The following is a 122,896-nucleotide window of genomic DNA, read 5'->3' as shown; positions in this document are numbered from 1 at the left end:
ACGGGCGGAGGGGTGTCTCTCTCTCACACACACACAGTGCGGGCGGAGGGGTGTCTCTCTCTCACACACACACAGTGCGGGCGGAGGAGTGTCTCTCTCTCTCACACACACAGTGCGGGCGGAGGGGTGTCTCTCTCTCACACACACACAGTGCGGGCGGAGGGGTGTCTCTCTCTCACACACAGTGCGGGCGGAGGGGTGTCTCTCTCTCTCACACACACAGTGCGGGCGGAGGGGTGTCTCTCTCTCACACACACACAGTGCGGGCGGAGGAGTGTCTCTCTCTCTCACACACACAGTGCGGGCGGAGGGGTGTCTCTCTCTCACACACACACAGTGCGGGCGGAGGGGTGTCTCTCTCTCACACACAGTGCGGGCGGAGGGGTGTCTCTCTCTCTCACACACACACAGTGCGGGCGGAGGGGTGTCTCTCTCTCACACACACACAGTACGGGCGGAGGGGTGTCTCTCTCTCACACACACACAGTGCGGGCGGAGGGGTGTCTCTCTCTCACACACACACAGTGCGGGCGGAGGGGTGTCTCTCTCTCACACACACAGTGCGGGCGGAGGGGTGTCTCTCTCTCACACACAGTGCGGGCGGAGGGGTGTCTCTCACACACACACAGTACGGGCGGAGGGGTGTCTCTCTCTCACACACACACAGTGCGGGCGGAGGGGTGTCTCTCACACACACACACGCACACAGTGCGGGCGGAGGGGTGTCTCTCTCACACACACACACACACACACACACAGTGCGGGCGGAGGGGTGTCTCTCTCACACACACACACACACAGTGCGGGCGGAGGGGTGTCTCTCTCTCTCACACACACACACACACAGTGCGGGCGGAGGGGTGTCTCTCTCTCACACACACACACAGTGCGGGCGGAGGGGTGTCTCTCTCTCTCACACACACACACAGTGCGGGCGGAGGGGTGTCTCTCTCTCACACACACACACACAGTGCGGGCGGAGGGGTGTCTCTCACACACACACACACACAGTGCGGGCGGAGGGGTGTCTCTCTCTCACACACACACAGTACGGGCGGAGGGGTGTCTCTCTCTCACACACACACACACAGTGCGGGCGGAGGGGTGTCTCTCTCTCACACACACACAGTGCGGGCGGAGGGGTGTCTCTCACACACACACACACACAGTGCGGGCGGAGGGGTGTCTCTCTCTCTCACACACACACACACACAGTGCGGGCGGAGGGGTGTCTCTCACACACACACAGTGCGGGCGGAGGGGTGTCTCTCACACACACACAGTGCGGGCGGAGGGGTGTCTCTCTCTCACACACACACAGTACGGGCGGAGGGGTGTCTCTCTCTCTCACACACACAGTGCGGGCGGAGGGGTGTCTCTCTCTCTCACACACACACACACACAGTGCGGGCGGAGGGGTGTCTCTCTCTCACACACACACAGTGCGGGCGGAGGGGTGTCTCTCTCTCACACACACACAGTGCGGGCGGAGGGGTGTCTCTCTCACACACACACACACACAGTGCGGGCGGAGGGGTGTCTCTCTCTCTCTCACACACACACACACACAGTACGGGCGGAGGGGTGTCTCTCTCTGACACACACACAGTGCGGGCGGAGGGGTGTCTCTCTCTCACACACACACACACACACACACACAGTGCGGGCGGAGGGGTGTCTCTCTCTCACACACACACACACACAGTGCGGGCGGAGGGGTGTCTCTCTCTCACACACACACACACACACACACACAGTGCGGGCGGAGGGGTGTCTCTCTCTGACACACACACACACACAGTGCGGGCGGAGGTCAGACTCTTTCTACCGGGGCTCTGCTCGCCCTCCTCGGGGCCGCCGTGGCGGGCTGCACGGCGGAGCGCACACACGTGGCTGCCGGGGCGGGGGAGGCAGCCCAGCGGAGCGGGGTCGCAGAGGCACACGGAGCGGGCAAAGCGCGGCTGAACGCAGGTCCCCCTGGCCTCCCCGTCCTGGGTCTCCGGGGTGGGAACCTGCCCCGGAGCTGCTCAGCCGAGGCGGGGAACTTTCCCCTCCAGCCGCCCCGCATGCGCCGCCCGGGAAGGGCGGGGGAGAGTCGGGGCACCCAATTCAAACAGCCGCCGAAGGAGCGAGGCGGGAGGGGGGAGGAAGAGGGGACGGAGGCAGCCCGGGGGAGAGGGGAGAAGAGGAGGGAGGAGACGGTGGGAGGAGAGAGAGCGAGAGGCCAGCGGGAGGGAGCCACACAGACAAAAAGGGAGGGAGAGCAGAAAGGTGTGGGGGGAGGGAGAGCAAGGCAAGGCAAGGCAGGAGAAGAAGAGGAGGAGGAGGAGGAGGAGGAAGAAGAAGAGCAGCGTCTCTCAGTTGCTCTCCAGAGGGAGCGCAAGGCTGCTGTTCCCTTCCCTGCGCCTCGCCAAGGCATTGCCAGCGCCCTGCTTGTCACTGTCCCCGAGCCGCCCCCTCCAGCACCATGGTAGACAGGGGCCCCTTGCTGACTTCTGCCATCATCTTCTACCTGTCCATTGGGGCAGCTATCTTTGAGGTCCTGGAGGAGCCGAACTGGCGAGCAGCGACGGAAGATTACAAGGACAAGAAAACTGAGCTGCTCAAGGAGTTTCCCTGCCTGGGCCAGGAGGGGCTGGAGAAGATCCTGCAGGTAAGTGCGGGGAGCTGCCTCCCCTCACCCGTTCGGGCTGCTCTGGGGGTGACTATGGCGGGCTGGCCGGTGTGACCCTTTGAACGTGAGGATCTCAAAGCGCGGTTAAGAGAGCTTCACAAATCCTCCCTGTGAGGCAAGACAGCCTTAGTAACCCGCCGCGGAGACAGGGAGAGCTAAGGCTGATGTCTCCTTAACGAACATCCTCCCAAAAACGAGACACGTGTGCGTGTCATGCGATTAACCCCCCCCCTCCCCCGGCCCCGCGCCAAAACTTTGAATGAAAGTCTATCGGGATAGTGCTGTGTGTTCCCGGAAATGTCTTACGAGCCTCTTTAGAAGTCCCTGCCCCAAGCAGGTTCCTGATTTAGCTGGGACACTTGCCATGCAAAACCTAGGTCCTAAGTATCTCAAAGTTTACCTCTGGGAGAGATCTCTAACAGGGGAGGGCCGTTCTTCCTGGGGATGTGTGTTTTGGAGAGCAAATCCCATTTGAAAGTAGGGTGCAGTTAAAAGAGGTGTATGCCTGTCTTTAAGGAAGGGGGAGGGGAATAGCTTTGGTTTTCTAACAAAGTATTTTCATTCATACCTATGGGGGGTGTCTTTGACATCTGAGATTTCATGAAGAATTTTATTTTTAACATGAGAAAAGAGAGTTTGACAAATACTTTCTCTTAATTGGTGTACTGAGTTTGAATCAACTTTCTATAAATTTCCCACACTGCAAAAGTCGTAGTGCTGAGCATTCAGCTTTTTTTGCCAGTTGCAGGCAGGGCATATGGCTTCCCTGGGGCACAGGCCAGCAGACTGGGTTTATATCAACAGGTGATGTGCGTGGTAGGTTTTTTTTCCCCCTTTTCTTTTGTCCTTTTAAGACAATGTAGTATCTTGTATAATTTTAAAACACATCTAACTGAAAGGAATAGTTGAGTTTACAATAAAAACGTGAGGTTTTCCACCAAAGGGAGAGATGCTAATTTTTTAAAATACAGTTGGTTTACTGTAAGTGTAATTTGTCTTTACTGTCTGTGGAACAGTGGTTAGAGTCTAATTAAATCCGTTTTCTAAAATTGCTTTTCAACCTTTAACCAGAACGGTGTAAAAGTTTCCTTTTCAACTACCAGTTTAACTCTGTGCGTGTGTGTGTTAATTTCCCTAGGTTTCAAAAATGTATTGACTCCTCCTTAGGCTGCCTCAATAAGGTACTACTCTGTGGAATTACACTACTGAACTGTTTGCTGATGCATTACTGTAGCAACTCTTTAACGAATAAGATTAACTGAGCCACCAAAACTAACAGATTCCCCCTTCTTCTTTTTTATCTCTGTGTGGATACTTTTGGATATCTGGAGCCTAGGTGGTGGCATGAGAATCAGGGAAACAAAAGATGAAGTCAAGAAATTGGTGCGCTTGATCCTCTTCTTTGTTTGGCCTGTGTTTGTTTTTTCTACGTGCTTAGTAAGTTCTACTTTGAAAAGTTTGCCTGGGATCTGTGTTTTAGCTTTAATAACTTGGTCTGGTTTCCCCTTAACCCAAGTTTTTCCCAATCAAAATTGTATGGTTTGCTTGGGTGGGAAGGGTTACAATTTGAGCTTCATTTGTATGAAGCTTAGTATATGTGAAGGGGTAAATACTAAATATTTTAATAACCAATTACTAAAGAACCCCTTTATAATATGGTGAGTAAATGCAGTGTATAGTTTAATCTTTGTAATATATAGCAAGTCTATTCTTTGCATCTCACTTAACCTCCATGATTTGTTACATCTATAGCACTGGACCGTTTCCTAACCATAAGGAGTGGTTGGTGGTGGAAGGGAGACGCGTTCCTTGTATGTATAACTCCTCTTTACAGCTACTTAATAAGACTCAACAGATCACACAGTAATACTAAACTGTTAGTGTCTTGCTATGCATCTAGTGTGTGCATTAATTGGCATGTAGTTTGGCTCTTTGGAGCCTATGCAATAGTTTTTACATGTAAAAAACACGTACAGTAACTTCTCGCTTAACTTTGTAGTTATGTTCCTGAAAGTGCAACTTTAAGTGAAACGATGTTAAGCGAATCCAGTTTCCGCATAAGAATTCATGTAAATAGGGGGGTTAGGTTCCAGGGAAATTTTTTTCACCAGACAAAAGACTATATATTGTCTTATTTATATTATACACACACACACAGTATAAGTTTTAAACAAACAATTAAATACTGGTATACAGCGATGATGATTGTGAAGCTTGGTTGAGATGGCGAAGTCAGAGGGTGGGATATTTCCCAGGGAATGCCTTACTGCTAAATGATGAACTAGCAATTGGCTGAGCCCTCAAGGGTTAACTCGTTGTTAAAGTAGCCTCACACTCTACAAGGCAGCGCGAATGGAGGGAGGGGAGACAGCATGGCAGACAGAGAGGGACACACCCTGTGTGAGAGAGAGATGCGCATTGCTCCTTTAAGTACGCTGACCCCACTCTAAGTACACTGCCTTTTTAAGTAGATAAGCAAGCTGAGAGGGCAGCTGCTGCCAGGAAGCTCCCTCCATCCCAGTCCTGAGCCCTAGTTCTGAGCCCTATCGTGTGTCCCCCCTGCTCTATGGAAGATGAGGTAAGCAGGGGGGAGGGGGACACCCTGACATTAGCCCCCCTCTTCCGCCGAGCATGTTCCCTAATTGATCAGCAACGTAACCACCTTAACCGGGACAACTTTAAGTGAGGAGTTACTGTACACTCAGGGCAGCCGTTTATGGAGGTGAGCAGTGAGGAATAGAGAAGTAAGAAAATGGGGTTGGCCATATGTTTGATCCCAGCAGGGCCAGATTAACCTTTTACGGCCTTCGTGCCAAACATATCTGTGGGCCCCCATGGGGGCAATGGAGCATGGTGCATTGGGGGTAGGTCCCTGGAGTGAGGGGCCAGCCAAGGGCATGGCATGTCCACCCAGCTCAGTGTGAGGGCACTATTCACAAACCAACAGTTGGCAGATGCACAATGGCCCGCCCGGCCCTGTGCTGCCAGCATGCCCCTTCCCCTCAGGGGTGGGCCCATTGCCATGCCACACATTTTCCCTTCCCCGCCCAACACTGGAATGCCCCCCTCTCCCCCCAATTCCCTATGGCCAGAGCCCCCTGGACCCACTATGCCCAGCACCCCCACCTCAGACTCTGCTACAAATGCACAGTGCCCTGCACACCACCACCACGCCTGCCCACAGCCCCACCACAACTGCCCAGCACCCATAGAATATAGAATATCAGGGTTGGAAGGGACCCCAGAAGGTCATCTAGTCCAACCCCCTGCTCGAAGCAGGACCAATTCCCAGTTAAATCATCCCAGCCAGGGCTTTGTCAAGCCTGACCTTAAAAACCTCTAAGGAAGGAGATTCTACCACCTCCCTAGGTAACGCATTCCAGTGTTTCACCACCCTCATAGTGAAAAAGTTTTTCCTAATATCCAATCTAAACCCGCCCCACTGCAACTTGAGACCATTACTCCTCGTTCTGTCATCTGCTACCATTGAGAACAGTCTAGAGCCATCCTCTTTGGAACCCCCTTTCAGGTAGTTGAAAGCAGCTATCAAATCCCCCCTCATTCTTCTCTTCTGCAGGCTAAACAATCCCAGCTCCCTCAGCCTCTCCTCATAAGTCATGTGTTCTAGACCCCTAATCATTTTTGTTGCTCTTTGCTGGACTCTCTCCAATTTATCCACATCCTTCTTGTAGTGTGGGGCCCAAAACTGGACACAGTACTCCAGATGAGGCCTCACCAATGTCGAATAGAGGGGAACGATCACGTCCCTCGATCTGCTCACTATGCCCCTACTTATACATCCCAAAATGCCATTGGCCTTCTTGGCAACAAGGGCACACTGCTGACTCATATCCAGCTTCTCGTCCACTGTCACCCCTAGGTCCTTTTCCGCAGAACTGCTGCCTAGCCATTCGGCCCCTAGTCTGTAGCGGTGCATTGGATTCTTCCGTCCTAAGTGCAGGACCCTGCACTTATCCTTATTGAACCTCATCAGATTTCTTTTGGCCCAATCCTCCAATTTGTCTAGGTCCTTCTGTATCCTATCCCTCCCCTCCAGCGTATCTACCACTCCTCCCAGTTTAGTATCATCCGCAAATTTGCTGAGAGTGCAATCTACACCATCCTCCAGATCATTTATGAAGATATTGAACAAAACCGGCCCCAGGACCAACCCCTGGGGCACTCCACTTGACACCGGCTGCCAACTAGACATGGAGCCATTGATCACTACCCGTTGAGCCCGACAATCTAGCCAGCTTTCTACCCACCTTATAGTGCATTCATCCAGCCCATACTTTCTTAACTTGCTGACAAGAATACTGTGGGAGACCGTGTCAAAAGCTTTGCTAAAGTCAAGAAACAATACATCCACTGCTTTCCCTTCATCCACAGAACCAGTAATCTCATCATAAAAGGCGATTAGATTAGTCAGGCATGACCTTCCCTTGGTGAATCCATGCTGACTGTTCCTGATCACTTTCCTCTCATGCAAGTGCTTCAGGATTGATTCTTTGAGGACCTGCTCCATGATTTTTCCAGGGACTGAGGTGAGGCTGATTGGCCTGTAGTTCCCAGGATCCTCCTTCTTCCCTTTTTTAAAGATTGGCACTACATTAGCCTTTTTCCAGTCATCCGGGACTTGCCCCGTTCGCCACGAGTTTTCAAAGATAATGGCCAATGGCTCTGCAATCACAGCTGCCAATTCCTTCAGCACTCTCGGATGCAACTCGTCCGTCCCCATGGACTTGTGCACGTCCAGCTTTTCTAAATAGTCCCTAACCACCTCTATCTCCACAGAGGGCTGGCCATCTCTTCCCCATTTTGTGATGCCCAGCGCAGCAGTCTGGGAGCTGACCTTGTTTGTGAAGACAGAGGCAAAAAAAGCATTGAGTACATTAGCTTTTTCCACATCCTCTGTCACTAGGTTGCCTCCCTCATTCAGTAAGGGGCCCACACTTTCCTTGGCTTTCTTCTTGTTGCCAACATACCTCAAGAAACCCTTCTTGTTACTCTTGACATCTCTTGCTAGCACATCTCTTGCTAGCTGCAGCTCCAGGTGCGATTTGGCCCTCCTGATATCATTCCTACATGCCCGAGCAATATTTTTATACTCTTCCCTGGTCATATGTCCAACCTTCCACTTCTTGTAAGCTTCTTTTTAATGTTTAAGATCCGCTAGGATTTCACCATTAAGCCAAGCTGGTCGCCTGACATATTTACTATTCTTTCGACACATCGGGATGGTTTGTCCCTGTAACCTCAACAGGGATTCCTTGAAATACAGCCAGCTCTCCTGGACTCCTTTCCCCTTCATGTTAGTCCCCCAGGGGATCCTGGCCATCTGTTCCCTGAGGGAGTCAAAGTCTGCTTTCCTGAAGTCCAGGGTCCGTATCCTGCTGCTTACCTTTCTTCCCTGTGTCAGGATCCTGAACTCAACCAACTCATGGTCACTGCCTCCCAGATTCCCATCCACTTTTGCTTCCCCCACTAATTCTACCCGGTTTGTGAGCAGCAGGTCAAGAAAAGCGCCCCCCCCTAGTTGGCTCCTCTAGCACTTGCGCCAGGAAATTGTCCCCTACGCTTTCCAAAAACTTCCTGGTTTGTCTATGCACTGCTGTATTGCTCTCCCAGCAGATATCAGGAAAATTGAAGTCACTCATGAGAATCGGGGCATGCGATCTAGTAGCTTCCGTGAGCTGCCGGAAGAAAGCCTCATCTACCTCATCCCCCTGGTCCGGTGGTCTATAGCAGACTCCCACCACTACATCACTCTTGTTGCACACACTTCTAAACTTAATCCAGAGACACTCAGGTTTTTCTACAGTTTCGTACCGGAGCTCTGAGCAGTCATACTGCTCCCTTACATACAGTGCTACTCCCCCACCTTTTCTGCCCTGCCTGTCCTTCCTGAACAGCTTATAACCATCCATGACAGTACTCCAGTCATGTGAGTTATCCCACCAAGTCTCTGTTATTCCAATCACGTCATAGTTCCTTGACATCATCAGGACCTCCAGTTCTCCCTGCTTGTTTCCAAGGCTTTGTGCACCCCACACAGAACCTCTACTCCCTAGAGCCCCAACACACAGAGATCTTCCCTGCCCCCTCACAGCCCAGGACACGCCCCCAGGCCTCCCAGAGATCCACACCCTGCTTCCTGGCCACACTCACCAGCCCTTCTGGGAAGAGACTGTGTCTGCCGGGCTGAGCTGCCAGGGCTGGTCCCAGGGCAGGGAATCACTCCGGCATCTCAGGAGAGGTGCCCTGGCCAGACTCCCTCAGGACCCACTTGCCTGGAGGGGCCCAGCCAAGCCCCGCACACCGTCGTGTGTCTCCCCCTGATTGCTAGAGACTGGCCAGGTTTCTGCACCGGTCCCAGGCGGCTCAGCTCCAGGGAGACAGGTGGGGCCCCACAGGTGGTGGGAAGCAGAGACTGTCTGGAGCCAGAGGTGCATTCCCAGCAGCAGCAGCATAGAAGTAAGGTGGCAATACCATATCAGGCCACCCTTACTTCTGCGCTGCTGCCTTCGGAGATGGGCGGCCAGAGAGTGGCAGCTGCTGACTGAGGGCCCAGCTCTGCAGGCAGCAGCGCAGAAGTAAGGGTGGCAATACCTTACCATGCCATCCTTACTTCTGGGCTGCCGCTGGTGGCGGCTCTGCCTTCAGAGCTGGGCTCCCGGCCAGCAGCTGCTGCTCAGCTCTGCAGCAACGCAGAAGTAAGGGGAGTAGTACTGCAACCCCCCTACAATAACCTTGCAACTCCCCCTTCCCATTCCCCCCCCCCCCAAAAACAACTCCTTTTTGAGTCAGGACCACTACAATTACACCATCATGAAATTTCAGATTTAAATAGCTGAAATCATGAAATTTACAATTTTTAAAATCCTGTGACTGTGAAATTGACCAAAATGGACTGTGAATTTGGTAGGGCTCTACCTATGAAGCATATCCTTGTAGGATATAGTGGAGAGGATTGATGAAGGCTCAGGAGTGTTAAGTGATCCATAAAAGTTAAGTATGCGTGTGGGTATGTGTAAAGACGCAGAGACAAAGAAAACAAGAGCCTGCTACTTCTATCACAGTTGATCGGGCTCTCCTCCTTGTGCTTTTATGATTCTGTGCTTACTGAGATCTCATTCCATTTCTGTAATGCTCCTTCAGCATCTGCCTCTGTGGGTATGTCTTCTCTGCATAGTTAACCCAGACTCTTGTCTTCATTTTAGCCCAGCCATCCTTACCGTCCATGCAGAGAAAACGTTGACCTGAGTTTAGAGGTGTTTAAACCCTGGACTAGTTTATATGGCTGGGTTGTAGCTTACAGACTAAACTGCTCTTTAATTCAGGCTCGAACCCACCCACATTGCAATGGGGATGGAGGCAAAATCACTCAAGTGCCAATAGTCCTCCAATGCCCTTCCACAATTCCCCTCAAAGCAGTAGTGTGAATTCAGATATTTAGGAAGTGGGGGAGAGCGGGAATTCTGAGCCTTCCCTCCCTTCTGCCCACCCCTTCCACCCCCCCAGCAAGAACCCCATTTGTCTTCCCCACTCTCCTCCCACAGGTACTCCAGGTCTCTCCCAGTCGGGGAGTCTCCCATCTCTTATCCACATGGTACATGAGCCTGTGTTGCCACAAGTTGGGTTCTCGTTGGACTCCCCTGTGTTTCAACATACAGGAACAGACTTTTTATGCACCAGGTTGCAACACCATTGGGCCCGGCTGGCCTTCTGTCTGGACAGAGGGGTGGCAGGGCAAATTTGAACAGTGTTGCGATCCTGTGCACCAAGTCGCAATGCCACTTCCTGAAGTTTGGCCTGGCTGGGTCAAATTTTAGTGGCATTGTGACCACACAGCTGGAGCAATGCTCTGGCAGCAGCTGTGCTGATTTAGAACAGGACCACTGCTTAAAAGTGGCTGGGCCAGGGCCCCTGCCGGCTCTGTAGCCTATGGAACTTTAAGCAAGTGCAAAAACCTTGTGGGGGGCATTAGCTCCCCTATCACCTCCAAACTGATGACACTGCCTCAAAGGACAGACAAGTTCTCCCACGACTGACTGGGAGTGAATTCTAGAGTGTCTTGGCAAAAAGAACTATGGGATACATCTCCAGACACACACAGGTGAATGTAGAAACAGTGAGGACACAGTAACAAGGGTAGGCTTTGCTGTGGGAATGTTCACACCCAGGTTAGCCTCACTCAGGCACCCGTCACCTTGGCCAGCTGTGCAGTGAAGACAATACCCAGTCACGCTTCTTCTATTGCCCCTCAGGATTCTGTCCTTTATCCCCCTCTATGCCTTTATCTCTCTACACCTGCGACGTGTGAGGGTAATCTGTTGGTGGGCCGCAAGACAGTTTGTTTACATTGACTGTCCGCAGCTCCCAGTGACTGTGGTTCGCCGTTCCCAGCCAATGGGAGCTGCGGGAAGCAGCGGCCAGCACGTCCCTGCAGACCGCGCTGCTTCCCGCAGCTCCCATTGGCTGGGAACGGCGAACCAATGCCACTGGGAGCTGCGGGCAGCCGTGTCTGCGGACAGTCAGTGTAAACAAACTGTCTCACAGCCCGCCAGCGGATTACCATAACGGGCTGCATGCAGCCTGCGGGCCGCTGATTGCCCACCACTGCTCTACACCCTTATCCTTGTTAGACCTCCTCAAGTTCTTATGGCTTCATTCACCATCTCCATGTTGACTACTTCGAAAATAATCACACTTTTCAATATCTAGTCCCACCTCTCTGATGACTCTTCCTGTGTGTTCCGTTGCAAGCTCAAACTCAACATGGCTAAAATGTGACGCTGATTTTTCCCTTCTCTCAGCCCTCTTGGTAGCAGCTGATGATAATGTTGCTATCCTCCAGGTCATCTAGGCTTACAATATTGCTGTCACTATTGTTAAACTATGGTATATAATGTCATCATGTGCATGGCATTTCTCACAGAGAATGAAAACGTGGAGTGACATCCAGCCCCATTGAAGTCAGTGGCAAAAATCCTATTAATTTCATTGAGGCCCAGGATTTCACCCATGGTAGCTGCATCACTTACAGTCTGAGTCATATTTAAATTTTCTTTCCCCCAACCAGTATCCGTGCTTTTGTTGATTCCTGCTGGTTCTTATAACATCTCTAAAATCCATCCTTTTTCTGTCTGTATCTGGTCATCCTGCCTTAACTACTGGAACCACCTGTCAATGTACTCGCCCTCCAGCACATCCAAAACTACTAGGCTGGCAAAATTATCTTCCTCTCCTACTGCTCAAACTGCCATGCCCCTGTTTGAGTCCCTTCATTTCATTTCCTTCCCTGAACTTGTCTTCAAGGTCCTGCATGACTCCAGACACACATCTTTACTTTTGTCTCTTCCCTTCTCTCCCTGTACTCCTCTTAAGCCTTCTGCTTGGTTGCTCCGTTTGTATCCTTTCCCCTCGGTACTTGCCTTCTGCAATGCAGCCCCATGAGGCTTTGAATAGCCTTCTTGATCTTGTGTGTGTCAGTCGACTGTCCTCCCTTCTTCAATATCCCTTCTAAAAACCCACTTCTCTGTGAAGCCTTTCAACAAATGTCCACCAAACTTAGCTTGCCTTCTAATAATCAACCCCAAGAAACCACAAGAAACATGCAGAAAAATGTTAGCTCTGCTGACCTGCTTTATGTAACAGGATGGTGGGAAAGAAAACAAAAATAACAAGAAATGACTTTGTCCCAAGAGCAGGGCTGCATGCTGTCTTGTCTCATACCCAGCACGCTGTGTTCTGATTTACTGTCCAATTAAGTAGACACACTGGGCTCAGGAACAATGGAAATTCTTTTTGTGGAGTGGCTTGCAGAATCTGGTCCTATGATCTTAAGCTCCAAGGAGCCAGGGACCTTATCAATTTATTTGCTTGTCAAGTTCCATTTAGACTAGTATTTCTATATTGATTGATTGGTTGATTATTAACAGACTAAAATTGCTTTTAAGGGGGACAGTGTCAGGTCAATTTGGCCTAAAATTTAGATTCTGGAAAACAAGGTTTCGCTACACTTAATAATAGAAATGCACCAAATTAAAATACATTCTCATGGAAACAGGGTAACAAACATTTCCTACAGAATTTACGAATGACACCTTGCAGCATATGCTAGAGCATGAGAACTTGCAAATGAATCCAACCAGTCTGTTTTCACCACCTGCACTGAGAGAAATGCAAAAAGTAAATCATGTAGTGAAAAATAAACTACTCTTCTAATAACCTTATGTAGTGTTTGTAATAAAGGTAAGGATGCTTGTTCCCTATTAAGGATTCACAAATGCTATTTTTGAAGTGTGTCTCACTGAGGCATGTAGAATTATACCAATGTGCACAGTGAGTCTCTAGGTAGTGTAAATGGCTGCTTTCAGTCAGGTGACGCTATGCTTCTAGATAAAGCAGTTAAGCCATGTTTCAGTTTTCCTCTGATCAAACCCTGTGTGTCTTTATTTTGACAACTTTACACACGCCTGAAAGGCGATGTTGGGGATTGGTGGGGAGGCACCCATGTACTCAGTTGTGGAAATTGGTGTCTCAGGATCCACTCCCAAGACTTCTTGAAATGCCTTGTGTAATTTTCCAAATCCAAGAAGATTCTGAGCAATTTCAAAACAGTAACTGGTTAACACGTTAACTGGTTATTTATCTGGAATAACTGTAATTTACAGTTAACTAAATTACCAACAAATGATGCGCACAAACAAAGTAGAGGGCCCCAAATGCCCTTGAGAAACTTTTTTTTAGTCTTTTGCTTTCTAAATCTTCTAGGGCTAACTCAACAGAAAGCTGCATGTTGTTTCCGGTGAGGAAGGTTGTCATTTAGCTTCACGGGGCCAGGCAGCATGATTTTGCAGCTGAACTGGCCACCACAGGAGCATAGAAGAGAAGCTTGGGATAGTTTACAGCCGTTCTCAAACTTTATTGCAGAGCGACCCGCTTTTGACAACAAAAATGACTACAGGAGCCCAGGAGGGGAGACTGAAGTTTGAGCCCGCCCAAGCCCCATCACCCGGGGGCGGGGCCAAAGCCCAAGTCACACTGTCCTGGGTGGGGAGGGGGGCAAAGCCCAAGTCCCGCCACCCCAAACAGTGGGGAGCTAAACCCAAAGTCTGAGCCCCACTGCCCAGGACTGAAGCCCTCGGGCGTCGGCGTCAGTCCCAGGCCCCACCAAGTCTTACACCAGCCCTGGCAACCCCATTAAAACAGGGTCATGACCGAGTTTGAGAACTGCTGGGATAGTAGCATAAGGCTTGGTCTAAAACACAGTTTTTGTACTGGTATAACTATGTTGGGAGGGGGTTAACTAGTATGGTTGTATTGGTATAACCCCACTACTGTGGATGGCGTTATACTGGTATCAAGGTGCCTTATACCAGTATAGCTTATTCCTGTTCCTGTATGGAAATAGCTATACAGTAATGGACCCTTTTTTACCAGTATAAAACTGCATCCACACTAGTGGGGTACAACTTTTTGTGTGCAGACAATGAAATCTGCAAACTTGTACATACAACCTACTATTGCAGCCAGTTGCATCTGGTGGTGGTGACTTCTGAAGACCTTCCCACTGTTTTTCTTCCTCTGTTGTGGGAGTGCATTTTCAGAGCAGGGGTAGATATGAGGCTATGTAGTCTTCCCCTTCACTCCAATTTCTTTCTTCTGCTCTTTATTGCCCCACCCAGCTTGTGAAACACTGAGGTAACGATTGGGAACTATACTCATGTGATGAGTCTTACTGACCTTGTTTATTGGAAACTTTTTCTTTTGGCGGTGTTGGGGCAGTCAAAATACTTCTCTTTGATACGCCAGAAAGTTTTGCTGGTGGCAGTGAAAGAAAGAATTCAGAGCTATGTGTAGAAAACTTTTTTATTTTGGGAGAAAAGCATACAAAAGGAAGAGAAAAACTGCCTGTTCCAGCTCTTGATGTTTGCTTCCTTTAGGTATTTGAACAAATAACTAAGGTCTTTATTAAAAAATCTTACACCATTATAAACAGAAGGGCTAAAATATATCTAAAGTAACCAGGTAGCTTGACTATTTGGACCAGAGCCCAGTGCTATGAAGAAGTGCTTAGAGAACCTCAAGGAGAGCTCAGATTAGTGTGCATGGGGTTTTTGTGTGTGTGTGTGGTTTTTTTTTTGTTTTTTGTTTTTTTTTCTGAAGAAAAATACCTGCAAGGGAGTTCAGAGAGTATGCAAACAGGAAGATATAGAAGTTGACAACTTCTGTCGGGATTTAAGGATTTTGTCTCAATACCAGACTTGTACATGTGGTTGTATTGTTTTGTTTCCCTCTCATTTGCACTTCTTATAAAAGAAATAAAATACTTTCTTTGAATGCTCTATATCCAGGGTTCATTACTTCAAAGTTAACATCCTAAGGTTTAATTTTGCATACAATATTTGTCGGGTTTGAGAGCATCTGTAAACTACTTTTCCAAAACTTGAAAGGCAATTAAGATTTAACTCCACTTGCTCAACACTCAGTAAAGGGAGTAGCGATTTTTAGTGGTGATTCATTCCCCTCCAAGTAATCATCAAATTTGATTTGCTCTTCATTGAAAGGTGCCATTGGCATATTTTCATAAGAACTGTGTTGCATGTAAATTGGTCACATAGTGTCACAAACTGCACAGCTGCCCTGATTTCCTGATTTGCTACAGTCTAAAGAATTGAGGGGAGGGGACAGAATTTAATAGTAATCTGAACTTCATAGTTTGCACCAGGCTGTCTGATTGTCCCAAAGCAAAATGCAACATAGTTTAAATCCATGGAATATTTTCAAATCTTACATGGTTAAAAAAAATAAAATCAAGCCGCCTCCACAGGAATGGGACAGGAGATTGCTAATACAAAATTCTTCAGGGAAAATATAATCATTGTTAATATCTCGAGCCCAGGAAGTTTTAAAGCACAAATTAAGTCTTATCCCTGAAAGGTAAATATTGTTTTACATATTTTAGAAATAGGGGACTGAGGAACTTGGGCCTTAATTGACTTGTTTGAGGTTGCTCAGCAACCAATTGCAGAGGTGGGAATGGAACCTAGGACTCCTATCTTCTTTGGGATTGCCAACCCTCCAGGATTGCCCTGGAGTCTCCAGGAATTAAAGATTAATCTTTAATTAAAGATTGTCATGTGATGAAACCTCCAAGAATACATCCAACTAAAACTGTCAATCCTAGTCTGCTCTAACTACTAGATTACACTGCTTAATAGGCAATATCTATACTAGGAAAATTGAGACCCACAATTCACCAGTAGAAGACAGCACTGCAATACTCTGTAGTTTAGATAATTTCAGAATGGGTAGGTGGAGGGTGGTGAAGGGTTAGGTGTCTTGTGGGATTTTTTTATTATTGTTTGTTTTTTAGTTGCTTTATTGTCTAATCCTATTTGGAGTAGGGTTAAATGGCAAGGTGGAAAAATGCCTGAACCCTATCAGTGCTACAGCCTCCCCTATTGCCACAGTCAGTTTTCTTAGCACAGACTCAGCCTTAGGTGCAGCTAACGTAGTCTCCCCCTGGTTATTTTAGGAAATAATACATAACATCATGCCACCATACGGCTATTGCATCACCCCCCTTGCTTCTGTATCTTGTAAAAATTCAGGATTGCATTCCATTTTTCACTGATCTCCTTTTTGGAACAAAATGTTACTTTCACCATAAATAAGAGTTCAGTTTGTTTTCAATTAGATTTATTTTCCCACAATGCTGTTAAATCCTTAGAACAAACATACTAACAAAATAGAGAGACAACCAGAAACAAACTACGTTGCAACTGACATTAGCAGTCAAGCAACTGTGCAGTCTCTTTAGAAAATAACTAAAACATTTGTTGGGTTTTTTTTAATAGCAACAAGCCCCAAACCAAACAAAATAGACATAGTTGGGACACATGGCTGAAAGTTCATATTTAGTCCCTCTTTAAACAAAGTACTGCATTTGTAGCCCTCTCACGGAGTTCTTAACATAGTGCTGTCTTTAAAAATGCTTTTACTCAGGTCTGACCTTATGGGTGGGTGACATGAGTGACTGCCTAGGAGACCATTGTTGGGAAGGGTGGGGTGCAGAGGTCAAAAGGGTGCCGGCACCCGGGTAGGTAACCCCTGCCCCGTGCGATGTCCCGGCTCAGCAGAGCGAGCGGGTGGGTCGGGCCAGCTTCCAGGTGCGGGAGGAAGCCGAAGTTGCGGTGGGGAGATTGTTGCAACTTGCCCCTGACGAGGGACGAGCTAGGGGAGCCCCGGTGGGCCCAGGGAAGTGCCCTGCAGGGCAGGCTGGAGCCAGGGCTAGCCTTGCACCTGTGGCTGTGCCATGCACTGGACTCCGGGGGCCAGGAGAGCACTAGAGGGAGAGCTACTTCTTCCCAGTGTCTCCTGCACTCACACTGGGCTGCCTGGCGCAGTCTCTAGCCAGGGTAGCTGCTCACCCGCCCCCAAATGCCCGTGGAGCAGGGGTGGCTGGAGTGCACCTGGGCTAGTGGCGAGTGCTCCTGGGAGCACACAGCAGTGCCTGAAGTTGAGTGGCACTGAGGAGCAGAGGCAGCGGGGCTCCCTGGGGGTTGGTTCATGGTAGTTCAGGGAAGCAGATCCTGTGCTGGGCACGTGCTGTGCTGAGCTTCAGTTAGTGGCTCGCAGAGCTGCCACCCCCCCATCCTCCCATCACGTCACACTGTCACCAGCTTGGCATTCTGCCTGCTAGTGCCAGGCAGCGCCAGTGCCTTTTGCACTGGTCTCAGTTGTAGGTGCACACTGTCCCTACCGTAACTTAAAAGCTTCTCCAGTAAACTCAAGGTATGTGACTGTGTGTTTAAGTACAGATACACCATAAAGAAAGGGAGCCAAAATACAAGTTTGTCCAGGGTGCCATTTTCTGTAAGGCTGGCCCTCCTTTTACTGAACCATGTGGTAGCCTTCCTGGGGGGCTAGTAGTTACAGATATAGTAGTTTCTTAGTAGTGGCTCTCAACCTTTCCAGACTACTGTACCCCTTTCAGGAGTCTGATTTGTCTTACGTTCCCCCAAGTTTCATCTCGCTTAAAAACTATTTGCTTACAAAATCAGACAAAAAATACAAAAGTGTCACAGCACTGAAAAAATGCTTACTTTCTCATTTTTACCATATAATTATAAAATTAACCAATTGGAATATAAATATTGTACTTACATTAGGGTGACCATACATCCCATTTTATCCACGGCAGTCCCCATTTTAAGCCCTGTCCTGGACATCCCCACCTTTTTGGCAAAAATGATCATCAGTTGACAAGAGCAAATAGGACAAATACCCATTTTTGCCAAAAAAGTGGGGTGTGCCCCCCTATGAGGGCATGGAGGAACATTCAGGGGCATGGTGAGCACAGACAAGACGCACCGGGCCTCAGGCTGTTAGCCCTGCGCGGCGTGGGCCTTGGGCAGTCAGCCCCAGACATGGCCAGCACAGTACGAGCAGAGACTCCAGGTGGCTCAGGCCAACACCTTGCGGGGGGGGGACTCAGGCCAGCCCCTGGCAAGTATGGGGATCAGGCAAGCATCGCCACCTGGCAGCTCAGGCCAGCCCCACGCAGTGTCCTGTTTTTACTTTGGGAAATACGGTCAGCACTAGTATGTAGAGCAGTATAAATAAGTCCTCGTCTGTATGAAATTTTAGTTTGTACTGACTTTCCTGGTGCTTTTTATGTAGCCTGTTATAAAACTAGGCAGATATCTAGATGAGTTGATGTACCCCATGAAAGACCTCTGTCTACCCCCAGGGGTAGGTGTGTCCCTGGTTGAGAACTACTGTCTTAGAGGGATCTCCTTGTGCAGTAAATTTCCTTTAAAAATACTAACCCAACTGAAAATCCAGGTGACTTGGTTTCTAAAGGATGTAGATCATGTTCTAAGACTGTTAATTTTGATTATTAAGTGGAGTATATATACGGGGAATTGATTTGGGTGGCAGTGGTTTGGTTTTTTTAATGTAATAATAACATTTATAGGGGATTTTATGTTCATCAAAAAGAAACTGGAATTTCAAAATGTAATTTTGTCAAATGCAAAATGGGAAATTCTTGAATGCTCATTACCTATCTTTTAGTATCTCGCTACTAACTTTTTTGGCACATGTCCTACATATGACTAACTATATCTGAATTTTTTTCCCAGCTACCTTGGCTTAAGACCTTGATTATTGACTAATTTTTTTTTTTAAAAAGTAGTTCTCATCATTTTAAGCAAAAAGGCTCCAATTCATAAAACCACTTGAATACATGCTTAAATTCTACTGACCTTCTACAGGACTTAAGCATATGATTTGCTGAATCTGGATGCAAGTGCCTTTATCTATTCGCATCCCTATAAACCTGCATGTGCGAACTTCACTTCAGTTTCATTGGTTTGATCTGCCAGGTAGCAGAAATAAGGAGAATGGTGAGCATTTATCACAGAGCTATTTAAATACCCTGGGAGAAATTCTGCCCTTAAATTCACTGAAGTTGGTGGTCTGAGGGCAGAATTTGGTCTTCTGTAGTCTCCATTCTACCTCAGGTTCAGGTTTGTTAAGCAAGGACATGGCAGAACCCTGGTGGGTTAGCTTGGTATTGGTATGAAGTGCTCCTATTCCTCTTTGATTAACCAGTAGTTGGGATATATATTGCAGTTTCCGAAGAGTTGTGTTCTGAAGAGTTGTGCTCCATACATTTTGGCAGTATTTTCTTACAATGTGGCATAACTGTAGCCCTGGATATATTTGCATAAATGATGTATTTAAATAAAATTTTAAAAATCTGTGTTAACAGCAGGATAAGCCATTCCTTAGCACTCTGCCCGAGCAACTCTGTTTTCACATCTGTCCCTATTTGACTCTCACAGTCGGGTGCATAAGTTCCTGCAGGGTGAATTTGATTTAAATCAAATTGAACTATTGGAACTCATTTACAAAACTTTTCTTAAACATTACATGAATGTATTGTCTCATACTATAGAATTTATAATCCCTATTCCATGATGTCTTTGAGCTATAATGTATCTTAATTAAAACTATATTTAGATAGGTTTTTTCCTTAAAAAGCATTTTATCAAAATCTGATTTTTTTTAATTTATTTTTTTTTAAATCATTGATTTTTATCCACCCTGAGTTCCTGTGACCCAAGGAGCAATTGATTGTCCATTAGCTTCTGAAAGCTGTTGCTAGTTCAAAGACCTTGGGTGTTTCTTCCTTTTCCCTAAGAAAACAGCATAAAGAGGGAAGGGGCATGGAAGCAATATAAACAAATTGTGGACCATAGTCTTTCAGAAGAGGCTGAATCTATCACACCATGAGATATTTCAAAAGCTCCTGTTCCATCACCATGCAGGTCTGTAGAGTTTTCTCTATATTCACTTGGGCTTAGCCCTTGTTGTGGGGTTGGTGTTACAGTAACTTGTGCTCTGGGGCAGTGGTTCTCAACCAGGGCTCCAGGGCCCACTGGGGAGGAAGGGCTGAGCTGGTTTCAGGACATCTGCCAAACAGGGCCAGCATTAGACTCGCTGGGGTCCAGGCAGAAAGATGAAGCCCCACTGTATGGGGCCCTCACTGACACTGAAGCCTGAGCAACTAAGTTTTGGGTGTTTCTTCCTTTTCCCTAAGATAATTGCCTGGGGCCCCCTGTGGTTGGGGGCACCAGGCAATTGCCCTGCTTGCTACCCCCTAATGCTGGTCCTGGCTTTTATATGCAGAAAACCAGATGTTGTGGCATAGGTGGACTGTGGAGTTTTTGTAGCATGTTGCGGGGAGCCTCAGAAAGAAGAAGGTTGAGAACCCCTGCTCTGAGGATCGTGTTGCCTTCTTAGAAGAGAGGTAAGAGCTGGGCATGTTTGCAGAAACCGGCAAACACTGAAGGGATTCTGTTCGTGTTTTATGAATGTACCCTCCCACGAGTATGTGTAACCAGTTTCCAGCTGCTCAGAAATAAAATCCAAGCCTTTCAGACTTGTGTGTTTGCGTGATGTGTATATAAACCAGCTTGTTTTTGAAGTCGCAGCAGGTGCAATACTCTAATAAAATTAGATAATGGATATGTCTGAGTTGGCTCCATCAAGGGAAACTTCCTCTGCTATCTTAGAAATATGAATCTTGGCTGTCTGTCACAACAAGGCTCTACGTATTTATCTGTTGTTTAATGCTACTTTGGATTCCCAAGGCAGCTTTCATCTGACAGTCTCTATAGTTTACAAACTACCATAAGTGATACCTCCGTGGTTGCTTAGCACCCACCAGCAGCCAGCTCCTCCTGCTCCCCCCCGGTGCCTCCCGCCTGCCAGCAGCCCTGCCAATCAACTCCTCCCTCTCCCTGCCAGTGCCTACCACCTGCCACGATCAGCTGTTCCACAGTGTGCAGGAGGCCCTGGAGGGTGGGGGGAGCAGGAGGAGTCGGGATGGGGCACGCTCCGGGGAGAGGGTAGGGTTGTGGCCTGGGGTGGAACAGGGGTGAGTGCTTGGGGAAGAGGTTGCTTGGGAGTCAGGCCTGTGCGGAACGGGAGTTTGAGCACCCCCTGGGCCTGGAGGAAGCTGGCGCCTGTGCAAACTACTACACTAACTAGTAGTTAATGTAGCCTCCTGACACCCCAGTGAGGTAAGATGGGAGAGGGAGAAAACTAGAACAGAGTTCTCAAATGTACAACATTTTGTGATAAGTTATAAGTTGTAGCCAGCTCAGGGTCCCAATACTGCCAATTCAAGGCTCATCTTACTGTGTCAAGCCAGGGTGTGAATCTGCCATGGGCCTCAGAGGCTTCTCTCTGCATCTTTGAGAAAGGGTTGCCCTGACTCAGACTCCAGAAGAGGGTTGACAGCTATGAATCCTGAGTAGATGGAAGGGCCTCCCTCCAGCCCAGAGTTAGGTGCTTAACTCCCTTTGAGGGGCAGGGCTTAGGCCACTCCCCACTTCTTAGTATTTCCTATTGGCTAGTTTAGGCACCTCCCCATTCAGCATGCTGGCTTTTGTGAATGTGTTTTCTAAGTGCCTAATTCTCCCCAAGCATTGTATAGGGAGGCTGGGCACCTAACTCGGGCCTGTGAATTTCACTAAGTGCCTGGGCACCTAAAAGCTTGGCTGAACATTGCAGCACCCAAGTCCCCCTTGTGAATCCCACCTCAGGAGGGCATTGGGGACAGAGGCAGCAAAGGAGCCATTCAGAGAGGTAGAGTCAAGCCTAAACTAACTCGACAGGTCTAACTTCTCTCTCCATGAACCCCCTTATGCAGCAGCCTAGCCAGGAACCTTTCCCCAGCAACTCCTGCCTCCACACACAAAAACACATCTGTAACTGAATGCAAATCTGGTTGGTTTTTTATCCATTGTTAAAAACAGGTTTAATGGTGAAGCAATTATAATTTGTCAAATGTGGAGTTGCATTTGCATGCTTCTGTCATTTTGTCCCCTTCTGATGGCTTGTGTGGCAAACGGACAAGTTTTGAAGGTTGAGAGTTCTAACACAACTACTGCTTGCCCTAAAAGATGTTAAACTATCATATTTTAAAAATGCAGCTTTTTTTCTTAGTGCAGACATAATATAATTGGAAAGGTCTCTTAAGATAGGTGAACATGATTGATAGCGACACTTCTTTGGCCACAGGACAGAGTCTAACTCTGTGTGGGTTTTGCTTTTAAATTATTTTGTAATGTGGGAGCCTTCTTGACTGCCTATCTTCACCTTAAAGCAGCAAAAAATGCCACAATCAAGTTCACTCTATCCCTTTGTAGGTAAATTGTAAAGCAGGTTTAGATTTTCAAGGCATGATTGTAAGAGAAGACCATTGGGTCTTTTGTTCTGTGTTTGAACAGTGCTTACCACAATGTGGGTCCTGGTCTATTACTGAGAGTCATAGGTACTACAATAATATAAATAATAAATATACTACACCCATTACCTGTGTGTTGTATATTTGGTCCATTTGTGATAACTTTGCTCTACAGTATCTGTTTGGAAGGTCCTAGACCTTACATCTTACTCAGTAAAGTAAGATAAAGTAAAAGATACACTTCTTAGTTTGACTTCTGTTAAATGTAAGATTTAGATTATATTTTTGGAGCATCCTGGCTTTATTGGCACACACTTAAGAATGCATACTCAGCTTTGCAGTGATATGGCCAGCTGGTCAGTTGGACAGATATCACAACAGCTGCTTTCTCTTTTCTGGCTGAAGAATGTTTTTGTAATGCACTTTCAGACTAGATGCTAGAAAGAAACTTACTGCGGAACGTGTTTCAGAGTAGCAGCCGTGTTAGTCTGTATCCGCAAAAAGAAAAGGAGTTCTTGTGGCACCTTAGAGACTAACCAATTTATTTGAGCATGAGCTTTCGTGAGCTACAGCTCACTTCATCGCAGCTTATGCTCAAATAAATTTGTTAGTCTCTAAGGTGCCACAAGTACTCCTTTTCTTTTTACTGAACTTGTGTGTCCTTTGAGAGGAGGGGTGTGTAGTTCATCTGATTTATAATTTTTCTAGGGTTCTGATGACCTTCAAAGTGCCCTGATGATGAGCAGCTCTTAAGCTAAAGATGTTTCTGCATAGCAAAGAGGGAAATTTAATTGAGCAATGACTTCCTTTATCCTGTGGCATGTAAGGAGGAGTAAATAGAGACACTTGCTGAGTCTTGTTACAGGAGCACAGGAAGGAGAGAAAGGATAGTAAACGGAAGCCTGGAACTTCACAGTAATTGTGCTAGCTAGTTGATCACTTCTTCATTTAGAAGATTCAAGTGTGGCTCAGCTTTCCATATCCTCCAGGGGTTTTTTCTGTGCTCCTTGCTCCTAAATATCAGTATTGCCTTTTGCTTCCAATAGCAATCTGTTGGATATGTAAGAATATGCTGCAAATACATAGAAACTATCTTGTTGGTGGAGAAGTGCACACAGTTCAACAGGCAATAACTCTCATGTGACATTTTGGACTTGTTCCAAATAAACTGAAACTGTTCTATGCTAAGTGGTGCTCTTGAAATTAACTGATTACTGCCCCACGGTTTACTTTACTGCATTGTAAAATCCACTAGCTGAAGTGGAGTCATTAGTGAAATCTTAGACCTGTGAATTTGTGTGGGTTTAGACTGCTGATTTGAGTGTAATCTCAAATGTTCTTGACACCTAGTACTTCTTTGCAAATGGTTTGACTATTTGTGATGTTATATGAGACATATGGAAATTTATTTAAAATGTTTGTGGGTTAATTTCCAGTTAGCTCCTTGGATTTCTTACTTTTTTGTATGTACCTGCTGACTCCTCTTGAGAGGAGAGATCAGGAATTGTAGATGGAGGGTTATTTAAAAATTATATTTACCTCATGTATAAAACTAACAAATTCCTCAAGTTTCTACGGGGATCTTATGCAATTGTGAAGGGTTGTGGAGGTGGTCTGTGAGATAGCAATTGGGAAAGGAAGTGTTCATGAGGCAGTTTATTGTTTAAGATGAGGTCCGTAGTGTGAAAAGCTTTGTGAAGCCTTGAGGTACTGTGTACTTCACAAGTCCACAGCGGAAATGAGGAAACTAGAACAAATTTATCTTCACTTAATTATTACCTCCTTTTTTTCAAGGAACTAAATATAGTTCTTTCTTTTGTAGTGTTGGGAGGATATAGATCAAAATAAGCTTGACACATATGTCCCAGCTTCTCAGTGAGATTAAAAATTAAATTGGAGCTTTCATTATAGAGAGGTGCAGCATGACTTCCTTTTACGATCTGAGTAGCATGATGAGCAAGTTCATCTCAGCTCCTTCTAGCAGCCAAGGACTCCACCTCCATGCCTTTGGTAATGTTCTCTGATATTTTTTTAAAACACTTGTGAAGTTCTTAAGTTGTTCCGACTGTACATAGAACAGTCAGCTTGGGCCATGTAGCATGGAAAACACCGACCTGCTGTAGTGTGTTTCTGCTCTTAAAGAGAAATTGGAGCAAAATGATATCCTCAACCAAACCAATTTCAAGCACAAAAAGCAACTATAGAAATTAGCTTATTTCTGAGGTGGGAGGGGGAGGGGTGTGATGTTTAACCTCCTGCTGAGGAATATTTGCAAGTATAGATGTGAAAGATGCCACTGAGACTTCCTCGTTCCTACCCACACAATTATGCCACAAGCTGTGGATTCTTTAATAAAACAAGCACTAAAGGAGTGGATCTGGTCACATGCTCTCTGATGTAATTCCATTAAGCTACACCAGTGTCAGAGAGACTGGAATCAGGGCCCAAGAATTCTAGAGTCGTAGGGGGATAGTGGCTTGCATTCTTGATGTTCAGAAAGCTTCCAACAAAGAGCCAATGGATTTTAAATATTTGTCTTTCAAGAATATTTAGAGCTCCTAATATACCTATGCAATTCTGCCAAGGAATAGCAGAAGGGTATGCTAGGCCAGAGTGAGATGGTTCTCATTCACTGCAAAACCATAGTGAGAGACACGTTCTCCCTGTTTGTGTATCGTTTGCCTTATGTGGCTTGAATGAACTGAAGCTGGGATTTTGACTACTGTACACTCTAAGGGGGGGCCAAACCGTGGCTCGTGAGCCACTTGCAGCTCTTTTACAGTTAAAATTGCAGCTCACAGAGCCCCCCATGCTCCCTCTCCTATTCTCCACCTACCAGACTGGACGGGGGGAAGCTTGGGGCTTCTGCCCTGTGGTGGGGATAGGGAGTTCTTCTGTCCAGCAGGGAGTGGAGTCTCAGGGCTTCAGCCCTGCGGGGTGTGCCTGCTGGGGCTCGGGGCTTCAGCAGGAGCAGGGCTGAAGCCCCGAGCCCCGGCATGTGCCTCCTGCAGAGCTGAAGCCCCGAGTTACCCCCCTCCCCACATGGCTGAAGCCCTGAGCCCTGACAGCTGCCTACTGCGGGGCTGAAGCCCTGAGCTCCAGCATCTGCACCCCATTTCTTGAACTTCTGAAGATTGTCATATTCCTGCTCTGAGGGCCAGCAAGTTTGGCCACCTGTGCTCTAAGCTCTTGATTCAGGCAAGGAAGGGTCATGATCTCCCCCTGTCCCTTAGGGATTCCCTATCTCCCGTCCCCCTCAGATTTTTTTTTTCTTTTCAGTCTGGAAGCTGACTGTCTCACTTAATGTACATTAGAAAATTGCCCTTATTGTGAAATGTGTTGATATCATCACCACATCTGGGGACATAACGATGCAGCTTTGCATGATGGCACAACTTTGAAATATCTTGCATGATACTGCCATGCTGAAACCCGAACAAATCTAGTCTTGTCTTTGACGGTAGGAGTGCATGTTAAAACCGGTATGTGAGAACTTTGTATTTCTAAGGCTCAACATGAAGATATAATCAAGTTAACCACTGAGAACTGTTAATAAATCAGTAAAAACAATTATAGGCCAAACTTTAAAGCTGAACTCAAGCTGTGAAAGTAAGTTTGCTAAAGCTGTCACAGTCAAACAAAATGGCTTTTTATTTATTTATTCAAGATATTTTCCACAGGATATATCCCAGTTAAATGTGACAACTTGTTTACAATGGGTTCTTGCCCAAGGACTGAATGTGATGCAAAACTGACAAGAAACTGCTTAGAAAAACAAATTTATTTTCCTGTGCATCCTTTCTTCGTGTGTGTGCATCTGGCTTTTAGATTGGATGCTCTTTGGGGGCAGGGAATGTCTTTATTCCTGTGTACTGAACACCACAGAGCACACTGTTAATAACACAATTGTGCTGGACATAGTAAGAGAGCAGCAGAAGAGTATACATTTTGTGTGGGGTTTTTTGTGTTGTTCACAGACATTCATCCAAGATACACAATACCTCTTTCATTCTGAAAGTGTCCAGAGCTGAGTGCGGAACTTGTGTTGGAGGGAATCATGACACAACAGATGGGACTGTGGTGGATATTGGACAATGTTTTGTCCTAACAATTGGGAAAACTGGGGTCATCACGGTGTGATGGTCAGGACATTCATTAAACTGGATGCATAGTAACTGAAGTCTCAAACAAAAGTTAGTCTTGTCTACACCGAAAACTTGAGTTGACCCATCTATGTTGCCTAGGGGTGTGAAAAATGTACACCCCTGAGAGATGTAGTTAAGCTGACTTGAGCATATGGCTTGGTTGCCAGAAAAATTCTTCTGTTGATCTAGCTACCACCTCTCAGAGGGGTGGATTAACGACAGCGACAGAAAAACCCCTTCCGTCAATGCAGCTGTGCAGCTCTAGTGTTTGTAGTATAGATGTAGCCATAGTTTTTCTGTGGAATTACTTTCCCACTACTCCTGTTAAAATAAAACTATCACCTCGCTGCTCTTAAAATGCATCCTGTCATTGCTGACATTGGAAACTTGCCCTGCTTCCCTCTCTTATTTATTGAAATGTTCCAGAGCAGAAGAGAAACTAATGTGTTTAAGACTTTTGCTTGGGTTTTCAGCAGAAGTATTTCCATTGTAGTTAACTAGTTAAAAGTTAGTAAAGGTACTGCATCGGGACACCTGTATAGCCTACAATGCAATATCTGCCTCTGTTTTGTAGTCCAAAAAGTCACCCAGTAAAAAATGCCATCACCTTACTCAGCACCTGTGCACTCTGTGTGTGTTTGAGTCATATCTGCTCATCTTACTCCTGTTAGCCTTGTGGCACCCATGCAGCTGTTGAAGAAGAGCAGGATTTTATTCTTCCCCAGTTGTTAGGCCAATATTTTTGTTCTCCAGACACAGTTACTGGAGATATCAGTCCCCCATCCACAGACAAACAAAAACCAACAGCACTGGCTTGACTTTCAAATCCTTGATAATGTTCTGGCTCATCCTGCTATAGGTTTCAGGTTGCCACGCATTAGGAAAACATCATATTTGGATTTGTAAACTGAGCAAATTCTTAATGTAAGTTGTTGTCTGTTAACTTCCTAACTGTGCCATATCTTGGTAGTTTTAAAGTGGGACGACTAATGTTAATCAATCCTTATTTGATTAAAATATCTGGACAGTATCTTCCAGCTTTCTTCCTACCGAAGCAAGACCTTGACAATAACGGCTAAATTTTGCTAACCTTCAAAACTAACTTGAGCCAAGTAAAATCTTTAACCTTTTTACTTTTAGCTGTGTTAGATCTTTCACATGAAAGTTAAATCATCTTTCTCTTTCAAATAACCTCTAGTAGCCTTCACTAAGGTATGATCTATGTATAATATATTAGTTACCATAGTAAAGTGAGAGGTTGACTGATAGAAACATCAATGTGTTAAGTAGCTTATACCACAACACATTCAGTGACCTAAGGGGTCTTTAGAATTCTGTAGGTTAAGTTGCCAGACAGCTTGGTTCATCTGAAACTTTTTCTCATTTTGCTTAATTGTATCCAATTGAAATTACAAGGGGAAGCTTATTCTTCAATTTTACTTCCTTTCCTACAGACACTTGTGTAGCTGCATTTTGCAAATGGGTAAAGTGGTACAGTGAAATTAACACTGGGGTGCTAGTCAAGAAGAGCTAATGAGTCCTTGTCTGCTTTAGAAAGGTGTGCTGCTTGAACGGAAGGTGTGCTGCTTTTTTTTTTTTTTTAGATCAATTTAGTTTTGGTTTAAACGAGGCATTTATTAGTTTAGTTTAAACTGATTTTTAATAGACTTAAGCCAAATTGAAATAAGCCACTCTTAAACTGAAATAACTCTCCATACTGGTTTGCACCTGTTTAACCAAAATCAATTTAAAATCACACCTTTAGTGTGTGCTACAGCCCACTTCGTCGGATGCACGAAAGCTTATGCGCAAATAAATTTGTCAGTCTCTAAGGTGCCACAAGGACTCCTCGTTCTTTTTGCAGATACAGACTAACTCAGCTGCTACTCTGAAACCTTTAAATTTACACATACAGTTAATTCAGCTTAATTTTCCTGAGTTACATGCCTTAAGAGGTATTGATACACACAATTATGCTTCATCTTTTCTTGTCCTGATCATGACTAAGGTAAGTCTACACTGCAACCTTTTGTGGAACAGCTGTGTCAGTCAGGGATACGACGAGATGAGATTTGTGACTGACATATCTGTACTGGCAAAAATCACTAGTGTAGACAGTTCTACTAACCTATATTGGCAAAAGCATAGTTTTGCTATTTCATTCAGGTGAACTAGATAAGCTATGCTGGCAAAAATGAAATTTTTCTGATATAAGTAGCGTCCTCACTAAAAGCATTGTGCTGGTACTATATCGGTATAATGAAATGACAAAGCACACCTAGTATAGAGTTGGCCTAAGTAAAGGTCCCACGTGCTGACTAAGGAAAAGGAGTCTGGAGCACTCTGTACAGAAGAGAATGAAAAGCCCTGTTAGGGTTCTGTATTCATGTCTCCTGCTGTCATGGGTCAGCCAACTCTGTTAATGAAAACTAGGTCTGGTCAACACCTAAGTTTAACTATGAAAAATCACACCCTTAGCTGACCACTAGCCCAGCAAAAAGACTCTGACTCTCTTTTGCTGGTCTAGCTTATTTTGTTCAGGAAACTATATACTGGCAAAACTGCACTCTTGCCCGCATAAGCTGCATTTACGCTAAGAGGATTTGCCAGTATAAGTTTACCAGAAAACCCTTTCTTGTGTAGATGCAGCCTTAGTCTCCTCTGCTTCTTAATCACAAAAACAGAGTGATTGTGAGGCACTAAATAGCAACTCAGAGCATTAATTTCTGAAACTGAGTTCTGATCTAGGGCTTGTTTACACTGCAGACGCTATCATGGCACAGATACAGCACTGCTGCTGTGCCACTGTAGCACCGTAGTGTAGACTCTTCCTACAGCAATGGAAGGGTTTTTTCCATTGCTACAGTAAGGTCAACAGAAGAATTCTTCCATCCACTTTAGCTGCATCTACAGGTCAACCTAACTACAGCTCTTGGGGATGTAAATTTTCACATCCTCAGCAACATAGTTAGGTCAAACTAGCTTTTCGGTGTTGACCAGGCCCAAGTAAAAAAGCCTAGCCTTCTTGCGTACATCTTTAGGTGAGAGTGAGTGTGTCTGTTTTTAATAGTCGATGTCAGCCCTTAAACTGTGTAGTCTGTGTCATCTGACCAAGATGCTAATGGCTTATATAGAGGGTACAGCCCTTTTAAAGTACTTCACAAGCAAATGAGGGAAATTCTGTATTAAGTGAAGTAGCATTTGACTGGCTGATATATAGATCTACACAGGGGATTTGTGAGTGCCGGGGGTGGTAAGTTCCAGTTTTCACTACTGCAATGACAGAACAGTTCCATCCAACTAAAACTCATAATTCAGCAAGTTATTGTTTAACTCTGCAGAAAAGTACAAGAGGAAATCACCTCTTTGCTCTCATCCCATTAATACCCCTCACTTTTTTTTTGTCTGTCCTATGAATTATGGCTTTATAGGAAAACTAAACTGTCTGGTATTCTTCATACACAAGCAGATCTTAAACAGTACTTTCTGTGAAAATATTGACATGCCTCCAAGAGATAAATGCACAAACATATCAGAATTCTTGCCCAGAGAGGATAGTAACGTATCCAGTTATTTGTGCTGAATGCAGAATGAAAGTAGAGCTCCAAGTTTTAACCTCCCCTTTACATTTCATTTTTCTTTCTCCTGGCAGTGTTCTCTGGCTTCCTAAGTACTTACATGATTTTTACTGTCACGTTCACACTTCATCTTACAAATGGCAAATACTCTAAACTTTACTGTTGTATTTTTAGAGGTAGAATTTACTTCTCTGTTGTTCCAAGAAGTATTAATCATTATATCCCTTTCATGGCTGCTACTGCATAGATTTTGAGACCAACAATAGCATGACTTCTTAAGGAGCTATAATACTACAGGGAAAGGTGGGCAGCAGAGGAGGTTGTGCTGAGGCACTGGAGACCCTGCAGGCTGTCTTCTGCTTTAGGAGGCTGAATCTTTTGCCTGTTCCGTGGGGCTGGCATTATTATGTATTATTTGTATTACCGTAGCACTTAGGAACCCTAGTCTTGGATCAGGACCCCATCGTGCTTTACAAGAACAGTGGTCTCAGCCCCAGATAGTTTACAGTGTGAGGACACCTGGCTGGGCTGAAACATGCAAAATTTCCTGCCTTCTCTTACCATCCTGTCTCTTTTGATAGAGTAGAGAATGTGATCCTTGGTCTTGTCTTATTAAAAAATTGGTTAGTTTGACCCTATTAAAGACTTGCCTTACAACAGCTTTGAAACTGTTTTCTAGCTATAAAGGTACCTCTTTCAGTCCTGCTGTACCTTCCAGCAGGGACACAGTAGTTACATAATGTGAAGTAAAACTGAAAAAATGATGAAAGTGGCAACTTTCTAAGAGGCAACAGAATCATGCACTGAAAGAACAATTGCTATTTCTTATCTAGGAACCCAAATACAGTCCCACCTCATTTTTTTTTTTATGGTCATCCCATATGATAATGGTTTTTCACATGTCTTGTTTATTAGTACATTAAACAAGAAACAAAAATGCTAACTCGTGCTTTTAGAAAGCAAAAGTAAGAGACTAAGGCCTGGTCTACACTTTTAAATTACATTGTACAGGAGTGTGAAAAATCCATGACCCTGAATGACCTAGCTGTGCCAATCTAACCCCCTGGTGAACATGCAGCTAAGTCAATAGAAGAATCCTTTAATTGATCTAGCTATCATTGGCTGGGGAAATGGCGTTTCGTCAGTGTAGGCTGTGTCTGCGGGTTTATGCCGGCATTGCAACAGCACCATAGCTAAGCCCGCATAGTCCTAGTAGTGTAGATATGGCCTAAGAGCAGTGGTCTGGTCTCTACTTCCCTTTTAAAAGGGAGAGAGGGGACAAAAACTAACCCTGGTTCTAATGCTGAGCATCCTTATGAGGAAGATTATAAAAAATCATTCTGGAATTCACTGTTGTGAAAGTTAAATCTCTTTTTGGGGCTATGTGGCGAGAAGGGGTGTAGGGGCTGTGTGGCAAGAAAGGCTGGCTCTATAATTTCTGCAAATTTCAAGTGAATCTGAAGAAGGAATACTAAAATCCATAGGCAGAAATCCAAGCTGGAACTCGGCAGAGTACAACTCAGGTTTATTGTTTACAAAGTGGGGATATTTTTTAAGCATTTACATGTTGACTAAACATCTCTTGAACTGTTCCTTATAAACTCAAAATATAGTGTGTTTATAAATGAATCTCTTAAAGTGGAAGTAATGAAATTGGTGTCTTTCTTGCCACAACAACTATGTAGACAACACCCTGCTCTTGTTTAATGTGTAGCTTGGGGATATCTTGATTTTTGTTTTTTTTTATTTTTATTCCTTTTTTTATAGTTGCACTATACACCTTGATTTTGATCCTATCTTCATTAACAAGTTAAAATATTTGCATGCACACTTTCCTTAATCTGAGGACAGCTTTGTATTTTGTATCAGATGTGTCCAAACTTTTGATAATGCAGCACTTTGTACAAGTAAAGAATCGTGCAGATTATCGCAAAAAGAAATCTGCAGTTTGGTTCTATTTTTTAATAGCAGAGGTTTATACTGTACTATCAAGACTTCATAAAACATCATGTATCAGTTTTGGAACACCACTGAAGCACATGTCAAGGGAAGAAAATATATCTTGTGATTCATGCTCCTTGCTTTTTTTTTAAATTTGCCCAAAGAGTTAGCATCTTGTAAGAGTCTCCCAGACAGAAATGCAAATGAGCACGTTTCTACTGCATGCTGTATTCGTTTGTTTTTTATTAGCTGCGTTATCTCCACTGTGAGGTGCCCAGGTGATTTTCACTCTTTGGCCTTCCTTTGTTCTGACACACCTTTGTAATATTTTGGCAGCCCTTGAGGGAGAATTCCTGCATATCTTTGAAACCTGCTGGTGGAAAGGTATGATTGTTGGATGTTCCATGTATGCTCTATGCCAGGGATCGGCAAACTTTGGCCCGCGGCCCGCCAGGGTAAGCTCCCTGGCGAGCCCAGCCGGTTTCTTTACCTGCCGCATCTGCAGGTTTGGCCGATAGCGCCTCCTACTGGCCGCAGTTCGCCGCTCCAGGCCAATGGGGGCTGTGGGAAGTGGTATGGGCTGAGGGGGCTGCGGAAAGGTAAATCCAACATGCCTGCTGTCTGCTTCTGTCATTACCTCTATGCTTACAGAAGGACTGCAGTGGCTTATCTTAAAACAGTACACTACAAATTAAGGACATTATTTTTTCCCATTGAAGTTGATGGCAAAACTCTCATCGTTTTTGACATCTCCTTCTCTACTTTGATTCTGTCTCTAACCAGCAAGAGAAAAGTTGTACCCATTTGTCTACTTTGTAAGTCTCATCTTGCCTGAGCCTTCTTCCTTCTATGAAAGGACAGAATTAAGCCAAGTCAATTGGATTCCCAGTGGGTCTGTTTTTGTCTTTCTGTATGTTAATCTACCTGGACAGGCACATTTCCATTGGCAAATACTGTTGTGCGCGCGTGCGTGTGTGTGTAACATCCATCACTTAGTAATACGTCTGTGGCGTAAGTGCAGTTAAAATCCCCTCCTGGGACTCCTGTTTCTCAATTTGTGACTTCTGCAGTGTTTGAAGTTTAATGAAAAGGGGGGTTGGGAGGGTTAAGTGAGGGGAGATTCGCTTACTCTCTGCCTGTTTATTTGTAATAAGATAATGTCCCACAGGAGAGTGTTTTCTTGTCAGGTCAATGATCATTATTTCCCAAGATATTTTCCATTTCCTTTAAAATTCTCAGCCCTTGTTCTCTCTGCCAAGGGACAAAAATTAAAACAAAAAAGAGAGAGGGCATTTATGTCTCAGGAAGAATCCTGTCCTCAGCCAGATTCACTGCATTAATGCTTCTTGTTCAGCTGTAATTTTCCATGTGATAGTTGGAAATGTCACAGAATTCCCTGAAACTTCTGTTCACCGTCCCCTGTTCCCCCCACCCCCACCCCCGCCCCCACACACACTCTGGGAACAATACCAGCATCAATCAGAACTGGTGGTGCCAGAGTATTTTTATTGGAGATGCTACCTAATGCTGGTTGAACAAATAGTTTAGACTACTTTACAGCGGCACTGAAGGACACTGTCCCTCTGAAGAGATATAGATACCTTAGAATGCATTGTATCCAAGTACATATTTTATTTTAAGGAGCATCTGGTAACATGAACTATTAAGGGAATTAGCACATAACTGTCTGATATGGATGGGGTATACTTTGCTCTTTTGTATTTAGACTACATAATTTTTAAAAGTATGCAGAGAATGGGCACACTGGAAATTCCCAAGATTATATTGCTCATCTCTTCCGTACCTCGTGCACTTTCCCTTGCTATCCTGTGCCTAACTTTGATTGTAAGCTCTCCAAGGCAGGAAGTTTATGTATAAAGCAGTGTCTGTGTGCATGCATGGTGCTGCTGAAATAATGTCTTAAAGTCAAATACAAACTAGTTCTCCAAGTCGCCTCTGATGACACGTTAAGAATCAACCACTCAGGGCTTGTCTAAACATGGAGTTATTCTGGAATAATAGATGTTCCAAAATAACTCTTTCTGGATATTCTTATTCCAGAATCATGATGATACCTAGCTCAGTAAATATCAAAACACTTTACACAGGAGGTCAGTAGTCTCCCCTTTTTACAGATGGGGAAACTGAGGCACAGAAAAGGGAACTGACTTGCGCCAGGTCACCCAGCAGGTCAGTGGCATAGCTAGGAATAGAGCCCAGGTATTCTAAGTCCTGTCAGTGCTCTATCCACTATGCCATACTGCATCCCTTTTCTGATTTGGTTTAATCCACTTTGAAAATGAATTAAACTAAACCTGAAAAAGACACTGTGATTCTGGAATAAGTATCCACACATGGAGCTATTTCAAAATAACTATTCTGCTTTAAATTCACCCTGTGCCTTATTGTGGAATATCTTTCTTGTGTAGACAAGACTAAGCCCTGGTCTACACTACAGGGTTAGGTCGAATTTAGCTGCATTAGGTCAATTTTAAAATGACTGCGTCCACACAACCAACCACATTCCGTGGACCTAAAGGGCTCTTAAAATGGACTTCTGTACTCCTCCCTTACGAGGGGCGTAGCACTAAAATCGACCTTGCTGGGTCAAATATGGGGTAATGTGGACGCAAATTGACGGTATTGGCCTCCGGGAGCTATCCCAGAGTGCTCCATTGTGACCGCTCTGGACAGCACTTTGAACTCCGATGCACTAGCTAGGTACACAGGAAAAGCCTCGAACTTTTGAATTTCATTTCCTGTTTGGTCAGTGCGGCGAACTCAGCAGCACAGGTGACCATGCAGTCCCCTCAGAATCGTAGAGCGTAGAATGTTTCTACGCTCCCCCATCATCTCCGTCCCTGAGTTATCGCAGATTAGAAGGCGAAAAAAACGCACTTGGGATGACATGCTTTCTGAGCTCATGCAGTCCTCCTGCACTGTTAGGGCACAGCTTAATGCATGGAGGCATTCAGTGGCAGAGGCCAGGAAAGAATTAAGTGAGCGCGAAGAGCAGAGGCAGGAGGCGATGCTGAGGCTAATGGGGGAGCATCTGTTGGAGCTGCAAGAAAGCCAACAAGAGCACAGACCCCCGCTGCATCCACTGTATAATCGCCTATCCTCCTCCCCAAATTCCATAGCCTCCTCACCCAGACGCCCAAGAACGTGGTCGGGGGGAGGCTCTGGGCACCCAGCCACTCCACTCCAGAGGATGGCCCAAGCAACAGAAGGTTGTCATTCAAACAGTTTGATTTTTAGTGTGGTACAGTAAGCAATGTGGCCTTGTCCTTCCCTCCTCCCCCACCCCACCCGGGCTACCTTTTCCGTTATCTCTCTTTTTTTTTTTTAAATTAATAAAGAAAGAATGCATGGTTTCAAAACAATAGTTACTTTATTTCGAAGGGGGGAGGGTGGTTGGCTGACAGGGAATTAAAATCAACAAAGGGGGTGAGTTTGCATCAAGGAGAAACACACACAACTGTCACACCGAAGCCTGGCCAGTCATGAAACTGGTTTTCAAAGCCTCTCTGATGCACAGTGCGCCTTGCTGTGCTCTTCTAATCACCCTGGTGTCTGGCTGCTCAAAATCGGATGCCAAGCAATTTGCCTCAACCTCCCACCCCGCCATAAACGTCTCCCCCTTACTTTCATAGATATTATGGAGCACACAGCCAGCAGTAATAACAATGGGAATGTTGGTTGCGCTGAGGTCTGACCAACAGCGCCAGTAAGCTTTTAAATGTCCAAAGGCACATTCTACCACCATTCTGCACTTGCTCAGCCTATAGTTGAGCTGCTCCTTACTACTGTCTAGGCTTCATGAGCCATGGGAGCAAGGGGTAGGCTGGGGTAGGTGCAACCGCGCGGTGCTGTGAGCTGGGCGAGCAGCCTGAGGCAGAAGCCTCCAGCTCGCAGGAGAGCAGAGTTGCAGCGGAAGCGGTGGAGCCGTACACCATGGACGAGGACGGCTAGCAGTCCTACTGCACCGTCTGCTACAAAGGCACCCAGGAGCTGCTGCTGTGTAGCAATGCCAGCTGCTGCACGTGCTTCTGTGTCGAGTGCTTGGAGGTCCTGGTACGGCAAGGTGTCAAGGCAAAAGAGCAAGAGCCCTGGAGCTGTTAAATGTGACAACCACAGAAGTGCTATGGGGTGTTACAGCGCCGACCTGACTGGAATGGACGGCTGCAAGACTTCTTCACCAGTGACAAAGGACAGGACTATGATGCACCTAAAATCTAAAAAGGCCCACACATTTCCCAGAGTCACTACCCTTGATAACAGAACATAAACATAACACAGTAGACTTGCCCACAACAGCAGTGGTGATGGTGAGCTGAGCGGCTCCATGCTTGCCATGGTATGGCATCTGCACGGGCAACCCAGGAAAAAAGGCGTGAAACGATTATCTGCTGTTGCTTTCACGGAGGGAGGGGCGACTGACTACATGTACCCAAAACCATCTGCGACAATGTTTTTGCCCCATCAGGCACTGGGAGCTTAACCCAGAATTCCAATGGGCAGCGGAGACTGCGGGAACTGTGGGATAGCTACCTACAGTGCAACACTCCAAAAGTCAGTGCTAGGCATGGTAGTGAGGATGCACTCCGCCGACTTAATGCGCTTAGTGTGGACATACACAATCGACTGTATAAAACAGAATTCTAAAAATCGACTTCTATAAAATCGATCTAATTTCATAGTGTAGACATGCTGTTAGAAACTATGGGTATGTCTGTCCAGGGAAATTCAGGGAAGTTTAAGACAAATTAACTAAGAGTCTGAATCTAAAGTGCATTTAACCCCTGTGTGGATGCTGTCGTTCATAAGTAAAGTAGCCTTAGGCCAGGTGTACAATACAAACTTTTGCCAGCATAGCTATCTTGGTCAGGGTGTAATGAAGTTTGATCTCTGACTGACAGAACTGTGCTAGCAAAAGCCCCTAGTATAGATGCAGTTATGGTGGTATTGATTATTTTGCTCGGGGGATGGGAATAAGCTATACCAGCAGAACACTTCTAGTATATAGTTGGATCTAAGGCCACTTTACTTCTGAATGAGAGCATCTGTACATGGGGTTTAATGTACTTTAAATTCATACCTTTCAGCTAGTTCAGTATAACTTTCATGAGGCCTGGTCTATGCCTAAAAGTTAGGTTGACCTAGCTATGTTGCTCAAGGGTGGGAAAAATTCACATCCTTGAGAGACAGTTAAACTGACCTAAGCCCTGGTGTAGACACTGTTAAGCTGAAAGAAGAATTCTTCCATTGACCTAGCTACCGTTTCTCGAGGGGTGGATTTACTACAGCAACAGAAAAACTCCTTCTTCGAGTGATTGCTGATGTCCATTCATTGCAGGTGTGTGTGCTCGCCACATGCACCGATGCCAGAAGCTTTTCCCTCAGTGTTATCCGTAGGGGACTGGCTCTGGCGCCCTCTGGAGTGGCATAAATATGTGCTGGTGTAAGGAGCACTGCTAGCCCCTCCTCCATCAATTCCTTCTTACCGCCAGTGACAGTTCTGGAACGTCTCCTTGCCTCGGCAAGCTTACTTCTCTCAACTGTGTCTAATTGCAAAATTTTTGTGTATAGTTGTTAAAAACTTCTATAGTTCCCTTAGTGTTAGAGTTAGTAATAGTTGGTTAGTCCCGTACGGGACTTATCCTAGGGACAGGGTATGCCACAGTCCCTGGGCTTAAAGCCTTGGGACTGCTGCAAGATACCTATGCCAGTCCGTAATCCCCATAAAAGCTATCTAAAGTGCTTGGGGGAAAGCCACGTGAGTGACAAGTGTCGCATCTGTAAGAGCTTCAGGCCACAAACGAACAAGAAGCAGGACATTCGTCTCCAAGCGCTCCTTATGGAGTCGGCCCTCATACCAGCATCGGGGCCGACTAGATTGGATTCCGCTCCGAGCACTGCGGCCTCAGTGCGGAGCATGCTGCCGGCACTGACTTCAGACTGGCACTGATCCCCATCCCCGGTACCAGCTGAAAAGTAAAGAAAGGCTGGGAGAGTGCATTCACCTGCGTCCCCCAAAGGGAAGGAGAGAGCCAGAGGACGGCAAAGACCCCAAGGGGCAGCTCTTTCTCTGCAGATGGTGGCCGGGCTCCAGCACCTACTGAGCTGTCAAGCCCCCTTCGAGACCTGCCCACTATCCCGGAAAGCGGCAGAGGCTCTCGGCACCTGACAGTGCCATCCATGCCGGAGGACTTTCAGGCTGCTAAGGACATATTGTTCCTTCCAGTGCTGCCCACACCAACTAATAAGGTGCCTCGTTCAATGGGAAAACCCGCCTTGGGATCCTTCCAGCCATATTCATCAGTGCGGCACTGCTCCCCGCCACAGCGGGTGCCCTGCCAACTCTTACCTGAACAGCGCCACCACCCCTCAGATGTGGGTCAGCATACCTTCCAGAGTTCCCAGTGGTGTTCCCCGCTCTCTAGTAGTGTTCACTGGGATTTCAGTGTCAATTGCCGGCTGCCTGGCGCAGACCCTTGCAGGCGTGTCCCCAGAGTCTCAGCACCTGGAGCGTCCAAATATGTCTCCAGGCTTATGGCACCATTCCGGAGGGTTGGTCTGCCAGTCCCTGGAGTCCTGTCTCAGGTTTGCCAGTACGGATCCCCATGGGTGCATAGACGGTCTCCAAAATGTTGATCCTCTAGCTTCCGTTCTTGCTCCCGGTTCACGGAGTGCCATCGCTCTCATAGCATGAGGCATCAATCTCCAGGGCACCGTCACCAATCTGATGAACGCAGCCACCGATCACCGGAATCGCGGCACTGAGAGACATTGCAGCTCCCCAGCAGAGGTTCGCAGAGAAAGCCGATGGGAATGGGGTAGACAGGCGACATCAGTCCCGTCCTGGTCCCCCAGACAAGCCTCCCCCTCCTTAGGCTCTGAAAGTGAGGAGGAAGAACTGCCCATGGGCCAAGGCCACCCACTGAGGGCATCGGCATTTCCTTCTGGTCCCCCAGGGGCTGCATGGCCGCAAGGCCAATGGCCAACACCCTGGCACCTGTGGAACACCTGGGCATTTCCCCAACCTTTGCAGGGGCATTGGTCAGTCTCAGGAGCATCAGAAAGATGGTCAGCCACAGTCTCCCGCCTGCCCCCTGACTCGAAGCAGAGTCAGATAAAGCTCCCCAGGGACAGCCAGCTCCAATTGAAGCTCCCCAGGCAGAGGCAGTGGAGTTACCAGGCCCATCTATACCTGCCTCCTCCTCCTCTTCACCCAGTGAGGCGATAGTGAGGCCCTCTCGCACGGTCCCCCAGCATGACGCAAAAGCCCACCAGAAGCTTTTGAAGAGGGTGGCATCGAATCTCAGGCTGGAAGCCGAGGAGCTGGCAGAGTCCTTGGACTCCCTGTTCAATGTGCTGAGTGCAGCAGCCCTCTTGAAGGTGGCATTACCAGTCCGCAAGGGAGTTGTGACACTGATCAAAGCCCTTTGGCAAACCCACCCTGCCACCCATCTCTAAGGTTATGTCCCCACTAAGTGGGTTGAATACCTGCGCACACACACCCTGCCCTAAGCTCACTGGTGGTGTCAGCAGACAATGAACGTGATAGACGAGGCCAACCAGGATTGACCCCTAAGAATAAGGAGGCAAAGAGGTTCGATCTTTTTGGTAGAAAGAGTTATTCTGTGGCCAACCATCAGGTCCTATTTGGCCACTATGATTTTAACATCTGGCAATCCATGGCCAAGTTCACAGAGTTGCTGTCTGAGGAGCCCAAGAAGGAATTCCTGGCTATTCTGGAGGAGGGCAGAGCAGTAAGGCAGCCCTCCAAGCAGCTCAGATGCGGTGGACTCTGTGGCCCGGTCTATGGCTTCAGCCATTTCAATGAGGCGGACATCCTGGTTGCAGTCGTCAGGCTTGTTAGCAGAGGTCCAGCAATCCATCCAGGATCTCCCCTATCTCCCTGTAGTGAAGATCCGATCCAACTCTGGTAATGGAAGGTGTGCTGTTCGTGAACCCATGACCCATTGTCTCCCTGATTTCAGATGCGTTCGACCTCGGGTGGGGAGTGCATTTCAGTGTACTGCAGACTCAGGGATTACGGTCATGGGAGGAGCTCGTGTTACATATAAATGTCAGAGAACTCAGAGCCATCCGCCGGGTTTGCAGAGTCTTCCTTCCCCAACTGTCCGGTTGGGTAGTGCAGGTGTTGACAGATAACACAGCCTCCATGTTCTGCGTCAACAGGCAGGGGGGAGTTCGTTCGTTGGCTCTGTGTCAAGAAGCCTTCCATCTATGGGACTTATGCATTCAGCATGCAATCCACCTGGTAGCCTCGCACCTCCTCAGCATCCGGAACACACCTTAGCAAGTCCTTCTTCTCTCACCATGAGTGGTCCCTTTATTTGGAGGTCATCAGGATGCTCTTTCAGAAGTGGGGAGCTCCCCGAGTGGACCTGTTCGCCGCCAGACAGAACAGAAATTGTCATCAGTTCTGCTCTTTACAAGGTCTAGGCAGAGGCTCGCTTTCCGATGCCTTTCTCCTGTTGTGGTTGGAAGACCTGATGTACGCCTTCCCACCAACTCCGCTCATCAGCAAGGTTCTCTTGAAGATCAAGAGGGACAAGGTGCGGGTCATTATGATCGCACCAGGATTGGTCAGTACGCTCATGGACCTGGCCATAGCGCACCCATGGCCACTTCCTTAGCTGCCCAGACCTACTCTTGCAGGATCATGGTCAGCTATTGCACCCGAAGCTCGCCTCTCTCCACCTCATGCCTTGGATGCTGCGAGGCTGAACCTAGAAGAACAAGCCTGCACTAGTCAGGTCCAGCAGAAAGCCCTCCTCCAGAGTGACTTACCTGGCAAAGTGGAAGCATTTTCTCTTGCTGGGTGTCAGAGTGGAATATTTCCCTGACCCAGACATCCTTGCAGTTCATCCTGGATTACCTGCTTCACTTGAAGCACCAGGGCCTCACCTTTTCCTCAATCAAGGTGCACCTGGCAACCATATCTGCCTTCCATCCCTGCGTCCAGGGTAGATCTGTATTCTCACATGGGTCCTGGAAGGCCTTAAAAGACTCTTTCCGCCCATCCGGGGCCCGGTTCCCCAGTGGGACCATAACCTGGTCCTCTCCAGGCTCACGGTTCCACCTTTTGGACCTATGGCTTCTTGTTCCCTCTCCCACCTGTCGTGGAAGGTTGCATTCCTCGTAGCCATTACTGAGGTGAGGTGAGTCTACGAGATTAAAGCCCTCACTTCGGCGCCCCGTATAAGGTGTTTTACAAGGACAAGGTTCAGCTGCGGTCCCGTACAGCCTTCCTGCCAAAGGTGGTGTCGCACTTCCATGTCAACCAGGATATCTTCCTCCCAGTGTTCTGTCTAAAGCCTCACACAACCAACGAGGTGAGACGCCTGCACACTCTAGATGTCAGACGTGTTCTGGCTTTCTACTTGGAGCACACCAAGCCCTTCTGCAGATTGACTCAGCTCTTTATTGCAGTCGCTCACAGGATAGAAGGGCCTTCCGGTGTCCTCCGAGGATTTCAGACTGGATCACCACCTGCATCTGCACTTGTAACAAGTTGGCGCAGGCTGTGCCTCCACCAATTGTGAAGGCTCACTCTAACAGGGCTCAGGTGTTTTCAGCTATTTTCCTGGCGCATGTCCCTATCCCGGACGTCTGCAGGGCCACGATGTGGTCTTCAGTACACATGTTCACCACACGTTACGCCATTATCCAGCAGGCCAGAGATGATGCTGAATTTGGCAGAGCTGTGTTGCAATTGACACGTCCATGAACTCCTGCCCAAACTCCAGGTACTGCTTGGGAGTCATCTACAATGGAACGGACATGAGCAATCACTCAAAGAAGAAAAAACGATTACTAACCTTTTGTAACTGCTGTTCTTTGAGATGTGTTGTCATGTCCATTCCATGACCCACCCTCCTTCCCCTCTGTCAGAGTTCTGTCAAGAAGGAGTTGGGGTGGGAGCTGGCCACTCCGGAGGTTGCCAGAGCCAGTCCCCTACAGATACCACTGAGAGAAAAATTTCTAGCACCGGTGCATGTGGCGAGCCCCTACAATGAAATGGACATGAGCAACACATCTCGAAGAACAGTAGTTATGAAAGGTTAATAACCATGTTTTCTGTCACTGTATTAAGTGTCTACACTATAACAGCAGCAAAGCATCTGTGCTACTGTAGCGCTTGTAGTGTAGACCTACCCTGAGTGTCCCCATGTAAATGTGCTCGTGGTAAAAATTTCAAAAGCACTTCAGTTCCTAAATCCCATAAAGTCAATGGAATCTAGGAGCTTTTTGAAAATGTTATCTCTCTGTGAGTAACCACCTAGAAATCTTTCCTACCTTTGTAGAGGTGCAGAAGGGAAAGACTTACTTATCTAGTGGTTTTTTCTACTCCGATTTGCTACCATTCTGTTTCCAGAATTTCTTAAATAGGTCTTATTTTCCTCCTCCTAGGTGCTGTTGACAATATTTTTCTCTTTAGACCAGGGGTGGGCAAACTATGGCCCGCGGGAGTCTGGGGCTTGCCCAGCTCTGGCGCTCCGGCCTGGGTTGGGGGCTGCACCACGTGGCTTAGCCCCATTCCAGCGCTCCAGCCAGAGCTCAGGGTCAGGGGCCGCACCACGCGGCTCCCAGAAGCTGCAGCATGGCCCCACTCCGGCTCCTGTGCACGCCAATGGCCCCCTCCGGTGCTCCAATGGGAGCTGCAGGGGTGGTGCCGGCGGATGGGGCAGTGTGCACAGCCACCTGGCGGCGCCTCTGCATAGGAGCTGGAGAAAGGACATGCCACTGCTTCTGGGAGTCACTTGAGGTAAGTGCCACTCGGAGCCTGCACCCCTGAGCCTCTTCAAGGATGATCTGTAACTTATTAACCAGAAATGGCTAGTATTGGTCAGAGTCAAAGAAGTAACAAAAGTTTTCTTCAAATACAATGATGTAGAACTGAAAGGAGGTTCCTTTCCCATGTTTTCTGCTTGTTGTCTGTAGACCATGCAGTAAGGTCTAAAGTTCAGTGGAGATGCAAATAGCAGTGTCTGTATGAGGTTGATGCTGAACCCCTTTCAATAACTTTTTACTGGGGCTAGTGCTCATGTAGTCAGAGGCTGCAGGATGGAATCCTGGACAACTGACTCACATTTGTATCTCCCTTAGCCCAGTTATGATATGTATCATAGTGGTTTTGGGCACCCAGAATAGATACTCTTGAAGATCAAAGCCTTGTCAGTTGTTGCTCATCTCCCTTAGTTGTTCTTCATACCTGTACAAAGACCTGAAACTAACTTCCCCTAGGCCACAATAACGTTAATGTTTGTGTTGCAAGAGCATGGCTTTTTTTTTTTCTTTTTATCCCCTGTTCTAGATAACCATGTTGTTTTTTGTTTTGGAACTAAACATGGCCTTCTTCAAGGCAAGGAGTGGGTGGTACAGTAATTGAGGGAAGAATATTTTTGCCATATCATATTAGGTTTCTTAGTATTTTACATGCTTTGCTATGTTTGTCATCTTGGTCTTCATGTATTTATGCTAGAACAATCTGTTCTGTGTTTTCTTTTCTGGCTAATAAGTGAATTTGGAAGAACCTCCAGCACTGATCCTTAGCCTCCCCTCCTCATCTATGCTTTATTGCTTTCTTTGGAACCTAACTGGTTCTAAAGTCCTGTGCAGTGCAAGCTGGTTAGGTGTTCTCTTCCTTCTTCAAAATTAGCCAGTCTGCTGATAAAGCAGTATTGCAAGGAGTAGAAATGGCAAAGGAAAGGAAGAAAAAAATCCCCATTAGTGGTTTCTAAAAACCCAAAGTTGAATTCTGAAGATACCGAGCAATTAATTAATAGACTTAGGCTGTAAAAACAGCAGCAAAATAGTCTGGCCTGCCATCTCCCAAATCATATCTTGTGGTCCTTTTTCAAAAGCAATAGGCAAAGCAGCAACCTGGCATGCATTATTTACTTGTATGCTTCAAATATCAGGCTCAGAGGCAGGGACATCTCTGTATGAAGCTGGAGGCTCTATATGTGCTGGACGCTCTCTATGAGGTAAGGAGAAATTTGCTCAGTTTAAGTCTTGGTTGTGGACAGAGTAAAGTTAGGAGCAATAAGTATAAGTAGCGTAACTTGGATCTTCCAAATATCTATGTGCAGAGCTGCACTGTTGCATAATTAGCATGAAAAGCTGAGAAACTGACTGGGCAAATGGAAAAGGAGCAGCTTTTTAGCTTAACCACTTACCGGTGTTAGGTACCATGGAGCCAAAGTTCTTTGTTTTTATTTTTTAATCTTATTTGATAACTAAATTGCATATGACTTGTCTAAGGGCTCATTAAAGCTTCATGTTCTGCCTGTAAAGATAACTCTGGTTTGTTTAAAAGAATTGCTAGCGTAGCTAGCAGCAGTTGGTGCTCATCTTGTTAAAACTTTGTCACGTCATGTTGACTTGACCCCTGTTTAGAGAAGACATTCCCCTTCTTCTGAGGATTGAGGAAAACTGAGCGGGTCACGTGCACACTTCAGAATTGTCATTTAAAATGTTGACACACCCACTACTAGATTATTTTTGATGCATCCCAAAGTGAAAGCCTGTTAGTGTTCCACTGTAGTACACGAAGCTATACATTGAATAAGACTGGGAAAAGAGCAGTTGAAACTTAGTTAACTTTGCTTTTGGCTTGCTGTGGGATTCTGTTAAGATAAAAAAATCAGTTAAAACAATAGTTGAAATGATTGTTGCTAGCTGATACTATTTAATCAGCCTTTTATTAAAGGCAGTATATGACTACAAAAGAGACCATACACATATTTTTTATGTGTAAATGTGTTATCTGGGAATGTAAACAGTGTAGCTAACACCTGTTCTTTGCGATTTTTTTTCCCCCATAGTGAGGGAGGAGGAACTCTCTCTCCAGTGATATTAAATATGTGTTACTAATTAATTATTCAGGTATTGTTGACTATGGTTTTATTAGGCTTATTCTTATTTGCAGTTTTCAACACCTAATTCCTATACCTTGATGACATCTGATTATTTGAAATACATTGCAGCCTCTGCATGCAAATTTCAACAGTTTGTTACTGGTTTTGGCCCCCTTGTGTCATAAACTATTCAAAGCGATTATCATGTGGTGCTGCTAGATGGGATTCTGCTAATGTTCTGCTTGGGAAGAATCAAACTGCTACAGAAATTCTAGGATATGCAGAGAACCTTGAAATCTGGAGTGCTGGGATTAGATGCCTGGGAGGAGACACCTCTCAAAGCATCTCCTCTAACTGAGGGTCTGTTTACAACACTCTCCGTTGAGCAGGAATTGAATTTGTGCAGCCAACGGCTGTCTCTTATTTAAAATCTGGAATTTATTTCTCACTTGCTTTATAACTCGCCATCCTTCCCTCGTGCAGGTGCAAATGAATGCTGCTGCTGACTCATATCCTGGAGGCTTTGCCCCACACGCCTCCTATCAACTACATGCTACATAGATCATAAATGACAGTTAAGTTCTCACAGATTTGTAAGGCACCAGAGTGTTGCCTGTTAGCTTGAGACAATGTGATTAACCTGTCTTATTTTTCTTTCTACAAAAAAAGGTCACACACCATTCCCACAAAAGCAAACTAGGAAATCCAGGACTCTCCTAAACATTTTTTTTTCTCATCTGGCATGGCTGTTATCCTGATGAACATCAAAATCATATTCCAGCCCCAGATAATGCTGAGAGAGAGGGGAAATGAAAGGTCAACCATCCTAAGTCCTGTTGATTTCCAGAGTCCCATAGACACTTTATCAAGTGCCTGAGGCTTCCTGAACGGCTCACTTGCTTGGCTGTGCACACTGACCCTGGTCATGTGCCAGCGTGTTTCAAGCAGCTGAGGATTGAGGGGCCAAGTGAACAATCAGGATGATGCTGTCATTATGTCTGAGACGGAAAACTGGGATGGGCAATAACCAAAAATGTGTGCTTTCCTGCTGATTTTAGATCCATTTGGAAGGAGCCGTTGTCCTGTGTTCCTGAGAATTCGTACATTACACACATACCATGAACAACTTGCCTCATACCAAATGACTGGGAGAAATATACAAAAGTAGAAGGAGAGACTTAAAAGGATGCAGCTGTTTTGTACACTGCTACATGTGCTTTGGTTCCTTCCTTTGCAGTTTTTTCAGCTGTCCCTGAAGTCATGAGCTATAACCTCCCCCTTCACCACCATTCTTGCATTTTTGCTACACAGGCCTTCTGTTGTAACCTTTTGTATTCTCTCCATTTCTTGACCATATTTCTGGTCCCATGCCACTTTTGGTTTTTTGGCTAGCAGAAGCAAGGATGGTGGCAAGCAAAGGGTACCTTACTGTAGAGTGGTTATTTTCAGAAATAAGGGGAAAAGTATAAAATTGAGCCCCTTTAGGCAGACATGAGAGGGGAAAACTTGTGTAGAAATTTTTATCAAGAGGAAAAGGCAGAAAACAGTTTAATGTCTAAGTTTACACTTTGATAAGGCCACTAATCAGATAATCACCTTCTCTTCCACCCCTGGCCCAAGAGTGTTTACAGATGAGAATATTTATTTTACCCTGTATACTGTATCAGGTTACAGTACATAAAAGGGCTCTGTTGGCTTTAAATCCTTTTTTGTAGTACTGCAGGTCACATAGCAAAGGCTAGATTGTGAGAGTTCATAAAATGAAACTTTCATTGCTAAAAATTAACACAACAATCTCTGTCTGCTACAGACAAGTGGGGAATACTGTCTGCTAGTACTGATACACTCAAGGTTTGTTGAAATCTTCAGACTTTAACTCCATCATATGTAACGTGCCTAAACTCATTCACACCAACTGTGAATCTCCCAGAAGAAGATTGCCTTAGTGAATAACTGAACCTGTGAATCAGTTTCTTCTTTAATATTGCAAAGGTCACGATATTATTATATTCAAGCTGCTGAATGTATGAACTCTGATTATTTTCAGGGCCAAACACTTATTTCTTTACTAGCATACGAAGGGCTTTGCATCCTTCTAATATTGTCTCTTGGTTTCTGGGCTTACCCATGTTCAGTAGCTGCGCAGGTTTAATACTAGGTGTGGCTTTAAACCAAAGTAGTTCAAATTGTGCAAAATCCTGTGCCAACACTCTTATTTCTGTTTAATTTAGGTTAATAATCTGGTTTATATTGATTTTATTTTAACTCAATTCCATAAATAATGCCTAGAGTTAAACTGATGCAACTCTGAATATAGACTAGGCCTCTGTCTCTAGGTAGCTGAATATGGAGATAATGCAGCGTGAATTGCTTTCACCTCCTTTGCCCTTCATGTTGGGATTGGGTCTCTTATTTTCTTGGGAATGTACATATGCTCACCTGCATTAATATAGGACTTTCTAGAGGGGTCTGAGTAAGCGCTTTCCAAGTAAGGTTATTTTATTTTTTGCCCCCTCTGAATATAACTCCCTCCACCATAGTCTGCTCCATTATTACCATTGCAGCCCACTTCAGGTTCTTTCTACATGAATGCTTTTACTACAGAGACCTTCCTGACAACCAGGGACAAAAAAGAGGGATGGAAGTTCTCTTTCAGTAGGTACAGGTGGAGACTTCTCTCCCCTTAGCCTGAGCCATTGCTACCCTATGGATGCATACATACAAGCATATCTAGCCCTGGGACTCTTTCCTTTCACGTTTGTTGACTTGATCTCCCTTCCCCTCTTGAAATGGGATGTAAGTAAAATCAAAGATGTGACTGTGGTGCCGATTGCCTGAGGATTAGTTGTCTTCTGCTATTTCACTCTGTTGCTGCTGAAAGAGGAATAGCAGTGTGAAGTTTCATCTGATTATAAATGCAAACCCTATGCTTCTGGACATTTTATTGTAATTGGCTAAATTGTTGGTGTTGCATGTACCTGTGATTAGATAACTGATCCATAGTGTTTTCTATCTTTAAATTTACGTTCAAGTGTCTGGATATAGGCATGAAAAATGAGATCTCAGTTAAAATCTGAGGTACAGCAAGTAATGAAAAGAAACATGAGCAGGTTATGGGAATTCAGAGCTTTTTGGTGACGTGGGCGAGTAAATATTAACTGAGTCTGCTGTAAAGGAGCCAAATACTAAGTGCATATTATGTAGAAGGTAGTTGATCAGGAAAAGGATTTGCTGTTCACACCGGCGGTTTTCATCGGTAAAACTTTTGTCATTCGGGGTGTGTGTGTGTGTGTGTGTTTTAACACCCCTGAACAAAAAAAGTTTTGCCAATGAAGTTCCAGTGTCGACAAAGCCTAACGTATCTATGGTTATTCAGTGTTGGGGTCAGAGCAGGGGACAGAGCAAAGGGCTACTGACAGGGAACAGCAACTACTGGTTTAACCAATAGAGTATGCTCTCAAATGCAGGATTCAGTACTGACCACTGTTGCATATAGAGTAAATATGGTGCTGCCATGGTGAGAGTATAAAGAAAGCTGACTGTGCTGATTCTAGGCTTAAAGGATTCGGTTAGTCCGACCCTCTCTGACTAAAGAGAATTATTTCATATTAGGACAAGATCATTGTTCCCACTGCGGGGTTTTAAAATGCCATGAAAGTGAGAAACTGGGAGAACTGTTTTGTTCAATGAGCGCAACATAAAACAAATTGCAAGTTAAGAGCCACTGAATCTAATGGGTAAATGTAAGAAAGGATGTGCAGAGATTATCTATGCAACTGCCACTGGTTTATGTGATCACATCTGCCCAGCATGACTTGGATAATGACTTGACTGGGTTTATGCAAAGAGATGAAATGCAGCTAATCTAAAGGGGGACCTAGTCTTTGGGCCAAGTGGTTTCTTGCTGTCCTTTATAGGCAGAAATAAAGTGCCTGTTGGGCAGGGTGAACTATTCTGGCTTGTAGCATCCCTGTAGTTACCTACCATATTCAGCTCTCCCACCTAGCTAATGCTCCGGAAATCTGTACGTCATAATGTACATCTCATTCTTCTGCCTTATCTGGGCAGATTAAAGTTTTGAATGCACTGACTTATCTTCAGATAATGCTGTGCTAGTTACAGCCATAACACGCCAATTAAAGAACTTACCTGGATGGGAGATGAGCCAGAAAATCACTGCAGGTGTCTAAACAAGGAGACTGTGTGTGAGACCAATGTCAATTTTTTTTCTCCCTTGTGAGGAGAGCTGTATTGTGGATTTTTTTCCCTAATGTATGTGCAATCAGACTTTCATAAAATAAAGTGTCCATTTGCTCCTGAATGGTATTCTGTGGTTGTACAGGCCCGCTGTGTTGCAAAATTGACTATATTTGTTTAACAAAGATGCATCTTATTGCTGTGGATGTGACAATAACTATGTTACATGTTTGGTTTGTTTAAAAAGAAGGAAGAAAAAAAAAGCCACGGACCTTGTACAGGTTTATTTGCATAGACAAAATGTAAAAGTCTGTTGTTGTTTTTTAAAGTTTAAAAACTAGGGCTAAAGTGGCATGCCTTTTGTATATCTGGCTACAGTATGGCTCACTGCTGTTCACACAGGCAGGGCCCAACTGTTTAATAGTTGTAATTTAACATGGTCAGGTACTTTTAATTAATAGCGTAGACAAGCGCGGGGCGGGGGCGGGGGGTGTTTCTGTGGCCAAGCTTGCTTGTCATTCTACGGTTGTATTCTTCATCCAAGCCCCCACCACTCTCTTGCTCTTTTCTCAGAGGGCTGGGTGCATGCTCTCCTTTGTCCCCTTTTCACTGATCTAGAAGTCTTCTCCACAATACCATTTTTATTCAAATTTCTGACCACTGCACTAAGAGCAGGTCTGGCAACAGTTGAGACAGACCCGCCTTAAAGACCTGCTCTGAGCATAATCTGACAGCTTGAAAGTTGAAATGTAGGTGGCTTGTCTTCAGTGGCGCTCTCATCTTTGCTAGCACTGGAGCTGTGCTGATATTACAGTAGCAGTAAATGTGAAGGGAAAATGCGGGTGTCGGCACAGCCAAAATATATGTGCATATGGTTTGGTTGTGTAAAAAGGCTGAGCCTTTCCAAACATTCTTGTTTTGCTCTCCGAGTTTTCTTTTCCCCTCCTTTCCATACTAGCAGAAAAGGAAGATGTCAGGAGAGAGATCCATCTATCCTTTTTTCTCACCCTTTTATCTTCCTGAAAACTAATTTGTCTTTTTAAAAATATGTATGTTTTTGTTCTTGTTTGCAATCATATCCTTATTTTGATGGACAATCTAAGTGGCACGTTAGCATGGATAACCTCCTGTATATGCAGCCTTGGGCAGAGGGGAGAAAGTTATTGGACTGGCACTTTGACCTTTGAGGTAAATCCTCAGTCAAGTCAGTCATTAATAGTTAACAGTTAAGATGTCACTGAAGGAAACCTGAGGCTGCATTGGAGCATTATTTTATCTTGGGGAAGTACCTTGGAAAGAGAGAGAACTTTGTCACCTTGATTATGTTGGAATGATCTTTTGCCTTCTAGTTCGTATTCCAGTTGATATCATTGAAAGATGTATTAGTTTCTTCCCTTTCTTGGATTCCATTTCTAGAATCCCTGTTTATGTTCAGTAATAACTCCAAGAGTCTAGGAAATTATATACTTGAGTGGGGAATGGCAAAGTTGGCGATGTCTTTGAGACAATCTATTTGAATTCAAAAAGATTTTAGCAGCCTAACAAACTTCTGTACAAAAAATGTATTTGCTGTTTAATGCTATTAGTGTCAGCTTGAATTATCTGCTGATGTCAAAAAGACATAATTGTTTCAAAAAAGTCAAGAAGTTGCACTCTGCTTAGAAAACTGCTACATATTTTTCCCTCTGCACCAAAATTAACTTATTTTTCATCTCCTGTGTTTTTATTTCGTGCTGGTATGATCAAACACATGGCATGCGATTCAAGGCTGCACGTTTTTCCTACAGAGGAACCTTAACCAAGTAATAGTTTTGATCCCTATCAATAGTAATAGTTTTGGTCCCTACCAAGAAACTTGTGCTGTTTAAGGGACGTTACTTCTCTACGAAGTGGGAGAGGGAAGAAAGGAATGTTTTATCTTCTGCTCCTACAGCTGGGTTGTATATGTTGAATGTGCCTTGTGGCACACAGGCTTATTACAGCCAAAAGGTACTAAGACAAGGATGAAAGCTGAGACCGTCAGGCAAGACTGCAGCTCATAGATAATTGCATGTCATTGTGGACAAGAGGGAGTTGTAGCTTTGGCAGGGGGGAAGTCTATTAATCTAAATTTTGAAGTGTTTATACAGTATTGAGAAGATTGTTGGCCCTGTGTCTGTCTTAGGACATTAATTGAATCATTGTGAAGGGCACTAAGCAAGGTGTGGGATTCTCTTCCATTCTAGCTGCCTTCTTCCTCTTGAGCTGTGTCTCCCTCACATGACTAAAACCACCCTTCCTTGCAGATAGTGCTCTTAACTGCTTTCACAGACTGGTAAACAGAGCTCCTTAGCTCAAGTTGAGGGTGCAGTAATGTGGTATGATATAATGGCCCAATGTCAATGAAGACTGAAATTTCAACATGTAGGATTTAGTGTGTATTTTGAGGTCAATTGTCTTGTGAGGAATTAAACTAATCCAGTATGTTTTGGAGAATGGGATGTAATTGGAGCGTGAATGGTATTAGACCAACATCTAGTGCAGTTTTAATATACATCTCCTTCTCCAGGTGATGGATGAAGTTCAGGCATCCATGCAGAGTTCCCCGTATCTGTCAGCTGCCTTGGACACGACTGATTTGTGAGGTTTTGAAGCTGTCTGCAGTCCCTAGCAAGAGTTGATGAAGTCCATTTTGGAATGGCTCCATTCATTTCCTCCCTCCCACCCCCGCCCCAAAAAAAGGAGAGATCAGAGGGTTGTGTAAGCAATTGTTCATCTGTTCCAAGAGTTTCCTCATTTTGGGATTTCACCGAGGTTTTGTCTACACAGAGAAAGCACACTTGTTGAACTGAAACTCATACCTTTGTATGTAGGTATGGACATTCGCTGATCTTGGTGCAAGAGGCAAGAGTAGCTTATTTCAGTTTATCTTAAACCTATTCCCAACTGACTTAAACTAAACAGAAAAGCCATTCTTGCATCAAAGAAGTGTCCACACACACAGTTTAACTACATCAGTTTAAACTGACACCTTAGTTTATACCAATGCAACTTTCTCATGTAGGCCTTAGTTTTCTCATTTCCTTCCTGCTCAACATGCATAGAAGGAGTGTATGGGCTGTCAGCTGGCATTCGACTCTGTATTTCTATTTTGTATGACCTGACTGGCTGCTGCAATTGAAAGACTTAGGCCATGTGTATAGTATGGGCTACAGCAGCTTAACTGTGGCACCATAACACAAATGCTTCCTACAATGACAGAACAGGTTTTTCTATCACTGTAGGAACTCCAGCCTCAGTAACTAGGTTAATGGAAGCATTCTTCCGTCAACCTTGCTGTGTCTATAACACCTGCCCCTTCTAGGGGCACTTGTGGCTTCAACAAATCTGCCTACAGCAGCACCCATCTTTATGGTTTCTATCAACTGATAAGAGTCCTCAGCAGGCCAGCCCTGTTTTCTACCTGCGCCTCTAGCTATAGCCTTTAGCCTACAACAGATATTGTACACAATCTTGCATGCTTGTCAGACTTCCCCAGTAGAGAGATCTGTAGTCCTATTCCTTCATCCAGACTCCAAAGCTTACTTCTTTTTATCTCTAAATGGGCTCCAATAGTGAAATGCATTTTAATTTTTTTTAATTGTGTTTCTCTACCACATACCCAATAAATTCACTTTGAGGACAATGTTGTTGCAGGAAGGGTAGTTGTATGTGTTAGGGCTCAAAATTAAATAACCTGGCTTTTATTATATTTATTTAATTAGTTCTGTGTGTTTATTCATGGGGTTTGGGGGTCTGTGCTAAGTACAGTATCTGATCCACATCTCACACACACACACACACACCCTACGTACCGACTTGCATGGTATTGGCCAGTGTAAGGAGAACACACAGCATACAATGTATTGTCTCTGACCCTAGAAGAGATCATTTCTCTGTGCTTAGATTAGACTAGCCTACATTAAAAGTGCCTGGAGTGCAACCGGAGAAGTCCTAAATTGCATTTTGAATTGCAGAGTAAGGACTAACTAATCAGTTATGGATTTCTATTAAGGGCTTGTCTTCACTAGAATTTTGAATTAATTGAGATAATTGATTGCCAATTAAAAGGTAAAGAACAAACATTTATAGCCAGGATCAAATGTGTGGGGAGTACGCATGCCAGCTTTTACAAATGTGTTAACTACCTCGACTTAATTGCAATCAAAAGTTTAGTGAAGACCTATCCTAAGGCCATATCTACACTACCACTTTAGTTGGTATAATTTATGTTGCTCAGGGAGCATGAAAAAACACACCCCTGAGTGACATAAGTTACACCAACAGAAGTGCCGGTGTGGAGAGCACTGTGTCGACAGGAGAGCTCTCTCCCGTCGGCACAGAGTGGCTACACAAGTGATCTTACGGCAGTGCAGCTACACTGGTACAGCTATGCTCCTGTAAGCTCGCTAGTGTAGACAGAACAGAAGAGTGAACTGGGTAACCAACCGTTTCTAGTGAGGAAGGTTCAAGTATATATCACAACTGTGGTCAGATGCATTATTATTTATTTATTTAAAACCTTGTAAACTTCTATACACATTATCTGTGGCCACTGTGCTTAGGTGTTGTTTCTAGTGCAACCTCCCTGTGATTCAGTTTGGGAAACGCTGGTCTAGGCTAAAATACCTCCAAAGATCATCCCCACAAATATGAGGATTCTTCATGAGCCTTCAGTGCCCTCTAGGCCTGAGCTGATGATTTGCTAGCTCTGAAAAACAAAAATATTGACCCTTCCCACCGCAAAATGTTATAAAAAAAAAAAAAAACATTTAGCATTCAAATGAGCTCAGTTAATACAAAGACATGTTATGAGAAAGAAAGCTGAATGAGAAGCAGGGCTGATTCAAGAAACTAGAGGCCGGATAGCATGAAATAACTTGGAAAAGTTAAGCAAAGGAAAACAAACCAAAAGGAGCCCAGTTTTGTGCTGGCTCATCAGCCTTTGCCAGGGACAGCAGGTGAACTAGCACTTGCCTGTGCTTTTTTGTTTTTGCATTTGTGTCGCTTGGCCAGAGGATTCCATTAGGCCCTGTTCATGTCCAAGCTATTCTAGGCCTTGTAACAATGTTTGAAAGTTTTAAAATTTGATTGACTGTTTTGCAGAATATGTCCCCACTAAACCATATTCAGTAGCTGTGCTAGACACCAGCTGACTACTACTTCACCAATATAATGTGGGAGTTAGCGCATGAGCTGTGTGGAGTCATGTAACTCTAGCTATAGCTTATTCCCAAGTAAACCTGTTTAAACACTGCTACAGTTTTGCAAAACTCTACTTGTGGGGAGAAAAGTTTTAATAGGCAAGAACATTTTCATTAATGAATTGGGGAAATCTGAGGAACTGTCCCAGATTGAGGTGTCATTAGAGGAGATTTTGGAATAAATTGATAAATTTAACAGTAATAAGTCACCAGGACCAGGTGGTATTGATAAATTTAACAGTAATAAGTCACCAGGACCATCTGAAGGAACTCAAATGTGAAAATGCAGAACTACTAACTGTGGTATGTAACCTGTCATTTAAAACAGATTTTGTACTAGATGACTGGAGGATAGCTAATGTGATGTCAATTATCAAAAAAGGCTCCAGAGGCAATCCCAGTAATTACAGTCCAGTACACCTAACTTCATTACCAGGCAAATTGGTTGAAACTATAGTAAAGAACAGACTTATCAGACACGTAGATGAACACGATTTGTTGGGAAAGAGTCAATATGGTTTTTGTAAAGGGAAATCGTGCCTCACCAATCTACTAGAATTTGTTGAGGGGTCAACAATCATGTGCACAAGGATAATCAAGTGGATATAGTGTACTTAGTTTTTCAGAAAGCATTTGGCAAGGTCCCTCACCAAAGGCTCTTAAGCAAAGTAAGCTGTCATGGGATAAGAGAGAAGGTCCTCTCGTGGATCAGTAACTGGTTAAAAGACAGGAAACAAAGGTTCGGAATAAATTATCAGTTTTCAAAATGGGGAGAGAGAAATAGTGGTGTCCCCCAGTGCAAAGTAATGCACGTTGGAAAACATAATCCCAACTATACATATAAAATGATGGGGTCTAAATTAACTGTTACCACTCAAGAAAGATCTTGGAGTCATTGTAAATAGTTCTCTGAAAATATCCACTCAATGTGCAGCAGCAGTCAAAAAAGCGAACAGAATGTTAGGAATTAGTAAAGGGATAGATAATAATACAGAAAATATTACATTCCCTCTATATAAATCCATGGCATGCCCGCACCTTGAATACTGTGTGCAGTTCTGGTCGTCCCATCTCAAAAAAGATATATTGGAATTGGAGAAGGTACAGAAAAGGGCAACAAAAATGATTAGGGGTAAAGAACAGCTTCCATCTGAGGAAAGATTAATAAGACTAGGACTCTTCAACTTGGAAAAGGGATGACTGAGGGGGGATAGGATAGAGGTCTTAAAAAAACATGACTGGTGTAGAGAAAGTGAATAAGGAAGTGTTATTTACTCTGCATAACAGAAGAACTATGGGTCACCCAATGAAATTAATAGGCAGGAGGCTTAAACAAAAAGAAGTATTTCTTCACACACAACACAGTCAACCTGTGAAACTCTTTGCCAGAGAATGTTGTGATTATAACAGGGCTCAAAAAAGAACTAGATAAGTTCATGGAGGATAGATCTATCAATGGCTATTAGCCAGGATGGGCAGGGATGCAAAACCATGCTCTGAAGTGTCCTAGCCTCTGTTTTCCAGAAGATGGGATTGAGCGACAGGGGATGGATCACTTGATGATTGCCTGTTCTGTTTATTCCCTCTGAAACACCTGGCATTGGCCACTGTCGGAAGACAGGATACTAGACTAGATGGACCATTGGTCTGACCCACTATGGCCATTCATATGGTTGGTTGTATCTCCTTCTCTCTCCCTTCCCACAGTCTTAGCAAGGATGGGAGAGTAAACTTTGTGCCTGGTGTCCAGTAAAATTTCATTACCATTTTTCAAGGTTGAACTAAGGGGAAGACTTGATGAATATAACTTTCTACTTCAAGCTTCATGTTGGGCATTACATCCAGATGATTTTATATATAAATTGTTTCCTTGTAGGTGGTGTCAGATGCTGCTGGGCAAGGGGTTGCAATCACTGGGAACAAAACCTTCAACAACTGGAATTGGCCTAATGCTGTCATCTTTGCTGCTACAGTAATCACAACAATCGGTGGGTATTTAGCATGTAAAGTCTCCTGGCCTTTAAGTCCAGTGGACTGGTACCATCTCTTGTCCAACTGGCTGTCCACTGAAAGGAAGATAAAGGCTTATAGGAAGTTATACAAATCAATAAAAACCTTAGAAAATTTATCTTTTAGGCACATTTGGTGAGGTGATGACAGTTTTTTTTCAATTTCTGTGTCCACAGCACTCAAATCCTTGAACTACATAATAGAAATGTTTCCCTTGCTGAGTAGATACAATCCTGTGTGCTGAAAAGGTGGGATTAATGTATTCTTAGTTCCAATCAAGTTTTACACTTGCAAGTCTATGTGATATAAATTTAGCGTAGAGTGTTGCCTTTAACTTAAAGGAATATTCTTGGAGCTTGGCACATCCACACATGCATGAGATTTTGTGAAACTCTCCTATCCTGTACCGTCCCACACACTCCCAAACAAGCTGTTGATAAACGCATTGCCGTTAGTGAAAGAGACAGATCTGAAGACCTTCCTGTGTCTCTCTTGTATTTCTTGGAGAAAGCTGGGCAGAATTGATGCGCTCTCCTTAATCTCACTGCTGATTTGTTCATGTGGAACCCTATTGCACCATACGGCTTATTCCTCATCTCGGCTATGCAGACAGACTGTGCTGCAGAACTTGCAAAATCAGCTGCTGCTCTCTTGCAAAAATCTGCCTTTGCTTTTACAGAAGGTCTTTGCTGATATGTCCAGAGAGCTCTGCAAGATGCAGGAAAACATCAGGGACACTGTTTGTTGTTTGTTCTTACAAGGAACACGCAGTGTTTGCTCATACAAATTGACCAGTGGAGATGGAAACCTTACTGTGAAACCAAATACAGCACCATGTTCTGCTTGTTACTATTATTAAAAACCTTTTGAAAAAAGCCTTACTTCATTGTTCTTTAAACCAGTTTTTGCATTCTTGAACTTTTTACTGGAAGTTAAGAAAATTCTAGCAGAGGGTTAGAAATGGGACTAGTTGTCCTTACTGGGGCTGTGCTCAGAATATTTGCTAAACTCTGTTGCCATCAGAGGGCCAAAGCCCTGACCCAGGCACCGTGTTCTATCACAACCTTTCCTCCACCTCTTCACTACCAGGCTTCCTTTATCTGCAGAAATACCAGGGCAAGGCTTAGATGTTCATAATGGATCTCATAAACGACATGTCTTATCTGGGGCGTCTTACCTGAGGCTTCTCGTACAGCAGATGTCAGGGAACAACTCCCTATATATATGCTGCACTGCCTTGAATTGGCATCTGTGTAAATGGTCTTTTATCTCTTTCAGGCTATGGAAATGTTGCTCCTAAGACACCCGCTGGACGTGTCTTCTGCATATTTTATGGGCTCTTTGGAGTTCCTCTCTGCTTGACATGGATCAGTGCTTTGGGGAAGTTTTTCGGTGGACGTGCCAAGAGGCTGGGCCAGTTCCTAACAAAGCGAGGAGTAAGCCTGGTATGGATTTCTGTTTCTTTTTCCTCCTACAGGGTGTGGTTGGTGTGTGACTTGAACTTCTAGTTCTTCGGCTATCTGCTAATCTGGGTAGTGTACTTGGCTCTTAAGGACCATATTCTCCAATAGGATTACATGGATTGAATGGAGAAAACTCAGCCCTGTTTGTAAGCTCTCTGACGCAGGATCCATGACCACTAGAGTTTGTACAGCATGGAGCACAATGGGGCCCTGATTGGGCCTCTGGGTTATATGGTAATACAAACATTTGATAATATTGTAGTGAATATGGAGACATTTACAAAACAGTGTTACAAAAATGTGTATAATCGGTGTATATAACTGACTGTTAATGCAGTAAAACCAAGCAGGTACAGTAAACTATTGAGGGTGAAATAAATGTATGTACGCAGGCAGGTAAATGGGTTTTGTGCAGGAGTTGGTGGAGAATGGGAAGGAAAGTGCTAAAATTCTCTCCACGCCTGCCATGAATTTCAGTATGTATGGTGATCACTCTTGTGGCTTCTCCAGCCACAGCATCCCATCTCTCCAGCACAGAGCTTAAGTGCTGTGGGGGCCAAGTTCTGCCTCTCTGCATCAGAATGAGTTGTGCCTATAGAGATTTAACAGGCTGATGTCCATTACAGGGCTGCTGTTCTCTCAAAGGTGTTAGTGGTGTCACCTACACCTTAGTGCAACTTGTGTAGTTCCCAAAACCCTTTGATAGAACTGAAGCCTAGGAATTCAGAATACTGTATGTTTAATTCATATAACATGCCCTGGCTCTCCTTTTTCTCTTGAACCCTCCAGTGCTATCTCCTGTCAACCCCATAGTGCTCCTTCACTGATCACTTGCTCCTCTTCTGTCAGCTGTGCCCCTACCTCCACCGGCCTTTTGCAACCCCCTGCCTTACTACCAGAGCACTCCTTATCTTTTGCTCCAGCAGCCACTGTGCAGGGTTGGTGATATGCTCATGGACTGCAGTATTCGGGCTAACATTGATGGACACTGTAAAATGCGCTGGGGTGGAAGAAAACTTGACTTGTGTGTCTGAATTATTTTTTTTTCTTCATCCTTCACAGCGAATGGCACAAATTACATGCACAGCAATTTTCATTGTCTGGGGAGTCTTAGTCCATCTGGTCATTCCTCCCTTTGTCTTTATGGTGACTGAAGGCTGGGACTACATTGAAGGTCTCTATTTCTCATTCATCACAATCACCACCATAGGATTTGGAGACTTTGTTGCTGGTCAGTTAATTCCCTATTTTATTATTTGTATATTGCCTGAGGTGTGTCTGTCTTCAGTGTAAATGTCAATAGTCTCAGGGGGGGGGGAAGGGAGTACAACTTCCTGAGATCTGGGTGCGTCTGGAGGCTTTTGCATTACTGAAGCTTTTATTAAAGATCAGCACTACTCCACGAGACTCTGGAGCTAGCCCTGCAACTTCTCAAAATGGCACTTCCTAGACCCTGAGCTCAGTGCTCCGCAGAGGTTGGGCGTGGGGGTAAGGAGAGTTGTCTCGGCATTGTGAAGTGGGAGACACTGCTCCATTACTGCCCTTACTTCCACTGGTCCTAGCAAGCACAGGATTTTGCTAAGTGTCTCATCATGTGGGGAGTGACCCAGAGGGCTTGTGATCGAACCCCATCAGTGGAAAAAGTCTTGGGTTAGGCCAAAGAGCTAGGAAACCATGGAGCCCTTAACTTTTAGGTCATGGTCCCTCACACACACACCCTTTTAGAGCAATCAAAACTTTTTAGAAACAAGCCTCATAGCATCACTGGGGCAAGCATTGTCCCTTTTTCTCAAATGAGAGAAAATGAGGCACAGAGTTGTTGAGGCCTAATCTTTGAGGAGTGACCTTTAATCTTGGGTGCCCAACTTCAGCCACCTAGGCTCTGCTTTGGTGAGTTTGTATTTGCTCTCCAGAAGTGCCAAGCGCTCATAACTTAACTAAAGTCAGTGACAGCTCTGGGTGACCAGCACCTCTGAATATTGAGCCCAAGATATCTAGAGTTCAGTGCCCTAAATTAGATGGCACTCCTGAAAATTTGGGCATAGCTTGTCCAAAACCATCCAGGAGAGTTTGAAACAGAATCTAGAATCTTGATTACTGACTTCTGCTTTAGATAACTAGATTGTCCTTTCTCCCTAACCCATTTTTAAAGAAAGATCATTCATATGCAGTAGCTCATTCTAGGAGAGTTTAAATGCAAACCTCCACATGTTTTCTGTTTCAGCTTTGCTCTTGGAAGACAGGTGTGAAAATGGTGGTCTGAAAACTCTTGAAGATTCTTCATTGGATTTCAAGTTATATCCAGACTAAAGCTTCTTTAAACTTTGTATACTCTTGTTATATAACCTTTCTTGTTTTGAATTCTTTATAGGTGTAAACCCGGACGTGAATTACCATGCCCTTTACAGATATTTTGTGGAGTTCTGGATCTACCTGGGCCTAGCTTGGCTTTCACTCTTTGTCAATTGGAAGGTCAGCATGTTTGTGGAAGTCCACAAAGCAATCAAGAAACGGAGGAAAAAAAGGAAAGAGTCCTTTGAAAATCACTCTCCCTCTAAAAAAACCCTTCAGATGGGCAACTCCAAGGATGTGAACATCTTCAGCTTCCTTTCCAAGAAGGAAGAGACCTACAATGATCTCATCAAGCAGATTGGGAAGAAGGCTCTGAAGACAAGCAATGACAAAATGATTAAAGCAGAAAATGCTAAACCAAATATCCAGAATGCCCACAAGGATGCCCTGGTGACATACACAAAGAGCAAATCATTCGATTATGACAAGGTTTCCCTAGGACTCAAAAACTGTCACATCATGAGGCACGTAAATGACAAATGCACTGGAGACAGCCCCTTTGAGGGCACCATATTTGTAAACCAGCTGGACCGGATCAGCGAGGAAGAAGGGGAAGCTTGGGACTCCAGGGATTACCGACCCTTAATCTTTGAGAGTGCCAATATAAATTTTGCAAATGAGGAAGAAGACAATGAGGAAGATCTTTCAGATGATGAGGAAACTTCAAAGTCCTCCATGGATGACAATCTTGAAGAGGATCCAGAGACTCCCAAAAAACTGGTGAAGTTCCCATCCTCTGACGAATCTACCTTTGCCAGTAAAGAGTCGGAGATTTCTGTGCCTTATAAACAACTGATGAATGTGTACAACACAGTAAACAATGTAACGGCTACAACGTGATGCAACATGCATTTTGGCAACGTTTTTTTAAAGGTGGTTAATACTGTCATTCAAAATGTATGCAGGAGGAAGGCAGATTCATTACTAGCACCTCCTGTTTCTAACACCCAAACCAAAAACCTCCTATGTCTTAACGTCATCAACAGTTGTTTGTTTTTTGGAGTCCAATCAGCTTTGCTTGTCTATGTTAGAACAGTTGCAAGATGACAATTTAAAGCTTGAGGTATCTTACTTCCTCTTGGGACTCTGTAGTTCTTGAAGAAAGCGGGAGGAAATGACTAAAGTTGTTACACTGGACCTATTTTTTTTATTATGCTTTTCATGGGAGAATTCATTTGGGTGTAAAACTGTACAGTTGCAGACAAACTGGTTTAGGCATATAGAACATGTTAGATTACTGCACTAGCCTCTCACCTCTAGAAAGCTGGATTCAAGTTCTGCGTAGCTCACAAGTGAAAATAAGTTTGGGGTCTTATCCTAGCCACACATCACCAACTTGCTACCACTAGATGTGGCATAACCGGTAGTCTATCTCCAAGAGAAGCTTGGGACTGGAATAACAGGATGTACTTAAGGTCAGAGTTGAGGTGCATTGGCAGAGGTGAGTAAAGAAGCTTCAGAGCTACCATGATGTTTCTCTGGGTTATGCCAGTGCTGTTAGTAAATGGTGAACAGTGAATTTATGAACAAAAATATTAAACTAAAAAACACCGAAGGAACTGGCTTAAAGAGAGCCTGCTTAGCAAACAAGAACCTGCCTGGAATGAAATCATCTTTAGGGGCATGAAAAGCACTTGTGGCTAAAGTTCACTGTGTCCAGCAGCCAAGAACTGTGCAAGAAGGAGGTGGGAGGGAAGCCACCTTGATCAAAGTAAAGAGGAGCACAAAGGATATGACAGACTTTTTACATGGAAAGTGTCCTTCCACTGTCTGTATTCTAGAGAAAATACTTGAATACACTTTGTCTGTACAGATGAAGTTTTAGTTAAACTGTCCTTTTGAGTAAAATCACCTTTTGAGTAGCAAATCCTGTCTGAATGTTGCAATGCCTGTCAAAGGGACCTGAAGAACTGCTACAGAAACCTGTACAGTATGATCACTATCTCTGTTTCAGAAACTCTTGCTGTACCTCCCCAACTTGGTACTTCAGATTAGACTTGAAGTTGAGATGGTCTTAAAAACAGTCACATTTTGACTATGGTATTTTTAAAAGCATAACCCACTTGGGTATTCAATGGTTGTTCTGCCCCACTTCCAAGAAGGTTGTGTAATGGTAGACCTTGGGTAAAATTTTCAGAAGTGCCAGTGACTTAGGGATTGTTTACTCAGAGGATTAGTGCGTAACAGATGAGAATGTGAATCAGCAGTGTACTAGTTTGCTATATGCTAACTGGCCATGTGGACCCGTTACCATGCACTAAAATCTCTTTAGTGTGCTTTGACATATTCCCATATGAAAGCGTATTGTGGAACTTCTAGTGTGTTGTAGCAGGGTCCACTTGACCAGTTAGTGTGCACCAAGCGGGTGCACTGTAGATTTATACCCTGGCTTGCTGCATGCTAATTCTGTGTAGACAAGCCCTTAGTCCCTTTTTTCCATAAGTGACTCAGGCTCCTAAGTCACTTGAGCACATCTGAAATTTTTACCTCTTGCCTCTAATTAGAGCTTTTGGTTGATTGTGGGGTATGTGGGCTGTTTTTTTAAAATGTTAACCCCAGATGTTTTGAGTAAAAAAGAAAACGGTAATATGTTTTTCTTTCCTTTTTTTAAAAAAGAGATCCACACATACACCATGTAAAACTCTTTCAAATGAGGCTCTTGATTACATGTTGGCAAGAGGTGCTGCTACTCTGGATACTGGGACACTGCAGAGGAGGGTGTGCTGTGGGAGGGGAAAGGACAGTGTCCCAGTATCCAAAGTATTTTAGAACAGATAATTGTCAAGACCTTTGGACTTAAAATGGCAAGTTTTTGTTTTATAATATCTAAATCATTCCAAGATGCCCTAGAAATTTTGAAAGTTCAGAGAACAGTTAAAACTGCAATATATGGATTTGGGAAGGAGAGACATAAATATTGCTGCCTCTAGAACTCGGTGAGAAGGATTGTATGGAATTTTGTAACCCTAACCTTGAAGGACTAAATTTACTAATAACTGTAAATATTCATTGCTGCTTGAATCATGGGAGTCTCCTTCCACATTAGGAGGAGAAACTGTGGGAACCCAGCACTCCAGTTAGATATCATGTTGACAAGAAGTTCTGAAGCCACCTACTGTAAAACAAGGAAAGTCTGTATTGGTTGCTCTTTGGATAATTGTATTATGTTCATGAAGGTGTGTAACCTAATTGTAACAAGAGCAAGATCCTGCTCTGTTAAAAATGTTGGAAAAATGTGAAATTAACTTAATTGGTTTCAGCAGTTATTCCACCTTTACAATATTATAGCTGAAGAGAGAATCTAACTCAAGGTGTAATTTCATACTTTTACTGGTTTTTGGAGTCTTGATGACTAGATGATCAGATTTGCAACAGTTGCAAAAGAGTGTCTGTACTAGGAAGGTTTTGATGAGTTCTAATAGGTTTTCTTTTCACAGCCTTTCATTATGACTCCAAGCCCCTCAGGTATGCATCCTTGTGTAGAGGGTTTTGGGTGATAACTGTATCTTGATGCCACTGTGTTGTTGTTATTGTTTGTTGTTTTCAACCGTAAGAAATGGGAGGCAGGGCTCCGTTTATAGAGGTGTGACTTTTACTGTGGCAGGTCTAATATTCTCATTAAAGAAATGCATATCACTTAAAAGAAAAAGAAAAAAAAAAACCCCACCACTCCAAAAAACTCTTCTTGTTCTCCAGCTTGTCTTCCATTGTTGACACAAAGAGCAAAGTTTTAGTGACAGTTAACTACGGGGTTAGGGTTGGGGAGAAAGGCACACTGAAAAAGATGGAGGAAGCAAGTCCATCTTGGTATTCCGTGTTAAGCAGAGAAGAGGAGCAGCTGAAGTGTGGTCCATGGAGCTTTAGAATGTGGCTTCTCTTTAATATAGAAATTACATGACCCAGACACTTCTCTTGGCTGCTCTGACTGAGATGGAATGTTGCACAATCTCCATATCAAACTGCAGCTATGTCTTTAAAGGTGTAGAGGGATGTGATCTGTTCCATGTTATCAAGTTAGGTGCAGCTCTCTGCCTTCTGCCAAGCTGCTGACATGGCCCTCATTTGGACTTTCCCAACATAGTATATAAAAGCCTACATTATAAACACCATGGATTTTCAGGTGCTGATTAACTTTCCATGGAACTAAGTACAGAATTCTTTTTTGGAGACATAAACACACCTCACTCAAGACAACCCATTCATGTGCCTTACTGTAACACTACTGGGCAAAATTCGCCTCTTTGCAGTGGGCCAGCACAAGGGCTATGCACCAATTAAATCCTGCTTTGCACCTGAAGATTAATTGGGATTTAATTGGTACATTGCAGAGGGCCAGCACAAAAGCGAAGAGGTGGTTTCCCTCCACCCCCAAGTATTTTTCAGATCTGGTGCCATCTCAGAATTGCTTGAGTTCTAAGCCAGCCAGCCCTCTTTGTCCACCTGTCTTCCACGTTTTAAGAAAAACAACATCCTGGGGCCTTAACTAGCATTGTCTTCTTGCCCTTTGATTCTCATGTAGCGAACCAGAAGCGTGTTCAGTGTTTTAGCTCTTCAACATAAAAGTGCCTATAGCTAGTTTCAATTCCCAGATGCTGCTTGGGGAAAATTCTGTATAATGTGAAGTAGTTCAAGGAAACGTAACTTTACTGTTTGCCACCATTTAGAATTTCACTGGGGTTTGTGAACTGAGGTTGTGGTTTGTTCTTCAGTAATTTCAGTTTTATAGGTGGGATTATGTGGTCAGTGGCTAACTTTAATAAAAAACCAAATTTATGGTAGATATAGACTTAGGGAGGGGGGGATATCCTTCCAGCTGACTAATGGCTGCTAACCTATTTCCAGCCACCTCTGGGCCATTATATCTGAGCATGGTTTCCCCTTTCATGCCTGATTTCCATTTGCCAAGATGATCCAATGCTGTCAAAGGCATTGGCAGTTGCAGCCAGGTCTTTGTTATGTTTAAAATTTTGTTCCTACATCCAAATTAAAAAGACAAGGCAGCCTCATCTTCCACTTAGCTCTCCCCTCTGTCTCACGCCAATTAGACTGGTTTGAGGGTGACTAAATGGACTTCAGTGGGGTGTGTGTTTTGTGGCAGGCAGACTAACAAATCTGATACATTGGTACGAAACTGCTGAGTAATAGACAATAAGAGCCATGTTCTTCCAGTGCTGGGGGCTTACGTGAATCCATTGCTGCCAATGGACGCCACAAAACTTAATGGACACCATAAAACCAAAACAAGTGCTTACTGACAAACACCTTGTCATCCTGCATAAGATGTGATTTTTTTTTCCCTCTATTTGATTTGAGTGGTACAGATAAAAAAATATATCAACATTCTCAGTAAAATAGGAACAAAAAAGTAATACAGAAGCCTGTTGACCTTAATAGGAGCCTGAGAGCTCTATCTTTTCTATACTCTTCTTGCTTTCTAGGCTTCAGTCTATTGATTGTGATGCATTTAACTTATATATATATATAAGAAAGAGTCCCTAATTTTTAAAGTCTATACAGTCCTGGTGATCTCATTTCTGTCACTCCGTCACATGAACAAATAAATCATCTGTTTGTTCTTTGTTTGTTTGGTGATGGTCACTGGAATCACAATGTATGTAAATATTGGATAACTCTGTGTCAAATGTAATTTATTTTAATATTTTGCAATAAAACGTGAATTGTACAAGTTGTTTTCTTCAGACATAATTGGGGGAAGTAGAGAGGTCATCAAGGAACTGAGTCTTATTTCTATGATACCAAGACATTTGTATTGCAGTTCACAGACAAGGTTGGTCTTGTTCCAAAAAGCTACAACCCTGATACAGCAAGTTGTAAGTTAACACACTGTACTTTGAGGGAGCAAAGTCTGTCAAAAGGACAGGCATGTTGGAACAGAGGTCAGCATTTGGAAGGCTAGCCAAAAGGTCATATGGATATGCTTGTGTACCCACAACCATTCTCCAAATCCTTCACTCCACAATGTCTGAATGGGAGGTAGATGACAAAAAAAATTGTATTAAAACTGTAGGAACAATCCTCCAGTGGCCATTGAATGGGCTAGAAGACCTAACCGGCATTTTTCTGTCTCCAGCAGTTTAATGTACTGAGCACCAGCAGCTCCCAGAGAAATCAGTGGGAGATGGGGTGACCAACACTTGAGAAAAATCAGGCCACTTACTGCACATGCCTAACTTTAGGCACCCAAGTCTGAATGTGGCCTAATAGGTATATGTATGATATGTACATAGCCAATTTGACTCTCCAGCTATTTAGCATCTAGCAGTTGATGGCAGGAAGTGCCAGACTGGGACACTGTTCAGTACTGACTCGTGAGGATAAGTTTTACCTTTTCGGATCTCAGACACAACTGCCTGTAACACCGGTGATTTCCTTTGAGTGCTCTCCCCAAAAGGCCCTAACCAGCCTTGAGCCTGAAAGTTTGGGGATGTGCTCCTGCCAGTTTTTATGTGGTGGCATCCCTGCTGCTATGAGGTAGTGTTGTCGAGTGGCTAGAACGGGGCCATGGGTCTCGTTTCTATTTGATTGCTGCTGACTCATCATATATCTTTGAACAAGTCACTTCACCTCTTTGCCTCAGTGTTTACACTCCTGTAAAACATGGATGATACATAGTGCTATACGACCCCTTGAATGAAAGGTTACTAGGCAAGTGCAATATTTATTAGACTTTGCCCCTCTCTCTCTTGCAAATGGGTGGAATTACACTCTGAGTCAGTGTGTGAATGAGGGAGCTGATCCTACATACCATGCCTGGACTCTGTGTAACTACTGAGGAATGTGGTTTTATGAGTGGAGACGGGAGGAAAATTTAATCCTGCCCATAATACACAGGGCTGGCAGGTGTCCTGTATGGCCTGTCAAACTCACACCTTGGACAGCCTTCTCGCAACTGCCTGCATTTCAGCTGGGTTCTCTGGCATGCATCCATCCAGCTGAGCGGTGGGCAGGCACCCGGCTTGTGGCTGTGCCTCCCGGCCACGTGGGGACATTGTGCAGATATCCATCAGCCCTTTGTGTCTCCGCTCCTGCGGCAGCCAGGAGGGAGTGGTGTAGTGGTGGCCCAAGGTGAGGAGCCCAGTGCTGACCCCAGGCTCCCTCTGCTCCCCAGGGTCTCCCATCACAAGCTGCCAGGCACCTGGGAGAGTAGTTGGGGTTCTTGGGTTTGGGATGAGGAACAAGTGTCCAGGCTGCCTCCTTTTTCTGTCTCCTGCTCCTGCTCCTACTTGGCTGGGAGGAAGAGGAGGTGCCTGCTGCAGGGTGTCTGGCTGAGGGCAGGCTTGAGGAGGGGGCACAATGAAAGAAAAGGGGATGTGGTATTGCCTACCCCAACCACTCAAAAATCATGAGCTAGACCTTAAATCATGAGACTTTAAAAAAAAGGGGAGGGGCCTTTGGGTCTGTGTTTTTAGTTTCTGAACTCCGGCAGCCCATCCCCAGTCTGAGTCAATTCGTGTTGCCGGCTCCCCCACAGGTATTGAGGTAAGGTGATGTTGATCCCCCAAGGCAGAAGCTCTCACCCCCAAATCAATCCTGCCCCCGTTTCCCCCACTTCTCCGCCTCCTCTCTGCTCCTGCAGCTCCAGGGTTGCTTAACCCCCCTTTCCCAGGTCAGGGGAGGGGCAGGAGGACTGCAGCGAGGTCCCCTCTGCCGCTTCTCAGGGTGGGTGTTGCAGGGAGGGAGAGGAGAGGTGCTGTCCCCGTTACTCACAGGACAGGGAGGAGAGCTCTTTCTGTTCCCTCTTAGGGTTACAATACATCTGGGTTTTCCAGGATATAGCCTCTTTTTTGAGCCTCTATCTAGGGGAAATTTTTCTAATAACATGAAACATCCAGGGTTTTTGCAGAGTAGAGGCTGCACCTCAGAAAGAGCCCCCACTGGTCCGCTTCCCAATTGGTCCCTGTCCTGCATCAGCATCAGGTCCATTTCCCTGCAACCACAGCTGTTGGATCCTGCCCAGCTTCCAGCCCTGGGGTGGCTGTGACTGACAGCTCTCACTGCGTCCTGGGCAGGGTGTGACACTACCCCCTCCACCCGTGCTGCAGGTCCCTTGCTCTCCCTCCCTCCCACAGTGTCCCAGTCCTCTCCCCTCTTGGCCTCTGTAAGAATGGTGTTGGCTCCTGAGAGCAGAGGAGGGGGAGGCAGGGGCCGTGGAGAAGCCAGCCAGTCAGAGGGTTCCCCCATCTTCCCGACCAGCGCTGTAATGCTCCACAGGGCTGGAGCTTCTGGTGTCCTCACTGGACTGGCTCCATTCAGCTCTGGCTGAAATCTCATGACTTGCAAAGGTGTCCTGAGGGTTGGTGACACTGTAAATGAGGGGAGCATCCCCTGGCCCCCGACACACTTGCTCCTGTGATGTGTAACTTGTAGAGCTGTCTTACCCCTGACAGCCATGAATATAGGCAGGAGGGGAGGAAGAGTCTATAGAGCCTATCATTACTCTCAACATTTCAAGTTGGTAAGGCAGCAGGGATCCTGCCATCTGGGGCTGGGAGGCCTGGCGGGGGGTTGAGAGGAGGAGAGTTGCAGAGCAAATCACCCCACACTACAGCAGCTTTAGTCCTGCAGGACTGGCTGGGCTCAGCTCCCTGTTCAAGGCATTGCGATGCGATATATGGGAACACAGCACATACAGATTTGGCCTGGCTGCAAAGGGCAGCTGAGTTTAGCCAACTCTCCGGGACAAGAGCCACTTCAACCGAGAGAGAGAATTTTGTGGGTCAAAGCAGGACCATCCCATGAAACCTGGGACTCTTGGGAGGTCTGCCCTACCCCTTCCTAGTGTACATCCCTTGATACTGATATTAGGCTTTCAGCCCCTCCTTTTCCCTAGAGTCCTTTTGGCTGTTCACCTTGTGGTGTCTAGATTCAATTATTACCTGTAGACTTTGCACAGCCTGGGATATTTGAAGTATTTGGGGGAACGTTGTTCAGTTTCCATGTTGACAGACGCCAGCCTGCCCGCGGTATCTGGCTCCGTTTCTGCTGACGCATGTGCAGGCACCCTCCCAGCAGAACAGAGGCTGCCTTTGTGACATTGCTCAAGTAGGCATTCGTTCCTCCCACCCTTGCCCTAAACTCTCAAGAAAATCAAACTGAAAGAAGCTTCTTTGGCCACCACGGGGGAGGGAGGAGTAGAAGTCCACCAAAGCGGCTGGGATGGAAGTGGATATTAAAAGTCCCATCATATAATCAGCACCAGGATGGGATATCCTTGTTTCACATCATAACTAGACAAAAAACAAATCCTGTCTTCAGGGCATAGTATTGTGCCTAATACAAACTTCAGCTATAAATGTATACAAAAACTGGGCTCAGTGCCATAGAAATTAACAATTCCAGATAAAAAGGGGTAAAAGATAATCCCAGAAGGAAGAGTGGGAGCAGAAAGAGTTCAGAGAGAAACCATCTCCCACAAACAGAACTTGAAAACAAGCTGAGCCACTTCAGGCTGGAAGCCCTTTCTCTGATGTTCACATTTCCAAATTGAGCTATTACTTATGGACAGAATCCTGTTGACATACTGGACTGTGGGTTTACACCTGTTTTATCTTCTGCTGGTGTTAGCTACTCAAATACAATGGTGTCAAGAATGGTATAAGACCCCAGATATGACAATCTTCAAAAACTATTTTATTTTAAAAATATTGATCAGACTAGTTGTCAGATATTATTAGAGATCATCAAAAAACAAAAAGTTGACTGAAAAACTTCCATGAGAAAATGTAGTTTTTGTTGACACTGGCATTTCTACAGGAAAATTTTGATGAAATATTTTAATTTTCTTACTGGAAAAGTCTATAGTTGTTTGGAATAACGGTGTAACTGTGTAAATTCAAAACATTTTTTTTTTAAATTTGAATTGATGTTTTGAAATTAAACACATTTTTGGATAATTTAGAAATGAAATTTCTTTCAGTTTTTGGAAACCAAAACAATATGATGGTTTCAGAGCAGCAGCCGTGTTAGTCTGTATTCGCAAAAAGAAAAGGAGTACTTGTGGCACCTTCGAGACTAACCAATTTATTTGAGCATAAGCTTTCGTGAGCTACAGCTCACTTCATAGGATGCATTCAGTGGAAAATACAGTGGGGAGATTTATATACATAGAGAATATGAAACAATGGGTGTTACCATACACACTGTAACCAGAGTGACCAGGTAAGGTGAGCTATTACCAGCAGGAAAGCGGGGTGGAAGGGGAGGAAGGGGGAAACCTTTTGTAGTGATAATCAAGGTGGGCCATTTCCAGCAGTTGACAAGAACCGCTGAGGAACAGTCGGGGGGAGGGGGGAATAAACATGGGGAAATCGTTTTACTTTGTGTAATGACACATCCACTCCCAGTCTTTATTCAAGCCTAAGTTAATTGTATCCAGTTTGCAAATTAATTCCAATTCAGCAGTCTCTCATTGGAGTCTGTTTCTGAAGTTTTTTTGTTGAAGAATTGCCAATTTTAGGTCTGTAATCGAGTAACCAAAGAGATTGAGGTGTTCTCCAGCCGGTTTTTGAATGTTATCATTCTTGACATCTGATTTGTGTCCATTTATTCTTTTACGTAGAGACTGTCCAGTTTGACCAAAGTACATGGCAGAGGGGCATTGCTGTCACATGATGGTATATATCACATTGGTAGATGTGCAGGTGAACGAGCCTCTGATAGTGTGGCTGATGTGATTAGGCCCTATGATGGTGTCCCCTGAATAGATATGTGGACACAGTTGGCAACGGGCTTTGTTGCAAGGATAGGTTCCTGAGTAAGTGTTTTTGTTGTGTGGTGTGTGGTTGCTTCAGGTTGAGGGGCTGTCTGTAGGCAAGGACTGGCTTGTCTCCCAAGATCTGTGAGAGTGATGGGTCATCCTTCAAGATAGGTTGTAGATCCTTGATGATGCGTTGGAGAGGTTTTAGTTCGGGGCTGAAGGTGATGGCTAGTGGCGTTCTGTTATTTTCTTTGTTGGGCCTTCTGGGTAGGTAACTTCTGGGTACTCTTCTGGCTCTGTCAATCTGTTTCTTCACTTCAGCAGGTGGGTACTGTAGTTGTAAGAATGCTTGATAGAGATCTTGTAGGTGTTTGTCTCTGTCTGAGGGGTTGGAGTAAATGCAGTTGTATCAAAGAGCTTGGCTGTAGTCAAACTGGACTGTTTCTATGTAAAAGAATAAATGGACACAAATCAGATGTCAAGAATTATAACATTAAAAAACCAGTTGGAGAACACTTCAATCTCTTTGGTCACTCGATTACAGACCTAAAGTGGCAATTCTTCAACAAAAAAACTTCAAAAAGAGACTCCAAGGAGAGACTGCTGAATTGGAATTAATTTGCAAACTGGATACAATTAACTTAGGCTTGAATAAAGACTGGAAGTGGATGTGTCATAACACAAAATAAAACTATTTCCCCATGTTTATTTCTCCCCCCCCCCCCCCCGCTCCTCAGACGTTCCTGTTAACTGCTGGAAATGGCCCACCTTGATTATCACTACAAAAGGTTGCCCCCCCACCCTGCTCTCCTGCTGGTAATAGCTAACCTTACCTGATCACTCTGGTTACAGTCTGTATGGTAACATCCATTGTTTCATGTTCTCTATGTATATAAATCTCCTCACTGTATTTTCCACTGAATGCATCCGATGAAGTGAGCTGTAGTTCACTAAAGCTTATGCTCAAATAAATTTGTTAGTCTCGAAGGTGCCACAAGTCCTCCTTTTCTTTTTGCGAAAAAAATAGGAGTTTTCCATTTTCAGGTTTTGGATTTTTTCGGGGGAGGCAATCTGAAAAGGTAAAACTGAAATCTTTTGATTTCCAAAAATTGAAAAACAAAATTCATTTTGATTTAACGTTCCATTTAAAAATGTTTTAAAATTTCTCACAGAAAACAACTTTTTTACTGAGAAAACTCAAATGGGCATTTTCCCCATAATTGTTCATGGGAGAAAAACATTGATTTTTTTTTCCAGCCAAGTCTACTATTTTTGAGAAATAACAAAGAATCCCCAAACCTATCTCTCATTCTGCCTAAGCCTGAGTGCACTGCAGTACAATGCACTCTGCCTTTAATTGTACTCAATGCATCACCTCTTCTTTCAAAGGAGCACAGGCCTACACTGAAAAAAAGGAGTGCCAATCTACCCTGATCAGAGTCCTTACATGGTCCTATAGGTTCTATGGCTTAAGGCACTTGTTGATTGCATCTCTGTTTACACCTTTCTAGTCAGTTTCTGGGTTTATAAGGAAATATTGTAATTATTTTCTAATGCTTTTCAGATCACAGCTTTTAAAAACTCTTGGGCCTATCTATGGGCCGAGCACTGCCTATACTTATGCTTAAAACTATGCTGGGGTCAGAGAAGCACTTATCCCAACCATACACCCTGTCTGTGGACGGGACAAAAAAATATGTATGGTCAAAAGTGTGGAGGGAATCAATTTGTTCCCCTGGATGCAGGTCTACAGAAAGTCTCATAAAAACTAGAAAGCAGCTACTAAAAAAAAAAAAGCAGAGACCACCTAATGAAAACTTCCTCTTTGCCTTCCTGCATGTGGCTGGCTATGTTTTTACCGCCAGAAATGAATGCTGTATTTCTCAGATTGGATTTAACCTCCACACCCTGTGAGGTAAGATGATAGGGTTTCATTTATAATGCCAAGGATGTTCTTCCCATGCAACCCCCAGACCTGTTGCTTATCTCCTGTATGTTTGCAGTCGGTGGAAAAATGGGGGCGCAGCTCGAGACTCCAGGCACAGACAGCCTCCTCCAATATTTTTCTACTCCTTTCAGGCTGGGACCACTGCCAGCTCCACCTCTGGCACAGCTGGAAAAGAAGGCAAATTTAGTAAGGAAATTGACATGATTTTTCATTTCTGACTAAAATGGGAAATGAATGAAAAACTAGCAATAAGCAATATGCCTTGAGCATTTGTGTGGGAACACTGCTTACTGTGACTAATTTTATGGCCATCTGCTGTTATAAAGTGATGCAGTGGTTGTGGCTTACCCCAAAGCAAATCAGAAGGGTTCACAAGGAGGGCTCTGATAAAACTAAGAAGCAGCGATTTATGAGAGACCTGCTATTCTCTTCCATGATTTCCCAACAGAAAGTGGAAGCCCCATCCTTTGAGTCATAGAACAAACAAACAAAAAAACCCACTTAGACTGGACTAATAAATATACCATGGAGAACAGTTCAGTATTGGCAGGTAGGTGGGATAGATCACAGGCTCTCAAAGCACATACCACACCATGCTTGCTGGTCATGTGATTATGACTCTTCTTTCCTATAGTTGCTTGCCTGCCTGTCTGTAGAAATAAGCAGCTAAGGGTCAAGCCTAGTAGGGAATGTTGTAACCACCAATGGGAAAAGAGACAGGAGGTACTTGAGGAAGCAGAAAGGAGTGAGGAACAGGAAAGTAATTCATGAGATCAAAGACCTGCTTTCCTTTCTTAGGCTGTACTCTGTGGAGCCTTTCCTGATGGGCCACATGAAAGCTTTTCTAGAACCAAGGGGGGGAGGGAGGGGAGGATTGAGAGGGGTCATGTGCATGGAAGGGGGGAGGGCGTGTCTCACATGAAGCTGTTCACAGAAGTAAGCTGTCAGAGAATCTGTGCTATAAGCCCAGCATACAACATCATAGGAGATTTAAAGGAAGCTGATTCCTGAGCTGAGGAAAGGTGGAAATACAGCTAAATAGAGTAACTAAAACAGAAGCAGAGCAGGCGAATCATCAATGGCACCCAGTCCACAGGTAGAACCGGAGCCAGTACGGGGACCTGCCTAGGGACTGACAATTCACACAGTGCTGGCCGAGCTGATGATGGAGGGGTGTGCGATTCAGGAACTGGGACCAGCGGATCCGGCAAATGATGCAACGACTTCTTGCTCTTGTGAGCCTTGGAACACACCCCTCCTGGGTGGCCGGAACTCATGGATGGTGCAGTGTCTTTCTTGGGTATGGAAGAAGACTTACTGCCATAATTGTGCGCATCCTTCCATGGTTCATGGCTAGGCCCCAACATGGGATCTATAGCGCTGGTATCAGCGGAACTGGACTGGGACTCGGTGGTAGGAGGTGCACTCCTGGACTGCTCACGCCGATGTCCAGAGGGGGTCCCTTGGCCAGGATCTGATTGAGGCCTCATGGCAACCTCCATGAGGTGCTTCTTAAGGTGTAGGGCAGGGAAGGAGAGGCAGATACTACACCTGGATGTGATGTGGGCTTCCCCCAAGCAGTACAGACAGCGTTGATGCTAGTCAATGAGTGAAAAAGAGCAAGGACATCAGGGCAGGAAGCGCAGACCTTGAATCTTGTCGTCATAATCCAGTACCCAGACAAGTTCTAGGGGAGGGATGATTGGGGGGGGGAACCACTGAAGTGACATCCCAAAATCCTTAATCCTACAAAGATTACTATGAACACTAAAGCTACCACAAAATCAGTAAAATCCTAATTATGTACAAGAACAAAAACAGTTTTTCTGGAAAGTTTGGAAAGTGTGTCACCAAGGATGAGAGAAAAGCAAAAGCTCTGACTCAGACTATGCAGCAGTGAGAAGGAACTGAAGATGTGGTCAGTCCACCCTACCCTTTATCACCTCTGGTGAAACCATGAAGCAATGCAAGGGCACATTCGTGGCCCTACAGACACTTCGACCTTGAAAAGGTCCAACTCCAGCCACATGGCACATGCACATAACCCTCAGTGGAATACAATAGGGACCATCACTTGAAGAGCTATCAAAATCAGATGGGCCATCAAGGAACATCACAGTATGAAGGATTGGTTAATGGCTATCGCACCTTGGAAATGCTATGTGCAAGGAAGCTCATCCTATGCATTTGGAGGCTTAACAAAGGAAATAAAATAAAGACATCAGGAAAATTTCCCATCCCTTTGCTGGGTGAACTCTCAGGGCCAGAGATTCTAACCTGACGCAAAGATCCCCAAAAGTTACCCCCTGGATCTGCCCTGAAAGACATCTTGAATTGATAGACTAACACATCTGTCATCTTTAGGAATCACAGATGTGTTTGCTTGCTATAACCTGTAAATAACATTTTATTTTTCCGAGTTAATAAACCTTTGTTAGTTTATTACAGGAGTGGCTACACAGGTGTTGTTTTCGTGTGAGATCTAAGATTCAGATTGGTCTGGGGTAAGGGAACGGTGAGACTATTATAGTGATTCAGGAGTTCACATTTGTTACTGGCTTGGGGAAATCTAATTATAGAACATACCATCAGTGTGGGGTGTCTGCCCTGTGGTAGGCACTCATCGTTGTGAGCCATTCCAGGCAGAGTGACACTGCCAATCCCTAAAAATGCCCAGGCATGAGAGACGTTGTTTTCTATCTCAAAATACTTGATCTGTTAGAGATTTTAAAAAGAGGAAAAAACGGATTAAAGCTAAAAATTTGCTTGCCTTTATAAATTGCTGCTTTCCGACACAATATGTGACCTTGTGCATTCATACAATGTATCGTCTTGGAAATGTTTGTGATAAACTTATCTTCCCTTGGCCAAGAGAAGGAGAAGGGGAAAGGGAGGAAAAGGCTCAGAGACTGTCAAAGTTTATTTACTTTAAATGTTCATTCTTTCAAAAACCACAAGACCTAGGACTAAGAGGTCAGTGACCACTTCCAAAAGCTATTACGTGTGGACTTCATGCAGTAATCACCCAGGCTCTTCTTTAAAGAGGGATATTACTGCTGTGAAAGGCCCCTGTCTTTCTCTTTCAGCTCCCATCAATATGTTCCCCTTGCCTGTGCATCCTAATTTCCCTTTCCTCTGCTGTGCTGCATTTATCCTATCCTATAACAATTCCTGTAACCACATAAGTATCAGAGTAGCAGCTGTGTTAGTCTGTATTCGCAAAAAGAAAAGGAGGACTTGTGGCACCTTAGAGACTAACCAATTTATTTGAGCATAAGCTTTCGTGAGCTACAGCTCACAAAATGCATCCAAAGTGATGTATTTCATGAGCTGTAGCTCACGAAAGCTTATGCTCAAATAAATTGGTTAGTCTCTAAGGTGCCACAAGTCCTCCTGTTCTTTTTCTGCATAAGTATGCCGTGCTTGTCCCTATGCAGGGTAGTTGTAGCCATGTTGGTCCCAAGATATAAGAGAAACAGCTTGGTGAGGTACTATCTTTTATTGGACCAACTTCTGTTGATGAGAGAGACGAGCTTTCAAGCCACCCAGAGCTTCTTCAGGTCTCGGAAAGTACTCTGAGCATCACAGCTAAATGCTGTGGACCAGATTGTTTAGCACAAGTAAATAACGCATATTGTGAGGGACCATTCAAGATGGAATGGCCCGTTAGCACCTCTGCAGTCAGAGGACAAAAATAGAGGGTTAGTGGGTTACAGATTTTTGTAACACACACCAATTTTTGTGACCCACTCACAGCCTCTTTTCAAATAAATTGGTTAGTCTCTAAGGTGCCACAAGTACTCCTTTTCTTTCAACAGAAGTTGATCTCCTAAAAGATGCTACCTCACCCATCTTGTCTCTAGTAACTGTCCCTATTATGCAGCCCACCATGGCCACTTGGCATTGCACACTGACAGCAGAGCCCATACTTGGATTCTCCTGTTCTAAAAGCACAGGATCTTACTGCTTGAATCAGAGGCTACTCTCTGTTAGCAATATGCAGCCCATGCCACACAGCTGAACAGTTTTGGGGTTCTCTCCATTAAGGACACCGATGCACGTACATCTTATTTTATCCATTGTGGGTTTGATTCTGGCAGTCTCATGATTAAGAAAAGATAGCATAGACATATTCTGACTTTTTGGACCCTATGTACACCGGGCCAGCAACTGAGTTAAGGGCACATCTAATCATTTGCCAGTGGGTCTGGTGTTACCTGAAATGGCTTTCACAGAAGGGCCTTGCCTATTTTGAGTGAATTTGCTTCTTTTTCAGCCCCACTTGCCCTTGCTCCATCCCCCTGCAGCCCCCGTCTGCCACCAAACCTGAACTCCTCACCACCTCTCTTTCACAGGGCTCCCTCCTCCCACCACCTCAGCCCCAACCTGGTTTAAAGCACAGTTCCCCTTCTGGAGTGTAGATGAGACCTACTTCTATTTTAAGAATCATGCTAAAGCTCAAGAAAGGGGTACATTGAACTACCTTGTATTCAGCTCTGCTGACATAATTGCAGTTGTAGTGTGGATGGGATCTAAATTGGTGTCTTTGTAGCACAAAATAGGCAGCTAAATTGTCACCTGCACAAACAAACCTTTGGCTCCAAATCAGCAATTCAACAAAGGAAAAGAAAATGAACGGAGCAAAATGTGCCTGCTTATTCATTGAAGACAGGATGACCTAGAGAATGAAAACAAAGAGAAGGGATGAGAGTCAGAAGCAGCCAGCGTAACCCAGTCAATTTGCATTGCGAGCTTTTATGCTATGAAATACTGGTGGTAAGATTCTGTACGATGCTTGAAAACCCCACCGATACTTCCCCTCCGTATTGCATTTATTTCTTATACATGCCAATGTAACAGGACCTTTAGGGATCCCTTGGATGGATGTCAGGAATTGTTTGTGGTCTGTGCTACGTAAGACACTAAATTTAATCCTCAGGGTGAAATGAAAACGATATCAAGCCCGCATTCCTGTGCTGAATGTCTCCACTAACCAGACTTCTAATGAAAGGCTGAGTTGTATGCTCTTCATAGAGGATGTACCTTCCTTTTGCAGGGAATCAGCACAGTTAGAGTCCGTTGGAAGGGGGTTCCAGTGGGTTAGCCAGTTATCTCTCATGCTTCATGGCAGAACAGAGTTCAGTATCCCTAAATAAGGAGTTTATAATTCAAACAGTGTCTTATTTATTTAACGAAAACACTTATAACTTCCACAGATTAGGTCAGGTTGCCTGTGACTGGGGAAGAGAGAGGGTGCAGGGTAGACTGGGAACAGGGCAGACTGACTGAGGAGAGGCTACCTGAAGGGAGGGGAGTTCTGGGACAGGAACAGAAAGCAGCAGTAGCATGAAGATAGTGGTTCCTGAGGAGCTTCATATCAGGTTCAGCATGAAGTGGCCAAATAGGAGTGAGCCAGAGGAAGCAGCAGCAGATGGGAAGGGTGGGGAGGAGCCTGGAGAACACCTGTAAAGGAGACGAGGAACAGGAGGAAGTAGCTGGGAAGGGCACAAAAGAAACCCTGAGTAGGGAGAAAGTAAGGCAACTGGGAGCCATTGAGGAAAGGACCCTTATTCCCACCACTACTTCCCAAAACAAAACATCAAATTATCTCCTTCCCTGCAGCCACTTCCTTCTCACCTGCCTTGCCTCTCACTGGTGTGGGGTGGAAACTTTCTTAGGCCAGGTCTAGAGTCTAGGTAGAGTCTGGAAACAAGCAGACTTGGGGTCCAGGAAGTGTAGCACAGGCTCCGCTTCCTCAGACTGAGGTGGTATGGGACTTGGAGGAGTGAGGAGCATGTCAGGCTGTCTCCCTGTGAGTGACCCCTCCCCAACTCACAACCCCTTGCAACCATGGGTTCTCTCTGAGATGGCCCTGACCATGAGGGTGCAACCTTAGCCTTGATTAACTCCAGTGATCTTGGCAGGTTTTTCCAACAGGTAAAATTGTTCTTAAGTATTTCCTAATAGGCAAACTCCATTTTTCTAACTGAAGTTTATTTTAATTACCATTTCCTGACCTTGTTAGAAAGGGGAAATAATTGGTTCCTGTCCTCATTCTTATAATTATATCTTTCAGTTTCTGGCTGCCCAGGGCCTGGAGTGGTCGGGACACCATAACAATAAGGAACTAAAAACAGAACTCATCAAAACAAAGCAGCATGGTTGAATACAGATCCCAGATCAGGAACAAGAAACCCTTCAAGCTCCAACCCTCTGTTCTCCAACATACAATGTGGATGACCCAGCTTCTTAAAAGAAAATAAGATGTCTTGTACCCAGTTCTGACAGATAGCTGTGAGGTCCTGTTGTGTAGCTTTAACGTTCATTAATGTATGTGTAGGCAAATATCAAGTTTGCCCTCAGTATATTTCAGTCTGTCTAAGGCTAGGTCCCCGCTGGTTAAGTGATTGAGGGTTAGTCAGTAAGCAGTTGCATAACTGACTTTAATATAACCATATGGTTGATATAAGCACTCTGCTGTTAGGTCTTTCATCCGCTCTGGTGCTGTATGTGGCTGGGATACGGAACACAACTATCTGGGTGCATTTCCTGAGATTGATAGTGCTACAACTCGCTGTGTTGCTCTCTGTTCTCATTCACAGGGTGTTGTGGGGCAACTTGTCTGCCCAGTCAGGAGATTGAGAGAGAAAATCAACTAGGTACAGGAAATTCATTTCCTGGCAGGACCCAACTGGTGTGGTGGTGTGCTGTTACGTGTCAAAGGTCTGGCTCCTCCTTGCCCCAGTAACCCAGACCAACGGCTGCAGCTTTCAATGGAGGCAATGGGTTTTTTTTGTGCCTTCACAGAGAGATGCCAAGAGATGGTGGAAGGTGTTTCAGAGGCTGCTTTTAGACCAGAGAAGATGGAGGCAGCAGGAGCACAACAATAAGAGATGGGGACCATGAACAGATGGACTGAGCAGAGGCAGGTTCCCATGGCAGATGCTCCCAATGCAGACCACCTCTTCTGAACCAGGAGCACAAGCACACAGTAGCGGGACTGCATTCTGATGGAAACATGGGATGCGCAGCAGTGGGGCCCGAACTTTTGCATATGAAAAGCCACTCTCTTTGGAGCTGTGTAAGGAGCTTGCCCCAGCCCTGGAGCAGCAGAACTTCCAGATGCAAGAGCGGCAGCCACTAACAATCCAGAATTGTGTTGCTACCTCCCTGTGGAAGTTGGCAACCCCAGACTGTTACAGATCTGCCAGTAATCAGTTCAGGGTAGATGAATCCATGGTGCTGGAGGTTTTCAAGGCAATTAATGCTGTGCTTTCCCCTGGGGTGGAAAAAATGGAAATAATCCTGAAATAATTTTGGGGTTTGAACAGATGTGATTCCCAAACTATGTAGCGTGATTGATGGGACTCATATATATCCATCCTATGCTCACCATGTCAAGGAATTAAGTACATTAACAGGAAAGGATACTATTCCTTCATTATGCAGATCCTTGTAGATTACTGCACCATATTCATGGACACCTACATTGGATGCATAAGGATCCATGATCTTCTGGAAGTCTGGACTGTTTCAACAAGGAGACCCTACCATGTGGATTCACCCCCATTGGTTCATGGGCCCAAATAGTCTCTCAAATATGTCCCATTTGAAACTCTATGTCTTGCTCTCTCATCTCACAATCATGGTGGAGATACTCCGCCAGCAACTTCTCCTCAGACACCTTATTCTCCTTCTTTGTTTTTCTACCAACTTCTTATTGCTTCTCCTTCAACTCCATTGGCTTTTCTGATCAGATGGAGCAGTCCTTTTGCACCTCCATTGTTACATCATCTCTGGTCCTCCATGATGTTGAACTCAATTTCTGAAGCCTGTCACTGACACTGAGTGGTCTCCTAGTTGGCCTCCCATCCCTCAGTGAGACTATTTCTGTCTTACTTGGTCCTGAGCGAGGAAAGAAAAGACTGGGCATGTCCTTGACTCCCTATTTCCACACTCCGTGTATACAGCCACAACTAAAAAGTAGCAACTGCTACCTCAGAAGAATGCCATTCTCTTTTCTGGTTCTTTCACGCAACAAACGCCTGCAAGCTGTGAATCTTTCTAAAGGAATTTTCTCAGAAAATTAAATGGGGAGTTGATTTTATTTTTCAAATCTCCCAAAAAACCTCTTTTTGGGAAAGGAGGGTGGGGGGTGGGCACAGGAGAGAGTACCATGTCCTGGCTGACAGAGTGGCAATGGGGATTATATTAAACCTCTTTCAGGCAGCTGCAACCTTACAAGACACCATGCTGCTTCAGATTCCAGAATGGAAAAGGGCCCAGTTATTCCTTAGGGAAAAGACTTTCTCTACATGCAAAGGAAATCTTCCTATTTCTTGTGACAGATAAACTGATAAGTGACTGGACAGGGATTGCAAGTTATAATGGTGGCAGAGGGAGGCTTGTTTTACCAAGGAATCTCAGAGACTGCCTGTAATATTTAGTGAGCCGGGGGGGGAGAGGGAGGAACCTCCAGGAATGGACCAAAAAGCAGATCAGCAATAAACTGACTTCTACGCTAGTGGGAATGTGCCTGAACATGCAGGTATATTTGGATGGTAGTGTGTTCTGGCAAGCTACATTTTGCCTGGACTTAGGTATAGTCAAGAAGCTTTTTACTTTCCTATGAATGTTTTTTCATTAAGAAAATATTATTGCATTCAGCTGCTATAAGATGCTGGTTTGCAGATGGGTTTTAATTCACTTGCACACCATTTTAAGCAGCATTGTCAGGATGGATGGATGGATGGATGGACAAGTGTAATGACAGCATTTGCCCCCAGCTGAAGCAGCAGCTAGGATTAGAGGTAAAACCCACCCAAATATTTTGTAATATCCTTCATAACAACAGAGGTGTCTGTGCCCGTTTTACTTGGCAGAGAGACTACGTCCTCTCCTAGTTCTTCTGTGTGATGCCTTTCCACTCCACTGCGCTCTTCCTGGTCTGGGTCAGGAAAGAGTTCCTGTGATTTGTGGTTGAGATCATCTCTCAACCTAGTGTCATTACCCACCAACCCTTTTAGGGCTGTCTGGTGGGGTGGAGCATGTCTTCTCAGACATCTAAGTTCTAAACATACACCCATCCTGGCTCCACAGCTAAGTCCATGCTGAAATCAGGCTCTATACACGGCATGCTTCTCAGAACACGGTCCAGTTCCTCATGAAATAAACATGTTGTCAGGTAGTCCTGGATTGGCCTTCTGGTACCTCACCTTGAGGTTCTTCTTTGAGGAGTTAAAAGTCAGCGGTTTTGGTTGCTTCAGCCCAGAGCTGTATCAACATTCTGGTCTGATTCTCCTGCCAGGTGACTACACACTGATACCTGGGCATCTGAGTAGGCACCGTTCTGCTGTATTAAACACTGGAGATAAATGAAGCTAAAGGATGGTGAGCAGAGGCCTATGAAGGCAGACCACTTCCAGTCAGGGATCAGACCACAGGTAAATGGCAAAGATAGTATGCAGGAGACGGTGCCCAGGAGGCTTATGGGAAGTAACTGAGGGATCATGAAGTATCTATTCTTGTGACTGGCCGCGGTTGTGTTTTCCCTGCAGATATCTCAGGGCTTAGCAACATCTGGAATAAGCTCACTCAAGGTCTGCCCTGTACCTCAGGGCATGGTGGGTGCCTTGTCATGTGGTACAAATAGAGGCTTGTTGATGTGGGAGAGCGGACCATGTTTAACAGTGGGTTTTCTCCTTAACTCTAGATAAGTCTGCGACAAAGACAAGGCCTAAACGCAACATGCCTAGATTTTTGCAACTTTTCCTGCAACTATGTTTTTCAAACCACTGATAGTTTTGCCTCTCATCTCTTCACAGCAAAACTTTTTTCTTTAATGTGGTGCCAAGAGTTGAATGCCAAGGTCCAGTCAGGGCCTACCTAGTGCAGCCTAATTACCTCATTGTTTTAATACCTCATTATTACTCCTAACTCATGAATAATTCACATTTAACGTTCATAGTCAATGAACAAAAGTTACTATCACAAGGAAAAAGAGAATCCAACCTCCCTTTGTCTAGTAACCTGCTGCAATTCAGTGCATTTATTATTTGTTTTTTGTAGTGCCCACAATTAGCTAGGAACTTCCCAAATAAAAGAGAGAACACAGCACTCCCCTGCCCCCCTTTCCCCTCACCCCAGGAGATTACAGTCTAAAAGACAATGAGACAAACATACAAAAGGTGTTTTCATCAGTATGGTTAGGATTAGAGGGCCAATTCTGCAAGCACACTGAAATCTGCAGGAGTTACATAGAGAGGCTTTGAAGATTTGCGTGAAATGAAGGATAACTGCATGAAAAAAACATTGACAGTTATTTTTTTAGAGGTGGCACCTCCCAGTGTTTTTATTCATAGTGCAAAATCTGATTGTTACATCACAGTGAATGAACCTTTGCAGGAGCGTTGTTTGAAAACATATTCTACTTTTCAGCAGATCAAATGGTTTTTAATAATTCCCTACAGGAATCTGAACAGAATGCATCAAACAACAGATGTCCCTTTAAATTAATGCTCACCCTCTGCTAAGTAGGATCAGGCCCTAGGTTAGTGTCCTACGATCTTATAAATTTTGTCAAAGTAGGTTTGTTCATTCTTATAATACTAGCTAGAGGTTGATGTTGGACTTTAGCTCCTGTAGAAGTTCCTACATGCATTATTCCCTTGAGACATTTGTACTTTAACATGAAACATAAACACACAGCAAAATATAACTACTGCTGGTAAGTGCCAGGATATTCCAACTGTTTTAGAGGCAGACCCAAGCCACTACCTTGAGTCTGAACACCCCAAAATTCTGAGCTGTTCAGAATCCAAATCTGCACCCTGCCGCTTGAGCTGATTTTTAAAGACGACTGAGCAGTAGGAGAGGGTGCCCTCTCCATCAAGTACTGGAGAAAACCTGCCTCAAGAAACTGCTCACTGCTCAGAATTGTCAGTTTCACCTGTCACAATAACTTACTGGAGCTGTGGAGAATTTTCCAACTGGGTGGCAATTTTTGCAGGGTAGGGGAAGGAGAGCTGGCTGGGCTTTCACACAGAATTCAGATCCATCTCCAGACTTCCCCAACATTTATGCTTCTTGACAGGTTTCAGAGGAACAGCCGTGTTAGTCTGTATTCGCAAAAAGAAAAGGAGTACTTGTGGCACCTTAGAGACTAACCAATTTATTTGAGCATGAGCTTTCGTGAGCTACAGCTCACTTCATCAGATGTTTACCGTGGAAACATCTGATGAAGTGAGCTGTAGCTCACGAAAGCTCATGCTCAAATAAATTGGTTAGTCTCTAAGGTGCCACAAGTACTCCTTTTCTATTTATGCTTCTGTCATCTTCCTGGGAAGAAGTAATGCCTTCCCCAGAAAAAGTGACCCCTTCCATGTGATTCCATTACTCTGAGAAGCTAACTCACGAGTTTCAATTCTGCAAGTAAAAGTACTCATCTGATCATGAAGAAGAGCTCTGTGTGGCTTAAAAGCTTGTCTCTCTCACCAACAGATGGCCCAATAAAAGCTATTCCCTCACCCACCTTGTCTCGCAGTCTCATATCAAGCATAAACTCTTCACTTGGAACGGTCTGCCCTCCTCTGGAATCCTGTATAACTACAAGAAGCAATGAGGGCAACAGCGCCAATAATTTCGCTTTTCAAAATCATGTGTCAGAGAGACAGAGAGAGCAAGGAGATTTAGAGAGCTGTCCACTATGAGATCACTCTCTTGGGATCCGGAATGACAATCCTGAGAAGAAAGCCTGGTTCAACTGGTGTGATGTCCTCAGAATCCTGGCACTTGTTATAGCCTTCATTTCATTTCCCTGTCGTGGGATGGAACAAGGAAGTTTTTAACTGCTCCTCCCCCAACCCTGCTCAGGTTTCGACAAGAGAAAAATTGTGGGTCTTTTTTGAAATAGTGAGGTCTGATTACAAGCTAGTTAGGAACAGATTATTGCTGGCTGGTGAGACCTAACTGCCAGTCATATTTCATACTGTTTCGTTCCTTTGTCTGCATAATGCAGTCCTACTGGTTAATGTGATGGTAAAACAGAGAGATCTGGGTCAATGACCTGCATGACTCAAGATGTATGTGAGAACAGATCAATAATTGTAGATAGCACTTTCTGTCCTGAAGGATCCCAAAGTGCTTTAACAAACTGTACACTTGGATCACTGCACTCACAGCTGAAATGAAGTGCCTAGAGTGGAATGCAGCTGCTATTTAATAGCCTGCAGCAACAGTACACAGCGGTTTAGAACTGAAAGCAGATATTCTTATCCATGTGAAACCACACGGGTAATTTAAGTTGACAGTAGAATCGCGTGAGTATACATAACAGGGGTTAGGACACTGTTTTTTGTGAAAAGACAGATCCCAGTTCAGATTGAAAGCTCTGTCCATTCCCACCCTACAGCAAAGTTTGGAAGCATTTCTGGATCCTAGCTTTTGGTTTGGGGCCATGTCTACTAGATACAATTCCCAGATATAAGATATGCTGTAAAAAGAAACAGACTATGGCATGGGACAGTTTGTTAGTATAAAATGTTTGCAACAGTGAGAAGCTAATGCCAGTTAATTCCCTAGTTATTTACTGTAATCTCATAATTTAAAAAAGGAACTCATCTGCCTTGGGTGTAACTATGCAGCCTCATATGGTTTCTCTTAAGATGATATTGGAAAGGAAATAAATAAAGTAACAGTTTTTAGAAAACTTATGTAGTTTTCTTCATCCCCTATGTCAGCACAGATAGGTACCATAAAAATGATAGCTAGATAGTGAGTTTACCACCATAAACTGTACAGCTAGTTTAAATATGGTGTGTACCTGCCATTTATCTTCCAGAGGAAGTGTTCATGGGGTAACTGTGGATGAATTTTTTAGGTGGGGTCCTGTATCACTCCTTACCTGCAAGCACACCAGCATGGAGTGATTTAAATCAAAGTGATTAAAATAACCAATTTTAATCATGATTTAAATCATCAAGGAGGAAACCAGGATTTAAATAATGGATTTTAGTATTGTTTTACATTTGTACTTTTTAGTTATTTTCATAAAGAAAGGCTGATTCTCATTGATTGATATAAACTAGTATTTCTTTTTGGTAACCAGGAGGATACACCATAACGATACACATTTATTTAAGCAATTATATAGCCAAACATGCATTTATTCAGATTCTTAATATTTACCTGTTTTATTAGGTTAGAAAATGGGGAATGACGCATTTCTTGTTTGTTAGATGATTTATTTTTGACTTGTGATTTGTGTCAAGCTACATTTGCATGGAAATTGAATTCAATTAAGATGCACAAAAACAGCATTTCAAAATTGTTTTTCATTTGTTACATAAAAGCTACCTAACATGTTGGATACATAAAAAAAAGTTTAGCAAAGCATGTCTTGCATTTAAAATGAACTGCTTTATTAAACAAAAGAAATATTATCTGTAGATATTATAGACTTGAACTGATTGTTTCTGGTCACTATGTCCTTCATGATTTTAGAGCTAGAAGATCTCATCCTCTCACATTCATTTTTATTCATAGATGGGAAGAGGAAAACAAGCTATCCTGTTTGTTCATCTCCCAATTGATTTCTCAACTTTGAATGAACTAGTCATTGAACTGAACTAGTTGAACAAAATGAAATGAAGAAAATATTCTCTCTGCACCTGCAGAAGAGGCTAAGTCTGTCAAAAGCTGGTTTAGCTCTTCAACAAACTCTTCACAATAGATGGACATAAAACAATGCTGTGTTTTCAATGGAATTGAGCAAGGTCATTTTCCAAACTGATAAAGCTCCCTCCTACCATGGGAGTACATTCCCGATTACCTTCCGTCAAGAACAAAAAGCACCAGAGAGCTTTCTGTTCACTAACTGATTATTTGTTTTCTTATAGTTTGAGAACAGGCAAAAGGAGAGAGACTAATGATTTTGGGTCTGAACCAAAGTCTGGCAACTGAATGAACTAGAGAAAGCCATAAAAGGGACAGCTGCTGGGTGCAGCAACTCTGAGTTTGAATAGTCTCTCTCTGCAGAGGCTGTGAGAGATCCCCAGCCAGGAGAGATTAGAGAGAAGGCAGATTATAGCATTCCAGGAGCATGGCAGTGGTGGTTCACTGAGAACTAGTGAAGGGAATGGGATGTAAAAAGACTGTTTGGGGAGAGATTAAGGAAAAGAGGGATTAGGCCATGCTTGGGTCCTGCTAGGGACAGGTTTTCAGGAATAGCTATGGAATGTTGAAAGCCTTCCAGGTCTTGTCTACACTGAGAAATTACATCATGGTAGAACACAACTTTGAGGAGTCACGGTAACTAGCATGATGTTACATTCAGTGTAGACAGGGACCATTGTGTTTCACATCATCTCCCCTGGTCATGGTTAATCCCAGGTAGGGTGACCAGATGTCCCAATTTTATAGGGACAGTCCCAATATTTGGGGCTTTGTCTTATATAGGCGCCTATTACTCCTCACCCCCATCCCGATTTTTTACACTAGCTATCTGGTCACCCTAATCATACCAGCTGACATGATGTTAAACACAACAGTACATGTCATGCTGAGTGCCATGGTGTGTTTAACATCATTGTCGTTATAAGAACTCCTTAAGACTGTGTTCTAGCACAATGCAATTTCCCAGTGTAGACAGGCCCTTAGAGTGGGTGTGGCTCTGGGCATGGGGCAGCAGGACTCAAGCATGGTAATACCTTGTTGAGGGAGCCTAGGGGTTGTGGAAACAGGCAGTAACAGAGAATGGGGAAGGAGGAGGGATGCAGAGAAGGGTAGGAGGACTGTAGGTGTTCTTCACTGATATCTTTGTGTATTTTATAGATACTCCTGGAGAGAAGTGCCTACACAGAACTCACAGGAGCAGGACTAGAAACTAATGCTTTGAGTAAAGCTGGGAACCACAGAGTGAAGTGTGTGCTCATGCTGAGAATAGAAGAGAGCAGGAGATAATCACAGTAAAACTTTGCATAACTAAGCACTTTACAAAAGTGGATGCTGAAACAGAGGCACAGAGGTTAAATGTTTTGCCCAAGGTCAAGCAAGTCAGTGGCAGACCTTGCAATAGAACTTAGATAACATTACCTCTCAAGAAAAGGCAAATTTGTCATCAAACAAAAAAGTACAGGTAATTCAGGAAGACTTTTGCAATCATCTAAGTCAGGGTCCCATGTACTCCATGATTCAGTGGCCATTTGCTGCAGAATTTACCCTTTGCCACTGAACATGCTCCAGAAGTTGAGCTTTCATTTTTTAAAAAATTGTTTCCAGCCTTTATGGTTACAAAGAAAACTTTCCAAATGTCAACTGAGTATAAACTGTCTGCCAACCAGAAAAACAGCAAGCAGGGTGGTGAAAGCTGCCTAATTCATCTCAAAGGGATGTTGACTTTGGAACCTAATAATGACAAAGATTCCATTGTTATTTTTTTTGCAACTGATCACTTTAACAGCAAACTCCAACTAATCCGCTTATCCCACAATCCCAAATTGCCTCCCGTGCCTCCACAAGTGCCAGAAATGCCATTTGTTAACTAGACAGCTGCCAAAGCCTCTAGCTCCACTCTAATAACTTCTGCAATGTGGTTATGTATTTTCAATACAAAACTCTTTAGCAGTCTGTAAATTTTAAAATGTAGGGGCAGTATAAAACCAATTGAATATCAAATTAAATGGCCCAGGCAATATTATACTCATAAAATCAGTTTTAGATTTCAGTAAAGATCTCCAATTTTTTGAACTGATCTGCGGATGGAGTTTCTCATCTATTGCACTGGTATGCTATAGAAATCAGGTACCTTGCTGCAGAAATTAGATTCAGCTTGTGGCAGAGTACACAGGTCCTTGATCTAAATAAGTGCCTGCCGCTGGTTACAATGCAAATGTTTTAGGGCTTGTCTACATGGAGCCATGCAGGAAAGTTAAGATGAATTAACTAAAAGTGTGGAAGTTAAGGCACATAAATTAAATCACATGAAAGTCCTGTGTGGATGCTCTCATTCATAAGTAACATGCCCTTATTTGCTGAAATTTATTCTTCCTCCAGGAAGCACTCATATGCAAATCAGTGGTAAAATATTGAACGTCAATGGCAATTAAATGAAACACAATGTGCTCTTTTTAATCTGATGTTTCCTTCACCACACCCAAGACACATGCAGTGCTGTGTAATGAAAGCATTTTTTTTAAAAGGGGCGGGTGTGGGGGGAGAAAGACAAGCCTCCAAGTAACCACTGTGAATAACAGAGCCAGGTTAAAGATTTACTTGGTGATGAGATTATCCAACAACTTCCTCCCCCCATAAAAAGTAGAAACAATTACAAATATTTCTAAGGGAAGAGGGAAAAAAAACATAGTTGAATGATCCATTTTAGGGGCTCTGCCTCTGACCAAGTGGTTATATCCCTCTGCTTGATGTCACAGTCCCACCCTGCCTACAGTTTCTCCAGGCTTGGCCATCTCTAGTCATTGAAGCAGCAGAACAATGGCCCCTGATAAGACTGTTTATCACTGTGTATCCACCTGACTATAAGAACACCAGAAAGTTGGGGCAACTTTGAGCCAACGTGAGCACAATCCATGACTTTAACAATACAAAGAATTGTGGGAAGGTATATCTAAAAAGCTGCAGGAAGAACAAGGGATCAAGTGGACATGCACAGCATCTCAGGGAGAGGCTAAAGGGGCTGAAGGCGAGCTAGTAGAAGGCCAAGGATAAGAATAAGAGAACCAGGGGTGCCCCAACAACCTGTTTCTTATATGATTAATTGGACTGTGTTCCGAGAACCCATGAGCGCAGAGTCCCATTTCAGTATGGACTCATCTGTGGAGTGTGGGTTAACAACCTGGATGTCTGCAAAGATCCAACCCAGGCTGCCCTGGACAACGAGCAGGGAGAGGGAGAAGGAGAAGAAAGGTGGAAGAGACACTAGTCCCAGAGAAGAGCTTGTCCCCAATTCATAGGAACTGTTCCCCTTGATGACCCGGGCAGAGCACGGTGTGGTGGAGGTTTCCCAAACTGAATAAGCACTGGAAGACAGCAGCTCAGGCTGGTAAGATGGAGGCTGCCATTATTGTTGTTGTTATGAAGGATATTACAAAATATTTGGTTAGGCACTTACCGTACAGCCCTAGGTGCTGGTTCATCTCAGCACCATTACAGCCCTCCCTGCTATCCACCGCTCCCAAGTGATCAGTTCAAAATGGCAGACAAGGGGAGGGGGAAAAAAAAATCAAAGCGGCACTTTACAGCAGCTTTTATTAAAAATCATTAATGAGAAAGGTAACTATAACCCATATTCCAGCCAAAATATAAATTACCATGAAATTATTCTTGAAGGCACTCATTACCATTGCAAGCCAACAGCATGTTAAGACACCTTGCCACTAGCATAGTTTCAAGTGTAGACCTATCTTCACGTGCGTGAGCGATCCCAAGTTAAAATCACAGCGAAGACAAGGCACTTTTATCATGAGGTAAAGTCACCAAGGTCAACTCCAGCCTGACTGCTAACAGGCTAAGCTAGCTAATGTTATGCACAGAGATAGGCCTGAGCCAAAACACTGGTTCCTAACCCCCTTCCCTTTAAAGTTTGAGTTGGATGGGTTAAAATCTGGATATAAACTTTTCACTCGACACCTGTCTCTATGACAGGATTACGAACCCACTCCCCAACCCCCAGATCCAACCCCCCCTGAAACACTGGACTATTTGAAATCCAGATCTGAATTTTGCAATGTGGGTTCTCTTGTGGCATTTCTAAGGCAACTAATCATAGACCTATCTGACAGGCAGCTTGAGTGACTCTCCTCCTCCCCACAACCTCTGGAGTCAAAAACAATTGCCATCAGGAAAAATATAATTTTTACTGATTTTTTGCCCCTAAGCTTTACAAAAAACAAAAATAAAAACAGTTCAGTGTTTTAATGGAAAAAGTTTTTACTTTGGAAAATGAAGCAATGTAAGGACCAAGAAGATGCATGTGAGAGGTTTCCATTTGTTTTACTAGAGATGAGAGGAGCAATATGTGTTTTGCAGGGTAGACTGGTACCTCCCATTCTAATGCACTTTCCCCCTGCCCATTCTGCAACTGCTTTGGAAGAAGAAGTTAGAGCATAACTTCCACTGTAAGCTTAGTAATGCAATGACAATAGATAAATATCATCTATGCCTATACCTTCTTTCCTCTCCTTCCTCAATATAGAATTGCCTCCTTCAACTCACTAAGTACTGTAGAGAAACCTCACTCCCTTCCAAGGAATATATTATTTCCACCCAGATGGAAAGAGTGGTTGTTCTGTGGTGAGGGTGATTCACAGCATGGTGACAGCACAATGTGCCTTTTGATCACTAGTTTAAACAAAGAAAAGCCTGGAAGTGGGTATACGGATATCTCACACTGCAGCGGAGAATGTCTATGGTTAACACAGTGTTATCAGACAGACAAAGTTTTCAACTCACAGATGTAACCAGTTTATGCAGGGTGCAGGCATTTTTGCAGAAGACAGAAAGAATGCAAAGTTCTTGAATGCTTTGACTCTCTCTATCACCTTTCATCTAAGGATGGACAAGTGTTTTACAAATATTCATTAATGAAGCTTCAGAACACCCCTATAAGTAAGCATTATTAGTCCCATTTTAGAGTAAAAGAGACACAGGCAGGTTTCCCAAGGTTACACAGCGCTTCAGTGCCAGACCCAGGAGTAGACCACAGGAGTGACATCCCCCACCACCCGCGCAACCCCCTAATCTAACAACTGGCCAACTCAAAAAAATGAGGCAAATTCATCCCTAGTGTAACTCCAGCGACTTCAGTGGAGTTGTCCAAGGGACTAATTTTGTCAGCCAAAAATATCGCTATCAAGCTTTTAAAACAAAGACCAGATTTGTATCTATTCGGAAGGAAAGCCATTTAAACCTGAAATAAAACTAAAAGATGGAATTGCTGGATCTAGCTTGAAATTAGAGGTGGGTGAAAAACAGTTTTCCAATCCTATGTACATTTTTGTGATATCAAAAAAATGTCCTGTCCTAATTCGGGATGACAAGTCAATCTCAAAAATACTCACACTGAAAATCTGGGGGAAATTAGTAGAGGTCAAATGAAACATTTCATTTCAATAATTTCAAAATGTGTACTTGCAATTTCATTTTTTAAAATAAACTATTTTAGCTTAAATTCAAAACAAAGTTATTTTGAACCAGAAAAATTGATTTTTTTTTATTTTGAAAACTTAGAAACAAAACACTTTGAAACTTTTATGAGTTGAAATATTTGTTGAAACTGATCATTTCCCATGAAAAGTTTTGATTTTGACAAATTGTCTGATGGAAAAACACTTTGCCAAATTCCCAACTGGTTCTATCTGAAATGTGGTTTTACTGTGTAAACATCCACATGGAATGAAGAGCCCTTAGAAAATACTGCTGTAAAGTTCTGCCATAATTAGGGAATGAATGTAGTTTGCTGGACCTGTACCAAATAATTAGGCCAGCCTGAAAACAGAATAGGTAAGAAACTGAAATTGTCTCTTTTAATTGAGTATTCCTAATCTGTTACAAGAAAAGCTTTGAGTCATAAAAAGCTCAAAAAGAGTAAGTGCTCTGTCCTTAGATGACTCTTAAAACTTAAAAGAACAGTTGTATAACAGTGTGAAAAGGTTAAGGAATCCAAAGGCAGGATATGTCAATTCTTCCATGAGAGACAAGGTAGGTGAGATAATATCTGTTATTGCACCAACTGAAGAAGAGCCCTGTGTAAACTCAAAAGCTTGTCTCTCTCAAAAATTTGGTCCAATAAAACATATTATTTCACCCACGTTGTCTTTCTACCATCCTGGAGCCAGCACAGCTACAACAAGACTTCATACAACTCTTCCATGTGTCACCTTTAGCAGATGAGATCCCTCTCCACCATTAAGAACTTGAGAAAGAAACTTGTATTATCTTTTCAAAATATCTAGGAAATTGAAGTCTAATTCACCCAGACTACTATTCCTCTAAGAACTGCAAGTCTGAAAACTCATCTCACAGGAAGTTACACAGAGTTTTCATTCAAAGCGTCTATTTCTGAAGGAGGCTAAATGCTAAGAATGATGGTTGGGCACTGTGAAGAAGTTGGATTATACTTTGCACTGAAGCAATCCAAGCAAGCCCACTGTTGATGAAACACAATGGCTGAGGAAGACTTGGAAAAAAAATGACAAATGCTACTTAGCGGTGGGGATGATTCAACCTTTACAGTAAGAGTGAGTGGTCCAGGAATAGTCTATGCTACTTGTTCGTCACCTTTTGGGACACCAGTGCCAGTTCATGATACTAAGAAAGCCAGTGCCCACCATTCCCTATTTAACTGTCTATGCTTTGTCCTACATCCTCCAACCCTCAGTTTTGTGATCAAACATCACCGAATGGAGGTGGGCAGCAGCTGATTACCACTAAACATCATGAGGGGCCTGACTCATGAGGAGTAGTGCTCAGTCATGAAACTGTGAGTAAGGATGGTAGTGAGGGGTGCCCCAAACCCTGAAATATCCGTCCCCAAACCCTAAAATATTAGTGTAAACATGTATACACTGTACTTGTAGCTCATGGAGTTAATGAGACTATTCCTCTATTGTTCTTCGGTGCAAGTTTTTGTTTTTTATTGGGCAGTTATAGGTTTGGTCCAAAATATTGTGGGATCCCTTCCAGGATCCTGTCCTGTTAGGTGCTTAGTGCCCTCGAGCGCTACTGACTTTAGTGGGAGTTGAGTGCATTCAATAGCTCAGAGAACTGGGTCCCTAAGTGAGTGGTATCTGATTCTGGAATGACTGAAGCACTGGTTTTGTCTCAGATCTGTAAACACTGACTGTTTCTGAGTGATTTCATTGTTGTCTTTTACCAATGTTGCACCAAATGTATTAAAGAGACAGACCAAAACATAATGGAAAAAATGAGCTAATAACGATTCATCACTGCATCCCTAGCATTGAAATGGCAAGGATATTAGGTTAAAATTCAAGCATACAAGTTTCTGGCTGAACAATATGTTCCCAACAAATGCTGCTATGCTATGAGTTATATTTGCATCGCAGCAATATACAGCGGGGATCCAGCATAATACAGATATACATTTCTTTAAAATTAGAGAGATTTGGTACGGTGCCCTATAGGAGTTATAACCCAGGGAGTGGGGAACAAAGATGTTTTATGACCTCAGTCTGTCTTGGGCTACTGCACAGGATCTTCATAACACTCCGCACTATGAACGCTCTGTGGTTCTGTCTCTGCCATGCTCCCTACAGTGGGGTTGTGAGAGGACAGCAACTCAGAGATTAGTAATGTGGGAATGGGTTTGATCAATGTTCTTTAGAGTTTTGCATGCATGGAAAGTAAAATAATAAAATGAGATGTCCTTGGTATATTTTGAGAATAGTCTATGCACAATATGGTAGTATAAATGCTTCTTCCTCATCTGTTCCAATGTCCCTGCTCCCTTTCAGTAATAAACCTATCCTGATTAAACTTTCTTTTCTGAGGGGTTTTAGGTGAGTTCCATTTTTTGTAATCAATGCATTAGTACTGTTTGCAGTTTTGTTGTAGTCATGTAGTCAGAATAGTTGAGAAACAGGGTGGGTGAGGTAATATCTTTTACTGAACCAACTTCTGTTGGTGAAAGAGCAGGGGGGAAAGTAAAATGGAGCTCTTACCGATACGGGGAAGCTCTGGTCTCCCCGGAAGGGGTGGGGCTTTGGGCGGAAGGGGCGGGGCTGGGGGGGTCAGTGTCTCCCAGTCAGTTCATCTGCGCTCCCTGGCCCGCGCCACCTGGGGCTCCAGTGGTGATTTAAAGGGCCTGGCACTCTGCAGCAGCGCCAGCTGGAGCCCTGGGCTCTTTTAAATCATGGCCCTGGGGCAGCTACTTCTTTTGCCCCCCCTCCCCCCTCCAGCCACCGACGGGGGAGAGGCAAAAGGGGCAGCGACGTTAAATCATTGCTGCGGCAACGCTTTAAATTCAGCAGTACGGGCCGGTACCGGCGGCTACCTTTTACCAGTACACTGTACCGACCCATACCGCCTTACTTTCACCCCTGTGAAAGAGACACTTTCAGGCTACACAGAGCTTCTCTCTTTCATCAACTGAAGTTGGTCCAGTAAAAGATATTACCTCCCCCACCTTGTGTTTCTGCATTATCAGTGGCAGTGTACTACATAATTGGATCTTCAAACCAGAATCTGAACAGCTCTGTGAGGCTAAGATATGCAAGATCGCAACTCTCTGTCAGTGTCTCTTCCATTACTGAGTCAATAACTTCTCTATGTGCTCTTACCTTCCCTAGTCTGGGCCCAACTACACAATGTGGTATTCGATGGACCTTAATGACCGATAATCTCATCAACAACTGAGATATTTTCTTTTCAATAATCAGCAATTTTTAGGGTGGGAGATTAATCTTTATCCATTTCAAGCTGGCACTAGTGCCACTGTGGCCAATACGTAGGTCAGAGAGATGCAAATACTTCCCTGAGGTCTCAGTTTTCAGCTCTGGCTCCCCTCTAGCTTTGCATGGGGCTTGTCTACTGAAGTGGCACAAACCCAAGCTGTGCAGTTCAGAGAAAACAGGACAGCTTTGTTAGAGCCTCTTGCAAATAAGAGTGCTAGGAGCTAGAGCTGGTTGCAAAACAGGAGTTTTTTCCACTGAGAATGTCAACAAAAACTTTTTTTAAAAATGATTTTTATCAAAAATTTCCATGGAATATTTCAGCTTTTCATTTAAAAAAAAATAATGAAAACTTCAGTTCAAAATCTGAATGTTTTTTGCTTTGGAGCTGAAATATTTTTGAAAACTCAAAATTTTCCATGGAAACCAGACACTTCTCTTTCACACACTTTTTTTTTTTTTTTGGTTTAATCAAAAACCCAATTTTCCATAAAAATTTTTGACAAGCCCTACCACTATCCCCCTTTAATATAAACAGAGCCAATTCCTCTTCTTGTAGCCATTGTCTTAGGATCCCAATCCTACATAAGACGAATGAGCTCTCATTAGAGATTAATGCCACAATCCCCGTTGAGATCTTGGCCCTGCAAATCCTTGCATGGTACACAGCAGGGTTGTACTCTGGTATAGATGTGAATGGAGATGTGTGGAAACATAAAACTAGAATGCTACTCATAGTCCTCCAACTGCTTAACAGATCTGGCCCAGGTATGCCTGCTCCTTTACTTGCAAGTGCCTAAGGTAAAAATCTGAGGGAGAAGGAAAAAAAATCCCGAACCACTGAAACAGTCTCAGGATTTCTATGACTAAAAACTGCTCCTTGTGTTGATTTTGGCGACTCTTGTTGGTCCTTGCAGATAAAAAGAAAATTCCATCTACTTTGTGTTTACCTGCCCTTCTTGTCAACATTTCTGTGTAATTTTCAGGGCTTTGCAAAGTAGGTAAAGCAAACAAGCATCCCCACTCCAGGCAGTTTCCTGCTCTGTTCCCCTCTGATCCTAGATAGAAAGTGTTTGCAGCAATAGTTCCTCTTTATTGTGGGAAACAAGACAAGCTCCTGACTGAGAGAGAATTTGTCCGATTCCATTACACACCAGAACAAGTTCTCACATAATGCAAAGTGACTTCTTCATATGCAAACTTTATGTCACAGCAGAATTCTTCATAACAAGATGGCTTTACAATCTCCAGCATGCCCACCCTTGAGGATTTAATTGCCTGAATATTATTTCCTGACATTGTGCATGTCTCCATATTTTCACAGGGGCTTTTTCCTCTGTTGAAATAATAGGCTCATTTCGGAAGCAGATTGTAGCTTTTCTCTGCTTTGTAGGAGAACAGTGTGAAATACAGCACGTTTTGGAAACTGGGCAGTAACGTAATATAAATATTGTCTACCATGACTCATACTTCTGGGACCAAGATCCATTTTAGCCCGTCAGGCCCATTGAGGCAGAATCCATTCATGAAACACATTTAGCTTTCATGTGAGTTCATTTCAAACTCCATGAAGGTGGAGGGTCACAGAGCCCAGGCTCCACCCTGAGCCCAAATGCCTGCACCAAAATTTTACAGCCCTGCGAGCCCAAGTCACCTGACACAGGCCTGCCACAGGTGTTTAATTGCAGTGTAGACATACCCTTACAGACCGAAGGCAGCTGGTCATTCCCAGAAAAGACAGATCATGGGTATGCATTCTTTGGGTATCTCTTGGAGATAAAAATGAAAACTATGTAGAGCATTGGAGTGTTACTGACATCATTGTAGGCAATGTGAAGGTGGAAGGAATGCCAGAGGCTTTTCTCTTTGTCGATCCCTTTTAAGTTCTTGGCTGGAAGCGGTGTGTCCTGCCACGACCTTTACTGTCACTAGCTATGGTTTGTGAATATTTTTCTAAGCTTACCTTTAATTTTAACCCCATAGGTTCCCAAAAATCATGCTGGGTGTGTCTCCATCTCTACTGTGATGCGGCAGAATTCACCGTTCTGTGATGTCAAAGCCATCATTAGGCCCCACTGTAGAAAGGAGCCAGTCCATAAGGGTCAGGTAAGAGGCCCTTTTCTTTTTTTACTATATACCCTGGTTTTGAATCTTTTAAATTATTGTTTAATGCCCTTTGGTTGAGTGATGAAGTTCACAAGTTCTGGTCTGACCAGCCTTATTACAGACTTTCCCCATAGCAATGCTGCTACTCTGGAAATAAAAAATCCCCCATAAAAAACTTAAGCTCCATGATCCTTATGCAGGCAAAACTCCCACTGAAGGGGAGGGAAGGGACTGAGGAGGGAAGATTGCAATGAGAGTTTTGCCTCCATGAGGAAACACAGAATAAGGCCCAGAGCAGATCATTGCTCAAATAAACCACAAAGATATTTTTTGCTTGTGGGTTTTTTCATAATATGATGATATGCTAAGTCAGTCATTTCTGTAGAAATTACTCTAGTCCATTCTTCGGGACAGAAATCAGCACTAAGCAGTAAGAAAAGGTGACCCATAATGCTGTGAACAAACATTCTCACAGAAACGGAAGCAGCCAGTTTGAACATAACCCAGGTCAGTAGTGACTGAAAGCACTGACTCTTAACATACGTCTACACAGCCTAGAGCAGCGAGTCTCCCAGCCTAGGTTGACAGACTTGGGCTAGCGGGACTTGTGCTAGTATGATAAAAATAGCTGTGTGGACAGCGCTTTTAAGTTGCAGATCAGGTTCAAGCTTGGGCTCTGAAGCCAAGGGTGGCAGTTGGGTTTCAGAGGCCAACCTCCAGCCCAAGTCCCCACTTCAAAAGCGCTGTCCATGCAGCTATTTTTAGAGTGCTAGCATGAGCCCAAGTCTGTTAGCCCAAGCTGAGGCTCGCTGCCGCCGGCTGTGTACACGTACTCGTAGGCACCCTGTGTGACTGAGTTTGTGGTTTTAATCCAGTCTGCGGTGGACAAATGTCCAAATTACAAAACTGACACGAGTTTGTCCCCTTGCTGGGCATCTCAGCAGAGGATTAAAAAAGAGTCTAAACTCCACTCTCATCCTTTGAACTGATCCCTCTGTGATAAGGCACGTTGTGTCAGAGAGAGAGAGAAGCTTGCACTGCTTGCCCATGGTCTACCTAGTCTCTGGATGACCAGAAGCCTTCACTCTCGACAATGCTTTCAGTCCAGCAGCTTTCACCAGCAGTAAACCACTTAGAAAAGCTATTTTTGAAGTGTTTAAGAATTATTTGCAAATTCAAGGTCAGCTGCTTGAAACAAATTCACATGTGATGGGGTGGGTAGGAGGAGAGCATTAATAAAAAAAAATCAGTGGGTGTCAGATTGTTTCTGGATGCACATGTGTGGGATGCTGGGAAGGTTTGAGAGAGAACCACAAATTGTTTTGTAAATTCTGTGGGGGCAAAAGGAGGAAATGACTATTTTAGAAGTCAAACACATCACTAGCGGGGAAGAGAGAAATTAAATACCCACGCCATGGAGACATTTAGTGGCAAGAGGCAGAAATGGGAAGAGCTGCAAGAAGAAAAGACAACAAATAGTCCAAGAAGAATGGTAGCTGCAGTTGGTGCCCAAGAATATATTTTTGGTGCCCCGTTCATATCAAGAAGGCAGGCTCCCAACCATAGGTCATTTCCCTTCTCTTCCCTTCTCCCTCACAAGAGCAGGGTACATGCTTTCTAAACAGGTAGCCTCTACCTACATCCCATGCTCCCAGCATGTAGTCCGGGGCACAGAATCTTCTGGCCCCGCCTCTTCCAACTCTGGAGAGTAGCTCCAGGAATACATAAATCTTCTATGTTCAGATGGTCCTTATTCCACTGTTGGCAGGGATCTTCTAAGGAACCCCTGCTCTAGCTGGCTGACTTTCTCCTAAAATGCAACTCTTCTCAGTCATACCTCCCACACCCCAGATTAAGGTACATTAGGCATAGGCTGAATGGAGGCTGCCCAAAGTCATTTTGAAGGTGGCTTTTGTTAAAGAGAGCCTTCTGGAATGTCATAGTCGCAGGGCTTGTCTACACTGGCAAGGTTTGTTGCCAAAAACTGGCTTTTGGCGACAAAACAGCGATAGCATACACACTGCAATGTGACTTTTTTCAAAACAAATGCCCAGTTTTGATGACAAAAAACGTCCACCCCTGCAAGAGACTTTTGTCTTTTCCCCTCCCTTTATTGTCAACAAACAGCCCGTGTAGACACCAGAGGTTTTTTTTTATTTTATTGGGCCTCCAGAAAGTATCCCACAATTCTGGTCAGCGGTTCGCACTCCACTACCCTGCAGCGAACCCGCCCCACCCGCTTGCAAGCCCTGGGAATTTTCAATCTCATTTCCTGCTTGCAGGCTTTCCAGAGGAGCTTCCCAGGTGAGCATGGCTGGCTATCGCACCAAATGCGCTCCCGCTTGGACCACCACTGAGTTGTTGGATCTGATCAGTATATAGGGAGGGGGGGTCTGTTCAATTGCAGCTGTGAGTGACCCGTAGGAATCGGGACACATGGGCAAATTTCTCGAGGCTTGTGTGAAAAGGGCTATGCTCGAGACACACAGCAGTGCAGAGCGAAGATAAAGGAGCTGAGGAAGGCGTACGATAAGGCGCGGGAGGCGAACCATTGCTCCGGTGATGCCCCTAACACCTGCCGCTTCTATAAGGAGCTGAATGCTATCCTCGGTGGTGACCCCACCTCCATTGCCCTTTCACAATGCAGCTGAAAGAGGAGGTAACCCAGAGGCTGAAATTGTGGATGAAGAAATTGAGCTAGAAGAGGATGTGGAGCTCCCAGCGGGGTCAGCAGCCAGGAATTTTTCTCCACTCCAGAAGTGCTCAACAGAGAACAGGAAGCAGATGAGAATCCAAGTAAGGTGGTGTGGCTTGTGTAGGGAATCGAAAAGTGGGAGGCAGGTAGTGTTTTCTGTGAGCTGGACATTGCCCTATGTAGCTAATCTGCATGGCCAAGCAGGGTGTTGATGGACATCAAGACCTGCAGGGAATACTCCAGAGAGAGACTCTGGAAAGTTTCCAAGAGGTACTTGTTAGTCCTCTGCCGCAGATTCCAAGGGATTGCAGCCTTGTTAGTTCCCCCATTGTAAGAAACTGTACCATGCCATTTAGCAATCACTGGAGCTGGGACCAAAGCGGCACATAGCTGAGCTGCTTATAGACTGGGGTGAAAGCCACAAGCATTCAGCAGCTGAGCCCTGGTTTTTCTGGTCACCCTCAGCAGCGAGATGTCAGCCAGCAGGTTGGCTGTCTGTGAAAAATTGTGGGACAATTTTAGAATGAGTTCCCTGAAAAGCTGCCCTGCAAGCTGTGAGCTTTTTGTCCGTACGCACAACTGCCTTTCCCCGGCTCCCGAAACTCACCATGACTGGGGTGCTCGTGGAACTGTGTGCCTGCCTAGAGTCTCAGAGAGAAAGTGATTTCTATTAGCAAAATGCCCTTTTTACTAAAATGTTTCAGTCATTTGCTGAAATGTGACAATCCCTCTTCTGTTCAGCACAGACCTTGAGGAACACACCACACACACACCCTGGACCGGCTGCGGCAGATAAGAAAAAAACCTAGGCGCAGCAAAGAAGAGATGTTCCACGAGGTGCTACAGCGCGATGAGAGGCAGACCAGGGAACGGAAAGAGTGCTGGGAACCCGAAAGGCAGGACAGAAAAGAGACTGCTGCTTTTGCTAGGCAAGTGACAGAGCGGATGATAATAGTGATGGAGGATCAGACAGAGATGCTCAAGTCTCTGATACAGCTGCAGACTGAGCAGATCCAAGTTCGAGCACCACTGCAGCAAATGCACAGTTCTTTGCCAACGCCCCCCCTGCCCCCCCGCAAGCCTACACATTCCTTTTCACTCCACAGCACTCCTGAGTTTCCCCATCACTCCACCCCCTCTCACAGCTTGCACAATCATAGCTGGAGCGACACACAATAAATAAAGCCTAAAAGGTATTTAATGGTACAGCGTTTTTATTCTGTGTTCTATAACAGCATATAGCGATCAATTCACTCTCGGGAACAGGCTTCTAAAGCATTGTGTTGCATGGATCTTGGGCCCCGAAATTGTGCATGGATGCATCAGGGAAGCAATTCCAAAGCAGACATGTTACTGCCCCTCATTGTAAAAGTGGTTTCTCAAAGCCACTCTGATGTTAATAGCAGCCCTCTGGGCTCCTCTGACAGCCCTAGCATCTGGCTGTTCAAACTGTGCAACCAAGCGCTCTGCCTCAGTGCTCCACACTTGAGCAAACATTTCACCCAGATTATGCAAAGTGTAGCACTCAGCTATGACCACGGGAATATTTTCCTCGGTAAGATCTAGCCTGCCATTTAAACACCTCCAGCAAGCTTTCAAACGGCCAAAGGCACATTCAACTACCATGCAGCACCTGCTCAGCCTGTTGTTAAAACACTCCTTGCTGCTGTCCAGGTGCCCTGGGTAAGGTTTCATGAGCCAGGGCTGTAAGGGGTAAACCGGGTCTCCCAGGATTACTGTGGGCATTTCCACATCCCCCACTGTGAACTTGTGGCCTGGAAAGGAAGCCCCTGCCTGCAGCTTTCTGTACAGGCCACGGTTCCTGAAGATGCATGCGTCATGCACCTCTCCAGACCAGCCTGCATTGATGTCTGTGAAACAGCCCCGGTGATCCACAAGCACCTGCGACACCATGGAGAAGTATCCCTTCCTACTGATGTATTCAGAGACAAGGTGGTCTGGTGCTAAAATTGGAATGTGCGTGCCATCAATTGCCCCGCCACAGTTAGGGAAACCCATCTCTGCAAATCCATTCACTGTTTCATGCACATTTCCCAGAGTCACCGTCCTATGCAGCAGGATGTGATTTATTGTCCTGCACACTTGGAGTAATAGAGCCCCAACAGTGGACTTTCCTACTGCAAATTGATTTGCGACTGTGACAATCTAGCAGTCTGGATTCGCCAGCTTCCACACAGTGATTGCAACACGCTTCTCTACTGAAAGGGCAGCTCTCAATCTGGTGTCCTTGCACCGCCGGTCGGGGGACAGCTCAGCACATAGCTCCATAAAGGTTGCTTTACGCACCCTGAAGTTCTGGACCTACTGGTCGTCATCCCACACCTGCATGACAATGTGATCCCACCAGTCAGTGCTTGTTTCCCTAGCCCAAAAGCGACGCTCTACCATATGCAGCTGCTCTGTGAATGCACAAAGCACTGATAAGTTGCTGCCGTCCATATCCCACTCGGGTACCTGTGATTCATCCTCCGCTAACTTTGTGAGTAACTGTGCTGCCATGAGCGATGTCCTCACGACAGGGAGAGAAGTGCGGGATCCATCCTCTCTCACTGCAGATGCTGGCACGCACTACAAAAGAATGACAGCTGGAAAAATGGTGCGAAAGGAAGCCAGAGACCTTTGGAGGGGTGGGACACAAAGCAGTGCATGACGGTACATTTTGCACATCCCAGAATGCGCTGCGCTCCATTTCCTCATTCCCACAACACCCAGCGACTGATGGTGTCACCAGGCACTATGGGATACATACCCACAGTCCATTGCTCTCACTGTCGACAAAGGTGCCCCAAATGTGGACACGATCTGTCGACAGAGGGAGAAAATGTAGACATACTTTGGCGACTTTGCTTTTGTCAATTTTTCCTTGGCGACATTAGTTTCATCGAAAAAAGCTTGCCAGTGTAGACAAGCCCATAGAGTTAAAGGCCAGAAGGGACCACCAGATCATCTAGTTAGGTGGTTCTCAGCCAGGGGTACATGTACCCCTGAGGGTACGCAAAAGTCTTCCAGGGTGTACTTCAAATCATCTAGATATTTGCCTAGTTTTACATCCGGCTATATAAAAGGCAATAGCAAAGTCAGTAGAAACTAAAATGTCATACAGACAATGACTTGTTTATACTCAGGCCCGCCAACAGGAGGAGGTCAAAAGGGGCAATTACCCAGGGGCCCGGGCAATTTAAAAGGGCCTGGGGCCCCTGACCATTGCCACAGTAGCGGTGGCCGGGAGCCCTGGGCCCTTTTAAATTGCTCGGGTGGGCTGCAGGGCTCCTAGGCGTGCATGATTGCTCCAGGCCTTGTGCTTTGCAGGGCCCCAGGGGCCCGCACGATCAACCAGTGCTGTCAGTCCCAGAAGTGACGAATTTGTCACTTCTGCCCCCACCCCCTAGGGATGGCCCTGGGGCCTGGAACTGCTGTCCGCAGGCCTGTTTATACTGCTCTATATACGGTACACTGAAATTTAAGTACAATATTTATATTCCAGTTGATTTATTTTATAATTATAACATAAAAATGAGAAAGTAAGCAATTTTTCAATTATAGTGTGCTGTGACACTTTTGGATTTTTATGCCCGATTTTGTAAGCAAATAGTTTTTAAGTGAAGTGAAACTTGCAGGTACGCAAGACAAATCAGACTCCTGAAAGGGGTACAGTAGTCTAGAAAGTTGAGAGCCACTGATCTAGTCTGATATCCTGTATATCACAGGCCACTAACTCCACCTTCACACAAAACCCAACAACTGGAATTAGACCAAACTAGTAAATTTGGAATGGGGGGGTCTCAGCAGAGGCGACGGACGCTTTCTAAAAGTGTGGGGGGTCATGAGACCCTGCCCCCTTCATGGCCTTGCCCCTCCTCTTCCCCCGAAGCACCCACCCCTAGACGAAGCCAGAGCTGGGTTGGGGAGCCCAGGCCCCTTCACCTGCCCAGAGTGGGGGGCCCCCCCGAGAGAAGCCCCCAACCTGTGTCCCTGCCCCTGGGCCCCCTGCACTGGACAGGTGAAGGGTTGGTGGCTCCCCACACGGCTCTTACCCTGACCTGGCTCCAGCTTCTGGCTTGGCCTGGGGGACGAAAAGCCACAGCTGGGCCATGGTAACAGCTGCTCAGGCAGCTGTAAGGAGCCAGGGACCCTCCACCTGCCCTGGGCAGGGGACCCGGCAGGTGGGGACACAGATCAGGTGCTGCTCTCGCCCCCCCCCCAGGCATGTGGAGGGTCTACAGCTCCCCATAGCTGCCCAGGCTCCCTGCGCTGCTCTTACCCAGGTCAGGCTCCAGCTTCCAACCAGGCCAGGGCGCGGGGCTCAGGGGAAGAGGAGGGACAGGAGGCTGGGCCCATGGCAAAAAGTGGACAGGCCATTAGGCCAGGCCCATCTTCTCCAGCATGAGAGCACAGTCACTGTGCAACTATCCCTTGTTTTGGAAAGTGAGTGCAAGTTTGTGGTGGCAGAAACTAAGTTCCTGTTTGTGGTGAAACAGCTTTTAATAACTGTTCTCGAGTCAATGCCAAATTGCACATTATGTGGCTATTGGGTGGTTACAATCTGTCTCTTGCCATGTTACTTACAGTAAATAGAGTCAGGTGCCATGTTCTTATGATGCTCTATATCAATTACTGTTACTGAGGCTGCACATTAACTGTTTCCATGCTCAGGCCCTATTTGGGCACAGTACTTATCACACCAGGGCCAATTCACGTGTCTCTCAGGCCTGAGCCAGTGAGCTCGGCCCTGCGCCGGGCGCCCTCAACTCCAAGCCCTTACTGAGTGCACTTATCTGGAGAGAACCAGCCTGCCCTTGACATTCCAGGCAGTTGAATGGCCAGTCCACAGAGCTGTTTGTAAAACTGCTGTCAAAACCCATGCCCACACCAGTGGCAATGAAGGGGCAAAATACTAATCAAAGGGATCAATCTTGTGGGTTGTTGAGCACCTCCCTGAGAGATGCTGAGTGCCTTCAACTCCCTCTTAAATTAAGGGGAGCTAAAAATCCTCAGTGCCTCTCAGCATCAGGCCCAAAGAGTTTAAATTTATCCAAGAACAAACAATGACTGTCTTATGATATCAAACCCTTGTTTACTTTTGCTGCCTTTGCTGAGAACATTGAGTGGGAGTGATTCTGTTTGCTGGTGCATAGGTTTATTCTGCTTGTATTTGTGCTACAGTGTAACACCAAAAGCATCCACTGTCAGTTTTTAAAAAGGAAAGGAGGACTTGTGGCACCTTAGAGACTAACAAATGTATTTGAGCATAAGCTTTCGTGAGCTACAGCTCACTTCATCAGATGCATTCAGTGGAAAATACAGTGGGGAGATTTATATACATAGAGAACATGAAACAATGGGTGTTACCATACACACTGTAAGGAGAGTGATCACTTAAGGTGAGCTATTACCAGCAGGAGAGCTGGAGGACCTTTTGTAGTGATAATCAAGGTGGGCCATTTCCAGCAGTTGACAAGAACGTCTGAGGAACAGTAGGGGGGAAATAAACATGGGGAAATAGTTTTACTTTGTGTAATGACACATCCACTCCCAGTCTCTATTCAAGCCTAAGTTAATTGTATCCAGTTTGCAAATTAATTCCAATTCAGCAGTCTCTCGTTGGAGTCTTTTTTTGAAGTTTTTTTGTTGAAGTAATATTGTTAATCTATCCAACTATACTCTTAGCCCAGCAGAAGAATCTGTCCTCTCTCGGGGCCTCTCCTTCTGTCCCTCCACCCCCACAAACATGATACAGTTCTGTGGTGACTTAGAATGCTACTTTCAACGCCTTCGACTCAAGGAATATTTCCAACACACCTCTGAACAACATGCTAACCCACAGAGACCTTCCTACCAACACTACAAAAAGAAGGATTCTTGGTGGACTCCTCCTGAAGGTCGAAACAACAAACTGGACTTCTAAATAGAGTGCTTCCGCTGATGGGCACGGGCTGAAATTGTGGAAAAGCAGCATCACTTGCCCCATAACCTCAGCCGTGCAGAACACAATGCCATCCACAGCCTCAGAAACAACTCTGACATCACAATCAAAAAGGCTGACAAAAGAGGTGCTGTCGTCGTCATGAATAGGTCGGAATATGAACAAGAGGCTGCTAGGCAGCTCTCCAACACCACTTTCTACAAGCCATTACCCTCTGATCCCACTGAGGGTTACCGAAAGAAACTACACCATTTGCTCAAGAAACTCCCTGAAAAAGCACAAGAACAAATCCGCACAGACACACCCCTGGAACCCCGACCTGGGGTATTCTATCTACTACCCAAGATCCATAAACCTGGAAATCCTGGACGCCCCATCATCTCAGGCATTGGCACCCTGACAGCAGGATTGTCTGGCTATGTAGACTCCCTCCTCAGGCCCTATGCTACCAGCACTCCCAGCTATCTTCGAGACACCACTGACTTCCTGAGGAAACTACAATCCATCGGTGATCTTCCTGAAAACACCATCCTAGCCACTATGGATGTAGAAGCCCTCTACACCAACATTCCATACAAAGATGGACTACAAGCTGTCAGGAACAGTATCCCCGATAATGTCACAGCAAACCTGGTGGCTGAACTTTGTGACTTTGTCCTCACCCAAAACTATTTCACATTTGGGGACAATGTATACCTTCAAATCAGCGGCACTGCTGTGGGTACCCGCATGGCCCCACAGTATGCCAACATTTTTATGGCTGACTTAGAACAACGCTTCCTCAGCTCTTGTCCCCTAATGCCCCTACTCTACTTGCGCTACATTGATGACATCTTCATGATCTGGACCCATGGAAAAGAAGCCCTTGAGGAATTCCACCAAGATTTCAACAATTTCCATCCTACCATCAACCTCAGGCTGGACCAGTCCACACAAGAGATCCACTTTCTGGACACTACGGTGCTAATAAGCAATGGTCACATAAACACCACCCTATACCGGAAACCTACTGACCGCTATTCCTACCTACATGCTTTCAGCTTTCATCCAGACCACACCACACGATCCACTGTCTACAGCCAAGCTCTACGATCCAGCTGCATTTGCTCCAACCCCTCAGACAGAGACAAACACCGACAAGATCTCTATCAAGCATTCTTATAACTACAATACCCACCTGCTGAAGTGAAGAAACAGATTGTCAGAGCCAGAAGAGTACTCAGAAGTCACCTACTACAGGACAGGCCCAACAAAGAAAATAACAGAACGCCACTAGCCATCACCTTCAGTCCCCAACTAAAACCTCTCCAACGCATCATCAAGGATCTACAACCTATCCTGAAGGACGACCCATCACTCTCACAAATCTTGGGAGACAGGCCAGTCCTTGCTTACAAAGACAGCCCCCCAACCTGAAGCAAATGCTCACCAGCAACCACACACCACACAACAGAACCACTAACCCAGGAACCTATCCTTGCAACAAAGCCCGTTGCCAACTGTGTCCACATATCTATTGAGGGGACACCATCATAGGGCCTAATCACATTAGCCACACTATCAGAGGCTCGTTCACCTGCACATCTACCAATGTGATATATGCCATCATGTGCCAGCAATACCCCTCTGCCATGTACATTGGTCAAACTGAACAGTCTGTACATAAAAGACTAAATGGACACAAATCAGATGTCAAGAATTATAACATTCTAAAACCAGTTGGAGAACACTTCAATCTCACTGGTCACTCGATTACAGACCTAAAAGTGGCAATTCTTCAACAAAAAAACTTCAAAACCAGACTCCAAGGAGAGACTGCTGAATTGGAATTAATTTGCAAACTGGATACAATTAACTTCAGCTTGAATAGAGACTGGGAGTGGATGGGTCATTACACAAAGTAAAACTATTTCCCTATGTTTATCCCCCATCCCCCCCCCCCCCCACAACTGTTCCTCAGATGTTCTTGTCAACTGCTGGAAATGGCCCACCTTGATTATCACTACAAAAGGTCCCCCGCCCCCCCCGCCCTGCTCTCCTGCTGGTAATAGCTCACCTTGAGTGATCACTCTCCTTACAGTGTGTATGGTAACACCCATTGTTTCATGTTCTCTATGTATATAAATCTCCCCACTGTATTTTCCACTGAATGCATCCAATGAAGTGAGCTGTAGCTCACCAAAGCTTATGCTCAAATAAATTTGTAAGTCTCGAAGGTGCCACAAGTACTCCTTTTCTTTTTGCAAATACAGACTAACATGGCTGCTACTCTGAAACCTGTCAGATTGCTTTAAACAGCAGCTATTTTCTGTGTTTCAGGGGACTCATTGCAAAATCTTCCTAGGATGCCAGTCCCTGCACAGTCTTTCATCAATCCTATTTGTTTGGATGGCATTGATTCACTAGATCAGACTCCAAGAGTAAGTCTTGATGCCGATGTGCACAGCTTTCTTTTAGATGGGATCTTAAGGAACAAGCAGTGGTTTATGGTTTTGGGATATGTAAGATTATACCCCTGGACCTGCAGAGATTGATTGTAAAACTGCCCACTTGGCTATCAAGAGAGTATTTTGATTTACTGGTAACACATTATATTTTAAAGACACATATAATTCCTTGTAAAATGCGACTGCAGCATTCTAAAGTCCTGTCTCAAAACATAGCAGCTTACAGTAGTGACAGTAGTGTGATAACTGCAGAATACTGTAGTATTTCCTTTTATAAGGGATGTTTTATGCCTAAATTTAATCTATCCTCCACCTCATTTCCTCAAGTGTTTGCAGAACATAATCTCCTAGTCAGTAAGAGACCAGAAGAGACAAGAGTTTCAAGATCCTTATAGCCCTTCAGTTATTCTGCTAGCAAATTGCCATCATTCCTTTTCAGGTCTCCTCTTTCTGAGACACTCTTATCATCAGCTCTTGATCTAACAATGCCATGTCCATGCCTTGACTACTATACAGTCTGACATGCTTGTTGCCATTGGAAGTTTTGCTATAAATCAACACCTGAAAATACTTAAATTTTGTTTTATATCCTACTACAGTCCAAGCTGCCTTCATGGTCTAGTAAAAGTTACTAAGGTTTCATGGAGTCCATCAGGCTAACGTGATTATTAGTGCCTGTATGTCCATTAAAGCAAAAAACTATATTGGTTACACACACAATGTGATGGCAGTTTTTTGTTTTTTTTTCTTAGAGCCATTGCATGTCATTTGTTAAGCATGCAGGCACTAGTATCAATGACAGGCCAGTTCAGCTCTGCAGTTGTTAAAACAGTGAGAGGAAGTTCAAATTAATTAGCACAATATCCTTATGAATTTCCTCTTGATTTAATAATTAAGCTGTGGTTCTCAAGAAGGAAATGGAGAATGCACTGAATCTGATTTTATAAATGATGTAGTTTGGCTCCACAGTGGCAGTTCTTTCAACCACAGTGAATTCCCAGAGGAGATGAAAGTTTTAAAATAATAATAAAAACAACAAAGAGGAAGGATCCTGCATTTTGATTTTTTTGACCAGCCTCCAGAAGTTACCAGTAGATTTAAACCAGATGATGTTGGTAAAACCAATCAGGCAGTTGGCACTATGCATAGTAATTTGCACTGAACATTATATAAATGAGCTTGGACAAATTTGTAGCCTCTCCTAGAAATGTGTAGAAAAATGTACCACAAAGCACCCAGTGTGGAATCCTGTGAGTGTTCAGAGAAATATGCTTCCTTGTCTTCCCTTTCCTTTCCCCACAGGACCATTGCACTCTTAGATAGAAAGAGCCCACGCACCCGACCAAGGTTTAGTTTTGCACTATGGCTTAGTAAACGTGCCTGTGGAGGAAAGGGGAGAAATAAGCTAGAACTTCCAGTTGTTTTTTCCTCCTCCCTTCCCCACATCCTTTCATGTTTGAATCAGCTTGGGACATTGTACAGCTCCTCTCCCACAAAATGAAAACAACTTTGTGATGTATCCACCTGTCTGCTACTGTATGGGGAAGGCTAGTTAGATGAAATCTTATGAGTTGGACTTGCATTTCATTAATGTTTTCCTTCTAGGGATCTCAAAGCACTTTACCAGCAATGAGGAGTTAAGCCTCTCTATTGAGAAACAGAGGCACAGAGTGGGGAAATTACTTGCAAACGCACAATAGAATCCTAGAAATGTAGGACTAGATGTAATCTTAATAGGTCATCTAGTCCAGTCCCCTGCACTGAGGCAGGACTAAATGTTATCTAGACCAGTGCTTCTCAAGCTGTCTGATGTGGGGGACTGGCAATTTTTTTTTCCTCAATGTGCACACAGACTGGCAGCCGATGGCTCGCGGACCGGCACTAGTCCGTGGACCACCACTTTGAGTAGCGCTGATCTAGACCATCCCTGACAGGTGGTTGTCTAACATGTTCCTAAAAGCCTGGATTAATGGAGATTCCATAACCTCCCTAGGTAATTTGTTCCCGTGTTTAACTACTCTGCCAGGAAGCTTTCCTCATGTCTAACCTAAACCACTCATGCTGCAATTTTAGCCCACTACTTCTTGTCCTGTCGTCCGTGGATAAGGAGAACAGTTTATCCTCCTCTTTATAACAACCTTTTACATTCCTGAAGACTATTATGTCTCCACTCGGTCTTCTCTACTCCAGACTAAACAAACTCATGTTTTTCAATCTTTCCTCGTAGTTCATGTTTTCTAGACCTTTAATCATTTTTGTTGCTCGCCTCTGGAGTTGCTCCAGTTTGTCCATATCCTGCCCTAAGTGTGCTGTCCAGAACTGGACACAATACTCCAGGTGAGACCTTATCAATCCTGAGTAGAGTAAAAGAACTACTTTTCCTGTCTTGCTTACAGCATTTCTGCTAATACATCCCAGAATGATGTTTGCTTTTTTTTTGCAACAGCTATTACATTTTTGACTTGTATTTTTTTTAAGTTTGTGATCCACATTAAGCTCCTGACACCAGATCCTTTTCTAGGCAGTCATTTCCCATTTTGTATTTACTCAATGAATTATTCCTTCTTAAGAGTAATACTTTTTTCATTTGTCCATTTTGAATTTCATCCTACTTATTTCAGGCAATTTCTCCAGTTTGTCTCCAGTTTGTCAAGATAATTTTGAATTCTAATCCTGGCCTCCAAAGCACTTGCAACCCTTTCCAGCTTGGTATCATCTGCAAACTTTATAAGTGTCCTTTCTATGCCATTATCCAAATCATTTATGAAGATATTGAATAGAACTGGACCCAGGATAGATCTTTGCAGGACTGCACTTGATATGCTCTTCCCGGTTGACTGAGAACCATTGATAACTACTGTCAGTATGGTTTTCTAACCAGTTACGCACCCACCTTATACTAGGTTCATCTAAGCCAGGAGTCAGCAACCTATGGCACGCGTGCCAAAGACGGCATGCGAGCAGATTTTTAATGGCATGCTGCTACCTGCCGGCCCCCAGCCGCCGGCCCCGCTCAGCCTGCTGCCAAACCTAGGCCGGCTGTTGGCTGAGCTGGGCCGGCGGCTGGGACCCCGGTAGGCAGCAGCATGCCATTAAAAATCCTGCCCACCCCGCCCACTCTTCTCCACTCCCCGCCCCTCCCGTCGGGGCAGGGTGAAGAAGCTTGGTCCTGCCGGCTGCTGCTGCAGGGCAGACAAGCTCCCCCCTCCCCCGCCTCTTCCCTCAGCATGCTGGGTTCCTGCCCCCTCCTCCTCTCCCTCCCTGCCACTGATCAGCTGATGGCCCTTGCGAGGGAGGGGGAGAAGCAGAGCTTGAGCATGCTCGCTGCTCCGGGGAGAAGGTGGAGAAGAGGTGGGGACAGGGCCTTGGGGAAGGGGGGGTGTGGAATCAGGGCATATCCCCTCCAGCCCCACCCACTGAGCCGCTCTGGGCAGGGGGCTGGGAGCACCCCCAGGACCCTAGTCCACATCCCCAGCCCTCTGCCCTGATCCCTGCACCCCCCTCACACACACCCAGCCTCCTGCCCTGACCCCTGCACCCATCCCATGACCTCAGCCCTGACTCCAGCACCACCCACACATGCCCCCAGCCCTCTGCCCTGACTCCAGTACCCCCACACATACGCAGCCCCCCACACCCTATGCCCTGACTCTTGCACCCCCCACATTCCCACCTGCACCCCTTGCACCAAATGGGAGCTGCCCTTGTAAGCACTCCACACCCAAACCCCAACCCTGAGCCCCCTCCCTCATTCCAGTTTTGGGCCCCACACTACAAGAAGGATGTGGATAAATTGGAGAGAGTCCACCGAAGGGCAACAAAAATGATTAGGGGTCTAGAACACATGACTTATGAGGAGAGGCTGAGGGAGCTGGGATTGTTTAGCCTGCAGAAGAGAAGAATGAGGGGGGATTTGATAGCTGCTTTCAACTACCTGAAAGGGGGTTCCAAAGAGGATGGCTCTAGACTGTTCTCAATGGTAGCAGATGACAGAACGAGGAGTAATGGTCTCAAGTTGCAGTGGGGGAGGTTTAGATTGGATATTAGGAAAAACTTTTTCACTAAGAGGGTGGTGAAACACTGGAATGCGTTACCTAGGGAGGTGGTAGAATCTCCTTCCTTAGAGGTTTTTAAGGTCAGGCTTGACAAAGCCCTGGCTGGGATGATTTAACTGGGAATTGGTCCTGCTTCGAGCAGGGGGTTGGACTAGATGACCTTCTGGGGTCCCTTCCAACCCTGATATTCTATGATTCTATGATTCTAGCTCCTGACCAGACCCTACACCCCAACCCCCAGCCTGCTCCTTCACCCCCAGCCCTATGCTCAGTGCACTCCCACCCTCAGCTCAGTGCAGAGAAAGAGAGGAAGGGAATAGGCTAGAACCAGGGAGAAGGTAGGTACCCACTCTATGTAGGTAGGTACCCAGTCTACTCTAACCCGCTGCCGGTCTGGGGTTCTGGCTGCCAGCCCCTTGCCAGCCAGGGTCCTGGCCACAGGTCCCACTCAGCCTGCTGCCGGCCTAGGTGAACAGACCCCCAGGCTGGCAGCGGGCTCAGTGGGCTGGCGGCATAAGATCAGCATTTTATTTTAATTTGAAATGAAGCTGCTTAAACATTTTGAAAACCTTGTTTCCTTTACATACGACAATAGTTTAGTTATATAATATATAGACGTATAGAGAGAGACCTTCTAAAAAACGTTAAAATGTATTACTGGCACGCAAAACCTTAAAGTAGAGTGAATCAATGAAGACTCGGCACACCGCTTCTGAAAGGTTGCCGACCCCTGATCTAAGCTATATTTCCCTAGTTTATGAGCAGGTCATGTGAGATAGTATTAAAAGCCTGACCAAAATATCACATCTACTACTTCCCCCTATCCACAAGGAGTGTTAGCCTGTCAAACCAAACCTGGGTTGGTTTTTGACATGATTTGTTCTTGACTGTTACTTATCACTTTATTTTCTTCTTGATGCTTACAGATTGATTGTTTGATTCATTATCTTTCCAGGTACAGAAATTAAGCTGACTGGTCTATAATTCCCTGGATTGTCCATATTCCCCATTTTTATAGATAAGTACTATATTTGACCTTTTCCTGTCCTCTGGGATCTCTCCCATCCTCCACTAGTTCTCACAGATAATCACTAATGGCTCAGAGACCTCTTCAGCCAGTTCCTTAAGTAGTCTAGGATGTACTTCATTAGGCCCTGCTGAATCGTTCTATTCCTATTTTAGCCTCAAGGTATGTCTTCACTAGCAACCTTAAAGCACTGCTGTGGCAGGGCGTTAACATGGCTGTGTAGACGCGGCACCAGCGCTGGGGGAGAGCTCTCCCAGTGCTGTAAAAGAAACAAAACAAAACAAAAAAAACCACTTCTCCCCTCGGGGAGGTGCTACCAGCGCTGGTGCACGCTGTCAACTGCCACGTTACAGCGTTGAAACTTGCGGTGCTCAGGGGTGTGGTGTGTGGGTTTTTTTTTTTAAAACATATCCCTGAGCGAGAAAGTTGCAGCGCTGTAAAGTGGCAGTGAAACAAGATCTTAGATTGTACCCCATTGATGTTCACTATCTTAGTTGTCCGATCACTGCTAACCTTTTTGGTGAAAACTGAAGCAAAAGAGGCATTTAACACTTCTGCCACTGCTGCATTTTCTGTTTGTCTTTCCCTCCTCATTGAGTAAAGGGTCTACCCTGTCCTTGGTTTTCCTCTTGCTTCTAATGAATTTGTCAAGTTTTTTTATTTATTTTTTTTTAATTTTTTACATCCCAAACTAGTTCAATCTCATTTTGTGCCTTGGCTTTTCTAATTTTATCCCTACATGCTTATGTTGGTTTTTACATTCTTCATTAGTAATCTGACCTCATTTCCACATTTTGTGTTATTCTTTTTTGAGTTTCAGATCATTTGAGATCTCTTGAATAAGCCAGGGTGGCCTCTTACTATGATACATAGGAAAGATAAGAATTTGAATAGTTTGTGCATGTTTTCTTAGTACTGTATCTTTTAAAAAACTGCCAACTTTTCTGGACTCCTCCCCAACCCACCCCCCCTTAGACTTGTCTCCCATGGCATCTTACTTACCAGTTGTCTGAGTTTGCTGAAGTCTGCCTTCTTGAAGTCCATTGTCTTTATTCTGCTATTCTCCCTCCTACTGTTCCTTAGAATTGTGAATTCTTATTTCATGATCACTTTCACCCAAACTGCCTTCCACCTTCAAGTTCTCAACCAGTTCATCCCTATTTGTCAGAATTAAATCTAAAACAGCATCTCCCCTAGTTGCTTTATCCACCTTCTGTAATAAAAAGTTGATTTAAATGTATTCCATAAACTTGTTGGATAATCTATGCCTTGTTGTATTATTTAAATCCTTTCTAAAAACTCACTTCTTCCCTATGCCCCCCAAGCAGTGAGTTCATAACAACAAATAAAATAGTTGTGTCTCCTCTGTGTTTGTATGCTTGAATGGAAGATTTTGGGGGCAGGTATTGTTTTGGTCTTTGCGTTTTGAACACCGTTCCGCACACCGCTGGTGCTAAACAAAACATAAGGCCAACATCCTCCTTTCAGAACCACAGAGTGGATCTCAACTCCAGTGTTCTGTCTCCCACACGTGTACTTTTATCTGAGGCCATGGCTAAAGTAGGAAAATATGCTATGTTTTAAAATCTACTGGCTCACAACTCACACAATATTATAGCTGACTTTGCACCTAATGTCAATAGGATAAATTGTGTTTTAAAAGAGTCAGCTGGTCTTGATCAACCCCCCTGGGTGCATAATCTTGTGTAAATCATGCTGGTTACAATGTGTTTGCTAACACATCTTAAAGCACAATGTCTTTTCATAGTCTAGAGATTGCCTAAAAGGCATGTACGGAAACCAGAATTTACAGCTGGGATCTTCCATGTAGATCCTAACTTGGCGAGGAAAGAGGAAACTAATATTGTACAATACACTTTAAAAATCCTTAGTCAGGGCTTTGCCGAGTGTTTTTATTTTTAAACCAGGCTTCTAAAAGTCCTGTGTCTGCCGACATTGGTGGCACTCTATCTGCATACACTCTATCTGCCTTGAATTTGTCCATAAAAACAGAACAAATACTGATTTGTAGGCCCATGTGCAGGGGTTTACATGAATGGTCTGCTTTGCTTGTAATTTTTGTAGCACATTTTTAGAAGCAAGTGTGAGAATGTCTTCCTCACATTCCTGTTCATTCAAACCCATTTCTTCAGGGTTTGAAAATACTCCTTTTCTTTTTGCGAATACAGACTAACACGGCTGCTACTCTGAAACCTGTTAGAGCAATGTTCACAAGAAATGGCTGTCATAGTCTTTACTATAGCAATGGACTAAATCACACACCTACATAAATTGGAGCTGTTCCAGTAAAGTCAATGGAAATACTTCAGATTAACACTGGTGTGACATTTGTTCCTTTGCTTATATATAATGTAGTTTTTTCCTTTTAGATGCGTACATGGGGCAGTTATGGAAATCAATAGGTGTTTTGTCACAAGTGACATGGTGTGGCTTTTCCATCACCTGTGACAACACATCACAATTATTAAAAAAACAAAAATGATGAAATGCAAATAATTGATCTGTAAAGCCAGCTCCTCAGCTGCTACAATTTAGCTTCGCTTCATGGAGCTGATTTGCACCAACTGAAGATCTGGCTCAATGAGTCTATTAACTTTATGCAAAGGCATCCATAAATTTAGCATAACTGAACAACCAAGGATTGGAATAAAGGGGCATTGAGCTCTCTGGGGGAAGGTACAGGTCACCAACCTCATTATAACATGCTGCAATAAGCTTCCGAAACAGAAACTGCTCAGGAGGATATGTTTTCCAAGACTTTAATCATCAGACCAAAGGCAGGGATAATGGACAGTGATGCTGAATTCTTCCACTGAAGAATCATAGAATCATAGAATATCAGGGTTGGAAGGGACCCCAGAAGGTCATCTAGTCCAACCCCCTGCTCGAAGCAGGACCAATTCCCAGTTAAATCATCCCAGCCAGGGCTTTGTCAAGCCTGACCTTAAAAACCTCTAAGGAAGGAGATTCTACCACCTCCCTAGGTAACGCATTCCAGTGTTTCACCACCCTCTTAGTGAAAAAGTTTTTCCTAATATCCAATCTAAACCTCCCCCACTGCAACTTGAGACCATTACTCCTCGTTCTGTCATCTGCTACCATTGAGAACAGTCTAGAGCCATCCTCTTTGGAACCCCCTTTCAGGTAGTTGAAAGCAGCTATCAAATCCCCCCTCATTCTTCTCTTCTGCAGGCTAAACAATCCCAGCTCCCTCAGCCTCTCCTCATAACTCATGTGTTCCAGTCCCCTAATCATTTTTGTTGCCCTTCGCTGGACTCTCTCCAATTTATCCACATCCTTCTTGAAGTGTGGGGCCCAAAACTGGACACAGTACTCCAGATGAGGCCTCACCAATGTCGAATAGAGGGGAACGATCACGTCCCTCGATCTGCTCGCTATGCCCCTACTTATACATCCCAAAATGCCATTGGCCTTCTTGGCAACAAGGGCACACTGCTGACTCATATCCAGCTTCTCGTCCACTGTCACCCCTAGGTCCTTTTCCGCAGAACTGCTGCCTAGCCATTCGGTCCCTAGTCTGTAGCTGTACATTGGGTTCTTCCGTCCTAAGTGCAGGACCCTGCACTTATCCTTATTGAACCTCATCAGATTTCTTTTGGCCCAATCCTCCAATTTGTCTAGGTCTTTCTGTATCCTATCCCTCCCCTCCAGCGTATCTACCACTCCTCCCAGTTTAGTATCATCCGCAAATTTGCTGAGAGTGCAATCCACACCATCCTCCAGATCATTTATGAAGATATTGAACAAAACCGGCCCCAGGACCGACCCTTGGGGTACTCCACTTGATACCGGCTGCCAACTAGATATGGAGCCATTGATCACTACCCGTTGAGCCCGACAATCTAGCCAGCTTTCTACCCACCTTGTAGTGCATTCATCCAGCCCATACTTCCTTAACTTGCTGACAAGAATACTGTGGGAGACCATGTCAAAAGCTTTGCTAAAGTCAAGAAACAGTACATCCACTGCTTTCCCTTCATCCACAGAACCAGTAATCTCATCATAAAAGGCGATTAGATTAGTCAGGCATGACCTTCCCTTGGTGAATCCATGCTGGCTGTTCCTGATCACTTTCCTCTCATGCAAGTGCTTCAGGATTGATTCTTTGAGGACCTGCTCCATGATTTTTCCAGGGACTGAAGTGAGGCTGACTGGCCTGTAGTTCCCAGGATCCTCCTTCTTCCCTTTTTTAAAGATTGGCACTACATTAGCCTTTTTCCAGTCATCCGGGACTTCCCCGGTTCGCCACGAGTTTTCAAAGATAATGGCCAATGGCTCTGCAATCACAGCCGCCAATTCCTTCAGCACTCTCGGATGCAACTCGTCCGGCCCCATGGACTTGTGCACGTCCAGCTTTTCTAAATAGTCCCTAACCACCTCTATCTCCACAGAGGGCTGGCCATCTCTTCCCCATTTTGTGATGCCCAGCGCAGCAGTCTGGGAGCTGACCTTGTTAGTGAAAATAGAGGCAAAAAAAGCATTGAGTACATTAGCTTTTTCCACATCCTCTGTCACTAGGTTGCCTCCCTCATTCAGTAAGGGGCCCACACATTCCTTGGCTTTCTTCTTGTTGCCAACATACCTGAAGAAACCCTTCTTGTTACTCTTAACATCTCTGGCTAGCTGCAGCTCCAGGTGCGATTTGGCCCTCCTGATAACATTCCTACATGCCCGAGCAATATTTTTATACTCTTCCCTGGTCATATGTCCAACCTTCCACTTCTTGTAAGCTTCTTTTTTATGTTTAAGATCCGCTAGGATTTCACCATTAAGCCAAGCTGGTCGCCTGCCATATTTACTATTCTTTCGACTCATCGGGATGGTTTGTCCCTGTAACCTCAACAGGGATTCCTTGAAATACAGCCAGCTCTCCTGGACTCCTTTCCCCTTCAAGTTAGTCCCCCAGGGGATCCTGGCCATCCGTTCCCTGAGGGAGTCGAAGTCTGCTTTCCTGAAGTCCAGGAAATCATGAATCATGAAGTGGGTACTCAGGTTCATGATCACAAACAAATAAACCAAGGGCCAGTGTGGGATTGTTCCCTCTAGTGCTTTTCCAAGCAGTTTTTTAAAACTGTTTAATGAAAAATTACCTTACCACTCCATGAGTCTAATGCAAGAGATTGCCCTCTGGAGACTAGCCAGAGTGAAGGCACTTTGGTGAAGCCACAAGCTGACTTTTGCTCTCCTGGATTTAGACTCCAATATTACTCTGTGTTAGGAAGGCCAGGTTAGAAATGACCCACAAGGGAATGTTTCTACCATTTTTCTTAAAACCCTAATTGGACAAAATCAGTCATGATGCGCTTTGTAGATTCACTTCTGTTTTCACAGTGACCGTTCTTATCTCCAAATATTTGAAGGTTCTGTTTAGAATGATCTTCAAAAGCTGAAGTGCTACCCTTACTTCTGGAAATCAGGATAACACAACATAAGCCTTTTGGATTTTTAGTCAAACAATCTCCAAATGTTTTAGTATTTGCTCAGCAGTAATGGTTTGTGTATTTCCTTGTGACCGTGGAGTTTGAGGGCCGTTCCACATAGAAATTGTGTGTGTGTGTGTGTGTGTTTTGGTTTTGCCCTCCTTTTATAAAAGATGCTTTTGATACTGTGGTTAGAGAAAAGAAACACCTTTGAGGACTCCTGGGTTCTACTCGTGGCTCTGCTTCTGGTTTCCTGCAAATCACCTAAACTTTTGCTGCCTCAGCTTCCAGTCCTTTCAAATGGGGATCATGAATGACCTGACAGGGAGGAGGGATTGACTTGAAGTGTTTTCAGCTCTCTGAATGAAAGATGCTCCTGAAATGCCTAGTATTCATAGTCTGTTCATGGCTTGTTAGAAAACACAGTCTGCTCTTTTACCGAAATAAATACATAAAATTAAACATAAGCACCTTCACTACAGCAAGATAGACTACCCTGTACTAAGTGTGTGCTTCCAGCTTGCCATCATCTTTGACACTGTATGTAGCTTTAAGTCATAGACAGTTTTGCTCTTTAAGATATTGTTTCCTGTAGGTTTAGTGGAATAGCTTACCTACTAACTGGCATGCATTTGATGAAGTGGGCTTTAGCCCACGAAAGCTTATGCTCAAATAAATTTGTTAGTCTAAGGTGCCACAAGTACTCCTTGTTTTTTCTACTAACTGAAATTATCTGTGTGTGACATGGAGATGCTGAATGTGTGGGAATAAGTAACATCCCTATTTTTGAATAGCCAAAGGGCTCTTGGTGAGAAAATAATAATTTGAAGGCACATTTACAAAACATCGTTTGATACGACAGGAACAAAATGTCAGGAATACCACCCCCTTTCACCCAGCAGTAGTAAACATTCCACCAGCATATTTTCCATTGGGACTAACCACATCATAATTGGGTGAGATGCTTTGGGTTTGGTCCAGTGTGTGTGCTGCTTTGACGAAGTCTTAAGTATCAGATAATGTTTATGATGGGATAAAAGATGGCCCTTTCCTGGACATTTCAGTGAAGATGGGATGACAAAACCAAAAGAATGCATGGAAAGGTTTTAATGTGTCACCTGTGAATATTGCACCTGATTCTCAGTGACTCCATTGCTGTTATTGGAGCAGCGCAAGCCACTTGGAGAGGCGTTTCAGAGTAGCAGCCGTGTTAGTCTGTATTCGCAAAAAGAAAAGGAGGACTAGTGGCACCTTAGAGACTAACCAATTTATTTGAGCATAAGCTTTCATGAGCTACAGCTCACTTCATCGGATGCATTCAGTGGAAAATACAGTGAGGAGATTTATATACACACAGAACATGAAAAAATGGGTGTTATCATACACACTGTAAGGAGAGTGATCACTTAAGATGAGCTATTACCAGCAGGAGAGCGGGGGCGGAGGGGGAAGAAAACCTTTTGTAGTGATAATCAAGATGGGCCATTTCCAGCAGTTAACAGGAACGTCTGAGGAGCAGTGGTGGTGTTGGGGAAATAAACATGGGGAAATAGTTTTACTTTGTGTAATGACCCATCCACTCCCAGTCTCTATTCAAGCCTAAGTTAATTGTATCCAGTTTGCAAATTAATTCCAATTCAGCAGTCTCTCGTTGGAGTCTGTTTTTGAAGTCTTTTTGTTGTAATATTGTGACCTTTCAGTCTGTAATTGAGTGACCAGAGAGATTGAAGTGTTCTCCGACTGGTTTATGAATGTTATAATTCTTGACGTCTGTTTTGTGTCTATTTATTCTTTCATGTAGAGACTGTCCAGTTTGACTAATGTACATGGCAGAGGGGCATTGCTGGCACATGATGGCATATATCACATTGGTAGATGTGCAGGTGAACGAGCCTCTGGTAGTGTGGCTGATGTGATTAGGCCCTATGATGGTGTCCCCTGAATAGATATGTGGACACAGTTGCCAACGGGCTTTGTTGCAAGGATAGGTTCCTGGGTTAGTGGTTCTGTTGCATGGTGTGTGGTTGCTGGTAAGTATTTGCTTCAGGTTGGGGGGCTGTCTGTAGGCAAGGACTGGCCTGTCTCCCAAGATCTGTGAGAGTGATGGGTCATCCTCCAGGATAGGTTGTAGATCCTTGATGATGAGTTGGAGAGGTTTTAGTTGGGGGCTGAAGTTGATGGCTAGTGGTGTTCTGTTATCTTTGTTGGGCCTGTCCTGTAGTAGGTGACTTCTTTTTGGAGAGGAGTGTGGAGCTGGGCAAGCCCCATTTGCATTCCCTGTATTCTGGGGCCAGGCAGAGGCCTATCTGTGCCCCAGTAAAAGTTAAAACTGCTCTAACTTAGGCAGTGTCTACACTGCCACTTTCAGCGATAAAACTTTTGTCCATGGGTGTGAAAAATATACCACCCCACAAGTGACAAAAGTTTTAGCACTGAAAAGCACCAATACGGACCATGGTTTATCACCGGGAGCACCATCGCTACCTCAGAGTGGGTGGTTTTTTTTGTTTGTTTTTTTAAATTGCTGGGAGAGCTCTCCCCCAGTGACAAAGCATGTCTACACTACCCATGTCCCAGCGCAGCCATGCTGTAATTTGGGCAGTTTAGACATACCCTTACATTCTGTGTCCAACAGCCCTATAATCCTGAGAAGCAGAGAGTAACTATAGTGTAGAGCTCTATTGCCCCACCCTCGATCTGTCCTTTGAACTGAAGGCTGGGAGTGGGACCAACAGGGTCTAGGCCTTAGGCCAGTTCTACACCATCTGGGAGGCCTTTTGTGGAGAAGGTATTCTGAGGGGGTTTGTTCTTCCCACTTCAAGGCCCCTTATGGTGCCTGCATGGCATAAAGGGACATTAATATAACAGAGAATTAATCCCTTTATCTTCAGCACCAAATCTACCACACAGGAAGCAGCTAAGTCATGTAGGATTGTCTTAAAAGAAAATGAAATGGATTATTTCTGTTTTTCTATATAGAAACTCCAGAGGAAAAATCCATTGATAGCCACCCCCTCAGAAAACCAAGATTAGAGTCCACACAAAGTTTGCTTTATGGTCACAGTTATTCTCACTCTCTAAACAGGAAAGTTATCAGCCCCCACAAACTGCTCCACAGAGAGCTTCTAACCAGGTAATTAAGAACGAAAATGCTGCTTTCAAGGTTTTGTCATGTATCACTCCCTGTTTGTTTTTATTGTGCAAGCTCGGTTCGTGCAATGATAAATTGTTTGCTCTATGGCCTTGCTGTGGTACATGGAAAACTTTCCATGACTGAATTGCTCTAGAACAGAAATAGCCAGGCATTTTCCAAACAGCTTTGTGAAAACCCATTGTGGATACTGACGAAAAGGGGATTGTTCAGAGGCTCAATGTCCCGGCTCCCATATGTCTTAGCTATTTTGCACAACTTCAGATTTTTTTAAAATATGTAACAGATCAAGGGGTATATTTTCTAATACAGTGTAATACTGTTATACTAGGAGAATGGCCTTTTGAAACTAAATATTCTTTTGCTTCTTCTGAATAACCTGCTGTATTGAAGTAACCATGTCTTCCCCCACTTTCTTTTCAGAAAACAAACTTACCTGGGCTGAGGGCAGCTGGCTGATACACAGATCTGTGTATCAGAGCTTATCATAGGGTCTGAGGTCCAGAATTTTAGATATTTGGGCACTGCTGCTCTCAGCATTGCAAACCCTAACTGATTTAGGAACCTGAATCTTATTTTCAAATGTGATTTAGGCACTTAAGATCCTAAATACCATTGACAGTTGATGGGATTTAAGCTCTTAAATCCCTAACACCCTTTTGCAAGTGAGA

General features: G+C 44.6%; 1 protein-coding gene across 1 annotated transcript; it reads left to right on the top strand.

Moving 5' to 3' along the window:
- The first annotated feature begins 2,269 nt into the window (after positions 1-2,269).
- KCNK5 (potassium two pore domain channel subfamily K member 5) lies at positions 2,270-65,935 on the top strand. Its single transcript, XM_073338559.2, has 5 exons — positions 2,270-2,653; positions 56,301-56,412; positions 57,713-57,879; positions 58,960-59,128; positions 60,269-65,935. The coding sequence occupies exons 1-5, from the start codon at positions 2,468-2,470 to the stop codon at positions 61,087-61,089; spliced, it is 1,455 nt and encodes a 484-aa protein (XP_073194660.1). The 5' UTR covers positions 2,270-2,467; the 3' UTR covers positions 61,090-65,935.
- The last annotated feature ends 56,961 nt before the right edge of the window (positions 65,936-122,896 follow it).

This window comes from Lepidochelys kempii, chromosome 3 (assembly GCF_965140285.1).
Source record: "Lepidochelys kempii isolate rLepKem1 chromosome 3, rLepKem1.hap1, whole genome shotgun sequence".
Taxonomy (NCBI): Eukaryota; Metazoa; Chordata; order Testudines; family Cheloniidae; genus Lepidochelys; species Lepidochelys kempii.
Note: the sequence above shows the minus strand (reverse complement) of the source record. Positions and strands in the feature narration are given on the sequence as shown.

Excerpts from the sequence above, each read along its gene's own strand:
- KCNK5 (XM_073338559.2), top strand. The coding sequence starts at position 2,468 with ATGGTAGACAGGGGCCCCTTGCTGACTTCTGCCATCATCTTCTACCTG. Across the intron at positions 2,654-56,300 it reads GGCTGGAGAAGATCCTGCAG|GTGGTGTCAGATGCTGCTGG; the intron begins GTAAGTGCGGGG and ends GTTTCCTTGTAG. Across the intron at positions 56,413-57,712 it reads TACAGTAATCACAACAATCG|GCTATGGAAATGTTGCTCCT; the intron begins GTGGGTATTTAG and ends TATCTCTTTCAG.